The sequence below is a fragment of the Myotis nattereri genome (genome assembly GCF_964212035.1).
Source record: "Myotis nattereri genome assembly, chromosome: Y".
Lineage (NCBI taxonomy): Eukaryota > Metazoa > Chordata > Mammalia > Chiroptera > Vespertilionidae > Myotis > Myotis nattereri.
The window spans coordinates 1439997-1582500 of record NC_138094.1 but is presented as its reverse complement, the minus strand read 5'-3'; the positions used below and the strand labels follow the sequence as shown (position 1 = coordinate 1582500).

The 142504-nt window shown below is 45.5% G+C and overlaps 17 protein-coding genes across 17 annotated transcripts; 8 read left to right on the top strand and 9 right to left on the bottom strand.

Annotated features, from left to right (window-relative positions):
• Positions 1-1346: 1346 nt before the first annotated feature.
• LOC308512283 (protein p13 MTCP-1-like) lies at positions 1347-1685 on the bottom strand (the record flags this gene model as incomplete). The annotated part of the gene is made up of 1 exon (XM_081082077.1): positions 1347-1685. One exon carries the CDS (start codon positions 1683-1685, stop codon positions 1347-1349), a length of 339 nt encoding a protein of 112 aa, XP_080938203.1.
• A 6198-nt stretch (positions 1686-7883) lies between these two features.
• Positions 7884-8231, bottom strand: LOC308512282 (protein p13 MTCP-1-like; the record flags this gene model as incomplete). Its single annotated transcript, XM_081082076.1, has 1 exon — positions 7884-8231. One exon carries the CDS (start codon positions 8229-8231, stop codon positions 7884-7886), a length of 348 nt encoding a protein of 115 aa, XP_080938202.1.
• Positions 8232-17940: 9709 nt separating this feature from the next.
• On the bottom strand, positions 17941-18279 carry LOC308512281 (protein p13 MTCP-1-like; the record flags this gene model as incomplete). Its single annotated transcript, XM_081082075.1, has 1 exon — positions 17941-18279. One exon carries the CDS (start codon positions 18277-18279, stop codon positions 17941-17943), a length of 339 nt encoding a protein of 112 aa, XP_080938201.1.
• Positions 18280-32967: 14688 nt separating this feature from the next.
• On the bottom strand, positions 32968-33309 carry LOC308512280 (protein p13 MTCP-1-like; the record flags this gene model as incomplete). Its single annotated transcript, XM_081082074.1, has 1 exon — positions 32968-33309. One exon carries the CDS (start codon positions 33307-33309, stop codon positions 32968-32970), a length of 342 nt encoding a protein of 113 aa, XP_080938200.1.
• Positions 33310-37850: 4541 nt separating this feature from the next.
• On the bottom strand, positions 37851-38186 carry LOC308512279 (T-cell leukemia/lymphoma protein 1A-like; the record flags this gene model as incomplete). The annotated part of the gene is made up of 1 exon (XM_081082073.1): positions 37851-38186. One exon carries the CDS (start codon positions 38184-38186, stop codon positions 37851-37853), a length of 336 nt encoding a protein of 111 aa, XP_080938199.1.
• Positions 38187-42705: 4519 nt separating this feature from the next.
• Positions 42706-43053, bottom strand: LOC308512278 (protein p13 MTCP-1-like; the record flags this gene model as incomplete). The annotated part of the gene is made up of 1 exon (XM_081082072.1): positions 42706-43053. The coding sequence occupies one exon, from the start codon at positions 43051-43053 to the stop codon at positions 42706-42708; it is 348 nt and encodes a 115-aa protein (XP_080938198.1).
• A 4501-nt stretch (positions 43054-47554) lies between these two features.
• LOC308512277 (protein p13 MTCP-1-like) lies at positions 47555-47851 on the bottom strand (the record flags this gene model as incomplete). The annotated part of the gene is made up of 1 exon (XM_081082071.1): positions 47555-47851. One exon carries the CDS (start codon positions 47849-47851, stop codon positions 47555-47557), a length of 297 nt encoding a protein of 98 aa, XP_080938197.1.
• Positions 47852-59526: 11675 nt separating this feature from the next.
• On the bottom strand, positions 59527-59865 carry LOC308512276 (T-cell leukemia/lymphoma protein 1A-like; the record flags this gene model as incomplete). Its single annotated transcript, XM_081082070.1, has 1 exon — positions 59527-59865. One exon carries the CDS (start codon positions 59863-59865, stop codon positions 59527-59529), a length of 339 nt encoding a protein of 112 aa, XP_080938196.1.
• A 4487-nt stretch (positions 59866-64352) lies between these two features.
• Positions 64353-64682, bottom strand: LOC308512274 (T-cell leukemia/lymphoma protein 1A-like; the record flags this gene model as incomplete). The annotated part of the gene is made up of 1 exon (XM_081082069.1): positions 64353-64682. One exon carries the CDS (start codon positions 64680-64682, stop codon positions 64353-64355), a length of 330 nt encoding a protein of 109 aa, XP_080938195.1.
• An 11422-nt stretch (positions 64683-76104) lies between these two features.
• LOC308512273 (T-cell leukemia/lymphoma protein 1A-like) lies at positions 76105-76443 on the top strand (the record flags this gene model as incomplete). The annotated part of the gene is made up of 1 exon (XM_081082068.1): positions 76105-76443. The coding sequence occupies one exon, from the start codon at positions 76105-76107 to the stop codon at positions 76441-76443; it is 339 nt and encodes a 112-aa protein (XP_080938194.1).
• A 4760-nt stretch (positions 76444-81203) lies between these two features.
• Positions 81204-81542, top strand: LOC308512272 (protein p13 MTCP-1-like; the record flags this gene model as incomplete). The annotated part of the gene is made up of 1 exon (XM_081082067.1): positions 81204-81542. One exon carries the CDS (start codon positions 81204-81206, stop codon positions 81540-81542), a length of 339 nt encoding a protein of 112 aa, XP_080938193.1.
• Positions 81543-97292: 15750 nt separating this feature from the next.
• On the top strand, positions 97293-97631 carry LOC308512271 (T-cell leukemia/lymphoma protein 1A-like; the record flags this gene model as incomplete). The annotated part of the gene is made up of 1 exon (XM_081082066.1): positions 97293-97631. One exon carries the CDS (start codon positions 97293-97295, stop codon positions 97629-97631), a length of 339 nt encoding a protein of 112 aa, XP_080938192.1.
• A 10731-nt stretch (positions 97632-108362) lies between these two features.
• Positions 108363-108701, top strand: LOC308512270 (protein p13 MTCP-1-like; the record flags this gene model as incomplete). The annotated part of the gene is made up of 1 exon (XM_081082065.1): positions 108363-108701. The coding sequence occupies one exon, from the start codon at positions 108363-108365 to the stop codon at positions 108699-108701; it is 339 nt and encodes a 112-aa protein (XP_080938191.1).
• Positions 108702-114671: 5970 nt separating this feature from the next.
• Positions 114672-115007, top strand: LOC308512269 (T-cell leukemia/lymphoma protein 1A-like; the record flags this gene model as incomplete). Its single annotated transcript, XM_081082064.1, has 1 exon — positions 114672-115007. The coding sequence occupies one exon, from the start codon at positions 114672-114674 to the stop codon at positions 115005-115007; it is 336 nt and encodes a 111-aa protein (XP_080938190.1).
• Positions 115008-119407: 4400 nt separating this feature from the next.
• LOC308512268 (protein p13 MTCP-1-like) lies at positions 119408-119746 on the top strand (the record flags this gene model as incomplete). Its single annotated transcript, XM_081082063.1, has 1 exon — positions 119408-119746. One exon carries the CDS (start codon positions 119408-119410, stop codon positions 119744-119746), a length of 339 nt encoding a protein of 112 aa, XP_080938189.1.
• Positions 119747-127658: 7912 nt separating this feature from the next.
• LOC308512266 (T-cell leukemia/lymphoma protein 1A-like) lies at positions 127659-127997 on the top strand (the record flags this gene model as incomplete). Its single annotated transcript, XM_081082062.1, has 1 exon — positions 127659-127997. The coding sequence occupies one exon, from the start codon at positions 127659-127661 to the stop codon at positions 127995-127997; it is 339 nt and encodes a 112-aa protein (XP_080938188.1).
• A 7286-nt stretch (positions 127998-135283) lies between these two features.
• On the top strand, positions 135284-135631 carry LOC308512265 (protein p13 MTCP-1-like; the record flags this gene model as incomplete). The annotated part of the gene is made up of 1 exon (XM_081082061.1): positions 135284-135631. The coding sequence occupies one exon, from the start codon at positions 135284-135286 to the stop codon at positions 135629-135631; it is 348 nt and encodes a 115-aa protein (XP_080938187.1).
• Between the last annotated feature and the right edge of the window lie 6873 nt (positions 135632-142504).

The following is a 142504-nucleotide window of genomic DNA, read 5'->3' as shown; positions in this document are numbered from 1 at the left end:
CATATGCATCCAGAGCTAGATGCTAAAGCCATACACAGAGCTGGTTCAAGCCTTCAGGAGAGTAGCCCTGGCATCCCTCCTAATTCCTCAAAGGAAAGAGATGATCAGCATAAAACACCCGGAATCCCCCAAACATCCGTTCTTTTTTTGGAGAGGGTAGTATGGGTTGACGAACCTCAGGAGATGGAAAAATGAGTACCCTGGTCACTGAAATGAAAACTATATCCAGTGATATCTTTGAGCCTTGTCTACCCGGGCTGGGCTAATAGTTTCAGGCTTAAGGTCTTTTTCTTTGTGTTTCTCTGTTTAATATGTTTTTACTAGAGGCCCGGTCCACGAATTCATGCACCAGTGTGGTCCCTATTCCTGGCCTGCGGGGATCGGCTGAAACTGGCTCTCTGACATCGCCCTAGTGGTGCCAGACTACGAGAGAGCACAGGCTAGGCCAAGGGATCCCACCGGTGCACGATCAGGGCCGGGGTGGGATGAGGGAGGTTGGCCAGCTGGGTCATAACCATAGGAGGGCTCCAGGGTGTGTCCAGCCCTTCTCACTCAGTCCGGATCAGGCAGACCCCAGCAGCAAGGTAACCTACCAGTCTGAATGTCTGCTTCCTGGGGGTCAATGCATGTCATAGCGAGCAGTTGAGCAACCTCAGTATATCATTTTCATGTTAAGCTTTCATGGTTGAACAGATGACCGGTAGACTGGACACTTAGCATATTGGGCTTTCATTATATAGGATTGATTTCATACAGGAAGGGAGCGAGAAACATCAGTGATGAGAGGGAATCATACATTGGGTGCCTCCTGCACACGCCCTACTGGGGATTGAGTCAACAAGCAGAGCTTGTGCCCTTGACCAGAATCGAACCTGGGACCTTACAGAGTGCACAGTCCAACCCTCTATCCACTGAGCCAAACAAGCTAGGGCTCATTGGTTAAATCTTGTCTGTGCATTAACCAGCAGTTGAACCGTGACCTCCGGGTTCAAAAGTCATGCCACAGCCACTGAGAAACACCAGCTTGACTCAAAATGCTTTTATTGATTTGAGAGAGAGGCAGAGAGACAGAGAGAGAGAGAGAAAGGAGAAGAAGAAGATCAAGAAGAAGAACAAGAAGAAGAACAAGCAGAAAGAGAGAGAGAGAGGGGGAGAGGGAGAGAGAGAGAGAGAGAGTGAGAGATAGTGATAGAGAGAGAGAGAGAGAGAGATGCTCTCGCACCAAGGGGGTGGCAGATAGAACAAAAGAGCTTATTAAAAATGTGACCAGAGCTATACACGTCCCACCGGCAGGCCAGCCGGATTGGGGCTCAGGTTGACAAGAGCCAGGGACCCCAGCACATGCCCTATGCGTCTTCCATCAGCTCAAGGATCATTTCCTCCACGCCATTCTGCTTGACATGATGCACGATGCGCCAGAACCTGCTCCTGTGGTCCATGTAGTGGCCTACAGGGTGGAGCCTCCACATGCAAGGCATGCTGCTTGAGGTCAGCGGGATGGTGATTAGTCCGATATCCTCACTGGGGATGTTTTCCTGGCGCAACCGTACTTGCAGGACACCTCTTCTGTTTATGACGTGATGCAGCCATGTGCGCTGGTACTCGTCCACATACACCGAGTGCCCATGGATCCTCAGGCTAAAGGGATGCGAGTTGAGGTGCACCTTCAACGGGAGCTCGGCCATGACCCCTCCGTGGTCCAAGGAGCAACAGCCACAGCTACTCAAAGCCTCTCGCTACTTTGTTCCTGGCATTGAAATACAGGGGATTGAGTCTCCAAACATATTTTACCTCGGCTTTTATCTTTATGGTTTTCACGGTTGTGTTTGTGGTTGCCTTTGGTTTATTTTGCAAATTTATAAATCTCAACTTTTCTTTCTTTTTAGCTTTAGATCTCTCTTCTCGAACAACCTGTACAAAACCTACTTGAAGTAAAATATGATTCTGTGAAGGGAACATGGTCCTATAGAACTTTTAAAACATATTTTAGCCGAAACCGGTTTGGCTCAGTGGATAGAGTGTTGGCCTGCGGACTGAAAATTCCCAGGTTCGATTCCAGTCAAGGGCATGTACCTGGGTTGCGGTTACATCCCCAGTAGGAGATGTCCAAGAGGCAGCTGATGGATGTTTCTTTCTCATCGATGTTTCTAACTCTCTATCTCTCTCCCTTCCTCTCTGTAAAAAATCAATAATATATATATATATTTTAAATGACAGTTGACATATAACCTTAGGTTCATTTCAGGGTTACACCCCAATGATTAGACATTATATAATGGACCAAGAAATCATGCAATTAATCCCATACCCATCTGACACCATACACAGTTATAATATTACTAGAGGTTCATTGCCCAAAAATCTATGCACTGTGGAAGGTCCTTCAGTCAACCCTGGGGCCTCTCCCAGTTCGGGAACCCTTGAAGGATGTCCAACTGACGGCTTAGGCTAGCTTTAGTGCTCCCGTGGAGGCTGCTATAAACCCCTGTGCTTGCCAGCTGTGAGCCTGGCTTTTGGCTAAGCGGCAATCCCCTTGTGGGAGTGCCCTGACCACTGGTGGACAGCTCCTGACATGAGCATCTGCTCTCGCTGGTCAGTGCGTGTCATAGCGACCAGTCGTTCTGCCATGTGTTTGATTTGCATATTTGCCTTTTATTACATAGGATTCACTCAATGCTCTACTTTACTGTGCCATGAAGATTCTTTCATTTTTTTTTATATAGTTTTACAGATTTCAGAGAGGGAGGGAGAGGGAGAGAAAAAGACAGGTCAACGATGACAGAGAATCACGGATTGGTTACCTCCTCATGCCCCCTACTGGGGATCAAGAGTGTAACCCGGGCATGTGCCATGACTGGGAATCAAATTGAATCTCCTGGTTCCTAGGTTTGAGCTAAACAACTGAGCCATGCCAGCCGGGCACATTTCATTTCCTTACCTTTCTTTTCTTTTTTTCTTAATTAAAACTATTAGGATGGTTCAACTTTTCTTTTTGTCCTGACACCACCACCTTCTTTATGATCATCTCAGAGAAAACTCACAAACCATAGAACAACCCATCCCATGGAAATACTATGCAAATAATATGCTTTACCTTTAACAGCTGGCAGAGGATCAATACTAACGTCAGCGTCCAGGTGGGCTTCTTAACAGCCGTCTTGCTTCTCAAGTGCTGGTGAGAGAGGCAAGACCAAAATATTTAGGGACAGACAGACACTGGGATAGCTGATTGGGTGAACTGGAAGCAAAGTGACAGGTGAAAGAGCAAGTAGGATTCCTGAGTTCTCATAACATCACAACAACAGCCATGCTCTTGGCAAGAGCAGTATGGTTTTGCCGCTAAACTCACTTCAGTCAACAAAGCCCAAATACCTCACTCAGAACAGACTCCATCACCAATCCTTCCTCCTCCTCCTCCCATCCACCTCTTTCTTACCTGTTCTTCTTGCTCTGAAAGCAAAGCACCGTTCTTCGCTCCTTTCCTCTGTGACCAGTATCTCCTTCCCCCTGTCACCTGCAGAAGAAAGGACATGACCATGATACCCATATTCCCAGGAGTCCATGTGCCAGGAATGTGTCCAGAAAAACCAGGTACCACTGATTCACACCGCAGAAACGAGTCCCGGAGACAGGTGGTCGTCAGGAAGGAAAGAGGTTTATTCAGGTGCCGGCAGCATGAGAAGATGGGGGAAGCTCGTCCCAAAACTCATCTGTACATCTCAGTGCAGGCAGAGACTTTTATTAGGAAGGAGAGGCCAAACAGAGCAAAAAGGTCAGGAGGTGGGGCTGGAGATGTTCTCTATGTGCCAGAAGGCACAGTCCAATCTGATAAGGATCTTGCAAGTTGTCAGGTGACGGTCCGTTGTGTGTCATCCTAGCTTTTGTCCTCCTGGGTCTAAGGTTGAAGGACATCAAATCTCCCAGAACTGTGAAGGTCAGAGTTTATATCTTCTAAAATTATTTCCTTATACAAACATGCTGTTTACCTACAAGCTTCATTATTAGTCAGAGTCTGTATTTACTGGAACAATGTGGAAAGAATGGGGAGGTGAGTTGTAATTCCCACTGTGACATAAATGCTGAGATACTTCAAGGCATTTCCACCTTTTGAAAAAGTCAAATTGGCCTTGGTCGGTTTGGCTCAGTGGATAGAGTGTCGGCCTTAGACCTGAAGGGTCCTGGGTTCCATTCCCGGTCAAGGGCACATGCCTAGTTTTTTGGATTGATCCCCAAGGTGGCACGTGCAGGAGGCAGCTGATCTAGATACTCTCATCTTGGATGTTTCTAACTCTCTCCCTCTCCTTTCCTCTCTGAAATCAATAAAAATATATTTGAAAAAAAAGAAAAAAATCAAATTGCCTCCCCAATATTCACAACCTGAACTGCAGTGCATAGAAATACCCAGAATCAGGCAAATGTCTAGGATCCTTGGAAAGAATAAAAATGCCTGTCACCAACACGCTGGTTTGAAATCCCTAGCGGGGACAGGAATTTTTCATGGAAGGTGTGGTCGCATATTCCTTTCATTTTCGGACATCGGATCAACCCAATTCCAATGGAAGTTCTGATGTAAGCCTGCCCCTCTCCCCCAAAGGGTGAGATATCAAACAGCTGGGTAAGCAAACTCTTACATTCTTAAATATTCCTCTTTCATCAGCCCACACTTGACATCTATCCATAGCCTCTCATCCAAAGAATCATGCGGGCTTAGAAGTGTTAATATCATGGAGAAATGCATCCAATAAACCTCAACACATAGCCTTCTCTCTACTCTTAAAAATGACAAAGAGCATTCAATGACAGACACAGGCATCCCTGACTATAAAGTTCAAAAAAAAAAATTAATGTATTCATTTCAGGAGAGAGTCCTTGATTCTTTTCCAAGTAATTTTCAGCATAATCCCGTTAATACTTCCCTGAACTTAAGGTCTTTGTATTTGTGTTTGAATGAATCTCAGCCATAGGTTATAGCAACATGTATGTATCTTTAAAACAAGAAAGAACTAGTAGAGCAATTACTATCTATACTAATAAAGGGGTAATATGCTAATTAGACCAGATGTCTTCCAGACAATCTTCTGGATGTCCTTCCTGACAATGGTGGCCCGAGGAGAAGCCAGGACCGAGGAGAAGCCACCCGGGGTCCCGGGTGCCTGAACCCAGGTGGGGCAAAGCTGGCCCTGGTCCCAGGTGCCTGTCGTCAGCTGGCGTAGGGAAGCCTGGGTCCTGGGTGCAGGGGCTGAGGCAGAGGCAATTAGGGGAGATTAGGCCAGCAGGAGAGCAGATAGAGGCAATAGGGCCAACAGGCGAGCAGATAGAGGCATCAGGTCGCAGGGGAGAAGTTAGGGGCGATCAGTCAGGCAAACGAACAGTTAGGAGTGATCAGACCGGCACACAGAGGGGTTAGGGGCAATCAGGCAGGCAGGTGAGCAGTTAGGAGCCAGCAGTCCTGGATTGTGAGAGGAGAGTCCCAGATTGGGGAGGGGGTGAGGGACACCCCCCTTCCCATGCACGAGTTTCATGCACGGGGCCTCTAGTACTGAAATGATTGGCTTCAGTGGATTTTCTTCTCTTCTAGACTCCGTCATCACAGTCTGCTTTTAAAAAAGTATTTGCTGTTTTTACAAAGACCAAAGCGGTAGTTGGACATAATATATGACTTCCTACATATACTTCCACGTAATAGATGTTTTAGGGGATATTCATAAATATCAAATGCCAACTAAGTGCACGGGTTTTTAATACTCTGGGACACTGGTCTAAAGCCGGAGAACATATGTGCGTAACCCATAGACACAGTCAACAGTGGTGATGGCCACAGGAGAAGGGGGAGACACGGTGGAGGTCGGATAAGAGAGGGAAAATGGGGGCATCAGTAGTAATGACAACAATAAAAATAAAGTAAAAAAATAAATATGAGGCCCAGCTGTTGTGGCTGAGTGTTTGAGCGTCGACCTATGAACCAGGAGGTCACAGGTTCCATTCCCCATCAGGCACATTCCTGAGTTGCAGGCTCAATCCCCAGTAGGGGGCGTGCAGGACACAGCCAATCCATGGTTCTCTCTCATCATTAATGTTTCTCTCTCACTCCTTCTCCCTTCCTCTCAGAAATCCATAAAACATATTTATTCAAACACACACATACACACACATAAAACCAGAACTTTTTCTGAAGTGCAGTAGAGAAAACGATGCTTTCATTACTTTGAAGACATGGGGCGGGGGGGTGGGAGGAGTGTGTGATAATCTGAAATTATCCATAACCCTCCTTAAAAAAGGCCACTCTTGGGTCAGACCCCCAAAATCCAACAAGGATGTGAAATCCACTTCAAATGCATAAAAATTACCAGTAAAATCAAACAAGAAAAACACATGTAAACTTTTGAGGGATGGTGAGAAAAAAAAAATTTATATGGTAATTGGGACAAGAAACTTCACACACACTGAGAACAAATGGGTTCTACGAGCAGAAACGTTATGGGAAACAAATTATAGACAAAATTAACACGACTTCCCCTTTATTTGAAATCGCGGCCTTTTTTCTCATGGAAATGGAAACTCCCTTGGAGGTAATTAATCAACAACTTGATGAAATATATATACTGTGGGAGGTCTCTGTATTTGTGGAATCTGAGCTTAAATTCCTGTTCATATTCTTGGAAGACTAATGAGGGGTCTTAGGAACTGGCTCCCAATTTCATTGCCCATGGAAATCAAAGACTTGGTGTGTTCTTTAAATATATTTTTATGAGAGGCCCGGTGCACGAATTCATGCATTAGTGGGGTCTCTCGGCCTAGCCTGTGGAATCGGGGTGAAAGCAGCTCTCCGACATCCCCCAAGTTGTCCCGGATTGGGAGAGGGTGCAGGCCATGCCTAGGGACTGAACTGGTGTAAAATCGAGGCCAGGGTGGGATGTGGGAGGTTGGCCAGCTGGGAAGTGACCACAGGAGGGCTCCAGAACATGTCCAGCCCGTCTCACTCAGTCCAGATCAGCCAGACCCCAGCAGCAAGCTGACCTACCAGTCCGAATGTCTTGTCCCTGGTGGTCAATAAATGTCATAGTGAGCAGTTGAGCTAACTTAGCATATCATTTGCATATTATGCTTTGATTGGTTGAACAGATGACCGGTCGACTGGACACTTAGTATATTAGGCTTTTATTATATAGGATTGATTTCATAAGGGAAGGGAGCGAGAAACCTCAATGATGAGAGAAAATCATACATCAGGTGCCTCCTGCACGCCCCCTACTGGGGATCGAGCCCACAACCAGAGCATGTGCCCTTGACCAGAATCGAACTTGGGACCTTCCAGAGTCCACAGTACAACACTCTACCCACTGAGCCAAACAAGCTAGGGCTCATTGGTTTATTCTTGTCTGTGTCCTGACCAGGAATCGAACCGTGACCTCCGGGTTCATAAGTTGTCCTTCAACCACTGAGAAACACCAGCTTGGCTCAAAATGCTTTTATTGATTTGAGAGAGAGGGAGAGAGACAGAGAGAGACAGCTAGAAAAAGAGACAGAGGGAAAGGAGGAGGAGGAGGAGGATGAGAAGGAGGAGGAGGAGGAGGAGGAGGAGGAGGAGGAGGAGGAGGAGGAGGAGGAGGAGGAGGAGGAGAAGGAGGAGGAGGAGGAGGAGGAGGAGGAGGAGGAGGAGGAGGAGGAGGAGAAGAGGAAGAAGAAGAAGAAGAAGAAGAAGAAGAAGAAGAAGAAGAAGAAGAAGAAGAAGAAAAACAAGAAGAGAGACATCAATGTGCCCTCGCACCCAGGGGCTGGCAGATAGAACGACAGAGCTTACTAAGAATTTGAACAGAACTGTACACAACCCACTGGCTGGGAAGCAGGACTGGGTCTCAGGTTGACAAGAGCCAGGGACCCCATCACATGTCCTCTGAGTCTTCCATCAACTCAAGGATCATTTCCTCCACGCCATTTTCCTTGATGTGGTGCACGATGCGCCAGAACCGGTACATGTTGTCCCCGTATGGGCCTCCAAGTTTGAGAATCCACATCAAAGGCATGACGCTCGAGGTCAGCGGGACGGGGGTGAATGAGATATTCCCACTGGGGATGTCCTCCTGGCGCAACCGTACTTGCAGGACACCACTTGTCTCCATGACAAGATGCAGCCACGTGCGCTGGTCCTCGTCCTCATACACCGAGGGCCCAAGTATCCTCAGGCAGATGGGGTGCGAGTTGAGGTGCACCTTCGACCATGGCTCGGCCATGACCCCTCCGTGACCCAAGGAGCAACAGCCACAGCTTATGTTAGCCTCTCGCTACTTCGGTCCTGGCATCGAAAAGACGAGGGATCAGGTCTCCAAACGCATTTTACCTCGGCTTTTATCTTTATGGTTTTTACCATTGTGTTTGTGGTTGCCTTTGGTTTATTTTGCAAATTTATTAATCTCAACTTATCTTTCTTTATAGTTTTAGATCTCTCTTCTCAAACAACCTGTACAAAACGTACTTAATGTAAAATATGAGTCTATGAAGCTAACATGGTCCTATGTAATTTTAAAAACATTTTTTAAATGAGTTAACAGAGAACGTTAGGTTCATTTCAGGGGTACACCCCAATGATTAGACATTATATAATGGACTAAGAAATGATGCAATTAATCTCAAACCCATCTGACACCGTACACAGATGTTATAACAGTATTAGAGGCTCAGTGCACAAAATTCATGCACTTAAGCCAACCCCTCAGCCAACCCTGCTGCATCTTCCAGTCCAGGACCCCTTGAGGGATGTCCAACTGAAGGCTTAGGCCCGCTTTACTGCTGCCGTGGAGGCTCCCACTACCCCCAAGTGCTCGGCAGCTGTGAACCTGGCTTTTGGCTGAGCGGTGCTCCTGCTTTGGGAGCACACTGACCACCAGTGGACAGCTCCTGCCATGAGTATCTGCCCCCGGTGGTCAGTGCGTGTCATAACGACCAGTCATTCTGTCATTTTTTGATTTGCATATTAGCCTTTTATTATATTGGATTGACTCAAGGCTCTACTTTCCTGTGCCGTGACTATTCTTTCTTTTTTTATATAGTTTTACTTATTTCAGAGAGAAAGGGAGAGGGAGAGAAAGAGAAGGATCAATGATGACAGAGAATCTAGGAACGGTTTCCTCCTGCATGTCCCCTTCTGGGGATCAAGACTGGAACCCGGGCAGGTGTCATGACTGGGAATCAAGTTGACATCTCCTGGTTCCTAGGCTTAAGCTAAAAAACTGGGACATGGCAGCCGGGCCCTTTATTTCTTTTCTATCTTTTCTTTTATTTTTTTCTTAATTAAAGTTTTTAGTTGGTTCAACTTTTCTTTTTGTCCTGACAACAACACCTTCTATCTGTTCATCTCAGAGGGAACTCACAGACCATAGAAGTAATATGCAATACCCACCTCATGCAAATAATATGCTTTACCTTTAACAGCTGGAAGAGGAACAAAGCTAACGTCTGTGTCGAGGTGGGCTTCTTAACAGCCGTCTTGCTTCTCAAGTGCTGGTGAAAGAGGCAAGACCAAAATATTCAGGGACAGACAGACACCTGGGATAGCTGATTGGGAAACAGGAACCAAGTGACAGGTGAAACAGAAAGTCGGATTCCTGAGGTCTCATTACATCACTTATAGAATGATCTCTCCTTTCCCCAAACCTCAGCCATGCTCTTGGCAAGAGCTGTATGGTTTTGCTGGTAAACTCACTTCAGTCCACAAAGTCCAAACTCCTCCCTCATATCAGACTCCATCTCCAATCCTTCCAGTTCTTCCTCCTATTCCTCACATCCATCTTCTTCTTACCTGTTCTTCTTCCTCTGGAGGCAAATCACCGTTCATCTCTCTTTTCCTGTGTGAGCAGAATCTGCTTCACCCTGTCACCTGCAGAAGAAACAAAATGGCCATGATACACCTGTTCAAAGGAGTCCATGTATCAGGAATGTGTCCAGAAAAAACAAGGTTCCCCTGACTCACACCCCAGAAACCTGTCCTGTGAGAAATGTGGTGGTGAGGAAGGAGAGGTTTATTCAGGTGCCGGCAACCTGAGAAGATGGGGAAGCTCATCCCAAAACCCATCTGCATATCTCAGTGGAACCAGAGGCTTTTATAAGGAGGGAGAGGCCAAACAGAGCAAAGAGGTCCGGGGGCAGGGCTTGAGAAGTTCTCTACGTGCCAACAGGCACAATCCAATCTGATAAGGATCTTGCAAGTGGTCAGGTGACGGTCCAGTGGGCGTCATCCTAGCCTTTGTTGTCATTGTTCTAAGGTTGAAGGTCATCAAATCTCCCAGAACTGGGAATGTCAGAGTTTATATCTTCTAAAAACAGTTCCTAGGATTCTTATACAAACATGTTGTTTATCTACAAGCTTCATTATTAGTCAGAGTCTGCATTTACAGGAACAATGTGGAAAGAATGGTGAGGTGAGTTGTAATTCCCATGAATTACATGAATTCATGTGATTAATGTGACATGAATTCTGAGTTGCTTTGTTTTCTTCAAGGCGCTTCCACCCTTTGAAAAAATCAAATTGTCCCTGGCCGGTTTGGCTCAGTGGATGGAGTGTCAGACTTTAACTGAAGTGTCCCGGTTTTGATTCCCGTTCAAGGTCACAACCCCAGGTTGTGGGCTTGATCCCCAGGGAGGGATGTGCAGGAGGCAGCTGATCCATGATTCTCTCATCATGGATGTTTCTAACTTTCTCCCTCTCCATTCTTCTCTGAAAAAATAAAATAAAATAATAAACAACTTCAGCTCAATGACCTGGACTGAGGCAAACTCTTCCCAATTAGGAAGGAAAGATGAATGGGGTTCTAAGGAAATGTCAGACATCTGCCTGTTGGCATTTAGGAGAAAAAATAAAACAATAATATAAAATAAAATAAAATAAAATAAAATAAAATAAAATAACGGAGAAAAAAAAACATAATTCAAATGTCACCCTCATACTGCTCTCGATGGAATCGAGCCCAAAGTCGTCACGAGACTGAGTGTCTGCATTGCGACACATGACCGATCTCAATGTGTGGGCTCTTTTATAAAATAATATACATTTTTTATTATTTATTTTAGAGAGGAAGGGAGAGGGAGATAGAAACATCAGTGATGATGAGAGAGAATCATGGACTGGCTATCTCTTGCATGCCCCCCCCCCCCTGGGTATCGAGCCCACAACCCAAGCATGTGCCCTTGACTGGAATCGAACCTGGGACCCTTCTGTCCACAGGCCAACGCTCTATCCACTGAGCAAAACCAGCTCAGGCCCTATGTCATCTTTAAATGACGACCGCCCTACTATGTTAAACCAAAAAAATAATAAACTATTTTAAAGCAATGTGCATGTAATCTGAATTATAAGAATTGTGAATATTTTTTAAAATGATTTTATTTACTCAGAGTGGAAGGGAGAGGGATGGAAAGAGTGAAACATCCATAATGAGAGAGAAACAAGGATCGGCCGCCTCCCTCACCCCCCCTACTCAGATCGAGCCCGCACTTGGGAATATGCCATTGACCAGGAATCGAACCATGACGTCCTGGTTGATAGGTCCATGCTCAACCACTGAGCAACGCTGGCTGGGCTGGAAGTGCAATAGTTTGAATATGAGAAAAGCAACTGGTATACACCTCCTTCACATAACCCGGTCCTCAGCCTTAAAGGGCTCAATTTGCATTTGCAAACACCTTCCTGCAAGAGGAGAATTTAATCAGCATTCCCTGATCTCTTTAATGCAACCATGGATGCCCTGAAATTGATTTCTGGGGCTCCCTCCAGCTCGCTCTCCAGCCCCCACTCTCTGGTGCAATGCTAGATCAATTTTAAGATTGCTGGTCTTTGTTTGGGGCTGTTTAGTGCTAAACACAACTAAAAACCCAACTGTATCCAGAGCTAGACACTAAAGCCATACACAGACCCGGCTTGAGCCTTCAGGAGACGAGCCCTGGCATCCCTCATCATTCCTCAAAGGAAAGAGATGATCAGCATAAAACACCCCTAATCCCCAAACATCCGTTCTTTTTTTGGAGAGGGTAGTATAGGTTGATGAACCTCAGGAGATCAAACAATGAGAACGCTGGTCATTGAAATGAAAATTATTTCCAGTGATGTCTTGGAGCTTTGTCAACAGGGGCTGGGATAATAATTTCAGGCTTAAGGTCTTTTTCTTGTCTTTCTCTGTTTAATATATTTTCACTATAGGCCCGGTGCATGAATTCATGCACCAATGTGGTGCCTCAGCCTGGCCTGGGGGGATCGGCCGAAACTGGCTCTCTGACATCTCCCGAGGGTTCCAGATTATGAGAGGGCACAGGCCAGGCCAAGGGACCCCACCAGTGCCCCATTAGGTTTGTGGAGGGACACGGGAGGTTGGCCAGCTGGGGAGGGAACATGGGAAGGCTCCAGGGTTTGTCCAGCATGTCTCACTCAGTTCTGACAAGCCAGACCCCAGCTGCAAGCTGACCTACCAGTCTGAATGTCTTGTCCCTGCTGGTCAATGCATGTCATAGTGAGACGCTGATCAACTTAGTATATCATTTGCATATTATGCTTTAATTGGTTGAACAGATGACCGGACGATTAAACACATAGCATATTAGGCTTTTATTATATAGGAATATTTTCATGCAGGAGGGGAGCGGGAAACATCAATGATGAGAGAGAATCATACGTCAGGTGCCCCCTACACGCCCCCTACTGGGGATCAAGCCCACAAGCAGAGCATGTGCCCTTGACCAGAATCGAACCTGGCCCTTCCAGAGTCCACAGTCCAACTCTCTATCCACTGAGCCAAACAAGCTAGGGATGATTGGTCAATTCTTGTCTGTGCCCTGACCAGGAATCGAATTGTGACCTCCAGGTTCATAGGTTGTCCCTCAACCACTGAGAAACACCAGATTGGCTCAAATTGCTTTTATTGATTTGAGAGAGACAGAGTGAGACAGAGAGAGAAAGAGAGACAGAGTGAAAGAGAGAGAGAGAGACATTAACATGCCCTCACACCCAGGGGGTGGCAGATAAAACAACACACTTTACTAAATAGGTGAACAGAATGATACACGCCCACTGGCAGGCCAGCATGACTGGGGGTCAGGTTGACAAGAGCCAGGGACACCATCACATGTCCTACGAGTTGTCCATCAGCTCAAGGATCATTTCCTCCATGTCATCCTCCTTGACGTGGAACACGATGCGCCAGAACCGGCCCATGGAGTCCAGGTACTGCTTCCCAAAGTTGAGCGTCCACATCGATGGCATGGTGCTTGAGGTCAGCGGACTGGTGGTGAGTGGGATATCCCCACTGTGGATGTTTACCTGGCACAACCATACTTGCAGGTCACTTCCTGTGTCCATGACGAGATGCACCCATGTGGGCTGGTTCTAGTCCTTATACACCGAGGGCCCATTGCTACTCAGACAGTTGGGGTGTGATGTGAGGTGCACCATTGATGGGAGCTCAGCCATGACCCCTCCGTGGTCCAAGGAGCAACAGCCACAGTTTCTCAGAGCCTCTCGCTACTTGGGTCCTGGTACCAAAAGACAGGGGATGGGGTCTCCAAACGCATTTTACCTCTGCTTTTATCTTTATGGTTTTTATGGTTGTGTTTGTGGTTGCCTTTGGTTAATTTTGCAAATTTATAAATCCCAAGTTTTCTCTTTTTTTAGATTTAGATCTCTCTTCTCTAAAAACCTGTACAAAACGTACTTAATGTAAAATATGACTCTATGAATGGAACATGATCCTATGAAATTTTAAACACTTTTTAAAATGACAGTTAACATTGAACCTTTGGTTCACTGCAGGGGTACACCCCAATGATTAGACATTATATAATGGACTAAGAAATCATGGAATTAATCCCATACCCATCTGACACCATACACAGTTATTATAATAACACTAGAGTCTCAGTGCACAAAATTTATGCACTCAAGGGGGTTGCTCAGCCAGCCCTTCAGCCTTTCCCAGTCCAAGACCCCTTGAGGAATGTCCAACTGACAGTTTAGGCCCGCTGCAGTTCTGCCGTGGAGGCTCCCACCAACCCCTCTGTGCTCGGCACCTGTGAGCCTGGCTTTTGGATCAATGGCGCTCCCCCTGTGCGAGTGGACTGACCACTGTTTGGACAGCTCTTGTCATGAGCATCTGCCCCCAGTGGTCAGTGCGTGTCATACCGACCAGTCTGTCTGCTGTTTAGTCGATATGCATATTAGCCTTTTATTATATAGGATTGCATTGACTCAATGTTCTACTTTACTGTGCCATGATTATTCTTTCGTATTTTACATATAGTTTTACTGATTTCAGAGAGAAAGGGAGTGGGAGAGAAAGAAAGATGAATGATGACAGAAAATCATGGATTGGGTGCCTCCTGCATGCCTCCTACTGGGGATCAGGACTGTCACCCGGGCATGTGCCATGACTGGGAATCGAATCCAAATCTCCAGGTCCTTGGTTTAAGCTAAACGACTGAGCCATGCCAGCCGGGCTCTTTTCCTTTACCTTTCTTTCCTTTCCTTTCCTTTACTTTTTTTCTTAATTAAGCTTTGTAGTTGGTTCAACTCTTCTTTTTGTCCTGACAGCACCACCATCTTTCTGATCATCTAAGAGGGAACTCAAAACCATAGAACAAGCCACCCCATGGAAATAATATGCTTTACCTTTAACAGCTGGCAGAAGAACAAAGCTAACATCTCCGTCCAAGTGGGCTTCTTAACAGTGGTCTTGCTTCTCAAGTGCTGGTGAGAGAGGCAAGACCAAATATGTAGGGAGAGACATATACCTGGGATAGCTGATCAGGCAAACACAACGCAATGAGACAGTTGAAACAGCAAGTAGGATTCCTGAGGTCTCATAACATCACTTAAAGAATGATCGCTCCCTTCCCCCAACCTCAGCCATGCTCTTGGCAAGAGCTGTATGGTTTTGCTGCTAAACTCACTTCAGTCCAAAAAGTCCTAATTCCTCCCTCAGATCAAACTCCATTCCCAATCCTTCCTCCTCCTCCTCCCATCCACCTTTTTCCTACCTGTTCTTCTTGCTCTGAAGGCAAAACACCGCTCCTTTCCTCTGTGACCAGTCTCTGCTTTCCCCTGTCACCTGCAGAAGAAAGAACATGACCATGATAAACATATTCTCAGAAGTTCGTGAACCAGGAATGTGTCCAGAAAAAATAAGGTTCCCCTGACACACCCCAGAAACCAGTCCCGTGAGACAGGAGGTGGTGAGGAAGGAAAGAGATTCATTCAGGCACGGCAACCTGAGAAGATGGGGGAAGCTCGTCTCAAAACGCATCTGCACATCTCAGTGCAGGCAGAGGCTTTTATAAGGAGGGAGAGGCCAAACAGAGCAAAGACCTCAGGTGGCGGGGCTTGAGGAGTTCTCTACGTGACCACAGGCACAGTCCAATCTGATGAGGATCTTGCAAGTTGTCAGGTGATGGTCCAGTGGGCGTCATTCCAGACTTTGTCATCCTGTTTCTAAGGTTGAAGGTTAGCAAATCTCCCAGAACTGGGAAGGTCAGACTTCATATTTTCTAAAATTAGTTCCTAGGATTCTTATACAAGCATGCTGTTCATCTGCGAGGTTCATTATTTGTCAGAGCCAGCATTTACAGGAGCAATTTGGAAAGAATGGTGAGGTGAGTTGTAATTCCCATGAATTACACGAATTCATGTAATTACTGTGACATGAATGCTGAGATGCTTCGTTCTTCTTCAAGGTGTTTCCACCCTTTGAAAAAGTCAAATAATCCCTAGCAGGTTTGGCCCAGTGGATAGAGTGTCGGCCTTTGAACTGAAGGGTCCCGGGTATGATTCCCGGTCAAGGGCAAATGCCCAGGTTGTGGACTTCAACCCCACTTAGAAACTTGCAGGAGGCGGCCGATCCATGATTCTCTCATCACGGATGTTTCTAACTCTCTCCCTCTGCTTTCCTCTCTGAAATCAATAAAAATATATTTTAAACCAAAAAAGGCAGACGCTCTATCCACTGAGCCAAACCAGCTCGGGCGCTAGGTCCACTTTAAATGACCCTCCACCTGGTATGTTAAACCAAAAAAAATAATAGAATTGTAAAACAATGTGCATTTAATCTGAATGCAACGCTTGCTTAGTATTTTTTAAATGTTTTTATTGACTCAGAGAGGAAGGAAAAGCGAGAGGGAGAGAAACATCCATGATGAGAGAGAATCACGGATCGGCCGCCTCCCGCATGCCCCGTACTGGGGATCCAGCACGCAACCAGGGCATGTGCCCCAGACTGGGAATCAAACCATGACCTCCTTCTTGATAGGTTAGCGCTCAACCATTGAGCGATGCTGGCCGGGCCGGAAGTGCAGTATTTTGAATATGAGAAACACACCTTAGAAACACATCCCTCATGCTCCCTAGTCCTCAGCCTTAAAGGTCTCCATGTGCATTTCCAAACACTTTCCTGCAAGAGGAGACTTTAATCTGCAGTCAGTGATCTCTTTAATGCAACCATGGATGCCCTGAAATTGATTTCTGGGGCTCCCCCTGGCTCCCCCTCCAGCGCCCATCTCTGGTGCGATGCTAGATGAATTTTATGATCGCTGGGCTTTGTTTGGGGCTGTTTAGTGTTAAACAAAACTAAAAACCCAAATGCATCCAGAGCTAGATGCTAAAGCCATACACAGAGCAGGATCGAGGCTTCAGGAGACGAGCCCTGGCATCCCTCCTAATTCCTCAAAGGAAAGAGATGATCAGCATAAAACACCCGTAATCCCCCAAGCATTTGTTCTTTTTTTGGAGAGGGTAGTATCAGTTGACGAACCTCAGGAGATCAAACTATGAGAACCCTGGTCATTGAAATGAAAACTATTTCCAACGATGTCTTTGTGCCTTGTCTACCGGGTGTGGGGTAATATTATCAGGCTTAAGGTTTTTTTCTTTGTCTTTCTCTGTTTTATATATTTTAACTAGAGGCCCGGTGCACGAATTCATGCATCAGTGTGGTCCCTAGGCCTGGCCTGCAGGTATCGGCCGAAACTCGCTGTCTGACATCCCCCGAGAGGTCCCAGATTATGAGAGGGCACAGGCCAGGCCAAGGGATCCAAGTGGTGCACGATCAGTTCCAGGGTTGGATGTGGGAGGTTGGCCAGCTGTGTCAGGACCGTAGGAGGGCTACAGGGTGTGTCCACCCCGTCTCACTCAGTGCCAGTCAGCCACACCCGAGCAGCAATCTGACCTACCAGTCTGAATGTCTTGTCCCTGGTGGTCAATGCATGTCATAATGAGCAGTTGAGAAAACTTTGTATATCATTTGCATATTATGCTTTGATTGGTTGAACAGATGACCAGTCGACTGGACACTTAGCATATTAGGCTTTTATTATATAGGATTAATTTCATACAGCAAGGGAGCAAGAAACATCAATGATGAGAGAGAATCATAAATAGGGTGTCTCCTGCACGGCCCCTACTGGGGATGGAGCCCATAACCAGAGCATGTGCCCTTGACCAGAATCGAACCTGGGACCTTACAGAGTGCACAGTCCAACCCTCTATCCACTGAGCCAAACAAGCTAGGGCTCATTGGTTAAATCTTTTCTGTGCATTGACCAGGAATTGAACCGTGACATCGGGTTCAGAAGTCATCCCTGCACCACTGAGAAACACCAGCTTGACACAAAATGCTTTTATTGATTTGAGAGAGAGGGAGAGAAACAGCTAGACAAAGAGACAGAAAGAGAGAGAGAAAGGAGAAGAAGAAGAACAAGAACAAGAAGAACAAGAAGAAAGGAGAGAGAGAGAGAGAGAGAGAGAGAGAGAGAGAGAGAGAGAGAGAGAGAGAGACACGTGCTCTCGCACCCAGGGGGTGGCATATAGAACAAAAGAGCTTATTAAGAATGTGACCAGAACCATACACGTCCCACGGGCAGGCCAGCAGGACTGGGGCTCAGGTTGACAAATCCAGGGACCCCATCATTGTCCTATGAGTCTTTCATCAGCTCAAGGATCATTTCCTCCACGCCATTCTCCTTGACATGGTGTACGATCTGCCAGAACCGGTCCATGGGGTCCACGTACTGGCCTACAGGGTGGAGCCTCCACATCCAAGGCATGCTGCTCGAGGCCAGCGCGACGGTACTGATTCCGATATCCTCACTGGGGATGTATTCCTGACGCAACCGTACTCGCAGGACACCTATTGTGTTTATGACGAGATGCACCCACGTACGATGGTACTCGTCCTCATAAACCAAGGGCCCACGGATCCTCAGGCACAAGGGGTGGGAGGTGAGGTGCACCTTCGATGGAAGCTCGGCCATGACCCCTCCGTGGTCCATGGAGCAACAGCCACAGCTTCTCAGAGCCTCTCGCTACTTTGGCCCTGGCATTGAAAGACAGGGGATGGAGTCTCCAAATGCATTTTACCTCGGCTTTTATCTTTATGGTTTTTATGGTTGTGTTTGTGGTTGCCTTTGGTTTCTTTTGCAAATTTATAAATCTCAACTTTTCTATCTTTTCAGTTTTAGATCTGTCTTCTCGAACAAACTGTACTGAACGTACTTAATGTAAAATATGACTCTGTAAAGGGAACATGGTCCTATGGAATTTTAAAAACATTTTTTAAATGACAGTTGACATAGAACATTAGGTTCATTTCAGGAGTACACCCCAATGATTACACCTTATATAATGGACTAATATATCATGTAATTAATCTCATACTCATCTGACACCATACACAGTTATTATAATATTACTAGATACTCAGCGCACAAAATTCATGCCCTTTGGGCGTCCTTCAGTCAGCCCTGAAGCCTCTCACAGTCCGGGACCCCTTGAGGGATGTCCAACTGACAGCTTAGGACCACTTTAATGCTGCCATGGATGCTCCCACCAACCCCTGTGCTCAGCAGCAGTGAGCCTGGCTTTTGACTAGGCGGCGGTCCCCCCGGGGGAACACACTGACCACAGGTGGACAGCTCCTGTCATGAGTATCTGCCCCCAGTGGTCAGTGCGTGTCATAGGGTCCAGTCGTCCTTCCGTTGTATTGATTTGCATATTAGCCTTTTATTATATATGAATGACTCAATGGTCTCCTTTACTCTGCCCTGACTATTCTTTCCTTTTTTATATAGTTTTCCTGATTTCAGAGAGAAAGGGAGAGGGAGAGAAAGAATGATCAATGATGAAAGAGAATCACGGATTGGTTGCCTCCTGCATGCACCCTCTGGGGATCAAGAATGTAACCCCGGCATGTGCCATAACTGTGAATCAAATAGACATCACCTGTTTCCTAGGTTTAAGCAAAACAACTGAGCCATTCCATGCGGGCTTTTTTTCTTTTCTTTTTTTCTTAATTAAAACTTTGTAGTTTGTTCAACTTTTCTTTTTGTCCTGACACCACCACCTTCTTTCTGATCATCTCAGACGGAACTCACAAACCATATAACAACCCACTCCATGCAAATAATGTCCTTTACCTTTAACAGCTGGCAGAGTAACAAAGCTAACATCAGCGTCCAGGTGTGCTTCTTAACAGCCGTCTTCCTTCAGGAAGTGCTGTTGAGAGAGGCACGACCAAAATATTCAGGGACAGACAGACACCTGGGATAGGTGATTGAGAAAACAGGAAGCAAAGTGAAAGGTTAAAGAGCACGTAGGATTCCTGAGGTCTCATAACATCACTTATAGAATGATCTCTCCCTTCCCCTAACCTCAGCCATGCTCTTGACAAGCGCTGTATGGTTTTGCTGCTAAACTCACTTCAGTGCACAAAGTCCAAATTCCTCCCTCAGATCAGACTCCATCCCCAATCCTTCCTCTTCCTCCTTCTCTTACTCCCATCCATCTGATTCTTACCTGATCTTCTTGCTGTGAAGGCAAAGCACTGTTCTTCATTCCTTCCCTCTTTGACCGGTCACTGCTTCCCCTGTCACTGCAGGTGAAAGAACATCTCCATGATACACCTGTTCCAGGGAGTCCATGCACCAGGAATGTGTCCAGAAAAACAAGGTTCCCCTCACTCATTCCCCAGAAACCACCTCGTGAGACAGGTCTTGGTGAGGAAGGAAAGAGGTTTATTCAGGTACCAGCAACCTGTGAAGAGGGGGAAAGCACGTCACAAATCCCATGTGCACATCTCAGTGCAGGCAGAGGCTTTTATAAGGAGGGAGAGGCCAAACAGAGCAAAGAGGTCAGGGGGCGGGGCTTGAGAAGTTCTCTACGTGCCCACAGGCACAGTCCAATCTGATAAGAATCTTGCAAGTGGTCAGGTGACGGTCCAGTGTGCGTCATCCTAGCCTTTGTTGTCCTGGTTCTAAGGTTGAAGGTCATCAAATCTCCCAGAACTGGGAAGGTCAGAGTTTATATCTTCTAAAATGAGTTCCTAGGATTCTTATACAAACATGTTGTTTATCTACAAGCTTCATTATTAGTCAGAGTCTGCATTTACAGGAATAATGTGGAAAGAATGTTGAGGTGAGTTGTAATTCCCATGAGTTACATAAATTCATGTAACTAATATGATATGAATGCTGAGTTGCTTTGTTCTTCATCAAGGCATTTCCACCCTTTGAAAAAGTCAAATTGGCCCTGGCCATTTTGGCTCAGTGGATAGAGTGTCGGCCTTCGAACTGAAGGGTACCAGGTTGGATTCCCGGTCTAGGGCACATGCCCAGGTTGTGGGCTTGATCCCCAGTGAGGGACTTGCAGAGTCCCGGGTTTGATTCCCAGTCAAGGGAACATGCCCACGTTGTGGGCTTAATCCTCAGTGAGGGACGTGATGGTTGTGGCCAATCCATGATTCTCTCATCATGGATGTTTCTAACTCTCTCCCTTTCCCTTCCTCTCTGAAATCAATAAAAATATATTTGAAAAAAAAGGTCGACACTCTATTAACTGAGCCAAACCAGCTCAGGCGCTAGGTAGTCTCTAAATGACTACCCACCTGGTATGTTAAACCAAAAAAATAATAAACCATTTTAAAACAAGGTGCATTTATTCTGAATGCAACCCTTCCTTAATATTTTTTTAAATCGAACCATGACCTCGTTGTTCATAGGTCGACACTCAACAATTGAGCCACGCCGGCTGGGCCAGAAGTGAAAAATTTTCTATATGAGAAACACTCCTTAGAAACACATCCCTCACACTCCCCAGTCCTCTGCCTTAAAGGTCTCAAAGTGCATTTGCAAACACTTTCCTGCAAGAGGAGAATTTAATCAGCAGTCTGTGATCTCTTTAATGAAACCATGGATGACCTGAAATTGATTTCTGGGGTCCCTACAGCTCCCTCTCCAGCCGCCTCTGTCTGGTGCAATGCTACATGAATTTTATGATCGCAGGGCTTTTTGGGGGGCTGTTTAGTGCTAAACACAACTAAAAACCCAAAAGCATCCAGAGCTAGATGCTAAAGCCATGCACAGAACCAGTTCGAACATTCAGGAGATGAGCCCTGGCATATCCTCGTAATTCCTCAAAGGAAAGAGATCATCAGCATAAAACACCCATAATCCCCAAATATTCGTTCTTTTTTTTGGAGAGGGTAGTATGGGTTGATGAACCTCAAGAGATCAAACAATGAGAACCCTGGCCATTGAAATGAAAAGTATTTCCAGTGATTTCTTCGAGCCTTGACTACTGGGGTTGGGCTAATCTTTTCAGGCTTAAGGTCTTCTTCTTTGTCTTTCTATGTTTAATATATTTTTACTAGAGGCCTGTTGCATGAATTCATGCACCAGTGTGGTGCCTCTGCCTGGGCTGTGGGGATCAGCCGAAACTGGCTCTCTGACATCACCCGAGGGGTCCCAGATTATGAGAGGGCACAGGCCAGGCCATGGCACCCCACCGGTGCACCATTAGGTCTGGGGAGGGACACTGGAGGTTGGCCATCTGGGGATGGACCATGGCACGGCTCCAGAGTATGTCCAGCACGTCTCACTCAGTCCCGATCAGCCAGACCCCAGCAGCAAGCTAACCTACTAGTCTGAATGTCTTGTCCCTGGTGGTCAATATATGTCATAGTGAGCAGTTGAAAACCTTAGCATATCATTTGCATATTATGCTTTGATTGGTTTAACAGACAACAGGTCGACTGGACACTTAGCACATTAGGCTTTTATTATATCAGATTGATTTCATACAGGAAGGGAGCGAGAAACACCAATGATGAGAGAGAATCATACATCAGGTGCCTCTTATACTCCCCCTATTGGGTATCGAGCCCACAACCAGAGCAAGTGCCCTTGACCAGAATCAAACCTGGGTTCTTCCAGAGTCCACAGTCCAACCCTCTATCCACTGAGCCAAACAAGCTAGGGCTCATTGGTTAATTCTTGTCTGTGTCCTGACCGGGAATCAAACCATGACCGCCGGGTTCATAGGTCGTCCCTGAACCACTGAGAAACATCAGTTTGGCTCAAAATGCTTTTATTGATTTGAGAGACAGGGAGAGAAATGGAGAGAGACACTGAGACAAAGAGACAGGGAGAGAGAGAGAAAGGAGGAAGAGGAGGAGGAGAAGAAGAAGAAGAACAAGAACCATAACAACAAGAACAAGAACACGAAGAAAGAGAGAGAAAGAGAGAGACATCAATGTGCCCTCATACCCAGGTGGTGGCAGATAGAATAACAGAGCTTATTAAAAATGTGCACCGAACTGTTCACATCCCAGGGTAGGCCAGCATGACTGGGGCTCAGGTAGACAAGAGCCAGGGACCCCATCATGTGTCCTACGAGTCTTCTATCATCTCAAGGATCATTTCCTCCACACCATTCTCCTTGATGTGGTGCACGATGCGCCAGAACCGGCACCTGCAGTCCAGGTAATGGCTGCCAAGGTGGAGCCTCCACATCAAAGGCATGGTTATCAAGCCCAGCGGGCTGGTAGTGAGTGCCATATCTCTACTGGGGATATCTTCCTGGCGCAACCGTACTTGCAGAACACCTTCTGTGTACATGACTAAAGGCAACCATGTACGATTATCCTGGTCCTCATACATCGAGGGCCCACGCCTCAGGCACATGGGGTGCAAGGTGAGGTGCACCTTTGATGGGAGATCGGCCATGACACCTCCGTGGTCCAAGGAGCAACAGCCACAGCTTCTCATAGCCTCTCGCTTCTTCCGTTCTGGCAAGGAAACACAGGGGATGGGGTCTCCAAATATATTTTACCTCCGCTTTTATCTTTATGGTTTTTACGGTTGTGTTTGTGGTTGCCTTTGGTTTATTTTTGCAAAATTATAAATCTCAACTTTTCTTTCTTTTCAGTATTAGAGCTTTCTTCTCAAAAAAACTCTACCAAAAGTACTTAAGGTAAAATATGACTCTATGCAGGTAACATGGTCCTATGGAATTTTAAAACCATTTTTTAGATGACAGTTGAGATACAACCTTAGGTTCATTTCAGGGGTACACCGCAATGATTAGACATTATATAATGGACTAAGAAATCATGCAATTAATCTCATACCCATATGACAACATACACAGTTATTATAATATTACTAGAGGCTCAGTGCACAAAAATCTATGCACTCTGGGGGGTCTCTCAGCCAACCCTGTGGCCTCTCCCATTCCAGGACCCCTTGAGGGATGTCCAACTGACGGCTTAGGCCCGCTTTAGTGCTGCTGTTGAAGCTCCCTCCAAACCTTCTGCTCGGAAGCTGTGAGACAGGCTTTTGGCTGAGCAGCGCTCCCCCTGTGTGTGCACTGACCACCGGTGAACAGCTCCTGCCATGAGCATCTGCCCCTGGTGGTCAGTGTGTGTCTTAGTGACCAGTAGTTCTGGCATTTGGTTGATTTGCATATTAGCCTGTTAATATATAGGATTGACTCCATGCTCTACTTTACTGTGCCATGACTATTCTTTTGTTATTTTTCATGTAGTTTTACTGATTTCTGAGAGGAAGGGAGAGGGATAGAAAGAAAGGTCAATGATGACAGAGAATCACGGATTGGTTGCCTCCTGCATGCCTCCTACTGGGAATCAAGACTGTAAGCCGGGCATGTGCCATGACTGCAAATCGAATCGACATCTCTAGTACCTAGGTTTAAGCTAAACAACTGAGCTATGCCAGCCAGGCTCTTTTATCTTCATTGCTTTTCTTTTCTTTTTATTTCTTTTCTTTTCTTTTCTTTTCTTTTCTTTTCTTTTCTTTTTTCTTTTCTTTCCTTCTCTTTTCTTTTGTTTTTCTTAATTAAAACTTTGTAGTTGGTTCAACATTTCTTTTTGTCCTGACTACACCACCTTCTTTCTGATCATCTCAGAGGGAACTCACAAACAATAGAACAACCCACCCCATGCAAGTAATATGAAGATAATATGCTTTTCATTTAACAGCTGGCAGAGGAAGAAAGCTAAATTTAGCATCCAGGTGGGCTTTTTAACAGCGGTCTTGCTTCTCAGGTGCTGGTGAGAGAGGCAAGACCAAAATATTCAGGGATAGAGAGATAGCTGGGATATCTGATTGGGAAATCAGGAGGGAAAGAGACAGATGAAACAGCAAGTAGGATTCCTGAGGTCCCATAACATCACATATAGAGTGATCTCTCCCTTCCCCAAACCTCAGCCATTCTCTTGGCAAGAGCTGTATGGTTTTGGTGCTAAACTCAGTCCTATCCACAAAGTTGAACTTCCTCCAACAGATCAGATTCCATCCCCAATCCTTCCTCCTCCTCCTCCCATCCATCTTTTTCTTACCTTTTATTCTTGCTCTGAAGGTAAAGCACCGTTCTTCGCTCCGTTCCTCTGTGACTGGTCTCTGCTTAACCCTGTCACCTGCAGAAGAAAGAACATGACCATGATACTCATATTCCCAGAAGTCCATGTACCCAGAATGTTTCCCGAAAAACAAGGTTCCCCTAACTCACTCCCAAGAAACCAGTCCTGTGAGACAGGTGGTGGTGAGGAAGGAAAGAGGTTTATTTAGTTGAGGGCAACCTGTAAAGATGGAAGAAGCTCGTCCCAAAACTCATCTGCGCATGTAGTGCAGGCAGAGGATTTTATAAGGAGGGAGAGGCAAAACAGAGCAAAGAGGTCAGGGGGCGGGGCTTGAGAAGTTCTCTAAGTGCCAACAGGCACAATCCAATCTGATAAGGATCTTGCAAGTGGTCAGGTGACGGTCCAGTGTACGTCATCCTAGACTTTGTCCTCCAGGTTCTATGGTTGAAGGTCAGCGAATCTCCAAGATCTGGGAAGGTCAGAGTTCATATCTTGTAAAATTAGTTCCTAGGATTCTTATACAAACAGGTTGTTTATCTACAAGCTTCATTATTATTCAGAGTATGCATTTACAGGAACAATGTGGAAAGAATGGTGAGGTGAGTTGTAATTCCCATGAATTACATGAATTCATGTAATTAATGTGACATGAATTCTGAGATGCTTCGTTTTTTTCAAGGGGTTTCCACCCTTTGAAAAAGTCAAATAGGCCCTAGCCAATTTGGCTCAGTGGATAGAGTGTAGGCCTTCAAACTGAAGGGTCTCGGGTTTAATTACCAGTCAAGGGCACATGTCCGGGTGTGGGCTTGATCCCCAGTGAGGGACTTGCAGGAGGCAGCCGATCTATGATTTTCTCATCATGGATGTTTCTACCTCTGCCCCTCTCCCTTCCTCTCTGAAATCAATAAAAATATATTTGAAAAATAAAGCCGGCACTCTGTCCACTGTGCCGAAGCAGCTCGGGCGCTAGGATAGTCTTTAAATGACTCCCTGCCTGTTATGTTTTTTCAAAAAAATAGTAAACCATTCTAAAACAATGTGCATTCAATCTGAATGCAACAATTGCTAATATTTTTAAAATGATTTATTGACTCAGGGAGGAAGGGAAATCAATAGGGAGAGAAACATCCATGATGAGAGAGAATCACTGATCGGCCGCCTCCCACACGCCTCCTACTGGCAATCATACCCGCAGCCTGGGCATGTGCCCTTTATCGGAATGCCAACGGTGACCTCCTGGTCGAAAGGTCGATGCTCAACCACTGAACCACTCCGGCTGGCCCGGAAGTGCAATATTTTGAACAGGAGAAACACATCCCTCACGCTCCCCAGTCCTCAGCCTTACAGGTCTCAATTTGCATTTTCACACACTTTCCTGCAAGAGAAAAATTTAATCAGCAGTCAGTGATCTCTTTAATACAACCATGGATGCCCTGAAATTGATTTCTGGGGCTCCCCTTGGGCCCTCGGCCTGCTGCCTCTGTCTGGTTCGATGGTAGATGAATTTTATGATCGCTGGGCTTTGTTTGGGGCTGTTTAGTGCTAAACACAATTAAAAACCCTAATGTACACAGAACTAGATGTTGAAGCCACATACAGAGCCAACTTGAGCCTTCAGGAGACGTGCCCTGGCATCCCTCATAATTCCTCAAAGGAAAGAGACGATCAGCATAAAACACCCGTAATCCCCAAAACATTCGTTCTTTTTTTGGAGAGGGTAGTATTGGTTGACGAACCTCAGGAGTTCAAACCATGAGAATTCTGGTCATTGAAATGAAAACGAAGGACTTATATGCATGCACATAAGCATAACCAATGGACATAAGACACGGGATGGCAGGGGAGGCCATTGGATTGTCAAGGGCGGGGGAAAAAAGGACACATATGTAATACCCTTTGTAATATTTAAAAAAAAAAAAGAAAGAAAGAAAACTAAAAATAAAAAAAAGAAAGAAAGAAAACTATTTCCAGTAATGTCTTCGAGCCTTGTCTACCCGGGCTGGGCTAATATTTTCAAACTTAAGGTCTTTTTCTTTGCCTGTCGCTGTTTAATATATTTGAATTAGAAGCCGGAGCACGAATTCATGCACCAGTGTGGGGCCTCAGCCTGTCCTGCGGGGATCGACAGGAACCAGCTCACTGACATCCCCCGAGGGGTCCCAGATTATGAGATGGCACAGGCCAGACCAAGGGACCCCACCGGTACATGATATGGGCTGGGTATGGGATGTGCGAGATTGGCCAACTGGGGCGGTATCGTAGGAGGGCTCCAGGGCATGTCCAGCCCTTCTCACTTAGTCCCGGTCGGCCAGACTCTAGCAGTAAGCTGACCAACCAGTCTGAATGCCTTCTCCCTGGTGGTCAATGCATGTCATAGTGAGCAGTTGAGCAACCTTAGCATATCTTTTGCAGATTATGCTTTGATTGTTTGAACAGATGAATGGTCAACTGGACACTTAGCATATTAGGCTTTTATTATATAGGATTGATTTCATACAGGAAGGAAGCGAGAAACATCAATTGTGAGAGAGAATCATATCGGGTACCTCCTGCACGCCCTCTCCTGGGGTCGAACCCACAACTTGAGCATGTGCCCTTGACCAGAATCTAACCTGGGACATTCCAGTGTCCACAGTCCAACCCTCTATCCACTGCGCCAAACAAGCTAGGGCTCATTGGTTAATTCTTCTCTGTGCCCTGGCCAGGAATTGATCCATGACCTCCGGATTCATAGGTCGTCCTTCGACCACTGAGAAACACCAGCTTGGCTCAAAATGCTTTTATTGATTTGAGAGAGAGGGAGAGAGACAGAGAGAGACAAAGAGACAGAAATAGAGAGAGGAAGGAGAAGAAGAAGAAGAAGAAGAAGAAGAAGAAGAAGAAGAAGAAGAAGGAGAAGGAGAAAAACAAGAACAAGAACAAGAAGAACAAGAAGAAAGAGAGAGAGAGAGCCAGAGAGATCAATGTGCCCTCACACTCAGAGGGTGGCTGATAAAACAACAGAGCTTAGTAAAAAGGTGAACAGAACTATACACTTCCCGCCGGTAGGGAAGCATGACTGGGACTCTGGTTGACAAGAGCCAGGGACCCAATCACATGTCCTACGAGTTGTCCATCAGCTGAAGGATCATTTCCTCAATATCATCCTCCTTGATGTGGTGCACGATGCGCCAGAATCGGCGCATGGAGTCCAGGTACTGGATGCCAAGGTGGAGCGCTCACCTTGAAGGCATGGTAATCAAGGTCGGCGGTCTGGTGGTGAGTGTGATATGCCCACTGGGGATGCCTTCCTGGTGCAACCTTACTTGCCGGTCTCCTCCTGTCTCCATGAAGAGATGCAGCCATATGCGATTGTTCTCATCCTCATACACTGATTGCCCACAGATATCCAGGCAGATGGGGTGAGATGTTAGGTGCACCTTCAACGGAAGCTCGGCCATGACCCCTTCGTGGTCCAAGGAGCAACAGCCACAGCTTCTCAGAGCCTCTAGCTATTTCGGTCCTGGCATAGAAGGACAGGGGATTGGGTCTCCAACTCATTTATCTCGGCTTTTTTTCTTTATGGTTTTTACGGTTGTGTTTGTGGTTGCCTTTGGTTTATTTTGCAAATTTATAAATCTCAACATTTCTTTCTTTTTAGCTTTAGATCTCTCTCCTAGAACAAACTGTACAAAACGTACTTGAAGTAAAATTTGACTCTGTGAAGGTAACACGGTCCTGTAGAATATTTAAAACATTTTTAAATGAGTTGACATACAACCTTAGGTTCATTTCAGGGGTACACCCCAATGATTACACAGTATATAATGGATTAAGAAATCATGCAATTAATCTCATACCCATATGATACCATACACAGTTATTATAATATTACTAGAGGCTCAGTGCACAAAATTCATGCACTTGGTGGGGCCCTCAGTCAGGTCTGCAGCCTCTCGCAGTCCGGAACCCTTGAGGGATGTCCAACTGATGGCTTAGTCCCGCTTTTGTGCTGCTGTGGAGGCTCCCAACACCCCGTGTGCTCGGCATCTGTGACCCTGGCTTTTGTCTGAGCGGTGCTCCCCCTGTGGGAGCACACTGACCACTGGGGAACAGCTCCTTACATGAGCATCTGCCCCGGGTGCTCAGTGTGTGTCATAGGGACCAGTCGTTCTGCCATTTGGTCGATTTGTATATTAGCCTTTTATTATATAGGATTGACTCAATGCTCTACTCTACTGTAACATGACTATTCTTTCGTTTTTATTCATATATTTTACTTATTTCAGAGAGGAAGGGAGAGGGAGAAAAGAGAAAGATCAGTGATGACAGAGAATCCTTTACTTTTCTTTTCTATTCTTTTCTTTTCCTTTTCTCTTAGTTATAATTTTGTAGTTCGTTTTGCTTTTCTTTTTGTCATGAGAACACCACCTCCTTTCTGATCATCTCAGAGGGAACTCAAAAACCATAGAACAACCCACCCCATGCAAACAATATGCAAATAATATACTTTACCATTACCAGCTGGCAGAGGCACAAAGGTAATGTCAGCTTTCAGGTGGGTTTCTTAACAGCGGTCTTGCTTCTCAAGTGCTGGTGAGAGAGGAAAGACCAAAATATTCAGGGACAGAAAGATACCTAGAATAACTGGTCGGGCAAACAGGAAGCAAGTGACAGGTGAAAGAGCACGTAGGATTACTGAGGTCTCATAACATCACTTATAGAATGATCTCTCCCTTCCCCAAACCTCAGCCATGTTCTTGGCAAGAGCTGTATGGTTTTGCTGCTAAACTCACTTCAGTCCAAAAAGTCCTAATTCCTCCCTCAGATCAAACTCCATTCCCAATCCTTCCTCCATCTCCTCCCATCCACCTCTTTCTTACTTGTTCTTCTTGCTGTGAAGGCAAAACACCGTGGTAGCTCCTTTCCTCTGTGACCAGTCTCGGCTTCCCCCTGTCACCTGCAGAAGAAAGAACATGGCCATGATACACATATTCCCAGGAGTCCTTGTACCAGGAATGTGTCCAGAAAAAAAAGGTACCACTAACTCAAACCCCAGAACCAGTCCCGTGAGACAGGTGGACTTCAGGAAAGAAAGAGGTTTATTCAGGTGGGGGCAACCTGAGAAGATGGGGGAAGCTCGTCCCAAAACCCATCTGCACATCTCAGTGCAGGCAGAGGCTTTTATAAGGAGGGAGAGGCCAAACAGAGCAAAGAAGTTCTCTACATGCCCACAGGCACAATCCAATCTGATAAGGATCTTGCAAGTGGTCAGGTGTTGGTCCCATGTGTGTCATCCTAGACTTTGTCCTCTTGGTTCTAAGGTTGAAGGTCATCAAATCTCCCAGAACTGGGAAGGTCAGAGTTCATATCTTGTAAAATTAGATCCTAGGATTCTTATACAAACACCCTGTTTACCTACAAGCTTCATTATTAGACAGAGTCTGCATTTACTGGAAAAATGTGGAAAGAATGGTGAGGTGAGTTGTAATTCTCACTGTGAAATGAATGCTGAGATGCTTAATTCTTCTTCAAGGTGTTTCCACCCTTTAAAAAAGTCAAATATGCCCTAGCCGGTTTGGCTCAGTGGATAGAGTGTCAGATTGCGAACTGAAGGGTCCCGGGTTTGATTCCCGGGCAAGGGCACATTCCCAGGTTGTGGGTACGATCCCCAGTGAGGGACTTGCAGGAGGCAACCAATCCATGATTCTCTCGTCATGGATGTTTCTAACTCTCTCCCTCTCCATTTCTCTCTGAAAAAAAATTAAAATAACAAACAACTCCCAGCTCAATGACCTGGACTGAGGCAAACTCTTCCCCAGTTAGGAAGGAAAGATGAATGGGGCCATAAGGAAATATCAGACATCTGCCTGATGGCATTTAGGATAAGCAAAATACAAAGAAAAAATAAAAAACAGGAGAAAATAAAACATAATTCAAATGTCACCCTCATACTGCCATCGAAGGCGTCTAGTCCAAAGTGGTCATGAGACAGAGTGTTCGCAGTGCGACACATGACAGATCTCGAGGCGTGAGCTCTTTTATAATATATATATATATATATATATATATATATATATATATATATATATATATATTTTATTGATTTTAGAGAGGAAGGGAGTTAGAGATAGAAACATCAGTGATGATGAGAGAGAATCATGGACCCCTGCCTCCTGCCCGCCCCCCACTGGGTATGGAGCCTGCAACCCGGGCATGTACCCCTGACTGGAATCAAACTCGGGACCCTTCAGTCCGCAGGCCGACACATTATCCACTGAAGCATACCAGTACGGGCCCTAGGTAGTCTTTAAATGACTATCCACCTGGTATATTAAACCAAAGAAATAATAAACTATTTTAAAACAATGTGCATGCCATCTGAATGCAACAATTGGTAATATTTTTTTTTAAATGATTTATTGACTCAGAGATGAAGGGATAGGGAGAGAGAGAAACATCCATCATGAGAGAGAAACAGGGATGGGCCGCTTCCGGGACGACCCTACTCTGATCAAGCCCGCAACCTGGGCATGTGCCCTTGACCGGGAATCGAACCATGACCTCCTGGTTGATAGGTCGATGCTCAACCAGTGAGCCATACTGGCCAGCCCGGAAGTGCAATATTTTGAATATGAAAAACGCAACTCGGAAACACGTCCCTCAGCCTTAAAGGGGTCAATTTGTATTTGCAAATACCTTCCTGCAAGAGGAGAATTTAATCAGCAGTCAGTTATCTCTTTAATACAACCATGGATGCCCTGAAATTGATTTCTGGGGCTCCATCCAGCTCCCTATCCAGCCGACTCTCTCTGGTGCGATGCTAGATGAGTTATATGATCACTGGCCTTTGTTTGGGGCTGTTTAGTGCTACACACAATTAAAAACCCAAATGCATCCAGAGCTAGACACTAAAGCCATACACAGAGCCGGCTCCAGCCTTCAGGAGACGAGCCCTGGCATCCCTCCTAAATCCTCAAAGGAAAGAGATGGTCAGCATAAAACACCTGTAATCCCCCAATCATTCGTTCTTTTTTTGGAGAGGGTAGTATCGGTTGACAAATATCAGGAGATCAAACAAAGAGAACGCTGTTCATTGAAATGAAAACTATTTCCAGTGATGTCTTTGAGCCTTGCCTACTGGGTCTGGGCTAATATTTTCAGGCCTAAGGTCTTTTTCTTTTTCTTTCTCTGTTTAATATTTATGTACTAGAGGCCCGGTGCACGAATTTGTGAACTAGTGTGTTACCTCGGCCTGGCCTGCGGGGATAGGCGAATGGCTGACTGACATCCCCCAAGGGGTCCCAGATTATGAGAGGCCTGAGGCCAGGCCAAGGGACACCACTGGTCACCATTAGATCCGGGGAGAGACATGGGAGGTTGGCCTGCTGGGGAGGGACCATGGGAGGGCTCCAGGGTGTTTTCAGCTCGTCTCACTCAGTCCTGATCAGCCAGACCCCAGCAGCAAGCTAACCTACCAGTCTGAATGTCTTGTCCCTGGTGGTAAAAGCATGTCATAGTGAGCAGTTGAGCAACTTTAGTATATCATTTTCATATTATGCTTTGATCGGTTGAACAGATGACCATTCGACTGGACACTTAGCATATTAGGCTTTTATTATATAGGATTGATTTCATACAGGAAGGGAGAGAGAAACATCAATGATGAGTGAGAATCATACATCGGGTGCCTTATGCATGTCCCCTAATGTGGATCGAGCCCAAAACCAGAGCATGTGCCCTGGATCAGAATTGTACTGGGGACCTTCCAGAGTCCACAGTCCAACCCTCTTTCCACTGAGTCAAACAAGGTAGCGCTCATTGGTTAAATCTTGTCTGCACCAGGACGAGGAATTGAACCTTGACCTCCAGATTCATAGGTCATCCCTAAACCACTGAGAAACACCAGCTTGGCTCAAAATGCTTTTATTGATTTGAGAGAGAGGGAGAGAGACAGAGAGTGAAAGAGAAAAAATGAGACAGAGAGAGAGAGAGAGAAAGGAGGGGATGAAGAACAAGAACAAGAACAAGAAGGAGAAGAAGAAGAACAACAACAACAAGAAGAAGAAGATGAACAAGAACAAAAACAACAGGAAGAATAAGAACAAGAAGAAAGAGAGAGAGAGAGAGAGAGAGAGAGAGAGAGAGAGAGAGAGAGAGAGAGACATCAATGTGCCCTCGCACCCAGGGGTTGGTAGATAGAACAACAGAGCTTAGCAAAATGGTGAACAGAACTATACACGTCCCACCAGCAGGCCAGGAGGACTGGGGCTCAGGTTAACAAGAGCCAGGGACCCCATCACGTGTCCTACGAGTCTTCCATCAGCTCAAGGATCATTTCCTCCATATCATCCTCCTTGATGTGGTGCACAATGCGCCAGAACCGGCCCAAGGAGTCCAGGTACTGGCTATCAGCGTGGAGTGTCCATATCGCAGGCATGATGATCGAGGTCAGCGGGCTGGTGGTGAACGCGTTATAACCACTGGGGATGTTCATCTGGCACAACCGTACTTGCAGGACACCTCCTGTGTCCATGACGAGATGCAGCCATGTGCGCTGGTTCTCGTCCTCATAAACTGAGGGCCCACGAAATCTCAGGTAGCTGGGGTGTGAGATGAGGTGCACGATGATTCTTGGGAGCTCGGCCATGACCCCTCCGTGGTCCACAGAGCAACAGCCACAGCTTCTCAGAGCCTCTTGCTACTTCGGTCCTGGTATCGAATGACAGGGGATGGGGGTCTCCAAACGCGTTTTACCTGGGCTTTTATCTTTATGGTTTTTAGGGTTGTGTTTGTGGTTGCCTTTGGTTTATTTTGCAAATTTATAAATCTCAACTTGTCTTTCTTTTCAGTTTTAGATCTTTCTTCTCAAATAAACTGTACAAAAAGTACATAAGGTAAAATATGACTCTATGAACGTAACATGGTCCTATGGAATTTTAAAAACTTTTTTAAGTGACTGTTAACATAGAACATTAGGTTCATTTCAGCGATACACCCCAATGATTAGACATTATATAATGGACTAAGAAATCATGGAATTAATCCCATACCCATCTGACAACATACACAGTTATTATAATAATACTAGAGACTCAGTGCACAAAATTTATGCACTCAGGGGGTTCGCTCAGCCAACCCTTCAGCCTTTCCCAGTCCAAGACCTCTTGAGGAATGTCCAACTGACAGTTTAGGCCCGCTTTAGTGCTGCCGTGGAGGCTCCCAGCACCCCCTCGGTGCTCGGCACCTGTGAGCCTGGCTTTTGGATGAACGGCGCTCCCTGTGTGTGAGTGCACTGACCACCGTTTGGACAGCTCTTCTCATGAGCATCTGCCCCCAGTGGTCAGTGCGTGTCATACCGACCAGTCATTCTGCTGTTTAGTGGATTTGCATATTAGCCTTTTATTATATACAATTGCATTGACTCAGTGCTCTACTTTACTGTGCCATGATTATTCTTTCGTATTTTACATATAGTTTTACTGATTGCAGAGAGAAAGGGAGTGGGAGAGAAAGAAAGATGAATGATGACAGAAAATCACGGATTGGGTGCCTCCTGCATGTCCCCTACTGGGGATCACGACTGTAACCCGGGCATGTGCCATGACTGGGAATCGAATCCAAATCTCCAGGTCCTTGGTTTAAGCTAAACAAGTGAGCCATGCCAGCCAGGCTTTTTTCCTTTCCTTTCCTTTCCTTTCCTTTCCTTTCCTTTCCTTTCCTTTCCTTTCCTTTCCTTTTCTTTTTTTCTTAATTAAGCTTTGTAGTTGGTTCAACACTTCTTTTTGTCCTGACACCACCACCTTCTTTCTGATCATCTAAGAGGGAACTCAACACCATAGAACAAGCCACCCCATGCAAATAATGTGGAAATAATATGCTTTACCTTTAACAGCTGGCAGAAGAACCAAGCTAACGTCTGCGTCCAGGTGGGGTTCTTAACAGCGGTCTTTCTTCTCAAGTGCTGGTGAGAGAGGCAAGACCAAAATATTCATGGACAGACAGATACCTGGGATAGCTGATCATGCAAACACAAAGCAATGAGAAAGGTGAAACAGCAAGTAGGATTCCTGAGGTCTCATAACATCACTTATAAAATGATCTCTCCCTTCCCCAAACTTCAGTCATGCTCTTGGCAAGAGCTGTATGGTTTTGCTGCTAAACTCACTTCAGTCCACAAAGTACAAATTCCTCACTCAGAGCAGAATCCATTCCCAATACTTCCTCCTCCTCCTCCCATCCATCTTTTTGTTGCCTATTATTCTTGCACTAAAGGCAAAGCACCGTGGTAGCTCCTTTCCTCTGTGACTGGTCTCTGCTTCTACCTGTCAACTGCAGAAGCAAGAACATGACCATGATACCCATATTCCCAGGAATCCATGTACTAGGAATATGTCCAGAAAAACAAGGTACCACTGACTCACACCCCAGAAATCAGTCCCGGGAGACAGGTGGTGGTTAGGAAGAAAAGAGGTTTATTCAGGTGCCGGCAACCTGAGAAGATGGGAGAAGGTCGTCCCAAAACACATCTGCACATCTCAGTGCAGGCAGAGGCTTTTAGAAGGAGGGAGAGACCAAACAGAGTAAAGAGGTCAGGGGGCTGGGCTTGAAATGTTCTCTACGTGCCCACAGGCACAATTCAATCTGATAAGGATCTTGCAAGTGGTCACGTGATGGTCCAGTGTGCATCATTCCAGACTTTGTCATCCTGTTTCTAAGGTTGAAGGTTAGCAAATCTCCCAGAACTGGGAAGGTCAGACTTCATATCTTCTAAAATTAGTTCCTAAGATTCTTACACAAACATGCTGTTTACCTACAAGCTTCTTTATTAGTCAGAGTCTGTATTTACAGAAACAATGTGGAAAGAATTGGGAGGTAGTTGTAATTCCCATGAATTACATGATTTCATGCAATTAATGTGACATGAATGCTGAGATGCTTCGTTTTTCTTCAAGGCGTTTCCACACTTTGAAATAGTCAAATAGGCCCTTGCCGGTTTGGCTCAGTGGATCGAGTGTCAGCCTTTGAACTTAAGGGTCCCGGGTTTGATTCCCGGTCACGGGCACATGCCCAGGTGTGGGCTTGATCCACAGTGAGGGACTTGCAGGAGGCATCCGATCCATGATTCTCTCATCATGGTTATTTCTAACTCTCTACCTCTCTCTTTCTCTTTGAAATCAATAAATATATATTTGAAAAAATAGGCCGATGCTCTATCCACTGAGCTAAACCATCTCGGACGCTAGGTCATCTTTAAATGACCCTTCACCTGGCATGTTAAACCAAAAAAATAATAAACTATTTTAAAACAATGTGCATTTTATCTGAATGCAACACTTGCTTAATATTATTTTAATCTTTTTATTGACTCAGAGAGGAAGGAAAAGCAAGAGGGAGAGAAACATCCATGATGAGAGAGAATCACAGATCGGCCGCATCCCGCAAGCCCCCTTCAGGCGATTGAGCCCTCAACCCGGACATGTGCCCTTGAGCTGGAATCGAACCATGACCTTCTTGTTAATAGGTTGACGCTCAACCACGGAACCACGCCAGCCAGGCCAGAAGTGCAATATTTTGAATATGAGAAACACACCTTAGAAACACATCCCTCACCCTCTCCAGTCCTCAGCCTTACAGGTCTCAATGTGTATTTGCAAACACTTTCCTGCAAGAGGAGAATTTAATCAACAGTCAGTGATCTCTTCAATGAAACCATGGATGTCCTGAAATTGACTTCTGGGGCTCCCTCCAGCTCCCACTCAAGCCGCCCCTCTCCGGTGTGATCCTAGATGAATTTTATGATCGCTGGGCTTGTTTGGGGCTGTTTAGTGTTAAAGACAACTAAAAACCAAAATGCAACCAGAGCTAGACGCTAAAGCCACACACGGAGCAGTTTCGAGACTTCAGGAGTCGAGCCTGGCAACCCTCGTAATTCCTCAAAGGAAAGAGTTGATCAGCATAAACACCAGTAATTCCCCAAACATTTATTCCTTCTTTAGAGATTGTAGTACGGTTTGACGAACCTCAGGAGATCAAACTATGAGAACGCTGGTCATTGAAATGAAAACTATTTCCAGTGATGTCTTTGAGCCTTGTCTACCAGGGCTGGGTTACTAGTTTCAAGTTTAAGGACTTTTTCTTTTTCTTTCTCCATTTAATATATTTTTACAAGAGGCACAGTGCACGAATTCGTGCACCAGTGGGATGCCTGACATCTCCCGAGGGGTCCCAGATTATGAGAAGGCACAGGGCAGGCAAAGGCACCCACCTGGTGCCCCATTAGGTCTTGGGACGGACATGAGAGGTTGTCCATCTGGGGAGGGACCATGGGAGGGCTCCAACGAGTGTCCAGCATGTCTCACTCAGTCCTGATCAGCCAGATCCTAGCAGCAAACTGACCTACCAGTCTGAATGTCTTGTCCCTGGTGGTCAATGCATGTCATAGTGAGCAGTTGTGCAACCTTAGTATATCATTTGCATATTATGCTTTGATTGGTTGAACAGATGACCATTCGACTGGACACTTAGCATATTTGGCTATTATTATATAGGATTGATTTCATACAGGAAGGGGGAGAGAAACATCAATGATGAGAGAGAATCATACCTCGGATGCCTCTTGAAAGACCCCTATTGGGGATCGAGCCCACAACCAGAGCATGTGCCCGTGACCAGAATCGAACCTGGGGCCTACCAGAGTCCACAGTCCAACCCTCTATCCACTGAGCCAAACAAGGTAGGGCTCATTGGTTAATTCTTGTCTGAGCTCTGACCAGGCATCGAATCTTGACCTCTGGGTTCATAGGTCGTCCCTCAACCACTGAGAAACACCAGATTGGCTCCTAATGCTTTTATTGATTTGAGAGAGAGGAAGAGAGACAGAGAAAGAGAGAGAGAGACAGAGACAGAGAGAGACAGAGACAGAGAGAGAGAAAGGAGAAGAAGAAGAAGAAGAGCAAGAGAAAAGAAGAAGAACAAGAACAAGAACAACAAGAAGAATAAGAACAAGAAGAAAGAGAGAGAGAGAGAGAGAGAGAGAGAGAGAGAGAGAGAGATCAATGTGCTCTCAGATGGGTGGCAGATGGAATGACAGAGCTTATTAAAAAGGTGAACAGAACTATACACATCCCACCAGCAGGTGAGTAGAGCTGGGGCTCAGGTTGACAAGAGCCAGGGACCCTATCACATGTCCTATGAGTCTTTCATCAGCTCAAGCATCATTTCCTCCACTCCATTCTCCTTGACGTGGTGCACGATGAGCCAGAATCGGAACATAGGGTCCAGGTACTGGCCTACAGGGTGGAGCGTCCACATCCAAGGCAAGGTGCTCGAGGTCAGAGGACTGGTGCTGAGTATGCTATGCCCCCTGGGGATGTCTTTCTGGCGCAACCGTACTTGCCGGACACCTCGTATGTCCAAGAAGAAAAGCAGCCACATGCGTTGGTTCTGGTCCTCATACACTGAGAGCCCACGCCTCAGGCAGATAGGGTGTGAGTTCAGGTACTCCTTCGAAGGGAGCTCTGCCATGACGCCTCCGTGGTCCAAGGAGCAACAGCCACAGCTTCTCAGAGCCTCTCGCTACTTCGGTCCTGGTATCGAAAGACAGGGGATAGAGTCTCCACATGCATTTTACCTCGGCTTTTATCTTTATGGTTTTTACGGTTGTGTTTGTGGTTGCCTTTGTTTCATTTTGCAAATTTATAAATATCAACTCTTCTTTTTTTTTTAGTTTTAAATCTCTCTTCTTGTACACCTTGTACAAAACGTATTTAATGTAAAATATGACTCCATGAATGTAACATAGCCATATGCAATTTTAAAAATATTTTTTCAATGACAGTTAACATAGAACCTTAGGTTCATTTCATGGGTACACCCCAATGATTAGACATTATAAAATGGACTAAGAAATCATGCAATTAATCTCATACCCATGTGATACCATACACAGTTATTATGATATTACTAGGGCTCAGTGCACAAAATTCATGCACTTGGGGGCGGGGGTCCTGCATTCAGCCCTGTGGCCTCTGGGAGTATGATACCCCTTTCGGATGTCCAACTGATGGCTTAGGTACGCTTTAGTGCTGCTGGGGAGGCTCCCACCAACTCCTGTGCCCAGTCGCTGTGAGCCTGGCTTTAGGCTGAGTGTCGCTCCCCCTGTGGGAGTGCACTGACCACTGGTGGACAGATCCTGACATGAGTATCGGCTCCCGGTGGTCAGAGTGTGTCATAGCGACCAGTCGTTCTGCTGTTTTGTTGATTTGCATATTAGCAATTTATTATAAAGTATTGACTCAACGCTCTACTTTACTGTGCCATGAATATTCTTTCTTTTTTTATAAAGTTTTACTGATTTCAGAGGAAAGAAAGAAGGAAAGAAAGAAAGATCAATGATGACAGAAAATCACAGATTGGTTGTCTCCTGAATGCACCCTCTGGGGATCAAGACTGTAACCGGGGGATGTGCCATGACTGGGAATTGATCGACATCTCCTGGTTTCTAGTTTTACATTAAACAAATGAGCCATGCCAGCCGGCCTTTTTTCTCTTTTCTTTTCTTTTCTTTTCTTTTCTTTTCTTTTCTTTTCTTTTCTTTTCTTTTCTTTCTTTCCATTTCTTTTCACCTGTTTTCTTTTTTTCTTAATTAAAACTTTGTAGTTGTTTCAACATTTTTTTTGTCCTGTCAACACCACCTTCTTTCTGATCATCTCAGAGGGAACTCACAATCCATAGAACATGCCACCCCATGAAAATAATATGAAAATAGTATGCTTTACCTTTAACAGCTGGCAGAGGAATAAAGCTAACATCTGTGTCCAGCTGGGCTTCTTAACAACGGTCTTGCATCTCAAATGCTGGTGAGAGAGGCAAGACCAAAATACTCAGAGATAGACAGATACCTGGAATAGCTGATCAGGCAAACAGGAAGCAAGTGCGAGATGAAACAGCACGTAGTATTCCTGAGGTCTCATGACATCACTTATAGAATGATCTCTCCCTTCCCCAGACCTCAGCCAAGCTCTTGGCAAGCGCTGTATGGTTTTGCTGCTAAACTCACTTCAGTCCATAAAGTCCAAATTCCTCCCTCAGATCAGACTCCATCCCCAATCCTTCCTTCTCTTCCTCCCATCCATCTTTTTCTTACCTGTTTTTCTTGCTCTGAAGTCAAAGCACTGTTCTTCACGCCTTTCCTCTGTGACCGGTCTCTGCTTCCCCCTCTCACCTGCAGAAGAAAGAAAATGGCCATGATACACCTGTTCCAGGGAGTCCATGTATCAGGAATGTGTCCAGAAAAACAAGGTTCCCTTAACTCACACCCCAAAAACCAGTCCCGTGGGACAGGTGGTCATTAGGAAGAAAAGAGGTTTATTCAGGTGCCGGCAACCTGAGAAGATGGGGGAAGAGACCAAACAGAGCAAAGAGGTCAGGGGGCTGGGCTAGAGATGTTCTCTACGTGCCTACAGGCACAATCCAATCTGATAAGTATCTTGCAAGTGGTCAGTGTGATTCATCCTAGACTTTGTCCTCGTGGTTCTAAGGTTGACGTTCATAAAATCTCCCAGAACTGGGAAGGTCAGAGTTTATATCTTCTAAAATTAGTTCCTGGGATTCTTATACAAACAGGCTGTCTACCTACAAGCTTCATTATTAGTCAGAGTCTGCATTTACAGGAACAATGTGGAAAGAATTGGGAGGTGAGTTGTAATTCCAACTGTGACATGAATGCTGAGATATTTCAAGGCATTTGCACCCTTTAAAAAGGTCAAATTGGCCCTTGCCGGTTGGCTCAGTGGATAGAGTGTTGGCCTGCGAAATGAAGGTTCCCGGGTTTGTTTCTGCATCAAGGGCACATGCCCAGTTTGTGGGCTAGATCCCCAGTGAGGGACGTGCAGGAGGCAGCCGATCCATGATTCTCTCATCATGGTTGTTTCTAACTCTCTCCCTCTCCATTCCTCTCTGAAAAAAAAAATAAATGAATAAAAAACAACTCCCAGCTCAATGACCTGTCCTGAGGCAAACTCTTCCCCAATTAGGATGGAAAGATGAATGGGGCTATAAGGGAATGTCAGACATCTGCCTGTTGGCATTTAGGAGGAGCAAAAGAAAAAGAAAAAAGAAAAAAGGGGTGAAAAAAAAACATATATCACATGGCACCCTCATACTGCCCTCGAAGTAAGTGAGGCCAAAAGGGTCACATGACATAGTGTTTGCAGTGCGACACATGACAGATCTCGAGGCGTGGGTTCTTTTATTTAAAAAAAATATATATATTTGTTACTGATTTTAGAGAGGTAGGCAGAGAGGGATAGAAACATCAGTGATGATGAAAGAGAATCATGGACCAGCTGCTTCCTGCACATCTCCCACTGGGGATTGAGCCCAAAACCCAGGCATGTGCCCTTGACTGGAATCAAACTCGGGAACCGTCATCCGCAGGCCAACGCTCTATCCACTGAGCCAAACCAGTTTTGCCTATAGGTTGTCTCTAAATGACTACCCACCTGGTTTGTGAAACCAAAAAAATAATAAATTATATAAAAATAATGTCCATGCGATCTGAATGCAACAATTGCTAATATTTTTTTAAATCACTTTATTGACTCAGAGAGGAAGGGAAATCGAGAGATAGAGAAACATCCATGATGAGGGAGAAAATCGTGGCTTTAGTGTCTAGCTCTGTGTGCATTTCAGTTTTTATTTGTGTTTAGGACTAAACACCCCAAACAAAGCCCAGCGATTATAAAATTGATCTACCATGGTACCAGCTACAGGAGGCTGGAGGGTGAGCTGGATGGAGCCCCAGAAACCCATATCAGGACATCCATGGTTGCATTAAAGAGAATCATGGATCGGCCGCCTCACACACGGCAACTACTGGAGATTGAGCCTGAAACCTGTGCCTCTAGTAAAAATATATTAAACAGAAAAAGAAAAAGAAAAAGACCTTAAGCCTGAAAAAAGACCTCTAGCCCAGCCCCGGAAGACAAGGCACAAAGACATCACTGGAAATAGTTTTCATTCCAATGACCAGCGTTCTCATTGTTTGATCTCCTGAGGTTCATCAACCTATACTACCCTCTCCAAAAAAAGAATGAATGTTTGGGGGAATTCATGCACCAGTGTCGTGCCTCGCCCTGGCCTGCGGGGATCGGCCGAAATTAGCTCTCTGACATCTCCCGAGGGGTCCCAGATTACGAGAGGGCGCAGGCCAGTCCAAGGCACCCCACTGGTGCCCCATTAGGTCTGGGAAGAGACACACCAAGTTGGCCAGGTGGGGAGGGACCATGGGAGGGCTCCAGTGTGTGTCCAGCATGTCTCACTCAGTCCCGATCTGCCAGACCCCAGCAGAAAGCTGACCTACCAGTCTGAATGTCTTGTCCCTGGTTGACAATGAATGTCATAGCGAGCAGTTGAGCAACCTTAGTATATTATTTGCATATTATGCTTTGATTGGTTGAACAGATGACCGGTCGACTGGACACTTAGCATATTAGGCTTTTATTATATAGGATTGATTTCATACAGGAAGGGAGAGAGAAACATCAATGATGAGAGAGAATCATACATTGGGTGCCTCCTGCACTCCCCCTAGTGGGGATCGAGCCCACAACCACAGCTTGTGCCCTTGACCAGAATCGAACCTGGGATGTTCCAGAGTCCACAGTCCACCCCTCTATCCACTGAGCCAGCAACCAAGGGCTCACTGGTTAATTCTTGTCTGTGCATTGACCAGGAATTGAATCATGACCTCCAGGTTCATAGGTCGTCCCTCAACAACAGAGATACACCAGCTTGACTCAAAATACTTTTATTGATTTGAGAGAGAGGGAGTGAGACAGAGAGAGACAGAGAGACAAAGAGACAGAAAGAGAGAGAGAGAGACAGAGAGAGAGAGAGAGAGAGAGAGACATCAATGTGCCCTCGCAACCAGGGGGTCACAGATAGAACAACAGAGCTTATTAAGAAGGTGAACAGAACCATACACATCCCACCGGCAGGCCAGAAGGAGTGGGGCTCAGGTTGACAAGAGCCAGAGACCCCATCACACATCCTGCGAGTCTTCCATCAGCTCAAGGATCATTTCCTCCACTCCATTTTCCTTGACGTGGTGCACGATGCGCCAGAACTGGCACATGATGTCCACGTACTGGCTGCCAGAGAGGAGCGTCCACATCAAAGGCATGGTGCTCGAGGTCAGCGGGTGGGTGGTGAGTGGGATATGCCCACTAGGGATGTTTACCTGGCGCAACCGTACTTGCAGGACACCTCCTGTGTCTATGACGAGGTGCAGCCACGTGCGCTGCTTCTCGTCCTCATACACGGAGGGCCCAAGGATCCTCAGGGAGGTGGGGGGCAAGTTGAGGTGCACCTTCGACGGGAGCCTGGGCATGACCCCTCCGTGGTCCAAGGAGCAACAGCCACAGCTTTTCAGAGCCTCTCGCTACTTCGGTCCTGGCATCGAAAGACAGAGGATCGGGTCTCCAAATGCATTTTACTGTGGCTTTTATCTTTATGGTTTTTACGGTTGTGTTTGTGGTTGCCTTTGGTTCAAATTTAAAATCTCAGCTTTTCTTTCTTTTTAAGCTTTAGATCTCTCTCCTAGAACAAACTGTACTAAACGTACTGAATGTAAAATATGATTCTATGAAGGTAGTATGGTCCTTTGGAATTTTAAAACATTTTTTAAATGACAGTTGAAAAAGAACATTAGGTTCATTTTAGGGGTACACTCCAATGATTAGACATAATGGACTAAGAAATCATGTAATTAATCTCGTACCCATCTGACACCATACACAGTTATAATATTATTGCTAGAGGCTCAGTGCACAAAATGTATGCAATTGGGGGGTCCCTCAGCCATCCCTGAATCCTCTTCCAGTCCAGGACCCCTTGAGGGATGTCCAACTGCCAACTTAGTCCCACTTCAGTGGAGGCTCCCACCACCCCCATGTGCTCGGCAGCTGTGAGCCTGGCTTTTGTCTGCTTGGTGCTCCCGCTGTGGGAGCACACTGACCACCAGTAAACAGCTCCTGCCATGAGCATCTGCACCCAGTGGTCAGTGTGTTTCATTGGGACCAGTTGTTCTGCCATTTGGTCGATTTGCATATTAGCCTTTTATTACATTGATTGACTCAATGCTCTACTTTACTGTGCCATGACTATTCTTTCGTTTTTATTCATATACTTTTACTTATTTCAGAGAGGAAGGGAGAGGGAGAGAAAGAGAAAGATCAATGATGACAGAGAATCATTTACTTTTCTTATCTTTTCTATTCTTTTCTTTTCCTTTTTTCTTAGTTAAAACTTTGTAGTTTGTTCCACTTTTCATTTTGTCATGAGAACACCACTTCTTTTCTGATCATCTCAGAGGGAACTCACAAACCATAGAACAACCCACCCCATGCAAATAATATGCAAGTAATATGCTTTACCTTTAACAGCTGATACAGGAACAAAGCTAATGTCAGCGTCCAGGTGGGCTTATTAACAGCGGTCTTGATTCTCAGGTGCTGGTGAAAGCACCAAGACCAAATTATTCAGGGACAGACAGACACCTGGGATAGCTGATCGGGCAAACAGGAAGCAAAGTGACAGGTGAAAGAGCACGTAGCCTTCCTGAGGTCTCATAACGTCACTTATAGAATGATCTCTCCCTTCCCTTACCTCAGCCATGCTCTTGGCAAGAGCTGTATGGTTTTGCTGCTAAACTCAATTCAGTCCTCAAAGTCCAAATTCCTCCCTCAGATCAGACTCCATCCCGAAATCTTCCTCCTCATCCTTCTCCTTCTCGTCCCATCCACGTTTTTCTTACCTTTTCTTCTTGCTCTGAAGGCAAAGCACCGTTCGTAGCTCCTTTCCTCTGTGACTGGTCTCTGCTTTCTCCTGTCACCTGCAGAAGAAACAAAATGGACATGATACACATATTCCCAGGATTCTGTGTACCAGGAATGTGTCCAGAAAAACAAGGTTCCCTGGACTCACACCCCAGAAACCATTCCCGGGAGCCAGGTGGTGGTGAGGAAGGAAAGAGGTTTATTCAGGTGCGGCAACCTGAGAAGATGGGGGAAGCTCGTCCCAAAACCCATCTGCACATCTCAGTGCAGGCAGAGGCTTTTATAAGGAGGGAGAGGAAAAGCACAGCAAAGAGGTCAGTGGGCGGGGCTTGAGAAGTTCTCTATGTTCCCACAGGCACAGTCCAATCTGATAAGGATCTTGCAAGTGGTCAGGTGACAGTAGAGTGTGCGTCATCCTAGACTTTGTCCTCTTGGTTCTAAGGTTGAAGGTCAGCAAATCTCTCAGAACTCTGTAGGTCAGAGTTCATATCTTGTAAAATTAGTTCCTAGGATTCTTACACAAACATGCTGTTTACCTACCAGCTTCATTATTAGTCAGAGTCTGCATTTACAGAAACAATGTGGAAAGAATGTTGAGCTGAGTTGTAATTCCCATGAATTATGTGAATTCATGTAATTATTGTGACATGAATGCTGAGATGCTTCCTTCTTCTTCAAGGTGTTTCCACCCTTTGAAAAAGTCCAATAGGCCCTTGCCGGTTTGGCTCAGTGGATAGAGTGTCAGCCTGCGAAATTAAGGACCCCGGGTTTGATTCCCAGTCAAGGGCACATGCCAAGGTGTGGGCTTGATCCCCAGTGAGGAACTTGCAGGAGGCAGCCAATCCATGATTCTCTCATCATGGTTGTTTCTAACTCTCTCCCTCTCCCTTTCTCTTTGAAATCAATAAAATATATTTGAAAAAAAAGGCCTATGGTCTATCTACTGAGCCAAAGCAGCTCGGGCACTAGGTCGTCTTTAAATGACTACCCACCTGGTATGTTAAACCAAAAAAATAATAAACTTTTTTAAAACAATGTGCATTTAATCTGAATACAACACTTGCTTAATATTTTTTTAATGTTTTTATTGACTCAGAGAGGAAGGAAAAGCAAGAAGGGGAAAAACATCCATGATGAGAGAGAATCACAGATCGGCCACCTCCTGCATGCCCCCTACATGGGATTGAGCCCGCAACCCGGGCGTATGCCCTTGACCAGGAATTGAACCATGACCTCCTGTTGATAGGTCGACACTCAGCCACTTATCCACGCTGGCTGGGCCCAAAGTGCAATATTTTGAATATGAGAAACACATCTTAGAAACGCATCCCTCACGCTCCCCAGTCCTCAGCCTTAAAGGTCTCAATGTGCATGTGCCAACACTTTCCTGCAAGAGGAAAATTTAATCAGCAGTCAGTGATCTCTTTAATGCACCCATGGATGACCTGAAATTGCTTTCTGGAGCACCCCCTGGCTCCCCATGCAGCGGCCATCTCTAGTGAGATGCTAGATGAATTTATCATCGCTGGGCTTTGTTTGGGGCTGTTTAGTGCTTAACACAACTAAAAACCCATAGGCATCCAGAGCTAGATGCTAAAGTCATACACAGAGCTGGATCGAGGTTTCAGGAGATCAGCCCTGGCATCCATCATAATTCCTCAAAGTAAATAGATGATCAGCATAACTCACCCGTAATTCCCCAAACATTCGTTCTTTTTCTTTGGAGAGAGTAGTATTGGTTGATGAACCTCAGGAGATCAAACAATGAGAATGCTGGTCATTGAAATGAATACGAAGGACTTTTATGCATGCATATAAGCATAACCAATGGACATAAGACACTAGGGGACAGGGGAGGCCAGGCGATTGTCAAGGGTGGCAAAAAAAAAAAAGGACACATATGTAATACCTTTTGTAATACTTTAAGCAATAAAAAAAAACTAAATAAAAAAAAAAGAAATGAAAACTATTTCCAGTGATGTCGTTGAGCCTTGTCTACTGGGGCTGGGCTAATATTTTCAGGCTTAAGGGCTTTGTCTTTGTCTTTCTCTGTTTAATATATTTTTATTAGAAGCTCAGGGCACTAATTCTTTCACCAGTGTGGTGCCTCGGCCTGACCTGTGGGGATTGGCCATAACTGCTCTCCGACATCCCCCGATGGGTCCCAGATTATGAGAGGGCACAGGCAAGAACAAGAGACCCCACCATTGCATCATTATATGTGGGGAGGGACACGGGAAGTTGGCCGGCAGGGGAGGGACCATGGCAGGGCTCCAAGGCATGTTCAGCCAGTCTAACTCAGTCCCGATCAGCGAGACCACAGTGGGAAGCTGACCTACCAGTCTGAATGTCTTGTCCCTGGTGGTCAAGCATGTCATAGTGAGCAGTTGATCAACTTAGTATATCATTTGCATATTATGCTTTGATCGGTTGAACAGATGACCGGTCGTCTTGACAGCATATTAGGCTTTCATTATATAGGATTGATTTCATACAGGAAGGGAGCAAGAAACATCAATGATGAGTGAGAATCATACATCGGGTGCCTCCTGCATGCCCCCTACTGGGGATCGATCCCACAACCAGAGCATATGCCCTTGAGCAGAATTGAACCTGGAACCTTCCAGCGTCCACAGTACAACCCTCTATTCACTGAGACAAACAAGCTAGGGCTCATTGGTTAATTCTTGTCTGTGCCCTGACCAGAAATCAAACCGTGACCTCCAGGTACATAGGTCATCCCTCAACCACTGAGAAACACCAGCTTGGCTCAAAATGCTTTTATTGATTTGAGAGGGAGGGAGAGAGACACAGAGAGACAGAGAGACAGAGAGAAAGGAGATGATGAAGAAGAAGAACAAGAAAAGAAGAGAGAGAGAGAGAGAGAGAGAGAGAGAGAGAGAGAGAGAGAGATCAATATGCCCTCGCTCCCAGGGCATGGCAGATAGAACAACATAGCTTATTAAAAAGGTGAACAGAACTATACATGTCCCACATGCAGGAAAGCAGGACTGGGGTTCAGGTTGACAAGAGCCAGGGACCCCATCACATGTCTTAGGAGTCTTCCATCAGCTCAAGGATCATTTCCTCCACGCCATTCTCCTTGACGTGGTACACAATGCGCCAGAATCGGCCCATGGAGTCCAGATACTGGATTCCAAGGTGGAGCGTCCACAAAGAAGGCATGGCGATCGAGGTCAGCGGGTGGGTGGTGAGTGCTATATACCCACTGGCGATGTTTACCTGGCGCAACTGTACTTGCAGAACCCGTCCTGTCTCCACGACGAGATGCAGCCATGTGCGATGGTACTCATCCTCATACAACGAGGGCCCACGGATATCCAGGTACATGGGGTGCGAGGTGAGGTGCACCTTCCACGGGAGCTCGGCCATGACCCCTCCGTGGTCCAAGCAGCAACAGCCACAGCTTCTCAGAGCCTCTCGCTACTATGATCCTGGCATCGAAAGACAGGGGATGGGGTGTCCAAATGCATTTTACCTCGGCTTTTTTCTTTATGGTTTTTACAGTTGTGTTTGTGGTTGCCTTTGGATTATTTTGCAAATTTATAAATCTCAACTTTTCTTTCTTTTGAGCTTTAGATCTCTCTCCCAGAACAAACTGTACAAAACGTACTTTAAGTAAAATTTGACTCTGTGAAGGTAACATGGTCCTGTAGAATACTTAAAACATTTTTTAAATGAGTTGACATACAACCTTAGGTTCATTTCAGATGTACACCCCAATGATTACACATTATATAATGGACTAAGAAATCATGCAATTAATCTCTTACCCATCTGACATCATACACAGTTATACTATTAATAGAGGATCAGTGCACAAAAGTCATGTACTTTGGGAGGGTCCCTCAGTCAGGTCTGCGGCAACTCGCAGTCTGGGACCCCTTGAGGGCTGTCCAACTGACAGCTTAGGCCATCTTTATTGCTGCTGTGTTCGGCAACTGTGAGCCTGGCTATTGGCTGAGCGGTGCTCCCCCTGTGGGAGTGCACCGACCACCAGTGGAGAGCTATTGACATGAGCATCTGCCCCCAGTGTTCAGTGTGTGTCATAGCAACCAGTTGTTCTGATTTTGGTGGATTTGCATATAGGCCTTTTATTCTATAGGATTGCATTGTCTCAATGTTCTACTTTACTGTGCCATGACTATTCTTCCATTCTTTTCATATAGTTTTACTGATTTCAGAGAGGATGGGAGAGGGAGAGAAAGAGAAAAAAAGATCAATGATGACAGAGAATCACGGATTGGTTGCCTCCTGCACACCTCCTAATGGCGATCAAGACTCTAACCTGGGCATGTGCCCTGACAGGGAATCGAACTCTGATCTCCTGCTTCCTCGGTTGAAGCTAAACAACAAATCCATACTGACCAGTTTCTGAGTTTTCTTTTCAATATCTTTTCTTAATTAAAACTTTGTTGTTGGATCTACTTTTCTTTTTGTCCTGACACCACCACCTTCTTTCTGATCATCTGAGAGGGAACTCACAAACCACAGAACAACCCACCCCATGCTAGTAATATGCAAATAATATGCTTTACCTTTAACAGCTGGCAGAGGAACAAAGCTAATGTCAGCGTCCAGGTGGGCTTCGTAACAGCGGTCTTACTTCTCAAGTGCTGTTGAGAGAGGAAAGACCAAAATATTCAGGGACATACAGATATCTGGGATAGCTGATCAGGCACCCAGGAAGCAAAGAGACAGGTGAAACAACAAGTAGGATTCCTGAGGTCCCATTACATCACATATAGAATGTGCTCTCCCTTCCCCAAACCTCAGCCATGCCCTTGGAAAGAACTGTATGGTTTTGCTGCTAAACTCACTTCTGTCCAAATTCCTCCCTCAGATCAGACTCCATCCCTAATCCTTCTTACTCCTCCTCCGATCCACCTTTTTCTTACCTGTTCTTCTTGCTCTAAAGGCAAAGCACCGTTCTTTGCTCCTTTCCTCTGTGACCGGTCTCTGCTTCTTCCTGTCACCTGCAGAAGAAAGGACATGACCATGATACACGTCTTCCCAGCGTACATGTGCCAGTAATGTGTCCAGAAAAAAACAATGTTCCCCTGACTCACAGCCCAGAAACCAGTCCTGTGAGACAGGTGGTGGTGAGGAAGGAAAGAGGTTTATTCATGTGACAGCAACCTAAGAAGATTGGGGAAGCTCGTCCCAAAACCCATCTGCACATCTCAGTGCCAGCAGAGGCTTTTATAAGGAGGGAGAGGCCAAACAGAGCAAAGAGGTCAGGGTGCGTGGCTTGAGAAGTTCTCTATGTGTCGACAGGCACAGTCCAATCTCATAAGGATCTTGCAAATGGTCATGTGTCGGTCCAGTGTGTGTCATCCTACACTTTGTCCTCCTGGTTCTAAGGATGAAGGTCAGCAAATCTCCCAGAACTGGGAAGGTCAAAGTTCCTATCTTCTAAATTTAGTTCCTAGGATTCTTATACAAACATGCTGTTTACCTACAAGCTTCATTATTAGTCAGAGTATGTATTTACAGGCACAATGTGGAAAGAATGGGGAGGTGAGTTGTAATTCCCATGTGACATGAATGCTGAGATGTTTCAAGGTGTTTCCACCCTTTGAAAAAGTCAAATTGGCCATGGCCAGTTTTGCCCAGTGGATAGAGTGACGACCTTTGACCCGAATGGTCCTGGTTTTGATTCCCGGTCAAGGGCACATGCCCATGTTGTGGGCCTGATCCCCACCGAGAGACGTGCAGGAGGCAGCTGATCCATGATTCTCTCATCATGGATGTTTCTAACTCTCTCCATCTCCTCCCCTACGTGAAATCAATAAAAATGTATTTGAAAAAAAAGAAACAATCAAATTGCCTCACCAATATTCACAACCTGAACTGCAGTGCATAGAAATACCAAGAATCAGGCAAATGTCTAAGTTTCTTGAAAAGAATAAAAGTACCCATCTCCAACACGCTGGTTTGAAATCCCCAAAGTCTGGACAGGAATGTTTCATGGAGGGTGTGGTCGCAAATTCTTTTCATTTTCGGACATCTGGTCAACCCAATTCTAATGGAAGTTCTGATGTAAGCCTGCCCCCCCCCCAATGGTGAGATATCAAACAGCTGGGTAAGCCCACCCTGATCCTTAAATATTCCTCATTCATCAGCCCACCCTTGACATCTATCCATAGCCTCTCATCCAAAGAATCATGCGGGCTTAGAAGTGTTAATATCATGGAGAAATGCATCCAATAAACCTCAACACACAGCCTTCTCCCTACTCTTAAAAAGACAAATAGTATTCAATGACAAACACAGGCATCCTTGACTATAAAGTTCAAAAAAAAATAATGTATTCATTTCAGGAGAGAGTAGTTGATTCTTTTCCAATTAATTTTCAGCATAATCCCGTTAATCCTTCCCTGAACTTAAGGTCTTTGTATTTGTGTTTGAATGAATCCTAACCATAGGTTATAGCAACCTGTATGCATCTTTATAACAAGAAAGAACAAGTAGAGGAATTACTATCTATACTAATAAAGGGTAATATGGTAATTAGACAGGATGTCTTCCAGACGACCTTCTGGATGTCCTGCCTAACAAAGGTGGGCCCAGGAGAAGGCACCCGGAGTCCAGGTTGCCTGAAACCCGGTGGGGCAAAGCTGGTCCTTGTCCCAGGTGCCTTTTTCCAGCCGGAGCAGGGAAGCCTGGGTCCTGGGGACAGGGATAGAGGCAGAGGCAATTAGGGGCGATCAGGCCAGCAGAAGAGTAGATAGAGGCGATCGGGCCAACAGGGGAGCAGTTAGAGACATCAGGTCGCAGGGGAGCAGTTAGGGGCGATCAGTCAGGCAGAGGAACAGTTAGGGGTGATCAGACCGGCACGCAGAGGGGTTAGGGGCAATCAGGCAGACAGGCGAGTGGTTAGGAGCCAGCAGTCCTCTATTGTGAGAGGGAAGGCCCAGATTGGAGAGGGGATGAGGGACACCCGCCTTCCCATGCACGAGATTCATGCACCGGGCCTCTAGTACTTAAATGATTTACTACGGTGGATTTTCTTCTCTTCTAGACTCCATCATCACAGTCTGCTTTTTTAAAAAGTATTTGCCATTTTTACAAAGACCAAAGCGGTAGTTGGACATTATATATGACTTCCTACATATACTTCCACATAATAGATGTTTTAGGGGATATTCATAAATATCAAATGCCAACTAAGTACATGGGTTTTAAATTCTTTGGGACACTGGTCAAAAGCCGGAGAACATATATGCATAACCCACAGACACAGTAGACAGTGTGGTGATGGCCAAAGGAGAAAGGGAGGACATGGTGGAGGTGGGATAAGAGAGGAAAAATGGGGACATCAGTAGTAATGACAACAATAAAAACGAAGTAAAAAAATAAATATGATGCCCAGCTGGTGTGGCTCAGTGTTTGAGCGTCGACCTATGAACCAGGAGGTCACAGGTTCTATTCCCGGTCAGGCACATGCCTGAATTGCGGGCTCGATCCACAGTAGGGGGCGTGCAGGACACAGCCAATCCATGGTTCTCTCTCATCATTAATGTTTCTCTCTCTCTTCCTCTCCCTTCCTCTCAGAAATCCATAAAAACATATTTATTAAAAACACACACGTACACACACATAAAACCAGAACTTTTTCTGAAGGGCAGTATTGAAAATCATGCTTTCATTTCTTTGAAGACATGGGACAGAGGGTTGGTGAGAGTGTGTGATAATCTAAAATTATCCATACCCCTCCTTAAAAAAGGCCAGTCATGGGTCAGACACCCAAAACCCGACAAGGATTTGAAATCCACTTCAAATGCATAAAAATTACCAGTAAAAGCAAACAAAAAAACACACCAAATGTAAACTTTTGGGTGAAGGTGAGAAAAGAATACTTCTAGGGTTTGTGGGACAAGAAACTCCACACACAATGAGAACAAATCGGTTCTACGAGCAGAAGTTATGGGAGACAAATTATAGACACAATTAACATGACTTCCCCTTTATTTGAAATCGTGGGCATTCTTCTAATGGAAATGAAAGCTCCCTCGGAGGTAACTAATGGCCAACACGATGAAATATATATACTGTGGGCAGTCTCTGTATTTCCGGAATCTGAGCTTAAATTCCTGTTCATATTTTTGGAAGATGAATGAGGGGTCTTAGGAACTGGTTCCCAATTTCATCGCCCTAGGAAATCGAACTTAGTGTGTTCTTTAAATATATTTTCATGACCGGACCGGTGCACGAATTAGTGCACTAGTGGGGCCCCTCGGCCTGGCTGGCGGGATCGGGGTGAAACCAGCTCTCTGACATCCCCCAAGGGGTCCCAGATTGGGAGAGGGCTCAGGCCAAGCCTAGGGAACCCACTGGTGCAAATAGAGGCCAGGGTGGGATGTGGGATGTTGGCCAGCTGGGAAGGGACCATAGGAGGGCTCCAGGGCATGTGCAGACCATCACACTCAGTCCCAATCAGCCAGACCCCAGCAGCAAGCTGACCTAGCAGTCTGAATGTCTTGTCACTGGTGGTCAATGCATGCCATAGTGAGCAGTTGAGCAGACTGACCATATCATTTGCATGTTATGCTTTGATTGGTTGAACATATCACCTGTTGACTGGACACTTAGCATATTAGGCTTTTATTATATAGGATTGGTTTCATACAGGAAGGGAGCAAGAAACATCAATGATGAGAAAGAATCATACATCGATGCCTCCTGCACAACCCCTACTGGGGATTGAGCCCACAACCAGAACTTGTGCCCTTGACCAGAATTGAATCTGGGACCTTCCAGAGTCCAGATTCCAACCCTCTATCCACTGAGCCAAACAAGCTAGGGCTCATTGGTTAATTCTTGTCTGTGCCATGACCAGGAATCAAACCATGACCTCCGCGTTCATAGGTCGTCCTAAACCACGGAGAAACATCAGCTTGGCTCACAATTCTTTTATTGATTTGAGAGAGAGGGAGAGAGACAGAGAGAGACAGTGAGACAAAAAATCAGAGAGAGAGATAAAGGAGGACGAGGAGGAGGAGGAGAAGAAGAAAAAGAAAGAAGAAGAAGAAGAAGAAAGAGAGAGAGAAAGAGATCAATGTGCCCTCTCACCCAGGGCGTTGCAGATAGAACAACAGAGCTTATTAAAAAGGTGCACAGAACTATACACGCCCCACCGGCAGGATAGCAGGACTGTGGCTCAGGTTGACAAGAGCCAGGGACCCCATCACATGTCCTGTGAGTTTTCCCGCAGCTCAAGGATCATTTCCTCCACGCCATTCTCCTTGACGTGGTGCACGATGCGCCAGAACCAGCACATGTGGTCCACGTACTGGCCTACAGGGTTAAGCCTCCACATCCAAGGCATGGTGATCGAGGTCAGCGGGCTGGTGGTGAGTTCGATATCCTCACTGGGGATGTATTCCTGGCACAACAGTATTTGCATACATCAGGTGCCTCCTGCACGCCCCTGACTGGGGATCGAGCCCACAACCAGAGCATGTGCCCTTGACCAGAATCGAACCTGGGACCTTCCACTGTCTGCAGTCCAACCATCTATCCACTGAGCCAAACATGTTAGGGCTGATTGGTCAATTCTTATCTGTGCCCTTACCAGGAATCCAACCATGACCTCCGGGTTCATAGGTCATCCCTCAACCACTGAGAAACACCAGCTTGGCTCAAAATGGTTTTATTGATGTGAGAGATGGAGAGAGACAGAGAGAGTGAGAGAGAGAAAGAGACAGAGAGAGGTAGAGAAAAGAGTAGAAGGTGAAGAAGAAGAAGAAGAAGAAGAAGAAGAAGAAGAAGAAGAAGAAGAAGAAGAAAAACAAGAAGAAGAAGAAGAAAAACAAGAAGAACAACAAGAAGAGAGAAAGAGAGAGAGAGAGAGAGAGAGAGAGAGAGAGAGAGAGAGAGATCAATGTGCCCTCGCACACAGGTGGTGGCCGATAGAAAAATGGACCTTAGTAAATGGTGAACGTTCAGAACTATACATGTCCCACCAGAAGGACAGCAGGCCTGGGGCTGAGATTGTCAAGAGGCAGGGACCCTAGCACGTGTCCTACGAGTTGTGCATCAGCTCAAGGATCATTTCCTCCACTCCATCCTCCTTGTAGTGGTGCACTATGCGCCAGAACCGGCAAATGTGGTCTTCATACAGGCCTCCAGGGTGGAGCATCCACATCAAAGGCATGATCCTCGAGGTGAGCAGGCTTTTGATGACTGCAATATGCCCAATGGGTACGTCTTCCTGGCGCAGCAGTACTTGCAGGCCATCTCCTCTCTCCATGAAGAGATGCAGCCACGTGCGATCATTCTCGTCCTCATACAACCATGGCCCACGGATCCTCAGGCAGTTGGGGTGCGAGGTGAGGTGCACCTTCGACGGGAGCTCGGCCATGACCCCTCCGTGGTCCAAGGAGCAACAGCCACAGCTTCTCAGAGCCTCTCGCTACTTTGGTCCTGGTATCGAAAGACAGGGGATGGGGTCTCCAAACGCATTATACCTCGGCTTTTATCTTTATGGTTTTTATGGTTGTGTTTGAGGTTGCCTGTGGTTTATTTTGCAAACTTATAAATCTCAACTCTTCTTTCTTTTGAGCTTTAGATCTCTCTCCTAGAACAAACTGTACAAAACGTACTTGAGGTAAAATTTGACTCTGTGAAGGTAACACGGTCCTATAGAATATATAAGACATTTTTTATATGAGTTGAAATACAAACTTAGGTTCATTTCAGGGTTACACCCCAATGATTACATATAATATAATGGACTAAGAAATCATGCAATTAATCTCATACCCATCTGACACCATACACAGTTATAATATTTCTAAAGGCTCAGTGCACAAAATTCATGTACTTGCAGGGGGTCCCTCAGTCAGGTGTGCGGCAACTCGCAGTCTGGGACCCCTTAAGGGCTGTCCAACTGCCAACTTAGGGCCCCTTTAGTGCTGCTGTGGAGGCTCCCACCAACCCCTGTGCTCGGCAACTGTAAGCCTGGCTTTTGGCTGAGCGGTGCTCCCCCTGTGGGATTGCAGTCACCACCAGTGGAGCACTCCTGCCATGAGCATCTGCCCCCAGTGGTCAGTGTGTATCATAATGACCAGTCATTCTGCCGATTTTCAATTTGCTTATTAGCCTTTTATTATATAGGATTGCATTGACTCAATTCTCTACTTTACTGTGTCATGACTATTCTTTCATTTTTTTCATATAGTTTTACTGATTTCAGAGAGGATGGGAGAGGGAGAGAAAGAGAAAAAAAGATCAATGATGACAGAGAATCACGGATTGGTTGCCCCCTGCACACCTCCTACTGGGGATCAAGACTGTAACCTGGGCATGTGCCCTGACAGGGAATCGAACTGTGATCTCCTGGTTCCTCGGTTGAAGCTAAACAACTAATCCATGCTGACCAGGCTCTTAGTTTTTTTTTTCTTTTTTTCTTTTGTTAATTAAAACTTTGTTGTTGGTTCTACTTTTCTTTTTGTCCTGACACCACCACCTTCTTACTGATCATCTCAGAAGGAACTGAAAAACCATAGAACAACCCACCCCATGCAAACAATATGCAAATAATATGCTTTACCTTTAACAGCTGGCCGAAAAACAAAGCTAATGTCAGCGTCCAGGTGGGCTTCTTAACAGAGGTCTTGCTTCTCAGGTGCTAGTGAGAGAGGCAAACCAAATATTCAGCAACAGGCAGACACCTGGGATAGCTGATCAGGCAAACAGGAAGCAAAGAGGCAGGAGAAACAGCAAGTAGGATTTCTAAGGTCTCATAACATCACTTAAAGAATGATCTCTCCCTTCCCCAAACCTCAGCCATGCTCTTGGCAAGAGCAGTATGGTTTTTCTGCTAAACTCACTTCAGTCCACAAAGCCGTAATTCCTTTCTCAGATCAGACTCCTTCCCCAATAAATCCTCCTCCTCCTCCCATCCACTTTTTTCTTACCTGTTCTTCTTTCTCTGAAAGAAAAGCACCGTTCTTCGCTCCTTTCCTCTGTGTCTGATCTCTGCTTCCCCCTATCACCTGCAGAAGAAAGAACATGACCATGATACATATATTCCCTCTAGTCCATGTACCAGGAATGTGTCCAGAAAAACAAGGTACTACTGACTCACAGCCCAGAAACCAGTCCCTGGAGACAGGTGGTGGTGAGGAAGGAAAGAGGTTTCTTCAGGTGCCGGCAACCTGAGAAGATGGGGGAATCTCGTCCCAAAACCCATCTGCACATCTCAGTGCAGGCAGAGGCTTTTATAAGGAGGGATAGGCCAAACAGAGCAAAGACGTCAGATGGTGGGGCTTGAGAAGTTCTCTATGTGCCGACAGGCACATTCCAATCTGATAAGGATCTTACAAGTGGTCACGTGTTGGTCCAGTGTGCGTCATCCTAGACTTTGTCCTCCTGGTTCTAAGATTGAAGGTCAGCAAATCTCTGAGAACTGGGAAGGTCACAGTTCATACCTTATAAAATTTGTTCCTAGGATTCTTGTACAAACACGCTGTTTATCTGCAAGGTTCACTGTTAGTCAGAGCCAGCATTTACAGGAGCAATTTGGAAAGAATGGTGAGGTGAGTTGTAATTCCCACTGTGAAATGAATGCTGAAATGCTACGTTCTTCTTCAAGGCATTTTCACCCTTTCAAAAAGTCAAATTAGCCCTGGCCTGTTTGGCTCAGTGGATAGAGTGTCGACCTGAGAACTGAAGGATCCCGGGTTCGATTCCCAGTCAAGGTTACATGCCAAGGTTGTGGGCTCAATCCCCAGTAAGGGACTTGCCTAAGGCAGCAGATCTATGTTTCTCTCATCATGAATGTTTCTAAGTCTCTCCCTCTCCATTCCTCTCTGAGAAAAATAAAATAAAAAACAACTCCCAGCACAATGACCTGGACTGAGGCATACTCTTCCCCAATTAGGAAGGAAAGATGAATGGGGCTCTAAGGGAATGTCAGACATATGCCTGTTGGCATTTAGGAGAAGCAAAAGAAACAAGAAATTTAAAAAGTGGAGAAAAAAACCCATAATTCAAATGTCACCCTCTTACTGCCCTTGAAGGAATCGAGCCCAAAGGGGACATGAGACAGAGTGTCTGCAGTGCGACACATGACAGATTTTGAGGCATGGGCTCATTTATTAAAAAATATATATTTTTGTATTGATTTTAGAGAGGAAGGGAGAGAGAGATAGAAGCATCAGTGATGATGAGAGAGAATCATGAACCGGCTGCCTCCTGCACGCCCCCCACTGGGGATGGAGCCCACAACCTGGGCTTATGCCCTTGACTGGAATCGAACCCAGGACCCTTATGTTCACAGGCTGAGGCTCTATCCACTGAACCAAACGAGCATTGGTGCTAGGTTAAATTGGTGCTAGTCCTTAAATGACTAACCACCTGGTATGTTAAACCAAATAAAAAATAAACTATTTTAAAATAATGTGCATGCCATCTGAATGCAACAATTGCTAATATTTTTTTAAATGATTTTATTGACTCAGAGATAAAGGGAAATCGAGAGGGAGAGAAACATCCATGATGAGAGAGAATCACTGCTTTAGTGTCTACCTCTGTGTGCATTTGGGTTTTTAATTGTGTTTAACACTAAGCAGCCCCCAAAAAAGCCCAGTGATCATAAAATTCATCTACCATCGCACCAGCGAGAGGAGGCGGGAGGGGGAGTCGGAGGGATCCCAGAAATCAGTTTCAGGACATCCAAGGTTGCATTAAAGAGAATCACAGTCGGCCTCCTCCCACACGGCCCCTACTGGCGATCGGGCCCTAAACCTGAGCCTCTAATATAAATATATTAAACAGGGGAAAAAAGAAAAAGTCCTTAAGGCTGAAAATATTAGCCCAGCCCCGGTAGACAAGGCTCGAAGACATTACTGGAAATAGTTTTCATTTCAATGACCCTCGTTCTCATTGTTTGATCTCCCGAGGTTCGTCAACCGATACTACCCTCTCCAAAAAAAAAAAAATAAAATAAAAATAAAAATAAATGAATGTTTGGGTAAATTTGTGCACCAGAGTGGGGCCTAGGGCTGGCCTGCGGGGATCGGCTGAAATTGGCTCCCTGACATCTCCCGAGGGGTCCCAGATTATGAGAGGGTACAGGCCAGGCAGGCCAAGACTCTCCACCGGTGCCCCATTAGGTCTGGGGAGGGACACGGGAGGTTGGCCAGGTGGGGAGAGACACAGGAAGGCTCCAGGGCATGTCCAGCAAGTCTCACTCAGTCCCGATCAGCCAGACCCCAGAAGCAAGCTGACCTATCAGTCTAAAAGCCTTGTCCCTGGTGGTCAATGCATGTCATAGTGAGCAGTTGAGCAACCTTAGTATATCCTTTGCATATTATGCTTTGATTGGTTGAACAGATGACCAGTCGACAGGACACTTAGCATATTAGGCTTTTCTTGTATAGGATTGATTTCATACATGAAGGGAGCGAGAAACATCAATAATGAGAGAGAATCATATATCGGGTGCCTCCTGCACGCCCCCTACTGGGGATGCAGCCCACAACCAGAGCATGTGCCCTTGACCAGAATCGAACCTGGGAACTTCCAGAGTCCACAGTCCAACCCTCTATCCACAGAGCCAAACAAGTTAGGGCTCATTGTTTAATTCTTGTCTGTGTCCAGACCAGGAATCAAACGTGTCCTCCAGGTTCATAGGTCGTTCCTCAACCACTGAGAAACACCAGCTTGGCTGAAAATGCTTTTATTGATTTGAGAGAGAGGGAGAGAGACAGAGAGAGACAATGAGACAAACAAACAGAGAGAGGGAGAAAGAAAGGAGGAGGAGAAAAAGAAGAACAACAAGAAGAAGAAGAACAACAACAACAACAAGAATAAGAAGAAAGAGAGAGAGAGAGAGAGAGAGAGAGAGAGAGAGATCAATGTGCCCTTGCACCCACGGGGTGGCAGATAGAACAACAGAGCTTAGTAAAAAGGTGAACAGAACTATACACTTCCCACCGGCAGGCCAGTAGGACTGGGGCTCTGGTTGACAAGAGCCAGGGACCCCAGCACATGTCCTATGAGTCTTCCATCAGCTCAAGGATCATTTCCTCCACGCCATTCTCCTTGATGTGGTGCAAGATGCGCCAGAACCGGCCCATGGGGTCCACGTACTGGCCTACAGGGTGGAGCGTCCACATCCAAGGCACGATGCTCGAGGTCAGCGGGCTGGTGGTAAGTGCGATAGGCTCACTGGGGATGTCTTCCTGGCGCAACCGTACTTGGAGGTCACCTCCTGTGTCCATGACTAGATGCAGCCATGTGCGCTGGTCCTCATCCTCATACACTGAGGGCGCAAGGACCCTGAGGCAGATGGGGTGCGAGATGAGGTTCACCTTCGATGGGAGCTCGGCCATAATCCCTCTGTGGTCCAAGGAGCAAGAGCCACAGTTCTCAGAGCCTCTCACTACTTCGGTCCTGGTATCGAAAGACAAGGGATGGAGTCTCCAATCGCATTTTACCTCGGCTTTTTATCTTTATGGTTTTTATGGTTGTGTTTGTGGTTGCCTTTGGTTTATTTTGCAAATTTATAAATCTCAAATTTTCTTTCTTTTTTAGCTTTAGATCTCTCTTCTAGAACAAATTGTACAAAACGTACCTAATGTAAAATATGACTCTATGAAGGTAACATGAACCTATGGAATTTTAAAAATATTTTTTAATGACAGTTAACATAGAACATTAGGTTCATTTCAGGGGTACACCCCAATGATTAGACATTATATAATGGACTAAGAAATCATGCAATTAATCTCATACCCATCTGACACCATACACAGTTATAATATTTCTGGAGGCCAGGGCACAAAATTAATACACTCAGGGGGTGCCCTCAGTCAATCCTGCAGCCTCATCCAATCCTGGACCCCTTGAGAGATGTCCAACTGAAAGCTTAGGACCGCATTAGTACTGCCATGGAGGCTCCCACCATCCCCCTGTGATCGGCAGCTGTGAGCCTGGCTTTTGGCTGAGCAGCGCTCCCCCAATGGGAGTGCACTCACCACCGGTGGACAGCTCCTGCCATGAGCATCTGCCCCTGGTAGTCAGTGTGTGTCATACCGACCAGTTGTTCTGCAATTTGGTGGATTTGCATATTAGCCTTTTATTATATAGGATTGCATTGACTCAATGCTCTACATTACTGTGCCATGACTATTCTTTCATTTTTTTTCACATAGTTTTACTGATTTCAGAGAGGAAGGGAGAGGGAAAGAAATATAAAGATCAATTATGACAGAGAATTACGGATTGGTTGCCTACTGCATGGCCCCTACTGGGGATCAAGACTGTAACCCGGACATGTGCCATGACTGGGAATCAAATCCACATCTCCTGGTTCCTAGGTTTAAGCTTAAAAACTGAGTCATGCCAGCCGGGCTTTTTTATTTTCTTTTTTCTTAATTAAAACTTTGTAGTTGTTTCAACTTTTTGTCCTAACACCACCACCTTTGTTCTGATCATCTCAGAGGGAATTCACAAACCATAGAACAACCCACCCCATGCAAATAATATGCTTTACCTTTAACAGCTGATACAGGAACAAAGCTAATGTCAATATCCAGGTGGGCTTGTTAACAGAGGTCTTGCTTCTCAGGTGGTGGTGAAAGAGGTAGATTCAAAATATTCAGGGACAGACAGACACCTTGAATACCGGATCAGGCAAACAGGAAGCAAGTGACAGGTGAAACAGCAATTCGGATTCCTGAGTTCACTTAACATCACTAATAGAATGATCTCTCCCTTCCCCAAACTTCAGCCATGCTCCTGGCAAGAGCTTTATGGTTTTGCTGCTAAACTCACTACAGTCCACAAAGTCCAAATTCCTCCCTCAGATCAGACTCCATCCCCAATCCTTCCTCCTCGTCCTCCCATCCATCTTTTTCTTACCTGTTCTTCTTGCTCTGAAGGCAAAGCACCATTCTTCTCTCTTTTCCTCTGTGACCGGTTTCTGCTTCCACTGTCACCTGCAGAGGAAAGAACATAACCATGATACACATGTTCCCAGGAGTCCATGTACCAGGAATGTGTCCAGAAAAACAAGGTACCCCTCACACCCCAGAAACCAGTCCCGGGAGACAGGTGGTGGTTAGGATGGAAAGAGGTTTATTCAGGTGCTGGAAACCTGAGAAGATGGAGGATGCTCGTCCCAAAATCCATCTGCACATCTCAGTGCAGGCAGAGGCTTTTATAAAGAGGGAGAGGCCAAACAGAGTTAACAGGTCAGGGGGCGGGGCTTGAGAAGTACTCTGTGTTCCCACAGGCACAATCCAATCTGATAAGAATCTTGCAAGTGGTTATGTGATGGTCCAGTGTGCATTATCCTAGACTTGTCTTCCTGGTTCTAAGGTTGAAGGTCAGCAAATCTCCCAGAACTGGGAAGGTCAGAGTTCATATCTTCTGAAATTAGTTCCTAGGATTCTTATACAAACAGGCTGTTTATCTATAATCTTCATAATTAGTCAGAGTCCTCATTTACAGGAGCAATGAGGAAAGAATGGTTAGGTGAGTTGTAATTCCCACTGTGACATGAATGCTGAGATGCTTCATTATTCCTTAAGGTATTTCCACCCTTTGAAAAATTCAAATTGGCCTTGGCCGGTTTGCCTCAGTGGATAGAGTGTCGGCCTGCGAACTGAAGGGTCCCTGGTTCGATTCCTGGTTGAGGCACATGTGCAGATTGTGGGCTTGATCCCCAGTGAGGGACTTCCAGTAGGCAGCCGATCCATGATTCTCTCATCATGGATATTTCTAACTCTCTCCCTCTCCATTCCTCTCAAAAAAAAACAAAAAAAAATTAAAAACAACTCCCAGCTCAATGACCTGGACTGAGGCAAACTCTTCCCCAATTAGGAAGGAAAGATGAATGGGGTCCTAAGGGAATTTCAGGCATCTGCCTGTTGGCATTTAGGAGAAGAAACATAAAAAGAAAAAATCGGCGAAAAAAAACATAATTCCAATGTTACCCTCATACTGCCCTCAGTGGAATTGAGCACAAAAGGGTCTCGAGACAGAGTGTCTGCAGTGAGACACATCTCGAGGCGTGGGCTCTTTTATTTAAAAAAAATATATATGTGTTATTGATGTTAGATAGGAAGGCAGAGAAAGGTAGAAACATCAGTGATGATAAGAGAGAATAATGGAACGTCTGCCTCCTGCACGCCTCCCACTGGGGATCGAGCCTGCAACCCAGGCATGTGCCCTTGACTGGAATCAAACCCGGGAACCGTCAGTCCGCAGGCCGATGCTCTATCCACTGAGCATACCAGCACAGGCGATAGGTAGTCTTTAAATGAGTACCCACCTGGTATGTGAAACCAAAAAAATTATAAATTATTTTAAAACAATGTCCATGGGATGTGAATGCAACAATTGCTAATATTTTTTTAAATGACTTCATTGACTCAGACAGGAAGGGAAATCGAGAGATAGAGAAACATCCATGATGAGAGAAAATCATGGCTTTAGCATCTAGCTCTGTGTGCACTTCGGTTTTTAATTGTGTTTAGCACTAAACACCCCAAACAAAACCCAGCGAACATAAAATTCACCTACCATCCCACCAGTGAGAGAAGGCTGGAGGGGGAGCCGGGAAGCCCCAGAAATCAATTTCAGGACATCCATGTTTGCATTAAAGAGAATCATGGATCGGCCGCCTCCCACAGGGCAACTACTGGTGATCGAGCCTGAAACCTGTGCCTCTAGTAAAAATATATTAAACAGAGAAAGTTAACGAAAAAGACCTTAAGCCTGAAAAAAGACCTCTAGCCCAGCACCTGTAGACAAGGCTCAAAGACATCACTGGAAATAGTTTTCATTCCAATGACCCGCATTCTCATTGTCTTATCTCCTGTGGTTCGTCAACAGATACTACCCTCTCCAAAAAAAGAAGGAATATTTGGGGGAATTCCTGAACCATTTTGGTGGCACGGCCTAGCCTTTGGGGATCGGCCGAAGCCATCTCTGACATCACCCGAGGGGTCCCAGATTACAAGAGGGCACAGACTAGGCCAAGGCACATCACCGGTGCCCATTTAGGTCTGGGGGTGGGGGGCACGGGAGGTTGGCCAGCTGGGAAGGGAACATTGGAGGGCTCCAGGGTGTATCCAACATGTCTCACTCAGACCCGATCAGCCAGACCCCAGCAGCAAGCTGACCTACCAGTCTGAATGGCTTGTCCCTGGTGGTCAATGCATGTCATAGCGAGCTGTTGAGCAACCTTAGTATATCATTTGCATATTATGGTTTGTTTGGTTGAACAGATGACCGGTCGACTGCACACTTAGCATATTAGGCTTCTATTATATAGGATTGATTTTATACAGGAAGGGAGAGAGAAATATCAATGATGAGAGAGAATCATACATCAGATACCTCCTGCATGCCCTGGACTGGGGATCGAACCACCAACCAGAGCATGTGCCCTTGACCAGAATCAAACCTGGGTACTTCCAGAGTCCACAGTACCACCCTCTATCCACTGAGCCAAACAAGCTAGGGCTCATTGGTTAATTCTTCTCTGTGCCCTGAGCAGGAATCGAAACGTGACCTCCAGGTTCATAGGTCGTCCCTGAAAGACTGAGAAACACCAGCTTGGCTCAAAATGCTTTTATTGATTTGAAAGAGAGGAGGTGAGACAGAGAGACAGAGAGACAGAGACAAAGGAGTTGAGAAGAACAATAACAAGAAAAGAGAGAGAGAGATATCAATGTGCCCTCACACCCAGGGGGTGGCAGATAGACCAAAAGAGCTTAGTAAAAAAGTGAACAGAACTATACATGTCCCACCAGAAGGACAGCAGGACTGGGGCTCAGGTTGACATGAGCCAGGGACCTCATCACGTGTCCTATGAGTGTTCCATCAGCTCAAGGATCATTTCCTCCACTCCATTGTCCTTGATGTGGTGCACAATGCGCCAAAACCGGCACATGGGGTCCACGTACTGGCCGCAAGGGTGGAGCGTCCACATGGTGTTCAAAGTCAGCGGGCTGGTGGTGAGTGAGATATGCCCACTGGGGATGTCTTCCTGGCGCAACCGTACTTGCAGGACACCTCCTGTGTCCATGAGGAGATGCAGCCACGTGCGCTGGTTCTCATCCTCATATACCGAGTGCCTACGAAGCATCAGGCAGATGGGGTGCGAGTTGAGATGCACCTTCGACGGGAGCTCGGCCATGACCCCTCCGTGGTCCAAGGAGCAACAGCCACAGCTTTTCAGAGCCTCTCGCTACTTCGGTCCTGGTATCAAAAGACAGGGGATGGGGTCTCCAAACGCATTTTATCTCGGCTTTTATCTTTATGGTTTTCATGGTTGTGTTTGTGGTTGCCTTTGGTTTATTGTGCAAATTTATAAATCTCAACTTCTCTCTCTTTTTTTTTTTCTAGCTTTACATCTCTCTCCTAGAACAAACTGTACAAAATGTACTTAATGTAAAATATGACTCTGTGAAGGTAATATGGTCCGATAGAATTTTTAAAACATTTTTTAAATGACAGATGACATAGAACATTAGGTTCATTTCAGGGGTACACCCCAATGATTAGACATTATATAATGGACTAAGAAATCATGCAATTAATCTCACATCCATCTGACACCTTACACAGATATTATAATATTACTAGTGGCTCCTGCATGCCCCCTACTGGGGATCAAGACTATAACCTGAGCATGTACCCAGACCAGGAATTGAACCGAAATCCCGGGTTCCTCTGTTTAAGCTAAAAAACTGAGCCATGCTGGCTGGGCTCTTTTCTCTTCTTTTGTTTTCATTTGTTTTCGTTTGTTTTCTTTTCTTTTCTTTTCTTTTCTTTCCTTTTCTTTTCTTTTCTTTTCTTTTCTTCTTTTTCCTTTTCCCTTCTTTTAGTTAATTAAAACTTTGTAGTTGGTTCAACTTTTTTGTCCTGACAACACCACCCTCTTTCTGATCATCTCAGACAGAACTCACAAACCATAGAACAACCCACCCCATGCAAATAATATGGTTTACCTTTAACAGTTAACAGAGGAACAAAGCAAATGTCACCGTCCAGGTGGGCTTCTTAACAGAGGTCTTGCTACTCAGGTGCTGGTGAGAGAGGCAAAACCAAAATATTCAGGAAAAGACAGAAACCAGTGGTACCTGAAGGGATAAACAGGAAGCAAAGAGACAGGTGAAACAGCAAGTCAGATTCCTGAGGTCTTACAACATCACTTATAGAATTATCTCTCACTTCCCAAAACCTCAGCCATGTTCTTTGCAAGAGCTCTATGGTTTTGCTGCTAAACTCACTTCAGTCCACAAAGTCCAAATTCCTCCCTCAGATCAGACTCTATCACCAATGCTTCCTCCTCCACCTCCCATCCATCTTTTTCTTGCCTGTTCTTCTTGTTCTGAAAGGAAAGCACAGTTCTTCACTCCATTCCTCTGTGACCAGTCTCTGCCTCCCCCTGTCACCTGCAGAAGAAAGAACATGACCATGATACACCTGTTCCAGGGAGTCCATGTACCAGGAATGTGTCCAGAAAAAACAAGGTACCACTGACTCACACCCCAGAAACCAGTCCCTGGACACAGGTGGTCGTCAGGAAGGAAAGAGATTTATTCAGGTGCCGGCAACCTGAGAAGGTGGAGGATGCTTGTTCCACAACCCATCTGCACATCTCACTGCAGGCTGAGGCTTTTATAAGGAGGGAGAGACCAAACACAACAAAGAGGTCAGGGGGCGGGGCTTGAGAAGTCTCTATGTGCCCACAGGCACAGTCCAATCTGATAAGGATCTTACAAGTGGTCAGGCGACGGTCCAGTGTGTGTCATCCTAGACTTTGTCCTCCTGGTTCTAACGTTGAAGGTCAGAAAATCTCCCAGAACTGGGAAGGTCAGAGTTCATACCTTATAAAATTTGTTCCTAGGATTCTTATACAAACAGGTTGTTTACCTACAAGCGTCATTATTAGTCAGAGTCTGCATTTACAGGAACAATGTGGAAAGAATGGTGAGGTGAGTTGTAATTCTCGTGAATTACATGAATTCATGTAATTACTGTGACATGAATAATGAGATGCTTACTTCTTCTTCAAGGCATTTGTGACCTTTGAAAAGTCAAATTGGCCCTGGTTGGTTTGGCTCTGTGGATAGAGTGTCCGCCTGCGAACTGAATGGACCCCAGTACGATTACCGGTCAAGTGTACATGCCCAGGTTGTGTGCTTGATCCCCAGTGAGGGACTTGCAGGAGGCAGCTGATCCATGATTCTCTAATCGAGGATGTTTCTAACTCTCTCCCTCTCCCTTCCTCTTTGAAATCAATAAAAATATATTTGGAAAAAAAGGCGGACGCTCTATGCACTCAGCCAAACCAGCTCGGCACTAGGTAGTCTTTAAATGACTACACACCTGGTATGTAAAACCAAAAAAATAATTAACTATTTTAAAATAATGTGCATTCAATCTGAATGCAACAGTTGCTTAATATTTTTTTAAATGTTTTTATTGACTCAGAGAGGCAGGAATAGCGAGAGGGAGAGAAACATCCATGATGAGAGAGAATCACGGATCGGCTGCCTCCCGCATGCCCCCTACTGGGGATCGAGCCCGGAGCCCGGGCATGTGCCCTTGACCAGGAATAGAGCCATGACCTCCTTCTTTATAGGTTGACGCTCAATGCTTCAGCAACTTTGGTTGGTTAGAAGTCCAATATTTTGAATACTAGAAACACAACTTAGAAACACATCCCTCACGCTCCCCAGTCCTCAGTCTTAAAGGTCTCAATGTGCATTTGCAAACTCTTTCCTGCAAGAGGAGAATTGAATCATCAGTCAGTGATCTCTTTAATGCAACCATGGATGCCCTGAAATTGATTTCTGGGGCTTCCCCTGGATCCCCCTCCAGCGCCCATCTCTGGTGCGATGCTAGATGATTTTTATGATCGCTGGGCTTTGTTTGGGGCTGTTTAGTGCTAAACACAATGAAAAACCCATATGCATCCAGAGCTAGATGCTAAAGCCATACACAGAGCCGGCTCGAGCCTTCAGGAGATGAGCCCTGGCATCCCTCTTAATTCCTCAAAAGATAGAGATGATCAGCATAAAACACCCATAATCCCTCAAACATTTATTCTTTTTTTTGAGAGGGTAGTATCGGTTGACGAACCTCAGGAGATCAAACAATGAGAACGCTGGTCATTGAAATGAAAACTATTTCCAGTGATGTCCTCAAGCTTTCTCTACCAGGGCTGGGCTAATATTTTCAGGCTTAAGATCTTTTGCTTTGTCTTTCTCTGTTTAATATATTTTACTAGAGGCCGAGTGCACGAATTCATGCCCCAGTGTGATCCCTAGGCCTGTCCTGCGGATATCAGATGAAACCGGCTCTCCGACATCGTCTGAGGGGTTCCAGGTTACAAGAGATTACAGGCCAGGCCAAGGGACCCCACCGGTGCACCATTATATCTGGGGAGAGACTCGGGAGGTTGGCAAGCTGGGGACGGACCATGGGAGGGCTCCAGGGCATGTCCAGCCCGTCTCACTCAGTCACGATCAGCCAGACCCCAGCTGCAAGCTGACCTACCAATCTGAATGTCTTTTCCCTGGTGGTCAAAGCGTGTCATAATGAGCAGTTGAGCAACCTTAGTATATCATTTTTATATTATACTTTGATTGGTTGAACAGATAACTGGTCGACTTGTCACTTAGCATATCAGGCTTTTATTATATAGGACTGATTTCATACAGGAAGGGAGCGAGAAACATCAATGATTAGAGAGAATCATACATCGGGTGCCTCATGCACACCCCCTACTGGGGATTGAACCCAAAACCAGAGTGTGTGCCCTTGGCCAGAATCGAACCTGGGCCTTCCAAAGTCCACAGTCCAACTCTCTATCCACTGAGCAAAACAAGCTAGGGATGATTGGTCAATTCTTGTCCGTGCCCTGACCAGGAATCGAATTGTGATGTACGGGTTCATAAGTCGTCCCTCAACCACTGAGAAAAACCAGCTTGGCTCAAAATGCTTTTATTGATTTGAGAGAGAGGGAGACAGAGAGACAGAGAGACAAAGAGACAGAGACAGAGAGAGAAAGAGGGAGGATTGGAAGAAGAAGAAGAAGAAGAAGAAGAAGAAGAAGAAGAAGAAGAAGAAGAAGAAGAAGAAGAAAGAGAGACAGAGAGAGAGGGAGACATCAATGTGTCCTCGCACCCAGGGGGTGGCAGATAGAACAACAGAGCTTAGTAAAAAGGTGAACAAAACTATACACGTTCTACCACCAGGGCAGCCGGATTTGGGCTCAGGTTGACAAGAGCCAGGGACCCTATCACGTGTCCTACGAGTCCTCCATCAGCTCTAGGATCATTTCCTCCACTCCATCCTCCTTGATGTGGTGCAGGATGCGCCAAAACCGACCCATGTGGTCCACGTACTGGCTGTGAGAGTAGAGCATCCACACCAAAGGCATGGTGTACGAGGTCAGGGGGCTGGGGGTGAGTGCAATATCCCCACTGGGGATGACTTCCTGGTGCAACCGTACTTGCAGGACATCTTCTGTGTCCATGATGTGGTGCAACCATGTGCGATCATTCTCATCCTCATACACCGAGGGCCCACGCTTCAGGAATATGGGGTGCGAGGTGAGGTGCACCTTCGATGGGAGCTCGGCCATGACCCCTCCGTGGTCCAAGGAGCAACAGCCACAGCTTCTCAGAGCCTCTCGCTACTTCGGTCCTGGTATCGAAAGACAGGGGATGGGGTCTCCAAACGCATTTTTCCTCGGCTTTTATCTTTATGGTTTTTATGGTTGTTTGTGGTTGCCTTTGGTTTATTTTGCAAATTTATGAATCTCAACTTTTCTTTCTTTTTAGCATTAGATCTCTCTCCTTAAACAAACTGTTCAAAATGTACTTCATGTAAAATATGACTCTATGAAGGTAACATGGTCCTATGGAATTTTAAAAACATTTTTTAAATGACAGTTAACATAGAACCTTAGATTTATTTCAGGGGTACACCCCAATGATTAGACATTATATAATGGACTAAGAAGTCATGCAATTAATCTCATACCCAACTGACAAGTTACACAGTTATTATAATATTACTAGAAGCTCAGTGAAAAAATTTATGCACTCAGGCAGGTCCGTAACCCAACCCTGGGTCCTCTCCCAGTCCAGGACCAGTAAGAGATGTCTAAGTGACAACAAAAGCCCGTGTTAGTGCTGCCGTGGAGGCTCCCACCAACCCCAGTGCTCGGCAGCTGTGAGCCTGGCCTTTGACTAAGTGGCGGTCCCCATGTGGGAGTGCACTGACCACCGGTGGACAGCTCCTGACATGAGCATCTGCCCCCGGTGGTCATTGCGTGTCATAGAGACCAGTCGTTCTGCCATTTGGTCGATTTCCATATTAGCCTTTTATGATATAGGATTGCATTTAATCAATGCTCTACTTTACTGTGCCATGACTATTCTTTCGTTTTTTTTTAAATAGTTTTACTGATTTCAGAGAGAAAGGGAGAGGGAGAGAAAGAGAAAAAAAGATCAATGATGACAGAGAATCACAGATTGGTTGCCTCCTACACACCTCCTACTAGAGATCAAGACTGTAACCTGGGCATGTGCTCTGACATGGAATCGAACTGTGATCTCCTGGTTTCTCAGTTGAAGCTAAACAACTAATCCATGCTGACCAGAATCTTAGTTTTCTTTTCTTTTTGTATTTTCGTAATGAAAACTTTTTTTTGGATCAACTTTTCTGTTTGTCCTGACACCACCATCTTCGCTCTGATCATCTCAGAGGGAACTCACAAACCATAGAACAAGCCACCCCATGCAAATAATATGCAAATAATATGTGTTACCTTTAACAGCTGGCAGAGGAACAAAGCTAACGTCAGCGTCCAGGTGGGCTTCTTAACAGCGGACTTATTTCTCAAGTGCTGGTGAGAGAGGCAAGACCAAAACATTCAGGGACAGACAGACACCTGGGATACATGATCAGGCATACAGGAAGCAAAGAGACAGGTGAAACAACAAGTAGGATTCCTGAGGTCCCATAACATCACTTATAGAATGATCTCTACCTTTCCCAAACCTCAGCCATGCTCTTGGCAAGAGCTGTATGGTTTTGCTGCTAAACTCACTTCAGTCCCCAAAGCCGAAATTCCTCCCTCATATCAGACTCCATTCCCAATACTTCCTCCTCCTCCTCCTCCCATCCATGTTTTTATTACCTGTCCTTCTTGCTTTGAAGGTAAAGCACCGTTCTTCGCTCCTTTCCTCTGTGACCGGTCTCTGCTTCCCCCTGTCACCTGCCCAAGAAAGAAAATGGCCATGATACACCTGTTCCAGGGAGTTCATGTACCAGGAATGTGTCCAGAAAAAACAAGGTTCCCCTAACTCACACCAGAGTATCCAGTGCCGAGAGACAAGCAGTGGTGAGGAAGGGAAGAGGTTTATTCAGTTGCCGGCAACCTGAGGAGATGGGGGAAGCTCATCCCACAACCCATATGCACATCTCAGTGCAGGCAGAGGCTCTTATAAGGAGGGAGAGGCCAAAAAATAAAAAGAGGTCAGGGGGCGGGGCTTGAGAAGTTCTCTACGTGCCCACAGGCACAGTCCAATCTGATAAGGATCTTGCAAGTGGTCAGGTGATGTTCCAGTGTGCATCATCTGAGACTTTGTCCTCCTGGTTCTAAGGTTGAAGGTCATCAAATCTCCAAGAACTGGGAAGGTCAGAGTTCATATCTTCTAAAATTATTTCCTAGGATTCTTATACAAATATGCTGTTTATCTACAAGCTTCATGATTAGTCAGAGTCTGCAGTTACAGGAGCAATTTGGAAAGAATTGTGAGGTGAGTTGTAATTCCCACTGTGACATGAATGCTTAGTAGCTTCGTTCTTCTTCAAGGCATTTGCACCCTTTGAAAAAGTCAAATTGGCCCTGGTCAGTTTGGCTCAGTGGATAGAGTGTAGGCCTGCAAACTCAAGTATCCCGGGTTCGATTCCCAGTCAAGGGAACATGCCCAGGATGTGGGCTTGATCCCCAGTGATGGACGTGCAGGAGTCAGCTGATCCATGATTCTCTCATCATGGATGTTTCTCTCTCTCCATTCCTCTCTGAAAAAAATATAATTAAAAGCACTCCCAGCTCAATGACCTGAACTGAGAAAAACTCTTCCCCAGTTAGGAAGGAAAGATGAATGGAGTCCTATGGAAATGTCAGACATTTGCCTGTTGGCATTATGGAGAAGCAAAATAAAAATAAAAAAATAAAAAATGGGAGATTGGATTGTTTATCTTCCTTTTGTTAAGTTGTATGAGTTCCCTATAAATTTTGGAGATTAGGCCCTTTTCAGATATGACATTGGAAAATATGTTTTCCCACACAGTTGGTTTTCTCATTGTTTTGTTGATGGTTTCTTTTGCTGTGCAGAAGCTTTTTATTTTGATGTAGTCCCATTTGTTCATTTTCTCTTTAGTTTCAAGTGCCCTAGGAGCTGTATCAGTGAAGAAATTGCTTCGGCATATGTCTGAGATTTTGTTGCCTTTGGATTCTTCTAGAATTTTTATGGTTTCCTGTCATACATTTAAGTCCTTTATCCATTTTGAGTTTATTTTTGTGTATGGTGTAAGTTGGTGGTCTAGTTTCATTTTCTTGAATATATCCATCCAATTTTCCCAACACCATTTATTGAAGAGACTATCTTGGCTCCATTGTATGTTCTTGCCTCCTTTGTCAAATATTAATTGAGCATATTGGTTCGGGCCGATTTCTGGCCTTTCTATTCTATTCCATTGATCTATATGCCTATTCTTGTGCCAGTACCAGGCAGTTTTGAGAACAGTGGCTTTGTAATACAACTTGATATCTGGTATTGAGATCCCACCTACTTTGTTCTTTTTCAGGATTGCTGCAGCTATTCGGGGTCTTTTTTTATTCCAGATGAATTTTTGGAGAATTCGTTCTAGATCTGTGAAGTATGCCATTGGTGTTTTAATGGGAAGTGCGTTGAATTTATAGATTGCTTTGGGTAGTATGGACATTTTAATGATGTTGATTCTACCAATCCATGAACACGGTATGTTCTTCCATCTGTTTATGTCTCCCTCTATCTCTTTTTTCAACGTCCTGTAGTTTTCTGAGAAGAGGTCTTTTACCTCTTTAGTTAAGTTTATTCCTAGGTAGCTTCATTTTTTTTGGTGCGATGATAAATGGGATTATTTTTATAATCTCTCTTTCTGAAAGTTCACTATTGGTGTATAGAAATGCCTCAGATTTCTTGGGATTAATTTTGTATCCTGCTACATTGCCAAATTCATGTATTAAGTCTAGTAGTTTTTTGATGGAGTCTCTAGGGTTTTCTATGTATAATATCATGTCGTCTGCAAATAAGGACGATTTTTACTTCCTCTTTTCCAATTTGGATGCCTTTTATTTCTTCTTCTTGTCTAATTGCAATGGCTAATACTTCCAGTACTAAACAAAGCCCAGTGATCATAAAATTCATCTAGCACCACACCAGAGAGAGGCGGCTGGAGAGAGAGCTGGAGGGAGCCCTAGAAGTCAATTTCAGGACATCCATGGTTGCATTAAAGCGATCACTGACTGCTGATTAAATTCTCCTATTGCAGGCCTTAACTGGTTTGTATCAGTGGATAGAGCGTTGGCCCGCAAACTGAATGGTCCCAGGTTCAATTCCAGTCAAGGGCATGTATCTTGGCTGTGGGCTCATCCCCAGTAGGGAGTGTGCAAGAGGCAGCTGATCGATGTTTCTCTCTCATGGATGTTTCAAACTCTCTCTCCCTCTCCCTTCCTCTCTGTAAAAAATCAATAAAATATATTTCTTTAAAAAATAAATTCTGCTCTTGCAAGAGAGTGTTTGCAAATGCAAATTGAGAACTTTAAGGCATAGTACTGGGGAGCGTGCGGATGTGTTTCTAAGGTGTGTTTCTCATATTCAAAATATTGCTCTTGGGGCTCAGACGGCTTGGTTCAATGGCTGAGTGTCGACCTATCAACCAGGAGTTCACCGTTTGATTCCTGATCAAGGGCACGTCCCCGGGTTGCTGGATCGACCCCCAGTAGGGGGTGTGTGGGAGGCGACCGATCATTGATTCTCTCTCATCATGGATGTTGCTCTCCCTCTAGCTTTTCATTCCTCTCTGAGTCAATAAAAACATTTATAAAAATATTAAGCAAGTGCTGCATTCAGATTAAATGCACAATGTTTTAAAATAGTTTATTATTTTTGTTGGTTCAACATACCAGGTGGGTAGTCATTTAAAGATGACCTAGCGCACGAGCTAGTTTGGCTCAGAGGAAGAGCGTCGGTCTTTTTTTTTTTTTCAAATATATTTTTATTGATTTCAGAGAGGAAGGGAGAGGGGCAGAGGTAGAAACATCCATGATGAGAAAATCATGGATCTGCTGCCTCCTGCAAGTCCCTCACTGGGGATCAAGCCCCACAACCAGGGCATGTTCCCTTGACCAGGAATGAAACCCGGGACCCTTCAGTTTGCAGGCCGACACTCTATCCACTGAGCCAAACCGGCTAGGGCCTATTTGACTTTTAAAAAGGGTGGAAACACCTTGAGAAGAATGAAGCATCTCATTATTCATGTCACAGTAATTACATGAATTCATGTAATTCATGGGAATTACAACTCACCTCACCATTCATTCCACATTGTTCCTGTAAATGAAGACTCTGACTAATAATAAAGCTTGTAGATAAACAGCCTGTTTGTGTAAAAATCCTAGGAACTAATTTTTAGAAGATATGAACTCTGACATTCCAAGTTCTGGGAAATATGATGACCTTCAACCTTAGAACCAGGAGGACAAAGTCTAGGATGATGCACACTGGACCGACACCTGACCACTTGCAAGATCCTTATCAGATTGGACTGTGCCTGTGGCCACGTAGAGAACATTTCAAACCCAGCCCACTGACCTCTTTGCTCTGTTTGGTCTCTCTGTCCTTATAAAAGCCTCTGACTGCACAGAGATGTGCAGATGGGTTTTGAGACGAGCTTCCCCCATCTTCTCTGGTTGCCGGGACCTGAATAAACCTCTTTGCTCCCACACCACCATCTGGCTTCCGGGACTGGTTTCTGGGGTGTGAGTCAGGGGAACCTTGTTTTTTCTGGACACATTCCTGGTACATGGATTCCTGGGACTATTTGTATCATGGTCATGTTCTTTTTTCTGCAGGTGACAGGGGGAGCAGAGACCAGTCACAGAGGAAAGGAGCTACGAAGGTGCTTTGCTTTCAGAGCAAGAAGAACAAGTAAGTTAAAGGTGGATGGGAGGAGGAGAAGGAAGGATTGGGGATGGAGTCTGATCTGAGGGGGGAATTTGGACTTTGTGGACTGAAGTGAGTTTACCAGCAAAATCATACAGCTCTTGCCAAGAGCATGGCTAAGGTTTGGGGACAGGAGAGATCATTCTATAAGTGATGTTATGAGACCTCAGGAATCTGACTTGCTGTTTCATGAGTCACTTGCTTCCTGTTTGCCCAATCAGCTATCCCAGGTATCTTTCTGTCCCTGAATATTTTAGTCTTGTCTCTCTCACCAGCACTTGGGAAGCAACACGGCTGTTAAGACGCCCACCTGGACGCAGACGTTAGCTTTGTTCCTCTCCCAGCTGTTAAAGGTAAAGCATATTATTTGCACTGGGTGGGTTGTTCTATGGTTTGTGAGTTCTGTCTGAGATGATCAGAAAGAAGGTGGTGTTGTCAGGACAAAAAGAATAGTTGAACCAACTACAAAGTTTAATTAAGAAAAAAAGAAAAGAATAGAAAAGAAATAAAAAGAGCTGGGCTGGCAGGGCTGAGTTGTTTAGCTTAAACCCAGGAACCACGAGATGTCAATTTGATTCCCAGTCATGGCACATTCCGGGGTTACAGACTTGATCCCCAGTAGGGGGCATGCAGGAGGCAACCAATCCTTGATTCTCTGTCATCATTGATCTTTCTCTTCCTCTCCCTCTCCCTTCCTCTCTGAAATCAGTAAAACTATATGTAAAAAACGAAAGAATAGCTACGGCACAGTAAAGTAGAGCACTGAGTCAATGCATTAAAGTGGCCCTAAGCCATCAGTTGGACAACCCTTAAGGGGTCCTGGACTGCAAGAGTACGTAGGGTTGGCTGAGGGACACTCCTGAGTGAATCAATTTTGTGCACTGAGACTCTAGTAATATTATAATAACTGTGTATGGTGTCATATGGGTATGAGATTAATTGCATGGTTTCTTAGTCCATTATATAATGTCTAATCATTGGGGTGTACCCCCGAAATAAACCTAAAGTTCTATGTCAACTGTCATTTAAAAAATGTTTTAAAATTCCGTAGGACCATGTTACCTTCATAGAATCATATTTTACATTCAGTACGTTTAGTACAGTTTGTTCTAGAAGAAAGATCTAAAGCTGAAAAAGAAAGAAAAGTTGAGATTTATAAATTTTAACCAAAGGCAACCACAAACACAACGGTAAAAATGATAAAGATAAAAGCCGAGGTAAAATGCATTTGGAGACCCCATCCTCTGTCTTTCGATACTAGGACAGAAGTAGCGGCAGGCCCTGAGAAGGTGTGGCTGTTGCTCTTTGGACCACAGAGTGGTCATGGCCAAGCGCCAGTCGATGGTGCACCTCACTTCGCACCCCAACTGCTTGAGTATTCGTGGGCAATCGGTGTATGAGGACGAACGCCATCGCACATGGCTGCATCTCCACATGGACACAGAAGGTGTCCTGCAAGTACGGTTGTGGCAGGAGCCCATCCCCCGTTTGTATATCACACTCACCGCCAACCCGCAGATCACGAGCAGCATGCCTTGGATGTGGACGCTCCACCGTGGCAGTCAGTACCGGGACTCTATGGGCCGGTTCTGGCGCATCGTGCACCACGTCAAGGAGGATGGCATGGAGGAAATGATCCTTGAGCTGATGCACAACTCGTAGGACACATGATGGGGTCCCTGGCTCTTGTCAACCAGAACCCCAGTCCTACTGGCCTGCCGGTGGGAAGTGTATAGTTCTGTTCACCTTTTTACTAAGCTCTGTTGTTCTATCTGCCACCCCCTGGGTGCGAGGGCACATTGATCTCTCTCTCTCTCTCTCTCTCTCTCTCTCTCTCTCTCTCTCTCCCTTTCTTCTTCTTCTTCTTCTTCTTCTTCTTCTTCTTCTTCTTCTTCTTCTTCTTCCTTCTTCTTCTTCTTCTTCTTCTTCTTCTTCTTCTTCTTCTTCTTCTTCTCCTCCTCCTCCTTCTTCTTCTTCTTCTTCTTCTTCTTCTTCTTCTTCTCCTCCTCCTCCTCCTCCTCCTCCTCCTCCTCCTCCTCCTCCTCCTCCTTCTTCTTCTTCTTCTTCTTCTTCTTCTTCTTCTTCTTCTTCTTCTTCTTCTTCTTCTCGTCATTTCTTTCTCTCACTCTCTTTCTCTTTGTCTCTCTGTCTCTCTCTGTCTCTCTCCCTCTCTCTCAAATCAATAAAAGCATTTTGAACCAAGCTAGTTTTTCTCAGTGGTTGAGAGACGACCTATGAACCCGGAGTTCACAGTTTGATTCCTGGTCAGGGCACACAGAATAGTTAACCAATGAGACCTAGCTTGTTTGGCTCAGTGAATACAGGGTTGGACTGTGGACTCTGGAAGGTCACAGGTTAGATTCTGGTCCAGGGTACATGCTAAGGTTGTGGGCTCATTCCCCAGTAGGAGGCGTGCAGGAAGCACCTAATGTATGATTCTCACTCATCGTTGATGTTTCTTGCTCCTTTCCTGTATGAAATCAATCCTATATAATAAAAGCCTAATATGCTAAGTGTCCAGTCGACTGTTCATGTGTTCAACCAATCAAAGCATAATATGGAAATGATATACTAAGGTTGCTCAACTTCTCACTGTGACATGCATTGACCACCAGTGACGAGACATTGAGACTGGTAGGTCAGCTTGCTCCTGGGGTCTGGCGGATCGGGACAGAGTGAGACCGGCTGGACATGCCCTGGACCCTTCTATGATCCAGCCCCTTCTGGCCAACCTCGTACATCCACCCCCCCCCCCCCCCGGCGCCCATCATGCACCTGTGGGGTCCCTTGGCCCGGCCTGTGCTCTCTTGTGATTTGGGACCCCTCAGGGGATGTCAGAGAGGTGGTTTTGGCTGGATCCACGCAGGGCAGGCCTAGGCAGGGCACTGGTGTACGAATTCCTGTACTGGGCCTCTAGTGAAAATATATAAAACAGAGAAAGACAAAGAAAAGGCCTTAAGCCTGAAAATATTAGCCCAGATCCGGTAGAAAAGGCTCGAAGACATCCCTGGAAATAGTTTTCATTTCAATGACCAGCGTTCTCATTGTTTGATCTCCTGAGGATTGTCAACCAATACTACCCTCTCCAAAAAAGAAATGAAAGTTTGGGGGATTATGGGTGTTTTATGCTGATCATATCTTTCCTTGGAGGAATTACTAGGGATGCCAGGGCTCGTCTCCTGAAGGCTCGAGCCGGCTCTGTGTATGGCTTTAGCATCTAGCTCTGGATGCATTTGGATTTTTAGTTGTGTTTAGCACTAAAGAGCACTAAACAAAGACAAGCGATCATAAAATTCATCTAGCATCGCACCAGAGAGAGGTGGCTAGAGAGGGAGATGGAGGGATCCCCAGAAATCAATTTCAGGGCATCCATGTTTGCATTAAAGAGATCACTGACTGCTGATTAAATTCTCCTCTTGCAGGAAAGTGTTTGCAAATGCAAATTGAGACCTTTAAGGCTGAGGATTGGGGAGCATGAGGGATTGGTTTCTAACGTGTGTTTCTCATGTTCAAATATTGCACATCGGGCCCGGCCGGCGTGGCTAAGAGGTTGATCATCGACCTATAAACAGGAGTTCATGCTTCGATTGCCGGTCAAGGGCACATGCCCAGGTTGTGGTCCGATTGCCAGTAGGGGGCCTGGGGGAGGTGGCCCATTCGTGATTCTCTCTCATCATGGATGTTTCTCTCCTTATCTCTTTCCCTTCCTCTCTGAGTCAATAAAATCGTTTCAAACATATTAGCAATCGTTGCATTTAGATAACATGCACATTGTATTAAAATCGTTTATTATTTTTTTGGTTTAACATACCAGGTTGGTAGTTATTTAAAGATGACCTAGCACCCGAGTTTGTTTGGCTCAGTGGATAGAGCATCCAACTTTTATTTCCAAATATAATTTTATTAATTTCAGAGAGGAAGGGAGAGGGAGAGAGTTACAAACATCCATGATGAGAGAGTCATGGATCAGCTGCCTCCTATAAGTCCCTCACTGGGGATTAAGCCCACATCCTGGGCATGTGCCCTTAACTGGAAATCGAACCCAGGACCCTTAAATTCCCAGGCGAACACTCAATCCACTGAGCAAACCGGCCAATTTGACTTTTTCAAAGGGTGTTAACGCCTGGAAGCATCTCAGCATTCCTGTCACAGTGGGAATTACTTCTCACCTCCCCATTCTTATCACATTATTCCTTTAAATGCAGACTCTGACTAATAATGAAGCATGTAGATAAACAGGCTGTTTGTATAAGAATCCTAGGAACAAATTTTAGAAGATAGAAACTCTGACATCCCAGTTCTGGGAGACTTGATGACCTTCAACCATAGAACCAGGAGGACAAAGTCTAGGATGACGCACACTGGACCGTCACCTGACCATTTGCAACATCCTTATCAGATTGGATTGTGCCTGGGGCCACATAGAAAACTTCTCCAGCCCCATCCTCTGACCTCTTTGCTCTGTTTGGCCTCTCCCTCCTTATAAAAGCCTCTCCCTGCAGGAGATGTGCAGATGAGTTATGGGAAGACCTTCACCCATCTTCTCAGGTTGCTGCACCTGAGTACACCTCTTTCCTTCCTCACCACCACCTGTCTCACGGGACTGGTTTCTTGGGAGTGAGTCAGGGGAACTTTGTTGTTTCTGGACACATTCCTGGTACATGGACTTCTGGGAAGATGTGTATCATGGTCATATTCTTTCTTCTGCAGGTGACAGTGGGAAGCAGAGACCAGTCACAGAGGAACGGAGCGAAGAACGGTGCTTTGCCTTCAGAGTAAGAATAAAAGGTAAGAAAAATATGGATGGGAGGAGGAGGAGGAAGGAATGGGGATGGAGTCTGATCTGTTGGAGGAAGTTGAAATTTGTGGATAGAAGTGAGTTTAGCAGCAAAACCTTACAGCTCTTCTCAAGAGAATGGCTGAGTTTTGGGGAAGGGAGAGATCATTCTATATGTGATGTTATGGGACCTCAGGAATCCTACTTGCTGTTTCACCTGTCTCTTTGCCTCCTGTTTTCCTGATCAGGTATCCCAGGTATCTGACTGTCCCTGAATATTTTGGTCTTGCCTCTCTCACCAGCACCTGAGAAGCAAGACCACTGTTAAAAAGCCCACTTGGACGCTAAGGTTAGCTTTTCCTCTGCAAGCTATTAAAGGTAAAGCATATTGTTTTCATATTACTTGCATGGGGTGGGTTGTTCTATCGTTTGTGAGTTCCCTCTGAGATGATCAGAAAGAAGGTGGTGTAGTCAGGACAAAAAGAAATGTTGAACCAACTACAAAGTTTTAATTAGGAAAAGAAGAAAAGAAAAGAAAAGAAAAGGAAATTAAAGAAAAGAAAGGAAAAGAAAAGAAATAAAAAGAAAAGAAATTAAAAGAAAAGAAAAGAAATGAAGATAAAAGAGCCTGGCAGGCATGGCTCAGTTGTTTATGTTAAACCTATGAACCAGAGATGTTGAATCGATTTGCAGTCATGGCACATGCCCAGGTTACAGTCTTGATTCCCAGTAGGGGGCATGCAGGAGGCAACCCATCTGTAATTCTCCGTCATCATTGATCTTTCTCTTTCTCTCCCTCTCCCTTCCTCTCTGAAATCAGTAAAACTATATGAAAAAAATGAAAGAATAGTCATGGCACAGTAAAGTAGAGCATTGAGTCAATCAATATAATAAATGGCTAATATGCAAATCGACCAAAGAGCAGAATGACTGGTCTCTATGGCACGCACTGACCACTGGGGGCATATGCTCATGGAAGGAGCTGTCCACCGGTGGTCAGTGCACTCCCACAGGGGGAGCACCGCTCAGCCAAAAGCCAGGCTCACAGCTGCCGAGCACAGGGAGTTAGTGGGAGCCTCCACGGAAGCACTAAAGCGGGCCTACGTTGGCAGTTTGACATCCCTCAAGGGGTCCCGGACTGGGAGAGGCTGCAGGGATGCCTGAGGAACCCCCCCTGATTGCATAAATTTTATGCACCAAGCCTCTAGTAATATTATAATAACTGTTTATGGTGTCAGATGGGTATGAAATTAATTGCATGATTTCTTAGTCCATTATATAATGTCTAATCACTGGGGTGTAAACCTGAGGAGAACCTAAGGTTCTATGTTAACTATCATTTAAAAAATGGTTTTAAAATTCCATAGGACCATGTTACATTCATAGAGTCATATTTTCCATTAAGTACGTTTTGTACAGTTTGTTCTAGGAGAGAGATCTAAAGCTAAAAAGAAAGAAAAGTTGAGATTTATAAATATGCATAATAAACTAAAGGCATCCACAAACACAACCGTAAAAATCATAAAGATAAAAGCCCAGGTAAAATGCGTTTGGAGAACCCAATCCCTGTCTTTCGATACCAGGATCGAAGTAGCGAGAGGATCTGAGAAGCTGTGGCTGTTGCTTCTTGGACCACGGAGGGGTCATGGTCGAGCTCCTGTCGAAGGTGCACCTCACCTCGCACCCCATCTTCCTGAGGATCCGTGGGCACTCGGTGTATGAGGACGAGAACCAGCGCACATGGCTGCATCTTGTCATGGACCTAGAAGGTAACCTGCAAGTCCGGTTGTGGCAGAACGACATCCCTAGTGGGTATATCGCACTCAGCACCAGCCCGCTGCCCACAAGCACCATGCCTTCGATGTGGATGCTACACGTTGGCAGCCAGTACCTGGACTCCATGGGCCGGTTCTGGAGCATCGTGCACCATGTCAAGGTGGATGACCTGGAGGAAATGGTCCTTGAGCTGATGGACGACTCGTAAAACATCTGCTGGGGTCCGTGGGACGTGTGTAGTTCTATTCACCTTTTTAATAAGCTCTGCTGTTCTATCTGCCACCTCCTGTCTGTGAGGGCACCTTGATCTCTCTCTCTCTCTCTCTCTCTCTCTCTCTCTCTCTCTCTCTCTTTCTTATTGTTCTCCTTCTCCTTCTCCTCCTCCTCCTCCTCCTCCTCCTCCTCCTCCTCCTCCTCCTCCTCGTCCTCTTCTTGGTCCTACTTCTCGTCCTTTCTCCTTCTCTCTCTACTGTCTCTTTGTCTCTGTCTCTCTCTGTATCTCTCTCTCTCTCTCTCAAATCAATAAAAGCATTTTGAGAAAAGCTGGTGTTTGTCAGTGGTTGAGGGATGACCTATGAACCTGGAGGTCACAGTTCGATTCCTGGTGAGGTCAAAGACAAGAATTAACCAATGAGCCTAGCTTGTTTGGCTCAGTGTATAGAGTGTTGGACCGTGGACTCTGGAAAGTCCCAGGTTCGATTATGGTCAAGGGCACAAGCTCTGGATTGGCCTCAATCGCCAGTAGGGGGCGTGCAGGAGGCACCTGATGTTTGATTCTCTATCATCATTGATGTTTCTCACTCCCTTCCTGTATGAAATCAATCCTATATAATAAAAGTCTAATATGATAAGTGTCCAGTCGACCAGTCATCTGTTCAACTAATCAAAGCATAATATGCAAATGAAATACTAAGATTGCTCAACTGCTGCCTATGACATGCATTGACCACCAGGGACAAGACATTCAGACTGGTAGGTCAGCTTTGCTGCTCTGGTCTCACTGATCGGGACTGAGTGAGACGGGCTGGACATGCCCTGGAGCTCTCCCATGTTCCCTCCCCAGCTGGCCAACCTCCCGTGTCCCTCCCAGATGTAATGGTGCACCAGTGTGGTCCCTTGGCCTGGCCTGTGGCCTCTCGTAATCTGGGACCCCTCGGGGGATGTCAGAGAGCCAGTTCCAGCCGAACCCGCAGGCCAGGCCAAGGCACCACACTGGTGCACAAATTCGTGCACCGGGCCTCTTGTAAAAATATATTAAACAGAGAAAGACAAAGAAAAAGACCTTAAGAATGAAAATATTAGCCCAGCCTGGGTAGACAAGGCTCCAAGACATCACTGGAAATAGTTTTCATTTCAATAACCAGCGTGCTCATTGTTTGATCTCCTGAGGTTCTTCAACCAATACTACCCTCTCCAAAAAAAAGACCAAATGTTTGGGGGATTACGGGTGTTTTATGCTTATCATCTCTTTCCTTTGAGGATACGAGGGATGACAGGGCTCATCTCCTGAACTCTTGAGCGGGCTCTGTGTGTGGCTTTAGCATCTAGCTCTGGATGCATTTGGGTTTTTAATTGCGTTTAGCATTAAACAGCCCCAAACAAAGGCCAGCGATCATATAACTCATCTAACATCGCACCAGACAGAGGTGGTTGGAGGGGGTCCAAAGGGAGCCCCAGAAATCAATTTCAGGGCATCCATGGTTGCATTAAAGAGATCACTGACTGATCAATAAATTCTTCTCTTGCAAGAAAGTGTTTGCAAATGCACATTGACACCTTTAAGGCAGAGGACTTGGAAGTGTGAGTGAAGTATTTCCAAGTTGCGTTTCTCACATTCAGAATATTGCACTTCCGGCCTGGCCAGCGTTGCTCAGTGGTTGTGCATCAACCTATCAACCAGGAGGTCATGGTTCCATTCCTGGTCAAGGGCACATGCCCACGTTGCGGGCTCAATTGCCAGTAGGGGGCATGCGGGAGGTGACCGATCCGTGATTCTCACTGATTGTGGATGTTTCTCTTCCTCTCTTTTTCCTTCCTCTCTGAGTCAATTCAATCATTTTAAAAATAATATTAAGCAAGTGTTGCATTCAGATTAAATGCACATTCTTTTAAAATGGTTTATTATTTTTTAGGTTTAACAGACCAGGTGGGTAGTCATTTAAAGATGACCTAGCGCCTGAGCTAGTTTGGCTCAGTGGATAGAGCATCGGCCTTTTTTTTTTTTTTTCAAATATATTTTTATTGATTTAAGAGAGGAAGGGAGAGGGAGAGAGTTAGAAACATCCATGATGAGAGAATCATGGATAGGCTGCCTTCTGCAAGTCTCTCACTGGGGATCAAGCCCAAAACCTGGGCATGTGCCCTTGACTGGGAAACGAACCCGGGACACTTCAGTTTGCAGGCCGACACTCAACCTACTGAAACAAACCAGCCAGGGCCAATTTGACTTTTCAAAGGACCCAAATTCCTTGAAGAAGATGTAAGCATCTCAGCATTCATGTCACAGTGGGAATTACGACTCACCTCACCATTCTTTCCACAGTGTTCCTGTAACTGCAGACGGTGACTAATACTGAAGTTTGTAGGTAAACAACCTGTTTGTATAAGAATCCTAGGTACACATTTTACAAGGTATGTACTCAGACCTTCCCACTTCTGGGAGATTTGGTGACCTTCAACCTCAGAACCGTGAGGACAAAGGGTAGGATGACGCACACTGGACAGACACCTGACCACTTCCAAGATCCTTATCAGATTGGACTGTGCCTGTCGTCACTTAGAGAACTTCTCAAGCCCCGCCCCCTGACCTCTTTGCTCTGTTTGGCCTCTCCCACCTTATAAAAGCCTCTGACTGCACTGAGATGTGCAGATGGGTTTGGGGGCGAACTTCCCCCATCTTCTCAGGTTGCCGGCTCCCGAATGAACCTCTTTCCTTCCTGATGACCACCTGTCTTTTGGGACTGGTTTCTGGGGTGTGAGTCAGGGGAACCTTGTTTTTTCTGGACACATTCCTGATACATGGACTCCCTGGAACAGGTGTATCATGGCCATTTACTTTCTTCTGCAGGTGACAGGGGGAAGCAGAGACCGGTTTCAGAGGAAAGGGGTGAAGAACAGTGCTTTGCCTTCAGAGCAAGAAGAACAGGCAAGAAAAAGATGGATGGGAGGAGGAGGAGGAAGGTTTGGGGATGGAGTTGGATCTGCTTGAGGAATTTGAACTTTGTGGATAGAAGTGAGTTTAGCAGCAAAACCATAATGCTCTTGCAACTGGTATGGCTGAGGTTTGGGGAAGGGAGAGATCATTCTATAATTGATGTTATGAGACCTCAGGAATCTAAGTGCTCTTTCACCTGTCACTTTGCTTACTGTTTTCCTGATCAGCTATCACAGGTGTCTGTCTGTCCCTGAATATTTTGGTCTTCCCCCTCTTTCCAGCACCTGAGAAGCAAGACCACTGTCTAAAAAGCCCACCTGGATGCAGACATTAGCTTTGTTTCTCTGCTAGCTGTTAAAGGTAAAGCATATTATTTGAATATCATTTGCATGGGGTGGCTTGTTCTATGGTTTGTGAATTCCCTCTGAGATGGTCAGAACGAAGGTGGTGGTGTCAGGACAAAAAGAAAAGTTGAACCAACTACAAAGTTTTAATTAAGAAGAAAAGAAAACCAAAGAAAAGAAAAGAAATGAAAAGACCTCAGTAGGCATGGCTCAGTTTTTTTAGCTTAAACAGAGGAACCAGGAGATGTCAATTCGATTCCCACACATGGCACATGCCCTGGTTACAGTCTTGATCCCCAGTAGGGGGCATGCAGGAGGCAACCAATCCTTGATTCTCTGTCATCATTGATCTTTCTCTTTCTCTCCCTCTCCCTTCCTCTCTGAAATAAGTAAAACTATATGAAAAAAACGAAAGAATAGTTATGGCACAGTAGAGTATTGAGTCAATGCAATCTTATATAATAAAAGGCTAATATGCAAATCTACCAAATGGCAGAACAAGTGGTTCTATGAAACACACTGACCACCACGGGCAGATGCTCATGTCAGGAGCTGTCCACCAGTGGTCAGTGCACTCCCACAAGGGGAGCACCGCTGAGCCAAAAGCCAGGCTCAGCTGCCAAGCAAAGGGGTTGGTGGGAGCCTCCACAGTAGCACTAAAGCGGACCTAAGCCATCAGTTGGACATCCCTCAAAGGGTCCCAGACTGGGCGAAGCCCCAGGGCTTATGGAGTGACCCCTCCCCAAGAACATGAATTTTATGCACTGAGTCTGCAGTATCATTATAATAACTGTGTATGGTGTCAGATACGTGTGAGATTAATTGCATGATATCTTAGTCCATTATATAATGTCTAATCGTTAGGTTGTACCCATGAAATGAACCTAAGGTTGTATGTCAACTGCCATTTAAAAAATGTTTTAAAAATTCTATAGGACCATGTTACCTTCACAGAGTCACATTATACTTCAAGTATGTTTTGTACAGTTTGTTCTACAAGCGAGATCTAAAGCTAAAACAGAAAGAAAAGTTGAGATATATAAATTTGCAAAATAAAGCAAAGGAAACCACAAACACAACCATAAAAACCATAAAGATAAAAGCCAAGGTAAAATGCATTTGGAGACCCCATCTCCTGTTTTTCGATACCAGGACCAAAGTAGCAAGATCTGAGAAGCTGTGGCTGTTGCTCCTTGGACCACAGAGGGGTCATGGCCGAGCTCCCATCGAAGGTGCACCTCACCTCCCACCCCATCTGCCTGAGGATACTTGGGGACTCGGTGTACCAGGACGAGAAGCAGCGCACGTGGCTGCATCTAGTCATGGAGACAGGAGGTGTCCTGCAAGTACGGTTGTGGCAGGAAGACATCCCCAGTGGGCATATCGCACTCACCACCAGCCCGCTGACCTCGAGCACCATGCCTTTTATGTGGACGATCCACCCTGGCAACCAGTACCTGGACTGCATGTGCCGGTTCTGGCGCATTGTGCACCACATCAAGGAGGATGACATGGAGGAAATGATCCTTGAGTTGATGGAAGACTCGTAGGACACGTCATGGGGTCCCTGGCTCTTGTTAGCCTGAGCCCCAGCCCTCTGGCCTGCTGGTGGGACATGCATAATTGTGTTCACCATTTAATTAGCTCTGTTGTTCCATTTGCAACCCCCTGGGTGCAAGGGCTCATTGATGTCTCTCTCTCTCTCTCTCTCTCTCTCTCTCTCTCTCTCTCTCTCTTTCTCTCTCTCTTTCTTCTTGTACTTCTTCTTGGTACTGTTTTTATTCTTGTTGTTCTTCTTGTTGTTCTTCTTGTTGTTGTTCTTCTTCTATTTTTCTTCTCATCCTCCCTCTTCTCTCTCTCGCTGTCTCTTTGTCTCTCTGTCTCTCTCTGTCTCTCTCCCTCTCTCTCAAATCAATAAAAGCATTCCGAGGCAATCTGGTGTTTCTCAGTGGTTGAGGGAAGACGTATGAGCCTTGAGGTCATGGTACGATTCCCGGTCAGGGCACAGAAAAGAATTAAACAATGAGCCCTACCTTGTTTGGCTCAGTGAATAGATGGTTGGACTGTGGACTTGGAAAGTCCCAGGTTCAATTCTGGTGAAGGGCACATGCTCTGGTTGTGGGATCGATCCCCAGTAGGGGGCGTGCAGGAGGTACTCGATGTATGATTCTCTTTCATCATTGATGTTTCTCGCTCCCTTCCTGTATGAAATCAATCCTAATTAATAAAAGCCTAATGTGCTAAGTGTCCAGTCTACCAGTCATCTGTTCAAACAATCAAAGCATAATATGCAAAGGATATACTAAGGTTGCTCAACTGCTCACTATGACATGCATTGACCACCAGGGAGAAAATATTCAGACTTGTACGTCTGCTTGGTGCTGGGGTCTGGCTGATCGGGACTGAGTGAGACATGCTGGACACACCCTGGAGATCTCCCATGGTCCCTCCCCAGCTGGCCATCCTCCCCTGTCCCTCCGCAGACCTAATGGGGCACCGAGAGGGTGCCTTGGCCTGGCCTGTGTCCACTCGTAATCTGGTACCCCTCGGGGGATCTCAGAGAGCCAGTTTCGGCCGATTCCCCTAGGCCAGGCGCAGGCACCACACTGGTGCACGAATTCCCCCAAACTTTCGTTGTTTTTTTGGAGAGGGTAGTATTGCTTGACGAACCTCAGGAGATCAAACAATGAGAACGCTGGTCATTGAAATGAAAACTATTTCCAGTGATGTCTTCGAGCCTTGTCTACCGGGGCTGGGCTAATATTTTTAGGCTTAAGGTCTTTTTCTTTTTCTTTCTCTGTTTAATATATTTTTACTAAAGGCCCAGGTTATTGGCTCGATTGCCAGTATGGGACGTGTGGGAGGCAGCCAATCCGTGATTCTCTTTAATGCAATCATGGAGGTCCTGAAATTGATTTCTGGTACTCCCTCCGCTTCACCCTCAAGCCTCCTCTAGCTGGTGTGATGGTAGAAGAACTTTGTGATCGCTGGGCTTTGTTTGGGACTGTTTAGTGCTAAACACAATTAAAAACCCAAATGCACACAGTGCTAGACTCTAAAGCCGTGATTCTCTCTCATCATGGATGTTTCTCTCCTTCTCGATGTCCCTTCCTTTCTGAGTCAATAAAATCATTTAAAAAATATTAGCAATTGTTGCATCAGATGGCATGCACATTGTTTTAAAATAGTTTATTATTTTTTTGTTTTAACATACCAGGTGGGTAGTCATTTAAAGACGACCTAGCGCCCCAGCTGGTTTTGCTCAGTGGATAGAGTGTAGGTGTCCCGGTTTCAATTCCAGTCAAGGGCACATGCCCGGTTTGCAGGATGATCCCCAGTGGGAGGTGTGCAGGAGGCAGCAGGTCCATGATCTCTCTCATCATCACTGAGGTTTCTATCTCTCTCTCCCTTCCTCTCTAAAATCAATAAAAATATATATATATATTTTTTTATGAAAGAGCCCACGCCTCGAGATCTGTCATGTGTTGCACGGCAGACACTCTGTATCGTAACCCTTTGGCCTCGATTCCTTCGAGGACAGTATGAGAATGACATTTGAATTATGTTTTTTTTCACCCCTTTTTTCTTTTTTCTTTTTCTTTTACTTCTCCTAAATGCCAACAGGCAAATATCTGACATTCCCTTATAGCCCCATTCATCTTTCCATCCTAGTTGGGAAAGAGTTTGCCTAAGGACAGGTCATTGAGCTGGGAATTGTTTTTTATTTTTATTTTTTTTTAGAGAGGAATGGAGAGGGAGAGAGTTAGAAACATCCATAATGAAAGAATCATGGATCGGCTGCCTCCTGCACGTCCCTCCCTGGGGATCAAGCCCACAACCTGGGCATGTGCCCTTGACCCAGAATCGAACCCGGGCAACATCTATCCACTGAGGCAAACTGGTTAGGGCCAATTTGACCGTTTTAAAGGGTGGAAACTCTTTGAAGCATCTCAGAATTCATGTCACAGTTGGAATGACAACTCACCTCCCCATTCTTTCCACATTGTTCCTGTATATGTAGACTTTGACTATTAATGAAGCTTGTAGTAAACAGCATGTTTGTATAAGAATCCCAGGAACTAATTTTAGAAGATATAAACTCTGACCTTCCCAGTTCTGGGAGATTTGATGACCTTCAACCTTAGAACCAGGAGGACAAAGTCTAGGATGAATCACACTGGACCGTCACCTGACCACTTGCAAGATACTTATCAGATTGGATTGTGCCTGTAGGCATGTAGAGAACTTCTCAAGCCCTGCCCCCTGACCTCTTTGCTCTGTTTGGCCTCTTCCTCCTTATAAAAGCCTCTGCTTGCACTGAGATGTGCAGATGGGTTTTGGGACGAGCTTCCTCCATCTTCTCAGGTGGCCGGCACCTGAATGAACCTCTTCCCATCCTGATGACCACCTGTCTCACGGGACTGGTTTCTGGGGTGTGAGTCAGGGGATCCTTGTTTTTCTGGACACATTCCGAGTACATGGACTGCCTGGAACAGGTGTATCATGGCCATTTTCTTTCTTCTGCAGGTGAGAGGGGGAAGCAGAGACCGGTCACAGAGGAAAGGAGCGAAGAACGGTGCTTTTCCTTCGGAGGAAGAAGAACAGGTAAGAAAAAGGTGGATGGGAGGAGGAGGAGGTGGAAGGATTGGGGATGGAGTCTGATCTGAGGGAGGAATTTGGACTTTGTGGACTGAAGGGAGTATAGCAGCAAAACCATAAAGCTCTTGCCAAGAGCCTGGCTGAGGTTTGGGGAAGGGAGAGATCATTCTATAAGTGATGTTATGAGACCTCAGGAATCCTACTTGCTGTTTCACCTTGCTCTTTGCCTCCTGTTTGCCCAATCAGGTATCTCAGGTATCCGTCTGTCCCTGAATATTTTGGTCTTGCCTCTCTCACCAGCACCTGAGAAGCAAGACCGCTGTTAAAAAACACACCTGGACGCTAAGGTTAGCTTTTCCTCTGCCAACTGTTAAAGGTAAAGCATATTATTTTCATATTACTTGCATGGGGTGGGTTGATCTATTGTTTCTGAGTTCCCTCTGAGATGATCAGAAAGAAGGTGGTGTAGTCAGGACAAAGAGTAATGATGAACCAACTACAAAGTTTTAATTAAGAAAAGAAGAAAAGAAAAGGAAAGAAATGAAGATAAAAGAGCCCGGCTAGCATGGCTCAGTTGTTTATCTTAAACCTAGTAACCAGAGATGTTGATTCGATTTGCAGTAATGGCACATGCCCGGGTTACAGTCTTGATCCCACTTGGGGGCATGCAGGAGGCAACCAATCCGTGATTCTCTGTCAACATTGATCTTTCCTTCTCTCCCTCTCCCTTCCTCTCAGAAATCAGTAACCTATATGAAAAATAACAAAAGAATAGTCATGGCACAGTAAAGTAGAGCATTGAGTCAATCCTATATAATAACAGGCTAATATGCAAATCGACCAAATGCCAGAACTACTGGTCACTAAAACACACACTGCCCACCAGGGGCAGATGCTCATGGTAGGAGCTGTTCACCGGTGGTCAGTGCATTCACACAGGGGGAGCGCCTCTCAGCCAAAATTCAGGCTCACAGCTGCCGAAAAGAAGGTTTGGTGGGAGCTTCAACGGCAGCACTAAAGCGTGCCTAAGCCGTCAGTTGGACATCCCTCAAGGGGTCCGGAATGGGAGAGGCCACAGGGTTGGCTGAGAGACCCCCCAGAGTGTATAGATTTTTGTGCACTGAGCCTCTAGTAATATTATAATAACTGTGTATGTTGTCAGATGGGTGTGAGATTAATTGCATGATTTCTTAGTCCATTATATAATGTGTAATCATTGGGATGTACCCCTGAAATGAATCTAAGCTTGTATCTCAACTGTCATTTAAAAAATGGTTTTAAAATTCCATAGGACCATGTTAACTGCATAGAGTCATATTTTACCTTAAGTACTTTTTATACAGTTTTTTTTTTGAGAAGAGAGCTCTAACCCTGAAAAGAAAGAAAAGTTCAGATTTATAAGTTTGCAAAAATAAAACAAAGGCAACCACAAAAACAACTGTAAAAACCATAAAGATAAAAGCCGAGGTGAAATGCATTTGGAGACCCCATCCCCTGTATTTCATTGCCAGGACTGAAGAAGCGAGAGGCTATGAGAAACTGTGGCTGTTGCTCATGGGACCACGAAGGGTCCATGGCTGATCTCCCGTCGAAGGTGCACCTCACCTCCCACCCCATGTGCCTGAGGCGTGGGCCCTCGGTGTATGAGGACGAGGATGATCGCACATGGTTGCCTATAGTCATGTACACAGAAGGTGTCCTGCAAGTACGGTTGCGCCAGGAAGATATCCCCAGTGGAGATATGGCACTCACTACCAGCCGCCTGGCTTGATCACCATGCCTTTGATGTGGAGGCTCCACCTTGGCAGCCAATACCGGGACTGCAGGTGCCGGTTCTGGCGCATCGTTCACCACATCAAGGAGAATGGCGTGGAGGAAATGATCCTTGAGTTGATGGAAGACTCTTAGGACACGTGATGGGGTGCCTGGCACTTGTCACCTTAGCCCCAGTCCTTCTGGCTTACCCTGGGATGTGTATAGTTCTGTGCACCTTTTTAATAAGCTCTGTTATTCTATCTGCCACCCCCTGGGTATGAGGGCACATTGATATCTCTCTCTCTCTCTCTCTCTCTCTCTCTCTCTCTCTCTCTCTCTCTCTTTCTTTGTTGTTGTTGTTGTTGTTGCTGTTCTTCCTCTTCTTCTCCTTCTTCTCCTTCTTCTTCTTCTTCTTCTTCTTCTTCTTCTTCTTCTTCTTCTTCTTCTTCTTCTTCTTCTTCCTCTTGTCCTCCTCCTCTTCCTCCTTTCTCTCTCTCTCCCTGTCTCTTTGTCTCGGTGTCTTTCTCTGTTTCTCTCCCTCTCTCTCAAATCAATAAAAGCATTTTGAGCCAAACTGATGTTTCTCAGTGGTTCAGGGACGCCCTATGAACCCGGCGGTCATGGTTTGATTCCTGGTCAGGACACAGACAAGAATTAAACAATGAGCCCTATCTTGGTTGGCTCAGTGGATAGAGGGTTGGACTATGGACGCTGGAAGGCCCCAGGTTCGATTCTGGTCAAGGGCACATTCTCTGGTTGTGGGCTCGATACCCAGTAGGGGGAGTGTAAGAGGCACCCGATGTATGATTCTCTCTCATCATTGGTGTTTCTCGCTCCCTTCCTGTATGACATCAATCCGATATTTTAAAAGCCTAATGTGCTAAGTGTCCAGTCAACCGGTTGTCTGTTCAACGAATCAAAGCATAATAGGGAAATGATATGCTAAGGTTATCAACTGCTCACTATGACATGCACTGACCACCAGGGACAAGACATTCAGACTGGTAGGTCAGCTTGTTGCTGGGGTCTGGCTGATCGGGACTGAGTGTGACGGGTGGACATATCCTGGAGCCCTCCTATGGTCCCTTCCCAGCTGGCCAACCTCCCACATCCCACCCCGTCCTCGATCTTGCACCAGTGGGGTCCCTAGGCTTGGCCTGCGCCCTCTACCAATCTTGACCCCTCGGGGGACGTAGGAGAGCTGGTTTCACCCCGATCCCGCTGGCCAGGCCCAGAGACCCCACTAGTGCACGAATTCGTGTCCCGGGCCTCTCGTAAAATTATATTTAAAGAACACACCAAGTCTTCTATTTCCACGGCGATGAAATTGGGAACTAGTTCCGCAGACCCCTCGTTACTCTTCTAAGAATATGAACAGGAATTTAACCTCATATTCCGCAAATACAGAGACTGCCCACAGTATATATATTTCATCGCGTTGGTGATTATTTACCTCTGAGGGAGCTTCCATTTCCATTAGAAAAAAGCCCGGGATTTCAAATAAAGGGAAAGTCATGTTAATTGTGTGTATAATTTGTCTCCCATAACATTTCTGCTTGTAGAACCGATTTGTCTCATTGTGTGTGGTGTTCTTGCCCCAATAACCCTAGAAATTTTTTTTTCTCACCTTCCCCAAAATTTACATTTGTTATTTTTTGTTGTTGTTTTTACTGGTAATTTTTATGCATTTGAATTGGATTTCACATCCTTGTTGGGTTTTGGCAGTCTGAGCCATGACTGGCCTTTTTTTAAGGAGGGTTATGGATAATTTCAGATTATGACACACTCCCTGGCCCATGTCATCAAAGAAATGTAAGCATCGTTTTTTCTAGTGCCCTTCAGAAAAAGTTCTGGTTTTATGTGTGTGTATGTGTGTGTTTTCAATAAATATGTTTTTAGGGAATTCAGAGAGTAAGGGAGAGGGAGAGAGAGAAACATAAATGATGAGAGAGAACCATGGATTGGCTGTGTCCTGCATGCCCCCTACTGGGGATCGAGCCGGCAACTTAGGCATGTGCCTGACTGGCAATAGAACCTGTGACCTCCTGGTTCATATGTCGACACTCAAACAGTGAGCCACACCAGCTGGGCATCATATTTATTTTTTTACTTTATTTTTATTGTTGTCATTACTACTGATGTCCCCATTTTCCCTCTCTTATCCCACCTCCACCATGTCCTCCCTTTCTCCTGTGGCCATCACCACACTGTTGACTGTGTCTGTGGGTTACGCATATATGTTCTCCGGCTTTTGAGCAGTGTCCCACAGTATTACAAACCCGTGCACTTAGTTGGCATTTGATATTTATGAATATCCCCTAAAACATCTATTATGTGGAAGTATATGTAGGACGTCATATATAATGTCCAACTACCGCTTTGGTCTTTGTAAAAATAGCAAATACTTTTTAAAAAGCAGACTGAGATGATGGTGTCTAGAAGAGAAGAACATCCACCATAGCAAATCTTTTCAGTACTAGAGGTCTTGTGCATGGAACTGCTGCATTGGGGGCGAAGGGGGGGGGCGTCCCTCAGGCATTCTTCATTCTGGGACATCCCTCTTGCAATCCAGGACTGCTGGCTCCTAATCGCTCGCTGCCTGCCTGATCGCCCCTAACTGCTCCCCTGCGACCTGATGTCGCTAACTGCTCCCCTGCTGGCCCGATGGTCTCTATCTGCTCTTCTGCTGGCCTGATCGCCCCTAAATGCCTCTGCCTCAGCCCCTGCAACCAGGACCCAAGCTTCCCTCCTCCAGCTGGCAGCAGGCACCTGTGACCCGGTCTTCCCTCCCTCTGGGCAGCTGCAGGCGCCCAGGACCAGGGCCTGCTTTTGCCAGCTGGTTCCAGGCACGCAGGACCTGGGTGGCTTTGCCTGGGGCTGCCTTTGTCAGGAAGGATGTCTGGCAGGTCGTCCAGAAGATGTCTGGCCTAAATAGTATATTACCCCTTTATTAGTATAGATAGTAATTGCTCTACTTGTTCTTTCGTGTTTTGACGATACATACATGTTGCTATAACCTATGGTTAGGATTCATTCAAACACAAATACAAAGACCTTAAGTTCAGGGAAGGATTAACATGATTATACTGAAAATTACTTGGAAATGAATCAATGACTCTCTCCTGAAATGAATGCATTAAATTTTATTTTTGAACTTTATTCTCAGGGATGCCTGTGTCTGTCATTGAATACTCTTTGTCTTATTTAAGAGTAGGGGGAAGACTGTGTGTTGAGGTTTATTGGATGCATTTCTCCATGATATTAACACTTCTAAGCCGGCATGATTCTTCGGATGAGAGGCTATGGATAGATGTTAAGTGTGGACTGATGAAAGAGGAATATTTAAGAATTTAAGAGTGGGCTTACCCAGCTATTTGATATCTCACCCTTTGCAGGGGGGGCAGGCTTACATCAGAACTACCGTTGGAATTGGGTTGATCAGATGTCCGAAAATGAAAACAATATGCGACCTCACACTCCATGAAAAATTCCTCTCCCCGCTGGGGATTTAAAACCAGCATGTTGGAGACGGGCACTTTTATTCTTTCCAAGTAACTTAGACATTTGCCTGATTCTGGGTATTTCTATGCACGGTAGTTCAGGTTGTGAATATTAAGGAGGCAATTTGATTTTTTTCTTTTTTTTCAAATACATTTTTATTGATTTCAGAGAGGAAAGGAGAGGGAGAGAGTTAGAAACATCCATGATGAGAGAATCTAGATGGGCTTCCTCCGGCACTTCCCACCCTGGGAATCAAGCCCACAAACTGTGAATGTGCCCTTGCCCGGGAATAGAACCCAGGACCCTTCAGGTCAAAGGCTGACACTCTATCCACTGAGCCAAATAGGCCAGAACCAATTTGACATTTTCAAAGGGTGGAAACGCCTTGAAGCATCTCAGCATTCATGTCACATTGGGAATTACAACTCACCTCCCCATTCTTTCCACATTTTTTCTGTAAATACAGACTCTGACTCATAAAGAAGCTGGTAGGTAAACAGCATGTTTGTATAAGAATCCTAGAACTAATTTTAGAAGATATAAACTCTGACCTTCCTAGTCCTGGGAGATTTAATCACATTCAACGTTAATACCCGGAGGACAAAAGCTAGGATGATGCACAGTGGACCGTCACCTGACCACTTGCAAGATCCTTATCAGATTGGATTTTGCCTGTGGGCACATAGAGAACTTCTCCAGCCCCGCCCCCTGACCTCTTTGCTCCGTTTGGCCTCTCATTCCTTATAAAAGCCTCTGCCTGCACTGAGATGTGCAGATGAGTTTTGGGACGAGCTTCCCCCATCGTCTCAGGTAGCCGGGACCTGAATAAACCTCTTTCCCTCTGATGACCACCTGGTTCCCGGAACTGGTTTCTGGGGTGTGAGTCAGGGGAAACTTGTTTTTATGAACACATTCCGGGTACATGGACTCCTGGGAATATGTGTATCATTGTCATATTCTTTCTTCTGCAGGTGACAGGGGGAAGCAGAGACCAGTCCCAGAGGAAAGGAGCGAAGAACACTGCTTTGCCTTCAGAACAAGAAGAACATGTAAGAAAAAGATGGATGGGAGGAGGATAAGGAAGGATGGGAAATGGAGTCTGATCTGAGGGAGGAAGTTGGACTTTGTGGACTGAAGTGAGTTTACCAGTAAAACCATACAGCTCTTGCCAAGAGCATGGCTGAGGTTTGGGGAAGGGAGAGATCATTCTATAAATGATGTAATGAGACCTCAGGAATCCGACTTTCTGTTTCACCTGTCACTTGGTTCCTGTTTTCCCAATCAGCTATCCCAGGTGTCCGTCTGTCCCTGAATATTTTGGTCTTGCCTCTTTCACCAGCACTTGAGAAGCAAGACAGCTGTTAAGAAGCCCACCTGGATGCAGACGTTAGCTTTGTTCCTCTGCCAGCTATTAAAGGTACAGCATATTATTTGCATGGGGTGGGTATTGCATATTACTTCTATGGTCTGTGAGTTCCCTCTGAGATGAACAGAGAGAAGGTGTTGTTGTCAGGATAAAAAGAAAAGTTGAACAAACTACAAACTTTAATTAAGAAAAAAAGAAAAGAAAAGAATAGAAAAGAAATAAAGAGCTCGGCTGTCATGTCACAGTTGTTTAGCTTAAGCCTAGGAACCAGGAGATGTCGACTTGATTCCCAGTCATGACACATGCCCGGGTTCCAGTCTTGATCCCCAGAAGGGGACATGCAGGAGGAAACCAGTCCTTGATTCTCTGTCATCATTGATCCTTCTCTTTCTCTCCCTCTCCCTTTCTCTCTGAAATCAGTAAAACTATATAAACAAAGAAAGAATAGTCTTGGCACAGGAAAGTAGAGCCTTGAGTCAATCCAATATAATAAAAGGCTAATATGCAAATCAAAAAACGACAGAATGACTGGTCGTTATGACACGCACTGACCACCGGGGGCAGATACTCATGGCAGGAGCTGTCCACTGGTGGTCAGTGTGCCCCAAAGGGGGAGCACCGCTCAGTCAAAAGCCAGACTTACAGCTGCTGAGCACAGGGGGGTAGTGGGAGCCTCCACGGCAGCACTAAAGCGGGCCTAAGCCTTCAGTTGGACATCCCTCAAGGGGTCCTGGACTGGAAGATGCGGCAAGGTTGGCTGAGGGGTTGGCTTAAGTGCATGAATTTTGTGCACTTAGCCTCTAGTAATATTATAACATCTGTGTATGGTGTCATATGGGTTTGAGATTAATTGCATCATTTATTAGTCCATTATATAATGTGTAATCATTGGGGTGTACCCCTGAAATGAACCTAATGTTCTATGTTAACTCAATTAAAAAATGTTTTTAAAATTACATAGGACCACGTTACCTTCATAGAGTCATATTTTACATTAAGTACGTTTTGTACAGGTTGTTCAAGAAGAGAGATCTAAAACTATAAAGAAAGATAAGTTGAGATTCATAAATTTGCAAAATAAACCAATGGCAGCCACAAACACAACGGTAAAAACCGTAAAGATAAAAACCGAGGTAAAATGCGTTTGGAGACCCCATTCCGTGTCTTTCGATACCAGGACTGAAGTAGCAAGAGGCTCTGAGAAGCTGTGGCTGTTCATCCTTGGACCACGGAGGGGTCATGGCCGAGCTCCCGTTGAAGGTGCACCTCACTTCTCACCCCATTGGCCTGAGGATGCGTCGGCCCTCCGTGTACCAGGACGAGAAGCAACGCACGTGGCTGCATTTCGTCATGGAGACAAGAGGTGTCCTGCAAGTACGGTTGCGCCAGGAAGACATCCCCAGTGGGCATATCGAATTCACCATCAACCCGCGGTACTCGAGCACCATGCCTTCGCTGTGGATGCTCCAAACTGGCAACCAGTACCTGGACTGCAGGTGCCGGTTCTGGCACATCGTGCACCACATCAAGGAGAATGATGTGGAGGAAATGATACTTGAGCTGATGGACAACTCGTAGGACATCTGATGGGGTCCCTGGCTCTTGTCAACCTGAGCCCCAGTCCTGCTGGCCTGAAAGTGGGCCATGTATAGCTCTATTCACCTTCTCAATAAGCTCTGTTTTTCTATCTGACACCCCTTTGGTGCGAGGGCGCATTGATGTCTCTCTCTCTCTCTCTCTCTCTCTCTTTCTCTCTCTCTCTCTCTTTCTTCTTGTTGTTATTGTTGTTGTTGTTGTTGTTGTTGTTGTTGTTGTTGTTCTTCTTCTTCTTCTTCTTCTTCTTCTTCTTCTTCTTCTTCTTCTTCTTCTTCTTCTTCACCTCCTTTCTCTCTCTCTCTCTCTGTCTCTTTTTCTCTCTCTCTCTCACTGTCTCTCTCCCTCTCTCTCAAATCAATTTTGAGCCAAGCTGGTGTTGCTCATTGGTTGAAGGACGACCTATGAATCTGGAAGTCAAAGTTCGATTCCTGGTCCGGGCACAGACAACAATTGCCCAAGGAGCCCTAGATTGTTTGGCTCAGTGAATAGAGGGTTGGACTGTGGATTTTGGAAGGTCCCAGGTTCATTTCTGATCAAGGGCAAATGCTCAGGTTGTAGGCTCTATCCCCAGTAGGGGGAGTGCAAGATGCACCCGATGTATGATTCTCTCTCATCATTGATGTTTCTCGCTCCCTTCCTGTTTGAAATCACTCCTATATAAAAAAAGCCTAATATGCTAAGTCTCCAGTCGACTGGTTTATCTGTTCAACCATTCAAAGCATAATGTAGAAATGATATACTAAGGTTGCTCAACTGCTTGCTATGATATGCATTGACCACCAGGGACAAGACATTCAGACTGATAGGTCAGATTGCTGCTTGCGTCTGGCTGATCGGGACTGTGTGAGACATGATGGACCCACCCTGGAGGCCTCCCATGTTCCCTCCCCAGCTGGCCTAACTCCTGTATACTTCCCCACACCTAATGGTGAACCGGTGGGGTCCCTTGGCCTGGCCTTTGCCCTCTCGTAATCTGGGACCCCTCGGGGGATTTCAGAGAGCCAGTTTTGGCCAATCCCCGCACCCAGGCTGAGGCACCCCATTGGTGCACGAATTCGTGCACCGGGCCTCTAGTAAAAATATATTTAACAGAGAAAGAAAAAGAAAAAGACCTGAAGCTTGAAAATATTAGCCCAGCCCTGATAGACAAGGCTCAAATACATCACTGGAAATAGTTTTCATTTTTTTCTTTTTAGTTTTTTTCTTTTTTTTTTTTTGCTTAAAATATTACAAAGGGTATTACATATGTGTCCCTTTTTTCCCCACTCTGACAATCCCGTGGCCTCCCCTCCCCCGTTGTGTCTCATGTCCATTGGTTATGCTTATGTGCATGCATACAAGTCCTTCGTTTCCATTTCAATGACCAGCATTCTCATTGTCTGATCTCCTGAGGTTCGTCAACCTATTCTACCCTCTCCAAAGAAAAAGAACGAATGTTTGGGAGATTACGGGTGTTTTATGCTGATCATCTCTTTCCTTTGAGGAATTACGAGGGATACCAGGGCTCGTCTCCTGTGTATGGCTTTAGCATCTAGCTCTGGATGCATTTGGGTTTTTAATTGTGTTTGGCACTAAACAGCCACGAACAAAGCCCAGCGATCATAAAATTCATCTAGTTCACACCAGAGAGAGGCAGCTGGAGAGGGAGCTGGAGGGAGCCCCAGAAATCAATTTCAGGGCATCCATGGTTGCATTAAAGAGATCACTGACTGCTGATTAAAATGTCCTCTTGCAAGAAAGTGTTTGCAAATGCACATTCACACCTTTAAGGCTGAGGACTGGGAAGTGTGAGGGACGTGTTTCCAAGTTGCGTTTCTCACATTCAAGATATTGCACTTCTGGCCCGGCCAGTGTTGCTCAGTGGTTGTGCATTGACCTATCAACCAGGAGTTCATGGTTCCATTCCTGGCCAAGGGCACATACCCACGTTGTGAGCTCGATTGCCAGTAGGGGGCGTTCGGGAGGCGACCGATCCGTGATTCTCACTCATTGTGGATGTTTCTCTTCCTCTCTTTTTCCTTCCTCTCTGAGTCAACTCAATCACTTTAAAAAAAATATTAAGCAAGTGTTGCATTCAGATTAAATGCACATTGTTTTAAAATAGTTTATTATTTTTTTGGTTTAACAGACCAGGTGGGTAGTCATTTAAAGAAGACCTAGCACCTGAGCTAGTTTGGGTCAATGGATAGAGCATCAGCCTTTTTTTTTTAAATTATATTTTTATGTATTTTAGAGAGGAAGGGAGAGGGAGAGAGTTAGAAACATCCCAGATGAGAGAATCATGGATTTGCCACAACCTGCAAGTCCCGTACTAGGGATTAAGCCCACAACCTGGGCATGTGCCCTTGCCTGGGAATCAACCCCAGGACTCTGCAAGTCCCTCACTGGGGATCAAGCCCACAACCTGGGGATGTGACCTTGACCGGGTATCAAACCAGGTACCCTTCAGTTCAAAGGCCAACACTCTATCCACTGAGCCAAGCCGGCCAGGGATAATTTGACTTTTTCAAAAGGTGGAAACGCCTTGAAGAAGAACAAAGCAACTCAGAATTCATGTCACATTAATTACATGAATTCATGTAATTCATGGGAATTACAACTCACCTCACGATTCTTTCCACATTGTTCCTGTAAATGCAGAATCTGACTAATAATGAAGCTTGTAGGTAAACAACACGTTTGTATAAGAATCCTAGGAACTGTTTTTAGTAGATATAAACTCTCACCTTCCCAGTTCTGGGAGATTTGATGACCTTCAACCTTAGAACCAGGACAACAAAGGCTAGGATGACTGACACTAGACCGTCACCTGACCACTTGCAAGATCCTTATCAGATTGGATTGTGCCTCTGGGCACATAGAGAACTTCGCAAGCCCCACCCCCTGACCTCTTTATTCTGTTTGGCCTCTCCCTCCTTATAAAAGCCTCTGCTTGCACTGAGATGTGCAGATGAGTTTTGGAACGAGCTTCCTCCATCTACTCAGGTTGCCAGCACCTGAATAAACCTCTTTCCTTCCTCACCACCACATTTCTCACAGGACTGGTTTCAGGGATGTGAGTAAGGGGAACCTTGTTTTTTATGGACACATTGTATCTGTCTGTCCCTGAATATTTTGGTCTTGCCTCTCTCCACAGCACGTGAGAAGCACGACAGCTGTTAAGAAGCCCACCTGGATGCAGATGTTAGCTTTGTTCCTCTGCCAGTTAATAAAGGTAAAGCATATTATTTGCATATTATTTGCATTGGGTGGGTTGTTCTGTGGTTTGTGAGTTCCCTCTGAGATGATCAGAAAGAAGGTGGTGGTGTTAGGACAAAAAGAAGTGTTGAACCAACTACAAAGTTTTAATTAAGAAAAAAAGAAAAGGAAATACCAGAAGAGAAAAGAAAAGAAAAGAAAAAGAATAGTAAAGGATAGAAAAGAGTCCGGTTGGCATGGCTGAGTTTTTTCGCTTAAACCAAAGAACCTGGAGATGTGGATTCGATTCCCAGTCATGGCACATGCCCGGGTTACACTCTTGATCCCCAGTAGGGGCATGCAGGAGGCAACCAAACTGTGATTCTCTGTCATCATTGATCTTTCTTTCTCTCCCTCCCCTTTTCTCTCTGAAATCAGTAAATCTATATGTAAAAAACGAAAGAATAGTCATTTCACAGTAAAGTAGAACATTGAGTCAATGCAATCGTATAGAATAAAAGGCTAATATGCATATCGACCAAACAGCAGAATGACTGGTTGCTTTGACACGCACTGACCACTGGGGGCAGATGCTCATGACCAGAGCTGTCCACCGGTGGTCACTGCACTCCCAAAGGGGGAGCGCCGTTCATCCAAAAGCCAGGCTCACAGGTGCCGAGCACAGAGTGGTGGTGGGAGCCTCCATGGCAGCACTATAGTGGGCCTAAACTGTCCGTTGGATATCCCTCAAGGGGTCCTGGACTGGGAGAGGCTCAAGGGTTGTCTGAGGGACCCCCCTGACTGCATATATTTTGTGCACTGAGTTTCTAGTAATATTATCAGAACTGTGTATGGTGTCAGATGGGTATGAGATTAATTCCATGATTTCCTGGTCCATTATATAATGTGTAATCATTGGGGTTTACCCCTGAAATGAACTGAAGGTTCTGTGTTAACTCATTTAAAAATGTTTTTAAAATTCCATAGGACCATGTTACCTTCATAGAGTCATATTTTACCTTACGTACTTTTTGTACAGTTTGTTCTAGAAGAGAGTTCTAAAACTGAAAAGAAAGAAACGTTGAGATTTATAAATTTGCAAAATAAAACAAAGGCAACCCCAAACACAACAGTAAAAATCATAAAGATAAAAGCCGAGGTAAAATGCATTGGAGACAACATACCCTGTCTTTCGATACCAGGACCGAAGTAGCGAGATGCTCTTAGAAGCTGAGGCTGTTGCGCCTTGGACCTTGGAGTGGTCATGGCCGAGCTCCCATCGAACGTGCACCTCACCTTGAACCCCATCTACCTGAGTATCTGTGGGCCCTGAGTTTATGAGGATGAGAACCAGCGCACATGGCTGCGTCTCATCATGGAGACAGGAGGAGTCCTGCAAGTACGGTTGCGCCAGGTCGACTACTCCAGTGGGCATATAGGACTCACCACCAGCCTGCTGACCTTTAGCACCATGCCTTCGATGTGGACAGTACACCGTGACAGCCAGTACCTGGACTCCATGGGCCGGTTCTGGCGCATGGTGCACCACGTCAAGGAGGATGACATGGAGGAAATTATCCTTCAGCTGATGGACAACTCGTAGAACATGTGATTGGGTCCTTGGCTCTTTTCAACCTGAGTCCCAGTCCTGCTGGCCTGCCCGTGGGACGTGTATAGTTCTGTTCACCTTTTTACTACGCTCTGTTGTTCTATCTGCCACTCCCTGGGTGGGAGGGTACATTGATCTCTCTCTCTCTCTCTTTCTTCTTGTTCTTATTCTTGTTGTTGTTGTTGTTGTTGTTGTTCTTCTTCTTCTTCTTCTTCTTCTTCTTCTTCTTCTTCTTCTTCTTCTTCTTCTTCTTCTTCCTGTCCTTTCTCTCTCTCTCTCTGTCTCATTTTCTCTCTCTCTTTCTCTCTGTCTCTCTTTCTCTCTCTCAAATCAATAAAAGCATAATGAGCCAAGCTCGTGTTTCTCAGTGGTTGAGGGACGACTAATGAACCAGGAGGTCACGGTCGATTCCTGGTCAAGGCAAAGACAAGAATTAACCAATGAGCCTTAGCTTGCTTTCCTCAGTGGATAGAGGGGTGGACTGTGGACTTTGAAATGTCCCAAGTTCAATTCTGGTAAAGGGCACATGCTCTGGTTGTAGGCTAGATCCTCAGTAGGGGGCGTGCAGAAGGCATCCGATGTATGATTCTCTCTCATCATTGATGTTTCTCTTCAACTTCCTGTATGAAATCAATCCTACATAATAAAAGCCTAATATGCAAAGTGTCCAGATGACCATTCATCTGTTCAAACAATCAAAGTATAATATGCAAATGATATGCTAAGGTTGCTCAACTGCTCGCTATGACATGCATTGACTACCAGGGACAAGACATTCAGACTGGTAGGTCAACTTGCTGCTGGGTTCTTGCTGAACGGGACTGAGTGAAAGTGGCTGGACTTGCCCTGGAGCCCTCCTATGGTCCCTTCCCAGCTGGCCAACCTCCCACATCCCACCCCGGCCTCGATCTTGCACCAGTGGGTCCCTAGGCTTCGCCTGCCCCTTCTCCCAATCCAGGACTCCTCCGGGGATGTCAGAGAGCCGGTTTCACCCCGATTCCGCAGGAAAGAGCGAGAGACCCCACTAGTGCACGAATTCGTGCACGGGGCCTCTCATAAATTTATATTTAAAGAACACACCAAGTCTTCAATTTCCATGGGCGATGAAATTGGGAACCAGTTCCTAAGACCCCACATTCGTCTTCCAAGAATATGAACAGGAATTTAACCTCAGATTCCGCAAATAGAGAGACTGCCCACAGTATATATATTTCATCACGTTGGCGATTAGTTACCTCCGAGGGAGCTTCCATTTCCATTAGAAAAAAGCCCACGATTTCAAATAAAGGGAAGTCGTGTTAATTGTGTGTATAATTTGTCTCCCATAACGTTTCTGCTCATGGAACTGATTTGTTCTCATTGTGTGTGGAGTTTCTTGCCCCAATAACCCTAGAAATTTTATTTTCTCACCATCCCCTAAAAGTTTACATATGTTTTTTCTGTTTGTTTCTTTTTACTGGTAATTTTTATGCATTTGAAGTGGGTTTCACATCCTTGTTGGGTTTTGAGGGTCTGACCCATGACTGGCCTTTTTTAAGGACGGTTATGGATAAATCAGATTATCACACACTCTCAGCGCCCATGTTTTCAAAGAAATGAAAGCATCGTTTTCTCTACTGCCCTTCAGGAAAAGTTCTGGTTTTATGTGTGTGTATGTGTGTGTTTTTAATAAATATGTTTTATGGATCTCAGAGAGGGAGGGGGAAGGAGAGAGAGAGAAACATCAATAATGAGAGAGAACCATGGATTGGCTGTGTCCTGCATGCCACCTACTGGGGATCGAGCCCACAACTCAGGCATGTGCCTGACCGAGTAAAGAACCTGTGACCTCCTGGTTCATAGGTCGACGCTCAAACACTGAGCCACACCAGCTGGGCCTCATATTTATTTTTTTTTACTTTATTTTTATTGTTGTCATTACTACTGATGCCCCCATTTTCCCTCTCTTATCCCACCTCCACCATGTCCTCCCCTTCTCCTGTCGCCATCACCACAATGTTGACTGTGTCTATGGGTTACGCATATATGTTCTCTGCCTTTTGACCAGTGTCCCAAAGTATTAAAAACCCATGCACTTAGTTGGCATTTGATATTTATGGATATCCCCTAAAACATCTATTATGTGGAAGTATATGTAAGAAGTCATATATAATGTCCAACTACCGCTTTGGGAATTGTAAAAATAGCAAATACTTTATTAAAAGCAGACTGTGATGACGGAGTCTAGAAGAAAAGAAAATCCACCGTAGACAATCATTTCAGTACTAGAGGTCCGGTGCATGAAACTCCTCCACGGGGGCTGAGGAGGGAAGGGTCCCTCAGGCCTTCTTGATTCTGACATCCCTCTTACATTCCAGGACTGCTGGCTCCTAACTGCTCACCTGCCTGCCTTATCGCCCCTAACCACTTCTGCCTGACTGCCTGATCACCCCTAAGTGTTCCTCTGCCTGCCTGATCGCCCCTAACTGCTCCCCTGCGACCTGATGCCTCTAAATCCTCCCCTGCTGGCCCGATTAGCTCTATCTGCTCTCCTGCTGGCCTGATCACCCCTAATTGCCTCTGCCTCGGCCCCTGCACCTAGGACCCAGGCTTCCCTATTCCAGCTGACCACAGGCACCTGGGACCAGGGCCAGCTTTGCCACACCTGGTTTCAGGCAGCCTGGACCCAGGGTGGCTTCTCCTGTGACCATCTTTGTCAGGAAGGACATCCAGAAGATCGTCTGGAAGACATCATGTCTAATTAGCATATTACCCCTTTCTTAATATAGATAGTCATTGCTCTACTTGTTCTTTATTATTTTAAAAATTCATACATGTTGCTATAACCTATGGTTAGGATTCATTCAAATGCAAATACAAAGACCTTAAGTTCAGGGAAGGATTAACGGGATTATACTGAAAATTACTTGGAAAAGAATCAATGACTCTCTCCTGAAATGAATACATTAAATTTTTTTTTGAACTTTATAGTCAGGGATGCCTGTGTCTGTCATTGAATACTCTTTGTCTTTTTTAAGAGTAGGGAGAAGGCTGTATGTTGAGGTTTATTGGATGCAATTCTCCATGATATTAATACTTCTAAGCCCGCATGGTTCTTCGGATGAGAAGCTATGGATAGATGTCATGTGTGGGCTGATGAATGAGGAATATTTAAGAATTTAAGGGTGGGCTTACCCAGCTCTTTGATATTTCACCCTTTTGGGGGGCGGGGGCAAGCTTACACCAGAACTTCCATTGGAATTGGGATGACCAGATGTCCGAAAATGAAAACAATTTGCGACCGCACCCTCCATGAAAAATTCCTGTCCCCGCTGGGGATTTGAAACCAGCGTGTTGGAGAAGGGCACTTTTATTCTTTCCAAGGAACTTAGACATTTGCCTGATTCTGGGTATTTCTGTGCACTTCGGTTCAGTTTGTGAATATTGGTGAGGCTATTTGATTTGTTTCTTTTTTTTCAAATATATTTTTATTGATTTCAGAGAGAAGGGAGATGGAGAGAATTAGAAACATCCATGATGAGAGAATCATGGATCGGCTGCCTCCTGCATGTCCCTCTCTGGGGATAAGGCCCACAACCTGGGCATGTGCCCTTGATCAGGAATAGAAACCAGGACCCTTCAGGTTGAAGGCCATGAGTCTATCCACTGAGCCAAACTGGCCAGGGACAATTTGACTTTTTCAAAGGGTGGAAACGCCTTGAAGCATCTCAGCTTTCATGTCACAGTGGGAATTACAACTCACCTCCCCATTCTTTCCACATTGTTCCTGTAAATACAGACTCTGACTAATAATGAAGCTTGTAGGTAAGCAGCATGTTTGTATAAGAATCCTAGGAACTAATTTTAGAAGATATGAACTATGACCTTCCCAGTTCTGGGAGATTTGATGACCTTCAACCTTAGAACCAGGATGACAAAGTCTGGAATGATGCTCACTGGACCATCACCTGACCACTTGCAAGATCCTTATCAGATTGGATTGTGCCTTTGGGCATGTAGAGTACTTCACAAGCCCCGCCCCCTGACCTCTTTGCTCTGTTTGGCCTCTCCCTTCTTATAAAAGCCTCTGCCTGCACTGAGATGTGCAGATGGGTTTTGAGATGAGCTTCCCCCATCTTCTCAGGTTGCTGCACCTGAATAAAACTCTTTCCTTCCTCACCACCTCCTGTCTCACGGGCCTGGTTTCTGGGGTGTGAGTCAGGGGAACCTTGTTTTTTCTGGACACATTCCTGGTACATGGACTTCTGAGAATATGTGTATTGTGGTCATGTTCTTTCTTCTGCAGGTGACAGGGGAAAGCAGAGACTCGTCACAGAGGAAAGGAGCAGTGTCTAGCCTTCAGAGCAAGAAGAACAGGTAAGAAAAAGGTGGATGGGAGGAGGAAGGATTGGGGATGGAGTCTGATCTGAGGGAGTAATTTGGACTTTGTGGACTGAAGCGAGTTTAGCAACAAAACCATACAGCTCTTGCCAAGAGCATGGCTGAGGTTTGGGAAGGGAGAGATCATTCTATGAGTGCTGTTATGAGACCTCAGGAATCCGACTTGCTGTTTCAACTGTCTCATTGCTTTGTGTTTCCCTGATAGCTATCCCAGGTATATGTCTCTCCCTAAATATTTTGTTCTTGCCTCTCTCACCAGCACTTAGAAGCAAGACCACTGTTAAGAATCCCACCTGGACGCAGACGTTAGCTTTATTCCTCTGCCAGCTGTTAAAGGTAAAGCATATTATTTGCATATTATTTTCATGGGGTGGGTTGTTCTATGGTTTGTGACTTCCCTCTGAGATGATCAGAAAGAAGGTGGTGTTGTCAGGACAAAAAGAAAAGTTGAAACAATTACAAACTTTTAATTAAGAAAAAAGAAAAGAGAAGAAGGAAAGAAAAGAAAAGGAAGTAAATTAAAGTAGCCCAGCTGGCATGACTCAGTTGTTTAGCTTAAACCGAGTATTGAGGAGATTCAATCTGATTCCCAGTAATGGCACATGCCCGGGTTACTGTCTTGATTGCCAGTAGGGTGCATGTAGGAGGCAACCAATCTGTGATTCTCTGTCATCACTGACCTTTCTGTTTCTCTTCCTCTCCCCACCTCTCTGAAATCTGTAAAACTATATAAAAAAACGTAAGAATCATCATGGCACAGTAAAGAAGAGAATTGAGTGAATCCTATGTAATAAAAGGCTAATATGCAAATCGACCAAATGGCAGAACGACTGGTCCCTATGACACGCACTGACCACTGGGGGCAGATGCTCATATCAGGAGCTGTCCACCAGTGGTCAGTGCACTCCCACAGTGGGAGTGCCGCTCAGCCAAAAGCCAAGCTCACTGCTGCCAAACACGGGTTGGAGGGAACCTCCAAGGCAGCACCAAAGCGAGTTGACGCCATCACTTGGACATCCCTTACTTGGTCCTGGACTGGGAGAGGCCCCAGGGTTGGCTGAGCGACCCCCCACTGTGCATAGATTTTTTTTTTTGTACACTAAGCCTCTAGTAATATTATAACAGTGTATGTTGTCAGATGGGTATGAGATTAATTGTATGATTTCTTAGTCCATTATCTACTGTCTAATCATTGGGGTGTACCTCTGAAATGAACCTAAAGTTGTATGTTAATTGTCATTTAAAATATGTTTTAAAAATTCTATAGGACCATGTTACCTTCACAGAGTCATATTTTAATTCAAGTAGGTTTTGTACAGATTGTTCAAGAAGAGAGATCTAAAGCTAAAAAGAAAGAAACGTTGAGATTTATAAAATGTTCAAAATAAACCAAATGCAACCACAAACACAAGCAAAAAAACCATAAAGAAAAAAAGCCGAAGTAAAATGCATTTGGAGACCCCATTCCATGTCTTTCAATGCCAGGACCAAAGTAGAGAGAGGCTCTGAGAAGCTGTGGCTGTTGCTTCTTGGACCACGGAAGGGTCATGGACGAGCTCCCTGAGAAGGTGCACCTCACAAAGCACCCCTTATGCTTGATGATCCGTGGGCACTCGGTGTATGAGGATGAGGAACAGCGCACATGGCTGCATCTCGACATGGACACAGGAGGTGTCCTGAAAGTGCGGTTGCGCCAGGAAGACATCCCCAATGAGGATATCGAACTCACCACCAGCCCGCTGACCTTGAGCAGCATGCCTTGGACGTGGAGGCTCCTCCCTTCAGGCCAGTACGTGGACCTCAGGTGCCGGTGCTGGCGCATCGTGCACCACGTCAAGGAGAATGGCAAGGAGGAAATGATCCTTGAGCTGATGGACGACTCATAGTACACATGATGGGGTCCCTGGCTCTTGTCAACCTGAGCCCCAGTCCTGCTTGCCTACCCTGGGATGTGTATAGTTCTGTGCACCTTTTTAATAAGCTCTGTTATTCTATCTGCCACCCCCTGGATATGAGGGCAAATTGATGTCTCTCTCTCTCTCTCACATTCTTTGTTCTTGTTCTTGTTATTGTAATTCTTCTCCTTCTTCTTCTTCTTCTTCTTCTTCTTCTTCTTCTTCTTCTTCTTCTTCTTCTTCTTCTTCTTCTTCTCTTTCCTCTTCTTCTTCTTCTTCTCCTCCTCCTCTTCCTCCTTTCTCTCTCTCTCCCTGTCTCTTTGTCTTAGTGTCTCTCTCGGTTTCTCTCGCTCTCTCTCAATTCAATAAAAGCATTTTGAGCCAAACTGATGTTTCTCAGGGTTTCAGGGACACCCTATGAACCCGAGGTCATGGTTTGATTCCTGGTCAGGACACAGACAAGAATTAACCAATGAGCCCTATCTTGGTTGGCTCAGTGGATAGAGGGTTGGCCTGTGGACTCTGGAAGGCCCCAGGATCGATTCTGGTCAAGGGCACATGTTCTGGTTGTGGGCTCGATACCCAGTAGGGGGATTGTAAGAGGCACCCGATGTATGAATCTCTCTCATCATTGGTGTTTCTCGCTCCCTTCCTGTATGACATCAATCGGATATTTTAAAAGCCTAATGTGCTCTAAGTGTCCAGTCGACCGGTTGTCTGTTAAACCAATCAAAGCATAATATGCAAATGATATGCTGAGGTTTTCAACTGCTCACTATGACATGCATTGACCACCAGGGAAAGACATTCAGACTGGTAGGTCAGCTTGCTGCTGGGGTCTGGCTGATCGGGACTGAGTGTGATGGGTGGACATGCCCTGGAGCCCTCCTATGGTCCCTTCCCAGCTGGTCAACCTCCCACATTCCACCCCAGCCTCCATCTTGCACCAGTGGGGTCCCTAGGCTTGGCCTGTGCCCTCTCCCAATCTTGACCCCTAGGGGGATGTAGGAGAGCTGGTTTCACCCCGATCCTGCCGGCCATGCCGAGGGATCCCACTAGTGCACGAATTCGTGCCTTGAGCCTCTCACAAAAGTATATTTAAAGAACACACCAAGTCTTTGATTTCCATGGCGATGAAATTGGGAACCAGTTCCGAAGAATATGAACAGGAATTTAACCTCAGATTCCGCAAATACTGAGACTGCCCACAGTATATATATTTCATCGCGTTGGTGATTAGTTACCTCCGAGGGAGCTTCCATTTCCATTAGAAAAAAGCCCGGGATTTCAAATAAAGGGGAAGTCGTGTTAATTGTGTGTATAATTTGTCTCCAATAACTTTTCTGCTAATGGAACTGATTTGTTCTCATTGTGTGTGGAGTTTCTTGCCCCAATAACCCTAGAAATTTTTTTTTCTCACCTTCCCCCAAAGTTTACATTTGATTTTTCTGTTTGTTTTTACTGGTAATTTTTATGCATTTGAAGTGGATTTCACATCCTTGTTGGGTTTTTGGGGTCTGACACATGACTGGCCTTTTTTAAGGAGGGTTATGGATAATTTCAGATTATCACACACTCCCGCCCCCCGCTCCCCCCCCCCCAACGTCATGTCTTCAAAGAAATGAAAGAATCTTTTCTCTACTTCCCTTCAGAAAAAGTTCTGGTTTTATGTGTGTGTATATGTGTCTTTTTAATAAATATGTTTTGATGGATTTCAGAGAGGGAGGGAGAGGGTGAGAGAGAGAAACATCAATGATGAGAGAGAACCATGGATAGGCTGTGTCCTGCACACCACCTACTGGGAATCGAGCCCGCAACTCAGGCATGTGCCTGACGGGGAATAGAACCTGTGACCTCCTGGTTCATAGGTCGACACTCAAACACTGAGCCACACCAGCTGGGCATCATATTTATTTTTTTTTACTTTATTTTTATTGTTGTCATTACTACTGATGTCCCCATTTTCCCTCTCTTATCCAACCTCCACCATGTCCCCCCCCCCTTATCCTGTGGCCATCACCACACCGTTGACTGTGTCTATGGGTTACGCATATATGTCCTCTGCCTTTTGACCAGTGTCCCAAAGTATTAAAAACCCATGCACTTAGTTGGAATTTGATATTTATGAATATCCCCTAAAACATCTATTATGTGGAAGTATATGTAGGAAGTCATATATTATGTCCTACTACCGCTTTGGTCTTTGTAAAAATAGCAAATACTTTATTAAAAGCAGACTGTGATGACGGAGTCTAGAAGAGAAGAAAATCCACCGAAGCCAATCATTTCAGTACTAGAGGCCCGGTGCATGAAACTTGTACACGGGGGGTGGGGGGGTCCCTCAGGCCTTCTCGATTCTGACATCCCTCTTGCAATCCAGGACTGCTGGCTCCTAACTGCTCTCCTGCCTGCCTTATTGCCCCTAACCACTTCTGCCTGACTTCCTGATAACCCCTAAGTGTTCCTCTCCCTGCCTGATCGCCCCTAACTGCTCCCCTGCCACCTGATGCCTCTAACTCCTCCCCTGCTGGCCTGATCACCTCTATCTGCTCTTCTGCTGGCCTGATCGCCCCTAATTGCCTCTGCCTCAGGCCCTGCATCTAGGACCCAGGCTTCCCTATTCCAGCTGACCACAGGCACCTGGGACCAGGGCCAGCTTTGCCACACCTGGTTTCAGGCAGCCTGGACCCAGGGTGGCTTCTCCTGTGACCATCTTTGTCAGGAAGGACATCCAGAAGATCGTCTGGAAGACATCATGTCTAATTAGCATATTACCCCTTTCTTAATATAGATAGTCATTGCTCTACTTGTTCTTTATTATTTTAAAAATTCATACATGTTGCTATAACCTATGGTTAGGATTCATTCAAATGCAAATACAAAGACCTTAAGTTCAGGGAAGGATAAACGGGATTATACTGAAAATTACTTGGAAAAGAATCAATGAGTCTCTCCTGAAATGAATACATTAAATTTTTTTTTTTTTGAACTTTATACTCAGGGATGCCTGTGTCTGTCATTGAATACTCTTTGTCTTTTTTAAGAGTAGGGAGAAGGCTGTGTGTTGAGGTTTATTGGATGCAATTCTCCATGATATTAACACTTCTAAGCCCGCATGGTTCTTCGGATGAGAAGCTATGGATAGATGTCAAGTGTGGGCTGATGAATGAGGAATATTTAAGAATTTAAGGGTGGGCTTACCCAGCTGTTTGATTTCTCACCCTTGGGGGGGGGGGGAGGCTTACATCAAAACTTCCATTGGAATTGGGTTGACCAGATGTCCTAAAATGAAAAGAATTTCCGACCGCACCCTCCATGAAAAATCCCAGTCCCCGCTGGGGATTTGAAACCAGTGTGTTGGAGACGGGCACTTTTATTCTTTCCAAGTAACTTAGACATTTGCCTGATTCTGGGTATTTCTGTGCACTGCGGTTCAGTTTGTGAATATTGGTGAGGCAATTTGATTTGTTTCTTTTTTTTCAAATATATTTTTATTGATTTCAGAGAGAAGGGAGATGGAGAGAGTTAGAAACATCCATGATGAGAGAATCATGGATCGGCTGCCTCCGGCATGTCCCTCTCTAGGGATAAGGCCCACAACCTGGGCATGTGCCCTTGACCAGGAATAGAAACCAGGACCCTTCAGGTTGAAGACCATGACACTATCCACTGAGCCAAACTGGCCAGGGCCAATTTGACTTTTTCAAAGGGTGGAAACACCTTGAAGCATCTCAGCTTTCATGTCACAGTGGGAATTACAACTAACCTCCCCATTCTTTCCTCATTGTTCCTGTAATTACAGACCCAGACTAATAATGAAGCTTGTAGGTAAACAGCATGTTTCTATAAGAATCCAAGGAACTAATTTTAGAAGATATGAACTCTGACCTTCCCAGTTCTGGGAGATTTGCTGACCTTCATCATTAGAACCAGGAGGACAAAGTGTCGGATGACTCACCTTGGACCGACACATGACCATTTGCAACATCCTTATCAGATTGGATTGTGCTGTCGACACCTAGAGAACTTCTCAAGCCCCGCCCCATGACCTCGTTTCTCTGTTTGGCCTCTCCCTCCTTATAAAAGCCTCTGCCTGCAGTGAGATATGCAGATGGTTTTGGGATGAGCTTCCCCCATGTTCTCTGATTGCTGGCACCTGAATAAACCTCTTTCCTTCCTCACCACCACCTAGCTTCCGGGAATGGTTTCTGGGGTGTGAGTCAAGGAAACCTTGTGTTTTCTGGACACATTCCTGATGCACGGACTCTCTGGAACAAGTGTATCATGGCCATTTTCTTTTTTCTGCAGGTGACAGGGGGAAGCAGAGACCGGTCACAGTGGAAAGGAGCGAAAAACGTTGCTTTGCCTTCACAGCAAGAAGAACAGGTAAGAAAAAGATGGATGGGCGGAGGAGAAGGAAGGATTGGGGATGGAGTCTGATCTGAGGAAGGAATTTGGACTTTGTGTACTGAAGTGAGTTTAGCAGCAAAACCATACAGCTCTTGCCAAGAGCATGGCAGAGGTTTGGGGAAGGGAGAGGTCATTCTATAAGTGATGTTATGAGACCTCAGGAATCCAACTTGCTGTTTTACCTGTCACTTGCTTCCTGTTTGCACAATCAGCTATTCCAGGTATCTGTCTGTCCATGAATATTTTCGTCTTGCCTCTCTCAACAGTACTTGAGAAGCAAGACGGCTGTTAAGAAGCCCACCTGGATGCAGACGTTAGCTTTGTTCCTCTGCCAGCTGTTAAAGGTAAGGCATATTCTTTGCACGAGGAGGGTTGTTCTATGGTTTGTGAGTTCCCTCTGAGATGATCAGAAAGAAGGTGGTGTTGTCAGGAGAAAAAGATAAGTTGAACCAACTACAAAGTTTAATTAAGAAAAAAGTAAAGAAAGGTAAAGAATAGAAAAGAATAGGAAAAAAAAGAAAAGAAAAGGAAAGAAAAGAAAAGAAATAAAGAGCCCGGCTGGCATGGAACAGTTTTTTAGCTTAAACCTAGGATCCAGGAGATGTCGATTTGATTCCCAGCCATCCCACATGCCCGGGTTAAAATCTTGATCCCCAGTAGGGGGCATGCAGGAGGCAACCCATCCGTGATTCTCTGTCATCATTGACCTTTCTCTTTCTCTCCCTCTCCCTTTCCCTCTGAAATCAGTAAAACTATATAAAAAAAGAGAGAATAGTCATGGCACAGTAATGTAGAGCCTTGAGTCTATCCTATATAATATAAGGCTAATATGCAAATAGAAAAATGGAAGAATGACTGGCCGTTATGACACGCACTGATCGCCGGGGGCAGATATTCATGGCAGGAGCTATCCACTGCTGCTCAGTGCTCTCCCAAAGGGGGACCTACACTCAGCCTAAAGGCAGGCTCACAGCGACTGAGTACAGGATTTGGTGGGAGCATCCCTGGCAGAACTAAAGCGGACCTAAGCCGTCAGTTGGACATCCCTCAAGGGGTCCTGATTCCCAGAGGCCACAGGGCTGATTGCGGGAAGCCCACCCCAAGTGCATAAATTTTGTGCACTGAGCCTCTAGTAATATTATAATAACTGTGTATAGTGTCAGATGGGTATGAGATTAATTCCATGATTTCTTAGTCCATTATATAATGTCTAACCATTGGGGTGTACCCCTGAAATGAACCTAAGGTTCTATGTTAGCTGTCATTGAAAAAACATTTTTAAAATTTCATAGAGTCATATTTTACATTAAGTACGTTTTGGACAGGTTGTACAAGAAGAGAGATTTAAAACTAAAAAGAAAGAAGAGTTGATATTTATAAATTTGCAAAATGAAACAAAGGCAACCACAAACACAACCGTAAAAACCATAAAGATAAAAGCCGAGGTAAAATGCATTTGGAGACCCTATCCCCTGTCTTTTGATACCAGGACCGAAGTAGCGAGAGGCTCTGAGAAGCTGTGGCTGTTGCTCCTTGGACCACGGAGGGTTCATGGCTGAGCTCCCTTCGAAGGAGTACCTCTACTCACACCCTATCTGCCTGAGGCGTGGGCTCTCGGTGTATGAGGACGAGAACCAACACACGTGGCTGCCACTCCTCTTGGACATACGAGGTGTCCGGCAAGTCCGGTTGCGCCAGAAAGACCTCCCCAGGGGGCATTACTTACTCAGCACCAGTCCTCTGACCTTGAGCACCTTGCCTTGGATGTGGACGCTCCACCCTGTAGGCCAGTACGTGGACCCTATGTTCCAATTCTGGCGCATCGTGCACCACGTCAAGGAGAATGGCGTGGAGGAAATGACGCTTGAGCTGATGAAAGACTCGTAGGACATGTGATGGGGTCCCTGGCTCTTGTCAACCTGAGCCCCAGTCCTGCTGACCTGCTGGTTGGAAGTGTATAGTTCTGTTCTCCTTTTTAATAAGCTCTGTTGTTCTATCTGCCACCCCCTGGGTGCGAGGGCACATTGATCTCTCTCTCTCTCTCTCTCTCTCTCTCTCTCTCTCTCTCTCTTCCTCTCTCTAAAATCAATAAAAGCATTAGGAGCCAATCTGGTGTTTCTCAGTGGTTGAGGGACGACCTATGAACCCAGAGGTCAAGGTTCGATGCCTGGTCAGAGTTCAGACAAGAATTAACCAAGGAGCCCTACCTTGTTTGGCTCAGTGGATAGAGGTTTGGACTGTGGACTCTGGAAGGCCCCAGGTTCGATTTTGGTCATGGGCACATGCTCTGGATGTGGGCTCGATCCCCAATAGGGGTCTTTCAGGAGGCATCGGAGGTATGATTCTCTCTCATCATTGATGTTTGTCTCTCCCTCCTGTATGAAATCAATCCTATATAATAAAAGCCTAATATGCGAAGTGTCCAGTTGACCGGTCATCTCTTCAACCAATCAAACCATAATATGTAAATGATATACTAAGGTTGCACAACTGCTCGCTATGACATGCATTGACCACCAGGGACAAGACATTCAGACTGGTAGGTCAGCTTGCTAGGATCCGGCTGATCAGGACTGAGTGAGACATGATGGACACACCCTGGAGCACTCCCACGGTACCTCCCCAGATGGACAACCTCTCATGTCCCTCCCCAGACCTAATGGGACACCAGGTGGATGCCTTTGCCTGGCCCGGGCTTTCTCATAATCTGGGACCCCTCGGGAGATGTCAGAGAGCCAGTTTCAGCCAGGCCGAGGCACCCCACTGGTGCACTATTTTGTGCACCGTTCCTCTTGTAAAAATATATTAAACGGAGAAAGAAAAAGAAAAAGGTCCTTAAACTTGAAAATAGTAGCCCAGCCCCGGTAGACAAGGCTCGAAGACATCACTGGAAATGGTTTTCATTTCAATGACCAGTGTTCTCATAGTTTGATCTCCTGAGGTTCGTCAAACCATACTACAATCTCCAAACAAGGAATAAATGTTCGGGGAATTACGGGTGTTTTATGCTGATCAACTCTTTCCTTTGAGGAATTACGAGGGATGCCAGCGCTCGTCTCCTGAAGTCTCGAACCTGCTCTGTGTATGGCTTTAGCGTCTAGCTCTGGATGCATTTGGGTTTTTAGTTGTGTTTAGCACTAAACAGCCCCAAACAAGCCCAGCGATCATAAAAATCATCTACCATCGCACCAGAGAGAGGCAGATTGAGTGGGAGCTGGAGGGAGCCCTAGACGTGAATTTCAGGACATCCATGGTTTCATTAAAGAGATCACTGACTGCTGATTAAATTCTCATCTTGCAGGAAAGTGTTTGCAAATGCACATTGTGACCTTTAAGGCTGAGGATTGGGGAGGGGAGGGATGTGTTTCTAAGGTGTGTTTCTCATATTCAAAATATTGCACTTCTGGCCCGGCCGGCGTGGCTCAGTGGTTGAGCATCAACCTATTAACAAGAAAGTCATGGTTCGATTTCCGCTCAAGGCCAATGTCCGGGTTGCGGGCACAATCACCTGAAGGGGGCTTGCGGGATGGGGCCGATCTGTGATTCTCTCTCATCATGGATGTTTCGCTCCCTCTTGCTTTTCCTTCCTCTCTGAGTCAATACAAACATTAAAAAAATATTAAGCAAGTGTTGCATTCAGATTAAATGCACATTGCTTTAAAATAGTTTATTTTTTTGGTTTAACAGACCAGGTGGATAGTCACTTAAAGATGACCTAGTGCCCGAGCTGGTTTGGCTCAGTGGATAGAGTGTCGGCCTATTTTTTCAAATATATTTTTATTGACTTCAAAGAGAAAGGGAGAGGTAGAGAGTTACAAATAGCCATGATGAGATAATCCTGGATCGGCTACCTCCTGCAAGTCCCTCACTGTGGATCAAGCCCACAACCTGGGCATGTGCCTTGAATGGGAATCAAACCCGGGACCCTTAAGTTCAAAGGCTGACACTCGATCCACTGAGCCAAACCGGCAAGGGCCTATTTGACTTTTTCAAAGGGTGGAAACGCCTTGAAGAAAAACGAAGCATCTCAGCATTCATGTCACAGTAATTACATGAAATCATGTAATTCATGGGAATTACAACTCACCTCAACATTCTTTCCACATTGTTTCTCTAAATGCAGACTCTGACTAATAAAGAAGCCTGTAGGTAAACAGCATGTTTGTGTAAGAATCCTAGGAACTCATTTTAGACGATATGAAGTCTGACCTTCCCAGTTCTGGGAGATTTGCTAACCTTCAACTTTAGAACCAGGATGACAAAATCTGGAATGATGCACACTGGACCATCACCTGACCACTTGCAAGATCCTTATCAGATTGGACTGTGCCTGTGGGCATGTAGAGAACTTCTCAAGCCCCGCCCCCTGACCTCCTTGCTCTGTTTGGCCTCTCCCTCCTTATAAAAGCCTCTGCCTGCCCTGAGATGTGCAGATGGGTTTTGAGACGCGCTTCCCCCATCTTCTCAGGTTGCTGCACCTGAATGAACCTCAATCCTTCCTCACCACCTCCTGTCTCACGGGCCTGGTTTCTGGGGTGTGAGTCAGGGGAACCTAGTGTTTTCTGGACACATTCCTGGTACATGGACTTCTGAGAATATGTGTATCATGGTCATGTTCTTGCTTCTGCAGGTGACAGGGGAAGGCAGAGACTGGTCACAGAGGAAAGGAACGGTGTTTTGCCTTCAGAGCAAGAAGAACAGGTAAGAAAAAGGTGGATGGGAGGAGGAGGAGGAAGGATTGGGGATGGGGTCTGATCTGAGGGAGGAATTTGGACTTTGTGGACTGAAGTGAGTTTAGCAACAAAACCATACAGCTCTTGCCAAGAGCATGGCTGAGGTTTGGGGAAGGGAGCGATCATTCTATAAGTGATGTTATGAGACCTCAGGAATCCTACTTGATGTTTTAACTGTCTCATTGCGTTGTGTTTGCCTGATCAGCTATCCCAGGTATATGTCTTTCCCTAAATATTTTGTTCTTGCCTATCTCACCAGCACTTGAGAAGCAAGACCGCTGTTAAGAAGCCCACCTGGATGCAGACATTAGCTTTGTTCCTCTGCCAGCTGTTAAAGGTAAAGCATATTATTTCCATATTATTTACATTGGGTGGCTTGTTCTATGGTTTTGAGTTCCCTCTTAGATGATCAGAAAGAAGGTGGTGGTGTCAGGACAAAAAGAAGAGTTGAACCAACTACAAAGCTTAATTAAGAAAAAAAGAAAAGGAAAGGAAAGAAAAGAAAAGAATAGAAAAGAAAAGGAAAGGAAAGGAAAGAGCCCGGATGGCATGGCTCAGTTTTTAGCTTAAACCAAGGACCTGGAGATGTCAATTCGATTCCCAGTCATGGCACATGCCGGGGTTACAGTCTTGATCCCCAGTAGGGGGCATGCAGGAGGCACCCAATCCGTGATTCTCTGTCATCATTGATCTTCCTTTCTCTCCCTCTCCCTTTCTCTCTGAAATCAGTAAAACTATATGTAAAAGACACATAAAAGTACACAGTAAAGTACAGCATTGAGTCTATGCAATCATATATAATAAAAAGCCCATATGCAAATTGACCAAACAGCGGAATGACTGGTCGCTATGACACACACTGACGACCGGGGGCAGATGCTCATGAGAAGAGCTGTCCACTGGTGGTCGGTGCACTCCCACAGAGGGAGCGCCATTCATCCAAAGGCCAGGCTCACAGGTGCCGAGAGCAGTGGGGTGGTGGGAGCCTCCACGGCCGCACTATAGCGGGCCTAAACTGTCAGCTGTACATCCCTCAAGGGGTCCTGCACTGGGAGAGGCTGAAGGGTTGACTGAGCAACCCCCCTGAGCGCATAAATTTTGTGCACTGAAACTCTAGTACTATTATAATAACTCTGTATGGTGTCAAATGGGTATGGGATTAATTCCATGATTTCTTCGTTCATTATATAATATCTAATCATTGGGGTGTACCCCTGAAATGAACCTAAGATTGTATGTTAACTGTCATTTAAAAAATATTTTTAAAATTCCATAGGACCATGTTACCTTCATAGAGTCATATTGTTCCTTAAGTATGTTTTGTACAGGTTGTACGAGAAGAGAGATCTAAAACTGAAAAGAAAGAAAAGTTGAGATTTATAAATTTGCAAAATAAACCAAAGGCAACCACAAACACAACCGTAAAAACCATAAAGATAGAAGCTGAGATAAAATGTGTTTGGTGACCCCATCCCCTGTCTTTGGATACCAGGACCAAAGTAGCAAGAGGCTCTGAGAAGCTGTGGCTGTTGCTCTGTGGACCACGGAGGGGTCATGGCCGAGCTCCCATCAATCGTGCACCTCATCTTGCACCCCATGTACCTGAATATTCGTGGGCCCTCTGTTTATGAGGATGAGAACCAGCGCACATGGCTGCATCACGTCATAGACACAGAAGGTCACCTTCAAGTACAGTTGTGCCAGGTCGACTACCCCAGTGAGCCTAACCGACTCCCCACCAGCACACTGACCTCGAGCAACATGCCTTTGTGGTGGACGATCCACCTTCACAGCAGGTACCTGGACTCCGTGAACCGATTCTGGCGCATCGTGCACCACATCAAGAAGGATGACAAGGAGGAAATGATCCTTGAGCTGATAGACGACGCTTAAGACATGTGATGGGGTCCCTGACTCTTGTCAACATGAGCCCCAGTCTTGCTGGTCCACTGGTGGGACGTTTATAGTTCTGTTCACCTTTTTAATAAGCTGTATTGTTCTACCTGCCACCCCCTATGTGTGAGAGTACATTGATCTCTCTCTCTCTCTCTCTCTCTCTCTCTCTCTCTCTCTCTCTCTCTTTCTTCTTCTTGTTGTTGTTATTGTTCTTTTCTTCTTCTTCTTCTATTTTTCTTCTTCTACTTTCTCTCACTCTCTCTATCTTTTTTCTCTCTGTCTCTCTCCCACTCTCTCATATCAATAAAACCATTTTGAGCCAAGCTGGGGTTTGTCACTGGTTGAGGGACAAACTATGAACCTGGAGATCACGGTCGGTTCCTGGTCAGAGCACAGACAAGATTTAACCAATGAGCCCTAGCTTGTTTGTCTCAGTGGATAGAGGGTTGGACTGTGGACTCTGGAAGGTCCCAGGTTCGATTCTGGTCAAGGGCATATACTCAGGTTGTGCGCTCCATCCCTAGTAGGTGGCGTCGAGGAGGCACCCGATGTATGATTCTGTCTCATCATTGATGTTTCTCGCTCCCTTCCTGTATGAAATCAATCCATTATAATAAAAGCCCAATATGCTAAGTGTCCAGTCAACGAGTCATCTGTTCAACCAATCAAACCATAATATGCACTAGGGTTTCTCAACTGCTCGCTATGACAGGCACTGACCATCAGGGACAAGACATTCAGACTGATAAGTCTACTTGCTGCTGGGGTCTGGCTCATCATGACTGAGTGAGACATGCTGGACACACCCTGGAGCCCTTCCATGGTCCCTCCCCAGCTGGCAAACCTTCCGTGTCCCTCACCAGACCGAATTGGGCAACAGGAGGGTCCTTGGCCTGGCCTGTGCCCTCTCGTAATCTGGGACCCCTCGGGGGATGTCAGAGAGACAGTTTTGACTGATCCCCGCAGGCCAGGCCAAATCACCACACTGGTGCGCGAATTCCCCCAAACATTTGTTCTTTTTTTGGAGAGGGTAGTATCGGTGGTCGAACCTCAGGAGATCAAACAATGAGAACGCGGGTCATTGAAATGAAAACTATTTCCAGTGATGTCTTCGAGCCTTGTCTACCAGGACTGGAATAATATTTTCAGCCTTAAGGACTTTTTTCTTTTTTCCCCCTGTTTAATATATTTTTATTAGAGTCCCAGGTTTCGGGCCTGATCGCCAGTAGGAGGCGTATGGGAGGCGGCCTATCTGGGATTCTCTTTAATGCAACCTTGGATGTCCTGAAATTGATTTCCTGGATCCCTCCCACTCCCCCTCCAGCCTCCTCTCACGGTAGGATGATAGATGAATTTTATGATCACGGGGCTTTGTTTGGGGCTGCTTAGTGTTAAACACAATTAAAAACCCAAATGCACACAGAGGTAGACACTAAAACCATGATTCTCTCTCATCATGGATGTTTCTCTCCCTCTCGATTTCCCATTATGTCTGAATCAATAAAATCTTTTAAAAAAATATTAGCAATTGTTGCATTCAGATGGCATGCACATTATTTTAAAATAGTTTATTATTTTTTTGGTTTAACATACCAGGTGTGTAGTCATGCAAAGACTAACCTCGCACCCGTGCTCCTTTGCCTCAGTGGATAGAGCCTCGGCCTGCGGACATAAGGGTCCCGGGTTCGATTCCAGTCAAGGGCATATTTTCGGGTTGTGGGCTTTGTCCCCTGTGCGGGGCGTGCAGGAGGCAGCCGGTCCATGATTCTCTTTCATCATCACTGATGCTTCTATCTCTCTCTCCCTTCCTCTCTAAAATCAATACAAAAATATATATTTTTTAATAAAAGAGCCCACGCCTCAAAATCTGTCATGTGTCGCACTGCAGACACTCTGTCTCGTGTCCCCTTTGGGCTCGATTCCTTCAAGGGCAGTATGAGGGTGACATTTGAATTATGGGTTCTTTTTCTCCACTTTTTAAATTTCTTGTTTATTTGCTTCTCCTAAATGCAAACAGGCAGAGGTTTGACATTTCCTTAGGGCCCCATGCATCTTTCCATGCTAATTGGGGAAGAGTATGCCTCAGTCTAGGTCACTGAGCTGGGAGTTGTTTTTTATTTTATTTTTTCTTCAGAGAGGAATGGAGAGGGAGAGACTTACAAACATTCATGATGAGAAAAACATAGATCTGCTGCCTCCGGCAAGTCCCTTACTGGGGATTGAGCCCACAACTTGGGCATGTAACCTTGACTAGGAATCAAACCCCGGGACCCTTCAGTTCTCAGGCCGACACTCTATCCACTGAGCCAACCTGGCTAGGCCCAATTTGACATTTAAAGGGTGGAAATGCCTTGAAGAAGAACGAAGCATCTCAGCATTCATGTCACAGTGGGAATTACAACTGACCTTACCATTCTTTCCACATTGTTCCTGTAAATGCAGACTCTGACTAATGATGAAGCTTGTAGGTAAACAGCATGTTTGTATAAGAATCCTAGGAACTAATTTTACAAGATATGAAGTCTGACCTTCCCAGTTCTTTGAGGTTTGCTGACCTTCAACCTTAGAACCAGGAGGACAAAGTCTTGTATGACGCACACTGCAGTCACCTGACAACTTGCAACATCCTTATCAGATTGGAATGTGCCTGTCGACATGGAGAGAACTTCTCAAGGCCTGCCCCCTGAAGTCTTTGCTCTGTTTGGCCTCTCTTTACAGAGCTCTAAAACTTAAAAGAAAGAAAAGTTGAGATTTATAAATTTGCAAAATAAACCAAAGGCAACCACAAACACAACCATAAAAACCATAAAGATAAAAGCCGAGGTAAAATGAGTTTGGAGACCCCCATCCCCTGTCTTTCGATAACAGGACTGAAGTGGAGAGAGGGTCTGAGAAGCTGTGGCTGTTGCTCCTTGGACCACGGAGGGGTCATGGCCTAGCTCCCGTCGAAGGTGCAGCTCACCTCACACCCCATCTGCCTGAGGATCCGTGGGCCCTTGTTGTATGATGATGAGAACCAGCACACATGGCTGCATCTCGACATGGACACAGGAGGTGTCCTGCATGTACGGTTGAGCCAGGAAGACATCCCCAGTGGGCATATCGCACTCACCACCAGCTTGCTGACCTTGAGCCCCATGCCTTTGCTGTGGAAGCTCCACCCTGACAGCCAGTACCTGGACTGCCTGTGTCGGTTCTGGCGCATCGTGCACCATGTCATGGAGAATGGCGTGGAGGAAATGATCCTTGAGTTGAGGGAAGATTCGTAGGACACATGATGGGGTCCCTGGCACTTGTCAACCTGAGCTCCAGTCCTGCTGGCCCACTGGTGGGACGTGTATAGATCTGATCAGCTTTTTAATATGCTCTGTTGTTCTAATTGCCAACCCCTGGGTGCAAGAGCACATTGACGTCTCTCTCTCTCTCTCTCTCTCTCTCTCTCTCTCTCTCTCTCTCCTCTCTCTCTCTGTTTTTTCTTGTTCTTGTTCTTCCTGTTCTTGTTCTTCCTGTTGTTGTTGTTGTTCTTGTTGTTGTTGTTGTTGTTGTTCTTCTTCTTCTTCTTCTTCTTCTTCTTCTTCTTCTTCTTCTTCTTCACCTCTTTTCTCTCTCTCTCACTCTCTCTCTCTCTCATTCCCAGTCTCTTTGTCTCTCTCTGTCTCTCTCCCTCTCTATCAAATCAATAAAAGCATTTTCAGACAAGCTGGTGTTTCTAAGTGGTTGAGGGATGACCAAAGAACCTGGAGGTCATGGTTCGATGCCTGGTCAGGGCACTAACAAGAATTAACCAATAAGCCAAACTTCTTTGGCTCAGTGGATAGAGGGTTGGACTGTGGACTCTGAAAGTCAAGGGCACACGCTCTGGTTGTGGGCTCGATCCCCACTAGGGGGCGTGCAGGAAGCAACCGATGTATGATTCTCTCTCATCATTGATGTTTCTCTCTCCCTTCCTGTATGAAATCAATCCTATATAATAAAAGCCTAATGTGCTAAGTGTCCAGTTTACTGGTGATCTGTTCAACCAATCAAAGCATAATATGCAAATGATGTACCAAGGTTGCTCAACTGCTCACTATGTCTTGCATTGACCACCTGGGACAAGACATTCAGACTGGTAAGTCAGCTTTCTGCTGGGGTCTCGCTGATCAGAACTGAGTGAGACATGCTGGACATGCCCTGGAGGCCTCCCATGGTTTTTCCCCAGGTGGCCAACCACCCGTGTCCCTCGGCAGAATTAATGGTGCACTGGTGGGGTGCCTTGGCTGGCCTCTGCCCTCTCGTAATCTGGGATCACTCGGGGGATGTCAGAGAGGTGGTTCGGCCCGATCCCCTCAGGCCGGGCCGAGGCACCACAATGGTGCACAAATTCGTGCACTGGGCCTCTAGTAAAAATATATTAAACAGAGAAAGACAAAGAAAAAGATCTTAAGCTTGAAAATATTAGCCCGGCCCCAGTAGACAAGGCTCAAAGACATCACTGGAAATAGTTTTCATTTCAATGACCAAGGTTCTCATTTTTTGATCTCCTTAGGATCATCAACTGATACTACACGCTCCAAAAAAATAAACAATGTTTGGGAGATTACGGATGTTTTATGCTGATCATCTCTTTCCTTTGATGAATTAAGAGGGATACAATGGCTCATCTCCTGAATGCTGGAACCGGCTGTGTGTGGCTTTAGCATCTAGCTCCGTGTGCATTTGGGTTTTTAATTGTGTTTAGCACTGAACAGCCCCAAACAAAGCCCAGCGATCAAAAAATTCATCTAGCATCACACCAAAGAGAGGTGGCTGGAGAAGGAGCTGGAGGGATCCCCAGAAATCAATTTCAGGGCATCCATGGTTGCATTAAAGAGATCACTGACTGCTGATTAAATTCTCCTCTTGCAGAAAAGTGTTTGCAAGTGCAAATTGAGACCTTTAAGGCTGAGGATTGGGGAGGATGAGGGATGGGTTTCTCAGGTGTGTTTCTCATATTCAAAATTTTACACATCGGACCCGGCTGGCGGGGCTCAGAGGTTGATCATCGACCAATCAACCAAGAATACATGGTTTGATTCCGGGTCAAGGGCACATGCCCAGGTTGTGATCCGATCGCAAGTAGGGGGCATGGGGGAGGCGGCCGATCTGTGATTCCCGCTCATAATGGATGTTTCTCTCTCACCCCTCTCTCTTTCCCTTCCTCTCTGAGTAAATAAAATCATTTAAAAAATATTTGCAATTGTTGCATTTAGATGACATGCACATTGTATTAAAATAGTTTATTATTTTTTTGGTTTAACATAATGGGTGGGTACTCATTTAAAGTGGACATAGGGCCCAAGCTGGTTTGGCTCAGTGGAGACCGTCGACCTTTTTTTTCAAATATATTTTCATTGATTTCAGAGAGGAAGGGAAAGGGAGAGCGTTAGAAACATCCATGATGAGAGAATCATGGATTGACCAGAACCAGCAAGTTCCTCACTGGGGATCAAACCCACAACTTGGGCATGTGCCTTTGACGGGGAATCAAACCCGGGACCCTGCAGTTCGATGTCTGACACCATGTACACTGAGCCAAAACGGCTGGGGCCTATTTGACTTTTTCAAAGGGTGGAAACACCTTGCAGAAAAGCAAAGCATCTCAGCATTCATGTCACAGTAATTCATGGGAATTAGAACTCACCTCACCATTCTTTCCACATTGTTGCTAAAAATGCAGACTCTGACTAATAATGAAGCTTGTAGGTAAAGAGCATGTTTGTATAAGAATCCTAGGAACTAATTTTAGAAGATATGAACTCTGACCTTCCCAGTTCTGGGAGATTTGATGACCTTCAACCTTAGAACCAGGAGGACAAAGTCTAGGATGACGCACACTGGACCGACACCTGACCACTTGCATCATCCTTATTGGATTTGACTGTCCTGTGGGTATGTAAAGAACTTCTCAAGACCCGTCTCATGACCTTTTTGGTCTGTATGGACTCTCTCTCCTTATAAAAGCCTCTGCCTGCCAGAGATGTGCAGATGGGATTGGGACGAGGTTCCCCCATCTTCTCAAGTTGCCGGCTCCTGAATAAACCTCTTTCTTTCCTCAACACCACCTGTATCACGGGACTGGTTTCTGGGGTGTGAGTCAGGTGAACCTTATTTTTCTGCACACATTCCTGGTACATGGACTCCCTGGAACACTTGTATCATGGCCATTTTCTTTCTTCTGCAGGTGACAGGGGGAAGTAGAGACTGGTCACGGAGGAAAGGAGCGAAAAACGGTGCATTGCCTTCAGAGAGAGAAGAACAGGCGAGAAAAAGACTGATGGGAGGTGGGGGAGGAAGGTTTGGGGATGGAGTCTGATCTGAGGGAGGAATTTGAACTTTGTGGACTGAAGTGAGTATAGCAGCAAAACCATACAGCTGTTGCCAAGAGCATGACTGAGGTTTGGGAAGGGAGGCATCATTCTATAAGTGATGTTATGAGACCTCAGGAATCCTAAGTGCTCTTTCACCTGTCACTGCTTCCTGTTTTCCCGATCAGCTATCCCAGGTGTCTGTCTGTCCCTGAATATTTTGGTGCTGCCTCTCCCACCAGTACTTGGGAAGAAAGACCGCTGATAAGAAGCCCACCGTGACGCTGAAGTTAGCTTTGTTCCTCTGCCAGCTGTTAAAGGTAAAGCATATCATTTGCATATTATTTGCATGGGTTGGGTTGTTCTGTGGTTTGTGAGTTCCCTCTGAGATGATAAGAAAGGTGGTGTTGTCAGGACAAAAAGAAAAGTTGAACAAACTACAAAGTTTTAATTAAGAAAAAAAGAAAAGAAAAGAAAAGAAAAGAAAAGAAAAGAAAGAAATAAGAGAAAAGAAAAAATAGAAAAAAAGAAAAGAAAGCATGAGAAAAGAAAAGAAATAAAAGAGCCCGGCTGGCATGGCTCAGTTGTTTAGCTTAACCCCAGGAACCAGGAGATGTCAATTTGATTCCCAGGCATGGCACATGCCCACGCTACAGTCTTGATCCCCAGTAGGGGGCAAGCAGGAGGCAACTAATTCTTGATTATCTGTCATCATTGATCTTTCTCTTTATCACCCTCTCCCTTCATCTCTGAAATAAGTAAAGCTATATGAAAAAATGAAAGAGTAGTCATGGCACAGTAAAGTAGAGCTTGATTCACTGCAATCCTATATAATAAAAGGCAAATATGCAAATCGACCAAATGGCAGAATGAATGGTCCCTATGGCACGCACTGACCACCAGGGGCAGATGCTCATGGCAGGAGCTGTCCACCGGTAGTCAGTGCGTTCCCACAGGTGGAGCACCGCTCAGCCAAAAGCCAGGCTCACTGCTGACGAGCACAGGGGTTTTGGGGAGCCTCCACGGCAGCACTAAAGTGGGCATAAGCCGTCAGGTGGACATCCTTTAAGGGTACCCACCTGGGAAGACTCCAGGGTTGGGTGAGTGACCCCCCAGAGTGCATATATTTTGTGCACTGTGCCGCTAGTAATTTTATAACTGTGTATGTTGTCAGATGGGTATGAGATTAATTGCATGATTTCTTAGTCCATTATATAATGTCTAAGCATTGGGGTGTACCCCTGAAATGAACCTAATATTCTATGTGAACTGTCATTTAAAAAAACGTTTTAAAAATTCTATAGGACCATGTTACCTTCAAAGAGTCATATTTAACATTAAGTACGTTTTGTATAGGTTGTTCGAGAAGACAGATCTAAAACTGAAAAGATAGAAAAGCTGAGATTTATAAGTTTGCAAAATCAAACCAAAGGCAACCACAAACACAACCACAAAAACCATAAAGATAAAAGCCGAGGTAAAATGCGTTTGGAGACCCCATCCCCTGTCTTTCGATACCAGGACCGAAGTAGCAAGAGGCTCTGAGAAGCTGTGCCTGTTGATCCTTGGACCACGGAGGGGTCATGGCTGAGCTCCCATCAAAGGTGCACCTCACCTTGCACCCCATCTTCCTGAGGATCTGTGGGCCCTCGGTGTACAAGGACGATAAGCAGCGCATGTGGCTGCATCTCATCATGGAGACAGGAGGTGTCCTGCAAGTACGGTTGCGCCAGGAAAATATCCCCCGTGAGAATATCACACTCATCACCAGCCCGCAAACCTCGAGCACCATGCCTTCATGGTGGTCGCTTCTACTTGGAAGCCGGTACCGGGACTCCATGGGCCGGTTATGGCGCATAGTGCACCACGTCAAGGAGGATGACATGGAGGAAATGATCCTTGAGCTGATGGACAACTCATAGGACATGTGATGGGGTCCCTGGCTTTTGACAACCTGAATCCCAGTCCTGATGGCCTGCTGGTGGGACATGTATAGTTCTGTTCACCTTTTAATCATCGCTGTTGTTCTATCTGCCAGCCCCTGGATGCGAGGGAACATTGATGTTTCTCTCTCTCTCTCTCTCTTTCTCTCTCTCTCTCTCTCTTTCTTCTTCTTCTTTTTCCTCTTTTTGTTCTTGTCCTTTTTCTTCTCCTTTCTCTCTCTCTCTGTCTCTTTCTCTCTCTCACTCTCTCTGTCTCTCTCCTTCTCTCAAATCAATAAAAGCATTTGGAGCCAAGCTGGTGTTTCTCAGAGGTTGAGAGACGACCTATTAACCCGGTTGTCACGGTTCAATTCCTGGTAAGGGCAAAGACAAGAATTGACCAATGAGCCCTAGATTGTTTGGCTCAGTGGATAGAGTGTTGTACTGTAGACTCTGGAAGGTCCCAGGTTCAATTCTGATCAAGGGCACATTCTCTGGTTGTGGGCTCAATCCCCAGACATGGGCGTGAAGTAGGCACCTGATGTATGATTCTCTCTCATCATTGATGTTTCTCGCTCCCGTCCTGTATGAAATCAATCCTATATAATAAAAGCCTATTATGCTAAGTGTCCAGTCAACCGGTCATCTGTTCAACCAATGAAAGCATAATATGCAAATGATATACTAAGTTTTCTCAACTGGACACTGTGACATGCATTGACCTCCAGGGACAAGACATTCAGACTGGTAGGTCAGATTGTTGCTCTAGTCTGGCTGATCGGGACTGAGTGAGACATGCTGGACAAACCCTGCTGCCCTCACAAGGTCTCTACCCAGCTGACCAACCTATCGTGTCCCTCCCAAGACCAAATGTGGCACCGGTAGGGTACTTGGCCTGGCCTCTGCCCTCTCAGAATCTGGGACCCCTTGGGAGATTTCAGAGAGTCAGTTTTGGCCCGATCCCGCAGGCCAGGCTGAGGGACCACACTGGTGCACGAATTCGTGCACTGGGCCTCTCATAAAAATATATTACAGAGGGAAAGAAAAAGCAAAGGACCTTAAGCCTGAAAATATTAGCCCAGCTTCGGTAGACAAGGCTCAAAGACATCACTGGAAATAGTTTTCATTTTAATGACCAGCGTTCTCATTGTTTGATCTCCTGAGATTCGTCAACCAATACTACCTTCTCTAAAAAAAGAACCAATGTTTGGGGGATTGCGGGTGTTTTATGCTGATCATCTCTTTCCTTTGAGGAATTGCTAGGGATGCCAGGGAATGTCTCCAGAATACTCGAACCTGCTCTATGTGTGGCTTTATCGTCTAGCTCTGGATGCATTTGCGTTTTTAATTGTCTTTAGCACTAAACATCCCCAAACAAAGCCCAGTGAACATAAAATTTATCTAGAATCGCACCCAAGAGAGGTGGCAGGAGGGGGGACTAGGGTGAGTCCCAGAAATCAATTTCAGGTCATCCATGGTTGCATTAAAGAGATCACTGACTGCTGATTAAATTCTCCTCTTGCAGGAAAGTGTTTGCAAATGCACATTGAGACCTTGAAGGCTGAGGACTGGGCAGCATGAGGGATGTGTTTCTGAGGTGTGTTTCTCATATTCAAAATATTTCACTTCTGGCCCGGCCAGCGTGGTTCAGTGGCTGAATGTCGACCTATCAACCAGGAGGTCACAGTTCGATTCCTGGTCAAGGGCACATGCCTGGGTTGCGGGCTGGATCCCCAGTAGGGGGCGTGTGGGAAGTGGCCGATCTGTGATTCTCTCTCATCATAAATGTTTCTCTCCCTCTCTCTTTCCCTTCCTCTCTGAGTCAATAAAATCAGTTAAAAAAATATTAAGCAAGTGTTGTATTCAGATTCAATGCCCGCACATTGTTTTAAAATAGTTGATTATATTTTTTTGGTTTTAAATACCAGGTGTGTTGTCATTTAAAGACGACCTAGTGCACAAGCTGGTTTGGCTCAGTGGATAGAGCATCGGGCTTTTTTTCCCAAATATTTTCATTGATTTCAGAGAAAATGGAGAGGGAGAGAGTTAGAAACATCCAAGATGAGAGAATTGTGGATCGGTCAACTCCTGGAAGTACCTAACTGGGGATCAAGCCCACATCCTGGGCATGTGCCCTTGAGCGGGAATCACACCAGGGACCCTTCAGTTCGAAGGCCTAATCTCTATCCACTGAGCTAAACTGGCTACGGCCTATTTGACTTTTTCAAAGGGTGGAAACACCTTGAAGAAGAACGAAGCATCTCAGCATTCATGTCACAGTAATTACATGAATTCATATAATTCATGGGAATTACAACTCACCTCACCATTTTTTCCACATTGTTCCTGTAAATGCAGACTCTGACTAATAATGACCCTTGTAGGTAAACAACCTGTTTGTATAAGAATCCTAGGAACTAATTTTACAACTTATGAACTCTCACCTTCCCAGTTCTAGGAGATTTGCTGACCTTCAACCTTAGAACTAGGAGAACAAAGTCTAGGATGACGCACACTGGACCATCACCTGACCACTTGCAAGAACCTTATCAGATTGGACTGTGCCTGTGGGCACGTAGAGAACCTCTCAAACCCCAGCCCCTGACCTCTTTGCTCTGTTTGACTCTCCCTCCTTATAAAAGCCTCTACCTACACTGAGCTCTGCAGATGGGTTTTGGGACAAGCTCCCCCAATCTTCTAAGGTTACCAGAACCTGAATAAACCTCTTTTCTTCCTCACCACCACCTGTCCCCCGGGACTGGTTTCTGGGGTGTGAGTCAGTGGTACCTTGTTTTTCTGGACACATTTTTGGTACATGGACTCCTGGGAATATGTGTATCATGGTCATGTTCTTTCTTCTGCAGGTTACAGGGGGAAGCAGAGACTGGTCACAGAGGAAAGGAGCAAAGAACAGTGCTTTGCCTGCAGAGCAAGAAGAACAGGCAAGAAAAAGATGGATGGGAGGAGGAGGAGGAAGGATTGGGGATGGGGTCTGATCTGATGGAGGAATTTGGACTTTGTGGACTCAAGTCAGTTTAGCAGCAAACACATACAGCTCTTGCCAAGATCATGGCTGAGGTCTTGGAAAGGGAGAGATCATTCTATGAGTGATGTTATGAGACCTCAGGAATCTGACTTGCTGTTTCACCTGTCACTTTGCTTCCTGTTTGCCTGATCACCTATCCCAGTATCTGTCTGTCCCTAAATATTTAGGAGGCACCCAATGTATGATTCTCTCTAATCATTGATGTTTCCTGATCCCTCCCTGCATGAAAATAATCCTATATAATGAAAGCCTTATATGCTATGTGTCCAATCGACCAGTCATCTGTTCAACCAATTAAAGCATAATATGCAAATGATATACTAAGGTTTCTCAACTGCTCACTATGACATGCATTGACCACCATGGACAAGACATTCAGACTGGTAGGTCAGCTTGTAGCTGGGGTCTGGCTTATCAGGACATAGTGAGACATGCTGGACATACCCTGCATCCCTCCCTTGGTCCCTCCCCAGCTGGCCAATGTCCCGTGTACCTCCCCAAACCAAATGGGGCACCGGTGGGGGTCCCTTGGCCTGGCCTGTACCCTCTCATAATGTGGAACCCTTGGGAGATGTCAGAGAGCCAGTTTCAGCCGATCCCCACAGGCCTGGCCTCTGCCCTCTCTTAATCTGGGAATTCTTGGGGGATGTCAGACAGGTGGTTTCGGCCCGATCCCCTCTGGCCATGTCGAGGCAGAACACTGGTGCACGAATTCGTGCATTTAGCCTCTAGTAAAAATATATTAAACAGAGAAAGACAAAGAAAAATATCTTAAGCCTGAAAATGTTAGCCCGGCCCCGGTAGACAAGGCTCGAAGACATCACTGGAAATAGTTTTCATTTCAATGACCAGTGTTCTCATTGTGTGATCTCCTGAGGTTCGTCAACCGATACTACCCTCTCCAAAAAAATAAAGAATGTTTGGGATTACTGGTGTTTTATGCTGATCATCTCTTTCCTTTGAGGAATTATGAGGGATGCAAGGGCTCATTTCCTGAATGCTCGAAACGGCTCTATGTGTGGTTTTAGCATCAAGCTATGTGTGCATTTGGGTTTTTAATTGTGTTTAGCACTAAAGAGCCCTAAACAAAGCCCAGCGATCATAAAATTCATCTAGCATCACACCAGAGAGAGGCAACTGGAGATGGAGCTGGAAGGATCCCCAGAAATCAATTTTAGGGCATCCATTGTCGTATTAAAGAGATCACTGACTGCTGATTAAACTCTCGTCTTGCAGGAAATTGTGTGAAAATTCAAATTGAGACCTGTAATGCTGAGGACTGGGGAGCATGAGGGATGTGTTTCTAAGGTGTGTTTCTCATATTCAAAATATTGCATTTCCGGCCCAGTCAGCGTGGCTCTGTGTTCGACCATCGACCTATCAACCAGGAGGTCATGGTTCATTTCCCAGTAAAGAGGACATGCCCAGGTTTCGGGCTCGATCCCCATTAGGGGGCGTGTGGGAAGCGGCTGATCAGTGATTATCTCTCATCATGAATGTTTCTCTCCCGCTCGATTTTTCTTCCTCTCTGAGTCAATAAAAACATTTTAAAAAATATTAGCAATTGTTGCATTCAGATTAAATGCATTGTTTTAAAACGGTTTATTATTTTTTTTGAATTAACCTACCATGTGGGTAGTCATTGAAAGAATACCTAGCAGCCAAGCTGGTTTGGCTCAGTGGATAGAGCGTTGGCCTTTTTTTTCAAAGATATATTCATTGATTTCAGAGAGGAAGGGAGAGGGAGAGAGTTAGAAACATCCATGATGAGAGAATCATGAATTGGCTGCCTCCTGAACGTCCCTCACTGGGGATCGAGCCCACAACCTGGGCAACTGCCCTTGACTGGGAATTGAAACCGGGACCATTCAGTTTGCAGGCCAAACTCTATCTACTGAGCCAAACGGGCCAGGGCCAATTTGACATTTTCAAAGGGTGGAAACGCCTTGAAGCATCTCAGGATTCATGTCACAGTGGGAATTACAACTCACCTCCCCATTCTTTCCACATTGTTCCTGTAAGTGCTGACTCTGACTAATAATGAAGCTTGTAGGTAAACAGCATGTTTGTATAAGAATCCTAGGAATTAATTTTAGAAGATATGAACTCTGACCTTCCCAGGTCTGGAAGATTTGTTGAACTTCAACCTTAGAACCAGGAGGACAAAAGCTAGGATGACACACCACAGACCGTCACCTGACCACTTGCAAGATGCTTATCAGATTGGACTGTGCCTGGCGGCACAAAGAGAACTTCTCAAGCCCCGCCCCCTGACCTCTTTGCACTGTTTGGCCTCTCCCTCCTTATAAAAGCCTCTGCCTGCACTGAGATGTGCAGATGGGTTTTCGGACAAGTATCCTCCATCTTCTCAGGTTGCCGGGACCTGAATAAACCTCTTTCCTTCCTCACCACCACCTGTCTCACGGGACTGGTTTCTGGGGTGTGAGTCAGGGGAACCTTGTTTTTTCTGGACATATTCCTGGTACATGGACTCCTGGGAATATGTGTGTCATGGTTATGTTCTTTCTTCTGCAGGTGACAGGGGAAGCAGAGACCAGTCACAGAGTAAAGGAGCTACGAATGGTGATTTGCCTTCAGAGCAAGAAGAACAGGTAAGGAAAGATGAATGTGAGGAGGAGGAGGAAGGATTGGGGATGGAATCTGATCTGAGGGAGGAATTTGGGCTTTGTGGACTGAAGTGAGTTTAGCAGCAAAACCATAGAGCTCTTGTCAAGACCTTGGCTGAGGATTGGGGAAGGGAGAGTTCATTCTATAAGTGATGTTATGAGACCTCAGGAATCCTATTTGCTGTTTCAGCTGTCATTTGCTTCTTGTTTGTCTCTTCAGGTAACATTGGTGTCTGTCTGTCCATGAATATTTTGGTCTTGCCTCTCTCACCAGCACTTGAGAACAAGGCCGCAGTTAAGAAGCCCACCAGGACGCTGACGTTAGCTTTATTCCTCTGCCAGTTGTTAAGGGTAAAGTATATTATTTGCATGATTTGGGTGGTTCTATGGTTGTTGAGTTTCCACTGAGATGATCAGTTAGAAGGTGGTGTTGTCAGGAGAAAAAGAAAAATTGAAACAACTACAAAGTTTATATTACGAAAAAAATAAAAGGAAAGGAAAGGAAAGGAAAGGAAAGGAAAGAAAAGAAAAGAAAAGAAAAGAAAAGAAAAGAAAAGAAAAGAAAAGAAAAGAAAAGAAAAGGAAATAAAAGAGCCCGCTGGCATGGCTCAGTTTTTAGCTTAAACCTAGGAACCAGGAGATGTGTGTTTGATTCCCAGTCATGGCACTTGCCCGGGTTACAGTCTTGATACCCAGTAGGGGGCATGCAGGAGGCAACCAATCCGTGATTCTCTGTCATCATTGATCTTTCTTTCTCTCCCTCTTTCTTTCTTTATGAAAACAGCAAAACTCTATAAAAAAAACGAAAGAATAGTCATGGCACAGTAAAGTAGAGCTTTGAGTCAATGCAATCGTATATAATAAAAGGCTAATATGCAAATCGACCAAACAGCAGAATGACTGGTTGGTATGACACGCACTGCCCACTGGGGGCAGATGCTCATGAGAAGAGCTGTCCACTGGTGGTCATTGCACTTCCAAAGGGGGAGCGCTGTTCATCCAAAAGCCAGGCTCTACGGTGCCGAGCACAGAAGGTCATGGGAGCCTCCATGGCAGCACTATAGCGGGCCTAAACTATCAGTTGGACATCCCTCCAAGGGTCTGGGCCTGGGAGAGGCTGAAGGGTTGGCAGAGGGACACCTTTGAGTGCATAAATTTTGGGCACTGAGCCTCTAGTAATATTACAATAACTGTGTATGGTGTCAGATGGGTATGAGATTAATTACATGACTTCTTAGTCCATTATATAATGTCTAATCATTGGGGTGTACCCCTGAAATGAACCTCAGGTTCTATGTCAAATGTTATTTAAAAGATGGTATAAAAATTCCATAGGACCATGTTACCTTCAAAGAGTCATATTTTACCTGAAGTACGTTTTGCACAGTTTGTTTTAGAAGATAGATCTAAAACTAAAAAGAAAGAAAAGTTGAGATTAATAAATTTGCAAAATAAACCAAAGGCAAACACAAAAACGACCATAAAAACTATAAAGATAAAAGGCGAGGTAAAATGCCGTTGGAGAACCCATCTTCTGTTTTTCGATACCAGGACCAATGTAGCGAGAGCCTCTGAGAAGCTGTGGCTGTTGCTCCTTGGACCACGGTGGTGTCATGGCCGAGCTCCCGACGAAGGTTCACCTCACCTCACACCCGATCTGCCTGATGATCCTTGGGGACTCGGTGTACCAGGATGAGAAGCAGCGCACGTGGCTGCATCTTGCCATGGAGACAGGAGGTGTCCAGCAAGTACGGTTGTGGCAGAAAGACATCCCCAGTGGGGATATCTCACTAACCACCTACGCGCTGGCCTCGAGCACCATGCCTTTTAAGTGGAGGATCCACCCTGGCAACAAGTACCTGGACTGCATGTGCCGGTTCTGGCGCATTGTGCACCACATCAAGGAGGATGGCGTGGAGGAAATGATCCTTGAGCTGATGGAAGACTCAAAGTACCCGTGATGGGGTCCCTGGCTCTTGTTAACCTGAGCCCCAGTCCTGCTGGCCTGGTGGTGGGACATGTATAGTTGTGTTCACCATTTTAATAAGCTCTGTTGTTCTCTCTGCCACCCCCTGGGTGCGAGGGCACATTCATGTCTCTCTCTCTCTCTCTCTCTCTCTCTCTCTCTCTCTCTCTCTCTCTCTCCCTCTCTCTCTCTCTCTCTCTCTCTCTCTCTCTCTCTCTCACATTTCTTCTTCTTCTTCTTCTTCTTCTTCTACTTCTTCTTCTTCTTCTTCTTCTTCTTCTTCTTCTTCTTCTTCTTCTTCTTCTATTTCTCTCTTTCTCATCCTCCCTCTTCTCTCTCCCTCTCTCTCACATCAATAAAAGCATTTGGAGGCAAGCTGGTGTTTCTCAGTGGTTGAGGGAAGACGTATGAACCTTGAGGTGACGGTACGATTTCTGGTCAGGGCACAGACAAGAATTAACCAATGAGCCCTACCTTGCTTGGCTCAGTGAATAGAGGGTTGGACTGTGGACGCTGTAAGGTTCCAGGTTCGATTCAGCTCAAGGGCACATGCTCTGGTTGTGGGATCCATCCCCAGTAGGGGGCATGCAGGAGGCACCCGGTGTATGATTCTCTCTCATCATTGATGTTTCTCGCTCCCTTCCTGCATGAAATCAATCTTATATAATAAAAGCCTGATATGCTAAGTATCCAGTTGACCGGTCATCTGTTCAACCACTCAAAGCATAATATGCAAATGATATACTAAGGCTGCTCAATTGCTCGCTATGACATGCATTGACCACCAGGGACAAGACATTCAGACTGGTAGGTCAGCTTGCTGCTAGGGTCTGGCTGATCGGGACTGAGTGAGACATGCTGGACACACCCTGGAGCCTTCCCTTGGTCTCTCGCCAGCTGGTCTACCTCCAGTGTCAATCCCCAGACCTAATGGGGCACCGTTTTGGTGCCTTGGCCTGGCCTGTGCCCTCTGGTAACCTGGGACCTCTCGGGGGATGTCAGAGAGACAGTTTCGGGTAATCCCCGCAGGCCAGGTCAAGGCACCACACTGGTGCACAAAATCCCCCAAACATTTGTTCTTTTTTTGGAGAGGGTAGTGTCAGTGGACAATCCTCAGGAGAGCAAACAATGAGCACGCTGGTCATTGAAATGAAAACTATTTCTAGTGATGTCTTTGAGCCTTGTCTACCGGGGCGGGGCCAATATGTTTAGGCTTAAGGTCCCAGGTTCGATTTAATATATTTTTAATTGAGATGTTTAATATATTTTTACTAGAGGCCCAGGTTTCAGGTTCATTTGCCAGTAGGGGGTGACGGGGAGGCGGCCATTCCCTGATTCTCTTTATTGCAACCATGGATGCCCTGAAATTGATTTCTGGGGCTCCCTTCGATCCCCGTCCAACCTCCTCTTGCTGGTTCGATGGTAGATGAATTTTATGATCGCTGGGCTTTGTTTGGGGCTGTTTAGTGCTAAACACAATTAAAAACCCAAATGCACACAGAGGTAGACACTAAAGCCGTGATTCTCTCTCATCATGGATGTTTCTCTCCCTCTCGATTTCCCTTCCTTTCTGAGTCAATAAAATCATTTAAAAAAATATTGTAATTGTTGCATCAGATGGCATGCACATTGTTTTAAAATAGCTTATTTTTATTTTTATTTTTTTGTTTAACATACCAGGTGTGTAGTCATTTAAAGACGACCTAGCGCCCGAGCTCGTTTTGCTCATTGGATAGAGTGTAGGCCTGCGGACTGAAGGGTCCCGGTTTTGATCCCAGTCAAGGGCACATGCCCGTGTTGTGGGCTCTATCCCCAGTGGTGGGCATGCAGGAGTCAGCAGGTACATGATCTCTCTCATCATCACTGATGTTTTTATCTCTCTCTCCCTTCCTCTCTAAAATCAATAAAAAAAATAAATATTTTTTTTATAAAAGAGCCAATACCACAGGATCTGTCATGTGTCGCACTGCAGACTCACTGTCTCGTGACCCTTTGGGCTCAATTCCTTCGACGGCAGTATGAGGGTGACATTTGTATAATGATTTTTTTCACCCCTTTTTTCTTTTTTCTTCTTATTTTGCTTCTCCTAAATGCCAACAAGCAGATGCAGGACATTTCCTTAGGACCCCATTCATCTTTCCTTCCTAATTGGGGAAGAGTTTGCCTCAATCCAGGTCATTGAGCAGGGAGTTGTCTTTTATTTTTATTTTTTTTTAGAGAGGAACGGAGAGGGACAGAGTTAGTAACATCCATGATGAGAGAATCATGGATCGGCTACCTCCTGCACGTCCCTCACTGGGGATCAAGCCCACAACCTGGGCATGTGCCCTTGACCCAGAATCGAACCTTGGAACCTTCATTTCACAGGTCAACACTCTATCCACTGGGAAAAACTGGTTAGGGCCATTTTGACCTTTTTAAAGGGTGGAAACTCCTTGAAGCATCTCAGCATTCATGTCACAGTGGGAATTGCAACTCACTTACCATTCTTTCCACATTGTTCCTGTAAATTCAGACTCTGATTAATAATGATGATTTTAGGTAAACAACCTGTTTGTATAAGAATCCTAGGAACAAATTTTACAAGGTATGAACTCTGACCTTCCCAGGTCTGGCAGATTTGATGACCTTCAACCTTAGAACCAGGAGGACAAAGTCAAGGATGACGCACTCTGGACCGTCACCTGACCACTTGCAAGATCCTTATCAGGTTGGATTGTGCCTGTGGTCACGTAGAGAACTTCTCAAGCCCCGCCCGCTGACATCTTTTCTCTGTGTGGCCTCTCCCTCCTTATAAAAACCTCTGACTGCACTGAGATGTGCAGATGGGTTTTGGGACAAGCTTCACCCATCTTCTCAGGTTGCTGGCACCTGAATATAACTCTTTCCTTCCTCACCACCACCTCTCTCCAGGGCTGGTTTCTGAGGTGTGAGTCAGGGGATCTTTCTTTTCGGGACACATTCCTGATACATGGACTCTCTGGAATAGGTGTATCATGGCCATTTTCTTTCTTCTGAAGGCGTCTGGGGGAAGCAGAGATCGGACACAGAGGAAAGGAGCGAAGAACGGTGCTTTGACTTCACAGCAAGAAGAACAGGTACGGAAAAGGTAGATGGGAGGAGGAGGAGGTGGAAGGATTGGGGATGGAGTCTGATCTGAGGGAGGAATTTGGACTTTGTGGACTGAAGTGAGTTTAGCAGCAAAACCATAGAGCTCTTGCCAAGATAATGGTTGAGGTTTAGGGAAGGGAGAGATCATTCTATAAGTTATGTTATGTGACCTCAGGAATCCTACTTCCTGTTTCACCTGTCACTTTGCTTCCTGTTTGCCCTATCATCTATCCCAGGTACCTGTCTCTCCCTGAATATTTTGGTCTTGCCTCTCTCACCAGCACTTGGAAGCAAGACGGCTTTTAAGAAGTCCACCAGGATGCAGACATTCCCTTTGTTCCTCTGCCAGCTGTTAAAGATAAAGCATATTATTTGCCTGGGGTGGGTTATTCTATGGTGTGTGATTTCCATTGAGAAGATCAGAAAGAAGGTGGTGGTAGTGTAATGACAAAAATTTGAACCAACTACAAAGTTTTTATTAAGAAAAAAGAAAGAAAAAAGAGCCCGAATGGCATGGCTCAGTTTTTTAGCTTAAACCCAGGAACCAGGAGATGTGGTTTCGATCCCCAGTCATGGCACAACCTGGGTTACAGTCTTGATTCCCAGTAGGGGGCATGCAGGAGGCAACCAATCAGTGATTTTCTTTCATCATTGATCTTTCTTTCTTTCCCTCTCCCTTCCTCTCAGAAATCAGTAAAACTATATGAAAAATAACGAAAGAATAGTAGTGGCACCATAAAGTAGAGCATTGAGTCATTCCTATATAATAAAAGGCTAATATGCAAATCAACCAAAAGCTCAACTACTGGTAGCTATGGCACGCACTGAACAGCTGGGCAGATTCTCCTCAAGGAGCTGTCCACCAGTGGTCAGTGCACACCCACAGGGGGAGCGCCGCTCAGCCAAAAGCCAGGCTCACAGCTGGCGAGCACAGGGTGGTGGTGGGAGCCTCGATGGCAGCACAAAAGCGGGCCTAAGCTGTCAGTTGGACATCCCTCAATGGGTCCCAGATGGGGAGAAGCTGCATCATTGGCTTCGGGACCCCCATGAGTGCATAAATTTCGTGCACTGACCTTCTAGTAATATTATAATAACTGTGTAATGTGTCAGCTGGGTATGAGATTAATTGCATGACTTCTTAGTCCATAATATAATGTCTAATAATTGAGGTGGACCCCTGAAATGAACCTCAGGTTGTATAACAACAGTCATTTAAAAAATGTTTTTAAAATTCCATAGGACCATGTTACCTTCATAGAGTCATATTTTACCTTAAGTACTTTTTGTACAGTATTCCTTGAGAAGAAACCTTAAAACTGAAAAGAAAGAACAGTTGAGATTTATAAGTTTGCAAAATAAACCAAAGGCAACCACAAACACAACCATAAAAACAATAAAGATAAAAGCTGAGGTAAAATACGTTTGGAGAGCCCATAACCTGTCTTTCGATGCCAGGACCGAAGAAGCAAGAGGCTCTGAGAAGCTCCAGGTGTTGCTCCTTGGACCACGGAGGGGTCATGGCCGAGCTCCCATCGAAGGTGCACCTCACCTCGCACCCCATCTGCTTGAGGATCCGTGGGCCCTCCGTGTATGAGGACGAGAAGCAGCGCACATGGCTGAACCTCGTCATGGACACAGGTGGTGTCCTGCAAGTACTGTTGTGCCAGGAAGACATCCCCAGTGGTCATATTGCAGTCACCAAAAGCCTGCTCACCTTGAGCATCATGCCTTTGATGTGGACGCTCCAGCCTGGAGGCCAGTACGTGGACCACATGTTCCGGATCTGGCGCATCGTTCACCACGTCAAGGAAAATGGCGTGGAGAAAATGATCCTTGAGCTGGTGGAAGACTCCTGGACATGTGATGGGGTCCCTGGCTCTTGTCAACCTTAGCCCAAGTCCCGCTGACCTGCCGATGGGACGTGTATAGTTCTGTTCACCATTTACGAAGCTCTGTTGTTCTATCTGCCACCATCTGTGTGCAAGGACACATTGATCTCTCTCTCTCTCTCTCTCTCTCTCTCTCTCTCTCTCTCTCTCTTCTTGTTCTTCTTATTGTTGTTCTTGTTCTTGTTCTTATTCTAGTTCTTTTTTTCTTCTACTTCTCCTTTTTTTCTTCTTTTTCTTCTTCTTCTTCTTCTTCTTCTTCTTCTTCTTCTTCTTCTTCTTCTTCTTCTTCTCCTTCTTCACCTCCTCCTCTTTTCTCTCTCTCTCTCTTTCTCTTTGTCTCCCTGTGTCTTTCTATCTCTCTCCCTCTCTCTCAAATCAATAAAAGTATTTCGAGCCAAGCTGTTATTTCTCAGTTGTTGAGGAACAACCTATGAACCTGGAGGTCATGATTCAATTCCTGGTCAGGGCACAGACATGAATTTACCAATGAGCCCTAGCTTGTTTGGCTCATGGATAGAGGGTTGGACTGTGGACTCTGGAATGTCCCAGGTTCAATTCAGGTCAAGGGCACATGCTCTGGTTGTGGGCTCGATCCCCAGTAGGGGGCGTTCAGGAGGCACCCGATGTATGATTCTCTCTCATCATTGATGTTTCTCTCTCCTTTCCTGCATGAAAACAATCCTATATAATAAAAGCCTCATATGTTAAGTGTCCAGTCGACTGGTCATCTGTTCCACCAATCAAAGCATAAAATGCAAACGATATCCTAAGGTTGCTCAACTGCTCGCTATGACATGCATTGACCACCAGGGACAAGACATTCAGACTGTTAGGTAGCTTGCTTCTGGGGTCTGGCTGATCGGGATTGAGTGAGACATACTGGACACACCCTGGAGCCCTCTCATTGTCCCTCCCCACCTGTCCAACTACCCATGTCCCTCCCCAGACCTAATGGGGCACCGCTGAGGTGCTTTGGACTGGCCTGTGACATCTCATTATCTGGGACCCCTCGGGTGATGTCAAAGAGCCAGTTCCGGCCGATCCCCGAAGGCCAGGCCTGGGCACCACACTGGTGCACGAATTCCCCCAAACATTCGTGATTTTTTTTTTTTTTTTTTTTTTTTGGAGAGGGTAGAATCGGTTGACGGACCTCAGGAGATCAACAATGAGAACGCTGGTTATTGAAATGAAAACTATTTCCAGTGATGTCTTCGAGCCCTGACTACCGGGGCTGGGCTAATATTTTCAGGTTTAAGGTCTTTTTCTTTTTCATTCTCTGTTTAATATATTTTTTCTAGAGGTCCATGTTCGGGCTCGATCGCCAGTAGGGGGCTTGTTGGAGGAGGCCAATCCGTGATTCTCTTTAATGCAACCATGGATGTCCTGAAATTGATTTCTTGGGCTCCCTCCAGCTGCCCCTCCAGCCTCCTCTGGCTGCTGCCACGGTGATCAATTTAATAATCGCTGGGCTTTGTTTGAGGCTGTTTAGTGCTAAACACAATTAAAAACGGAAATGCTCACAGAGCTAGACGCTAAAGCCACGATTATCTCTCATCATGGATGTTTCTCTATCTCTCAATTTCCCTTCCTCCCTGAGTCAATAAAGTCATTTAAAAAAATATTAGCTATTTCTAGGGGACTGTCAAGGGCCGGGGGGAAAATGGACACATGTAATACCCTTTGTAGTACTTTAAGCAATAAAAAAAATATTAGCAATTGTTGCATTCAGATCGCATGGACATTGTTTTAAAATAGTTTATTATATTTTTGGTTTCACATACCAGGTGGGTAGTCATTTAAAGACTACCTATCGTCCCTGCTGGTATTGCTCAGTGGATAGAGCGTCTGCCTGCGGACTGACGGTTCCC